This window comes from Lepus europaeus, chromosome 7, assembly GCF_033115175.1.
Source record: "Lepus europaeus isolate LE1 chromosome 7, mLepTim1.pri, whole genome shotgun sequence".
NCBI classification, from domain to species: domain Eukaryota; kingdom Metazoa; phylum Chordata; class Mammalia; order Lagomorpha; family Leporidae; genus Lepus; species Lepus europaeus.
The window spans coordinates 38569596-38713774 of record NC_084833.1 but is presented as its reverse complement, the minus strand read 5'-3'; the positions used below and the strand labels follow the sequence as shown (position 1 = coordinate 38713774).

Here is a 144179-nt window from a genome sequence, read left to right as displayed (position 1 = left end):
AGGTCCTCTAAATTTCCAAGTAAGTTTTAAAAATTTAATTATTAATTTACCCATGTATTTATTCAAAGACAGCATGAGTGAGAGAGGGGGATAAAAAGAGAGGGAGAAAGAGAAATAGAGAAAGAGATCTTCCATCTGCTGTTTCTCTCCTCAAATGGCCACAATAGCCAGGGCTGGGCCAGGCCAAATCCAGGAGCCAGGTACTCCATCCAGATCTCCCACATGTGTATCAGGGACCCAAACACTTGGGTCATCCTCCGTTGCTTTCCTAGGCTCATTAGCAGGGAGCTGGATCAGAAACAGAGCATCCCTCACTTGAACTGGCACTCAGATATGGGATGCCAGTGTCAAAAGCGGCAGCTTAACCCACTGTACCGCAATTCTGGCCTCTCCATACCAATTTTACAGTCAGTTTGTCAATATCTATGAAAAAAGTAAGCCATCTGGGACTTTGGTTGTTAACATGGTTAACATGGATAAATCAGCACGTTGGGAAACACTGGAATTTTCAGAGCCTGATTCTTCATTTTCAAAAGCATAAAACAAAAATGGTTTAGATGTTTACTGTACAAATTATGTGAGACATTTTCATGTCATGTTTTGGATCTAATTTGGCATTTAAATAATAATAATAATAAATGTTTATCTTTACTATTATTAACCAAATGGTTTCAGATATGCCAGCTCATATGATTCTGACCCTAACCATGAGAATGGAAGAGGACTTAGTAGCATGAATCATTTACTGAGAACTCTCTAGTAGACATTTATTTCATGGGAAAAGAAATGAATATTGAGGGAATAAAGCATCTTACTCAAAATACCACAGCTGGTGGGTGGTGGAGAGGGATCTTGAATCAAATAACTCTCCTGATTCTAACACTCTTTTTACTGTAATAGGTGTTTAGATGATGGCACAGAAAGAGGCAAGGAAACACAGATCTCAGAACTGTGTCAGCCCAAGCAGACCAGGAGAGGAGTTCACAAAAGACTCTGGCTCCTTGATTCTTTACCATCTCCACCCTTGGGCTCACCACCCTTTTTTCTCTGTATTCTCACTGCCTCCTCAGTCATTCAGAGAATCATTTTGTGAGCCTTCCTAACATGAATCGAATGTTTTAGCCACTTATGGAGGTTAGGCTTCCCCACCATTGGGACATACAAAAAGGTTGAGGCTCATAACACACTCCCCACGCAATTCTTTCTGCACATCTTCCCTACAGCAGTGTCCTGTGGGTTGGCCCCCAGGCCATTTCCTGACAGCTGATGTGCCCAAGACAGATCAGCAATGACTGCTTTAGCACAACTAACCCAGGCTGCATGGCCATATCTTTTCAAGGTTGGAAGTTTTTGGATAACTAATAAACTCCTCTGTAAGCCCTTTTCTGGTTTCCTATTTCAGGTACTATTTCTTGGTGAAGTTTCATCATTGAAACAATAGCTCAAATAAATTTAGCTGAGAAAGGCTATGAATTGAGAATGTTCAGGCCTGACAGGCCTTTCATTTAGCAGAAACAACTGAATTAATATTTTAAGGGATATGTAAACATTTACTTTATGACTTGGCGCCAGGTTGCAGTGGAATATTAATTTTTTGGACATTCTAATAAACTTCTGCTACTCTAGGGTAAAAACAAGAAGGGATGTAATGGAAACACTGAAATATCCCTGAAAGATTCTGTTTTACTCAACTCAAAACTATAAATACTTTGCTGACTAACAGGCCTAGAATGAATAAACTGTGGAGTGAATATGTTTTCTAATAAGACATTTCAATAGAATAACTTCTGTTTCTTCAAACTAGTTACCAGTGAAAACTGTCATGCTCAAACAATGACTTTCCTAAAATCTAACATGTAAAAACAGTTTAATATAATTCACCAGTAAGAAGCTACCAGAAACTAAGATTTATGCAAAGTTAATGAATAGGGAAAAAAACACAGCCCTTGTTAAAACTTCTCATTCAAGGAGCTCCTTTTCACATCCAGAGAAGTATATCTTGGAGAGATGAATGATTGTAACTAAACAGAGAGATGCCTGGAGTTCCAGGAAGACCCCACAAAGGAAATGAGTCCTTGAATTTGAGGTAAACTAGATCCTGTTCCTGAGACAGGGGATGTCTCAGAGGTGTTTAGTGAGTAGAGAATCACAGGAAACACAAGGGTCACTTCAGATGGTTCTGTGACATTTAATTGGTTTGCTTCATAGGACTTCTTGTTTGTCTAAAACAAGTTTTACTTTTAGGCTAAGCTTTAGATTTGAGAAGTTATAAGGAACACTCTGTTAGGAATTTTTTCTTTAAGTACATTCCAGAGAAGTTTTTGAAATATTGTTCTACCTATTTAGGAAGGCTATATTTCACTATTCACTTTGCATCTTATTCATTTTTAAAAGATATATTTATTTATTTATTTGAAAATCAGAATTACAGAAAGAGAGGAAGAGGGAAAGGGATAGAGAGAGAGAGAGAGTGAATCTTCCTTCTGCTGGTTCACCCCCAAATGTCTGCAATGGCCAGGGCTGGGCCATCTGAAGCCAGGAGCCAGGAGCCTCATCTGGGTCTCTTTCATAGGTGCAGGGGCCAGAGTACTTGGGCCATTTTCTGCTGCTTTCCCAGGCAAATTAGTAGGGAGCTGGATGGGAAGCCAAGCAGCTGGAATTCGAACTGGCACCCATATAGGATGCCAGCACTGCAGACTAAGGCTTAACCCATTATGCCACAATGTCAGTCCCCCTCCCCACTCCCACACCTTACTCATACCACAGATTCATTTATTAGTTGTTTAAATTCTTTGAGTTTTCTATATGGTCTACATATACATGATCTATACATGAGCCATATTCCCCAAAATCTTGGTGATATAAGATATTTTGAAGCTATTTATTGAAAAAGCTATCCTGGCAAAGCTGATACACTCTTAGACAACATTTATGGGCCAATATTTGAGAGCACTTGTTAGATGCCAATCCTTTATTCTTGTGTGAATATTGTGCATGTCTACTGAGAACAAATTAGGGTCTGGGTGTATGAGGGTATTTTAACAGTTTATGCAAGGGCTGATGCTGTGCTGTAGTGGGTAAAACCACCCCTTGACATGCCTGAAGCCAACGTGAGTGTCTGGGATCAGGTCCTGCTTTCCCTTCCGATCAAGATTCCTGAAAATGACAACCTGGTTTTGACCCGGCCCAGCCCTGGTCGTTGTGGACTTTTGGGGAGTGAATTAGCAGATGAAATAACTCTGTGTATCTCTCACTATCTCTATCTCCATCTCTATCTCTATCTCTGTTTCTATTTCTTTTTATCAAAACAAATAGGTTGGACTGTTTTTACTGTCCTGCAAATGAATTATTGGGGTCTCCTCCATCCAGTTTGAATTCTTCAGCTCTCCTGTAGAGGAACGATGCAAGAACTAGGATTACTTTGTGGCTTGTTCTGCAAAGCCACACTGTTGGGAGAGCAGGGCGACAGTGTCCTTTCCACAAGAGCACCGGAGACAAGTTTCGGCTAACATGTCAGACTTTATTCAAAGCCACATACACTTTTAAAGGGCAGGGAGAAGGGGTGTAACACTAACTATAGGACAGAACTGACACTGGCGCCAATATGCCTCTCCAATCAACTTGAAGGTAGCTTTCCAGGTGGGCCTGGGCCACACCCTAGAGCAGTTTACTTTATTGCCAGAAGACAGGGGTGGGGAGAAATGTGCCTGGTTGTCCTGCTGCTTGCCAGTGGTCAGACTAAGCTAGGATCACCCACACTACTTGTGTATTGCAGACACTGAAACCTGCCTATGTCCTCTGCACAGTCCACATCTATTGTTCACATGTGGCTTCTTTCAGAAACTTCATCTTTTTGCTCTTTCTCTGATTTTGTCCCCACACAGAAAGCTTCAAACTCATATTTCCCTTTGCAGGTACACCTACTCTTCCAGGATAAAGGGACTATTTTCACTTTACTCCAACCTTCTTGCACATTGCACTTCTGGTCCTATTTTTCAAAAAACATGTGAAAATTATTATACAGTTGGCATAGCCTAAAATTCAATTGGATAAATGGAGCTGGTCACTTTTTCCAACTCAGTCTGGCAGATTGGTGCCTCAATGGTCCATGCAGAAAAATTTTCCAAGGTCTTCTAAAAGTTTGGTTAGGATCTAGATCCTCTAGAGTAATCTATATTAAAATACAATGTAGCAGAGCAATGGTTTGACTGTAGCTACAATAAACTTTTTAAGTTTGGAGAGACATAAATGTTAAGGGCACAGGCAGGCTTGAATTTGAATCTCATCTCCATCATTCACTCATCACTGTGGTGCCACTTGGATGATCTGACCTCCTAGCAGGACTTTATCAGTTGGAAAGATGGATATGTATGGTCTCTGCAGAATAAGGTGATTGTAAGGATTAAAAAGAGGCATGAGTATCAAATAGTAAATATTTAGTAAATGCCAACTTATATAAATACTAAATGTGATCTTGAACAAGTATTATAATATCTTTCTAAAATGGAATCTAGCTGATCTCTGCTCTAAAACTTGAAACAGTTCAGGGACTGTTCATGTATTAAGTAAACTCCAGGGCTATGTTTTTGGTGACTGGAGCAGTTGTGTTTAGGATTTTTAGGAATGGTGTGGAAGACACCCTTCCAAAAGGCAGTTTTACAAGGCTATGAATGAGCCCCTGAGAATTCCTCTGGCTATTATTACATGGGCAGGAATACTGCTTTACTTCTTTGAGCTGTGAGCAGCAGTGAAGACAGCTTTGGGAAGTATAGATTGAGAAGAATGGTGGGATAGAAATAAAAGATACCCTAGTTGTCAAATCAGGGAGTGAATACATCCATTTAAGTCGAAGTTCTGTTGGCTACGGAATGGAATAGCTGCCATGACTCCAGTCAAATTAAGTTCAATAGACGTGGGAAAGGAAAAGGAAGTTTGCCAAAGGCCTATGTCAATGCTACCCAGGAGCTGCAGGTGCTGAGAGTTGTAAAATCTGACAGCAATCAAAACGCAAGCTCACTTAATCACATGAGCAGATGACTCCATGAACTTCACAATGGAGGGCTATTTCATAAGCATCATAAGCTTCCAATGGCCACTTGTCAGGTTGTGCAGAAGAGAATTTGCATGGGCCACCTTTTCATTATTGCTAAGGAAGCCAGTGATGGCTGGAGTGAGAGCAGAAATTTGACTAGCATTTTATTACATAAGATTTGACTCAAATCCAGCTCCAACTAAGCAATGCTATTTCTGTCCACTCCACAATAGTTTTCACATGTTGCTACGTCTAAACATCTGAGCTTTTCCATTTCAGGAGGACTTGTCTTTACCAAAAAAGTCAGTATTTCTCAAAGTTTAACCTCATGTTAACTGAGGTTTAGTGGAAAGACAATTAGATATAGCATGTTTGGTATAATTTGTATACTTATTTGAATCTGAATTATATATTTTTTTAAATTATTTATTGAGGAAGGAGGAGAAGGGAAAGGTAGAGAGAAAAGAGAGCACATGCGCAGCTGCTGATTGATTCCCCAGATACCCACAGCAGCCACGGCTGGCAGGGACAGATGCCAGAAGCATAGAATGTCATTCAGGTCTCCTCGTTGGGTGGCAGGAACTCAATTATCTGGGCCAACGCTGCTGCTTCCCAGGGTATGCATTAGCAGCAAGGTGGAGTCAGCAGCCAGAAGAGAGAGGCATCACACCCAGGCTCCCAATACTGGGCATGAGCATCTTAACTGGAAACTTAAATGCAAGGCTAAGCCCTAGCCCTATATATTTTTTGAAGATTTAAGTACCTGAACTATTGTACTCCCAGAATTTCTCTAAAATGATGATATATATGAAAATTTGTTTGATATGTTAATGGTTGATAAAGGAATAAAGTTTCTTTTTAAGAATTGTTGTTTTCATATCCAATTATATTTAAAATGAAGTTGTGTTTTACAAAATGAATATTAGAAATTATATCAATAATAACTATAAACTACTATGCTCATTTTAAGGCTGTTGTATAATGCCTTAAGTAAAAGCATAGGCTGTGAAGCTAGAATGATTTCTGGGAATTTGTCCTTTTAGTGACAAGGAGTGGTAATTCACAATAGAGGCACCACTAGACAAATTGACAACAAACTGAAGTTGCTTTAGGAGTGTTGCATTAGGCTCACTCTCGCTCTCTCTCTCTCTCATTTTATCTGGGCTTGATTTCTCACATCCATGACATCATGATCTTTGGACACCTTCTTACTAATTGTGTATGTGTATTTTCTCTTCCTGAAATGGTAACTATATTAAGTGTAGAAATAATATTTGACTCTTTACTTCTTCCAATGTTATAGAACTTGGGGCTTAGTTTTTTGGTGCTAAAGTGTGGTAAGTTATCAAATTTCCTATCACTTCATGGTTCCTAACCTTTAACACTGGGCATTCCTGAATCTTCGCCTGAGGCCTGGACCTTGAAGTTTTGGCAGTTGCTCCATGTCCCTCCCTCTACCTTTGTGTTATTCAAATATTTTTAGAGTTCTAATTGGCTTCATGGAATTTACATTGTAACAGTTGGTTCCAATTTTTCTTACCCTCCAGCTAGGCAATTTGTCTTCTCTTCTAAAGGAAAAACAAGGTTCTTTCTATTTGTTGTCTTGGAATAGTCCACAATTTACTTTCTCTTCAGGCAACTTGACAGTGGAGATAGGTGTTTATTTTTATGGATTCCAATCCTGTTGTATTTAAAATGTCATGTAAGTTCTCTTTATTTTTACATCTAAATTTTCCCATTTCATAGTTAGTATGCTTTAAAGTGCAAGTAACAAAAATCAAAGTTATCAACAATTTAAAACATACAGACAGACATTAATAACCTCAGATGGAATGCAACGTAGGCTTGTTTCCAGAGCTCAACCAAATCTTCAGGCTTGTTACCTCAAGGACCCCAAATGGCTGCTGCCGCTTCTGACACCTTGTCATCTTAAAACTATGTAGAATGGGGGAAAACAAAGTTAATTTCTTCACATGCCCTTTTTTCATAAATAGACATGAAACCTTTTCCAAGAATTCAATAAGTAGACTTTTCCTGAGGCCTCTCGGCAAGGATTAAGTGACCAATATAGATGTCTGAATAATAGCCCTCAAAAAAGCAAATCCATGTCTTAATCTCTTAAACCTATTAATGTTTCCTTACATAGAAAATGAATCTTTGCAGAGGTGATCATGTTAAGCATCTGAAGATGAAGAGATCATCCTGGTTTACCCAGACATGTACTAAACCCAGCAACAATTGTCTTCATAAGAAACACACAGAAGAAAAGAGGAAGAGAAGGCAAGGTGACCATGGGAGTATTGGAGGCTGGAGTGATGAAGACATAGTCAAAGACTGCCCACAGCCACAGAGGTTGGAAAAGGCAAAGATCACTTCCCTGGAGCCATCGGATACAGTACAGCCTTGCAGACTACCTTAACAACCTTCAAATTTCTAGCCTCCAGAACATTGAAAGAATAAAATTTTGTGTGTTTTTGTGTTTTGCAACAGACTATTTTTAGAGCAATTTTAGGTTTAAAGCAAAATTTAAACAGAGAGTGCTCATATAATCTCTAACTCCATCCTTGCCACATCCCCCACTACCAACATCACTATCAACACCAGAGTAGTACATTATTTATTACAATCAGTTAACTTGTATTGAGTTATAATCCAAAATCCATGATTTACTTTATGGTTTACTTTAGGTGCTGTCCCTTCTGTGGTGGTTTTTAAAAACTGATTGTTTTAAAGATTTATTTGTATTTGAAACACAGAGTGACAGAGAGGTGGGGGAGAGACAGAAAAAGAGATCTTCTCTCCATTGGTTCACTCTCCAAATGGCTGTAAAGGCCAGAGCTGGAGGCCAAATCCAGAAGCCAGGAACTCTATCCAGATCTCTTACATGGGTGTCAGTGGCACAAGCACTTGGGCCATCTTTTGCTGTTTTCCAAGTGCATTAGTGAGGAGCTTGATTGAAAACAAAATAGCTGGAACTCAAACCAGTGCTCCAAATGGGATGCCTGCATCACAAGCAGCAGCTTAGACCAATACACTTCAATGCTGGCCCCATTCTACGTCTTTTGACAAATATATAATGACATGTATCATTTGATAATTAGATTTAATAGTTTTACCACACTAAAAAATCATCTGTGCTCTGCCTATTCATCCTTCTCTATTCCCCCCCTGAAATCCATTGATCATTGTACTGTTTCTATAGTTTTGTCTTTCCCAGAATTTCATATATACTATTGTATTACTTAGAATTCTACAGAGAAATAGAACAGATGTGGTTTACATATGTATAGAAAGAGAAAGATTCATGCTAAAGAACTGGCTTATCCAATTATAAAGGCTAGTGAGTCCCAAGATGTGCAGGGAGAGTAACTAATCTGGGTGCTAGGAAGATCCAATGTTTCAGCTCAAGTCTAAAGGCAGGAAAAAAGCTTGTGCCTCACTCTGAAGACTGTTACCCAGAAAGAACTCTCTCCAACCTGGGAGAGGGTCAATCTTTATGGCTTTCTTTCTGGCATATATAAAGTAAATTGTACTCATAAAGTGAGAATGGAATGTGAACACACTCTCCATGAACATAAATGGGGAGCAAGGCAGAAGGAGAAACATGGTGGAGGAGAAATGGAGAGAGGGCACCTCAGCACCTCCTGCTGTCCTGGTCTCCAGCTGAATATACACCTGTTGTCAGTCTCCTTAATGATGTCGGAAGGGTAGTGGTTATTTACATGGCACCTCCCCCTGCTGCAGGTCCCAAGTGAAGGAGACACCTCCCAGGAAGGTGGCACATAGACAGATTTCTAAATTGGCTTCATGAGGCAAAGCAGGATCTCCTACTATTATATTAGGAGAACTCCAGTGAAAGAATGTTCCTACCAACAGCAGCTTTCCTGAGACTCAGAAGACATAGTTCAAACACATCTGCCGTCAAGATTAACAGTCTTACCATGATAAATGCCCATATTTCACTCATCTTTTTTTGCCATTTGAAGAGGTGTTTGAGATCTTGAATTAGTTCACAAGAGTAGGCAGATTTGTCCTCTCTGTGCACCTGTGAGTACCCAAGAGGTAGAAGTTGAATACTTGACAAGTACAACCTGCTAATTTGACTTCAGTAGAATTACTAAACATCACTAGGTAAGTTCATTTTCATTTAAGCTACAAATGGTCAGAGAGAGAGCCTTTTCTCCAAGTCTTTAATAAAAGTAGATCTCCTGGGGAGTAAGGCTGCACATAACTTGGGATCTGGCCTTGGGAGAATTTTATTCCCATACACCATCAGAGCATTTTGTACCTGACCTATATTATTAAGATACTTTATTTGATCACGAGCCTCCAAATTAAAAGAGGATGTCAGAGGTGAGGGGGACTTTTATATAGCATTTTAAACAGACTACGTGTCAAAGTAGACTTATGTTCCATTTTTAACCTGAGGTAAGAAAGAGGCAATAATTTAAGCCATGTTTCTGAGATCTCTTGGCAAATCAGAGCCAGAATTTTTTAAATACTATGATTAGCTTTTTTTTTTTTTACTTTACCTGATGACTGAGGTCTCCAAGAAGCATGAAGATGATAAGAAATCCCTAGAGCAGTAGCTACTTGCTGAGTTGCTTTTCTTATGGCAATATGCAATTCTTTCACTCCAAATACCCAAGAAACTATTTGTATTAAAGCTTCTCTTTTCATGTGAGTGATGTATTTTCTTAATAATCTTCCATTGATAGGCCATTGAAAGCATGACATTATGATCACAAAAGAGCCTGATATCTCTGTGAGGCACTCTCTTATAAGCAATTGATGCCTTTTAATTTGGTTTTTTAAATATTTATTTATTTATTTATTTGAAAGGCAGAGTTATACACACACAGAAAGAGAGAGAGGGAGAGAGACTTACAGAGAGAGAGAGATCCTTCATCTGCTGGTTCACTCCTCAAATAGCTGCAGTGGCCAGAGGTGAACAAATCTGAAGCCAGGAGCCAGGAGCTTTTCCCAGATCCCCCACATGGGTGCAAAGCTCAAGGGCCAAGGCCATCCTCTGCTGCCTTCCCAGGTATCTCACAGGGAACTGGATTAAAAGTGGAGCAACCAGAACTCAAACTGGCACCAAAATGGAAAGCTGGCACCACAGGCAGTGGTCTCACCTACCACATCACAGCACCTACCCTGATGTCCTTCAATTTCTAAAACTCTTTGCACCTGGCATGCAGTTTGAACTTTAAGTGACTGACCTAAAGTCTACTTGGTGGTTTCCTCCAACTTGAGTCCTGTTTCATCAATTGCCCATAAGCATGCAGGCCATCCTATAGCCACTGCAGTATCTAGGAGTTTAGAAATACAGACCACTGGTAGTGGAAGTGGACTTAATTTCTGAGTCAGTACACCTAGAGCTATACCTTGTTTTCTGCTGTAGAGTAAATGGTTTGTCCAAGTTAGGGATTCCTACTGCTGGAGCTTCTGTTAATAGTTCTTTAATTCTAGAGTTTATTTTTTTTCTATTTTCTTTTTTTTTTTTTTTTTTTTTTTTTTTTTTTGACAGGCAGAGTGGACAGAGAGAGAGAGACAGAGAGAAAGGTCTTCCTTTGCCGTTGGTTCACCCTCCAATGGCCGCCGCGGTTGGCGCGCTGTGGCCGGCGCACCGCGCTGATCCGATGGCAGGAGCCAGGTGCTTCTCCTGGTCTCCCATGCGGGTGCAGGGCCCAAGCACTTGGGCCATCCTCCACTGCCCTCCCTGGCCACAGCAGAGAGCTGGCCTGGAAGAGGGGCAAGTGGGACAGGATCGGTGCCCCGACCGGGACTAGAACCCGGTGTGCTGACGCCGCAAGGCGGAGGATTAGCCTAGTGAGCCGCGGCGCCGGCCAATAGTTCTTTAATTCTTTGGAAGGCTTCTTGTTGCTCTCCTGTCCAGTAAAGTGGGTCTGTTTCAGGAACCTTTAAAGCTTTAAAGCTTCATATAAAGATTTGGCTATCAACACAAACACTGGAATCGATATTTTACACAACCTTGCTATTCCCAGGAATGTCTTAGCTGTTTCTTTGAGGTGGCCCTATATATAATATAGTTTCCTCAATCTTTGTGTTTATTCAAGCCTTCAGCTCCACATTTTAGAGTGCAATTTGTTTTACTAAGTCTATCAAATTAATCTCAATGAAACATTGTAGTGTTTGACCACATAGTTGGGTGTTCCATGGTCCAGTTATATAGGAACACAAAATAAACCATCACACATTTCTAATCTTGTCAAGTGGTTTCTTTAACTTAGAAATATGTATTTTGAGTTTCCTCCATGTCTTTTCATGATTTGAGAGCTAGTTTTATTTTGTTCTAAGTAAGATTCCATTGTGTACAGGTACCACAATTTGTTTATCCATTCAATTCTTAAAGAATATCATAGTTGTTTCCAAGTTTTGAAAGTTATAAACAATACTGCCTTAAATATCCATGTGAATGTTTTCATATGGGGAAATGTTTTCAATTCATTTGGGTAAAATCCAAGGAGTGTGATTACTATATCATATGGTACAATTATGCTCAGTTTTCTTAAAAAAAAAAAAAAAAAAACCTTGTTTCAAGTCACAAAGTTTACAGTAATTTATCACAGTAGCCATAGGAAACTAGCACAAATGTCCCTATATGCAATGAAAGAAAGAAAGACCCATGTTGTATTTTGTTCTTAATAGAGGGAATAATGGGTTCAGTCTTCAAAGAAGAAAAATCTTTGGAAATGGTCTTTGGCTAGGGAACCAACATGTCTGGAATACCCAATTATTTAAAATTCTGGATGGGTAGCTTTGCAAGACTTTTTTCCTCCTTGAATTTTCTGTTATCAGGGTAGTTCTTTTTCTGGCTTCAGAGAGCAGAGTCATTTAATGATACAAATACTAGTCATCATTTACATAGTGTTATAGTTTAGAAAGCTCTGTCTTTCTGCATTAACTTATTAGTTTCTCATAACATCACTGAGAAGCACATGTAAAACATTGTGCTCATTTTGTGGAAGGCAGTAAAGGAAGTACCATAGAAGTATAGAATTATGAACACCAGTTCTAACATATGCTATTTGTATGACCTTGGCCATGCCACTTCAGCTCTTTTGGGACTCAGTTTCCCATCTGCACAATAGGAATAATACTACTATTGACCTCATTATGATGAGTATTACACTGGGTTGTAAATATAAGTGGGAAGGACATTATAAACACTCCTTAAGTGTTCATAGTAATTATCATTAGTGCTATACTTACTCCTGTATTAATTATGTACCATTCTCATTAGTATTATAAATACAAAAAAACCAAGGCTGAGAAAGATTAAATGACTTACCCAGAATTTGAGTTGTAAAGTGCAGCTATTCTAGTTCCAAAGCCTTTCATCATACGACTGTCTAAGGAGGGTAGAATACTCATATTTTTAAACCTCTCTGGAAATTGGAAGCTTTGTACTATTTTAATTTGTGTCAACGGGCAACTAATCGCATGCTATGCATGAAAAGAATGTAGACCAGTACTCAAGACTGCAGAAAGCTCTGGTGTGAGCTTTAAGTACACTTATATATATTCCATAAGAACAATGGCATTTTGATATGATCTGTTGAAAAAACAAGGAATTGGCCTGGGACAAATAAGAGCATGTGTTGTTTTATTTCCTTTCCTCAAAAGGCATTTTAATACTTTGGACAGCAGACTGGGAAAAGATTTTGCAAATTCATTATAGTTGTGGGAAACACATGAATAAGTTTAAATACATATGCCTAGCCCATATGTACAGAATTATAGCCTTATGTTATTTTTATTTTCAGAACAGCAAGTACTATCATTTTACAAATACCGTGGAGATCCACCGTTGAGGCACTTAGGAAGAGTAAACTAACATGATGAGGCATTTTGTTCTATGCTGTTCATATATTTATTCACTGGATTCTCACAGTAACTCTGGATGCTATGCACTATTATCATTCAGTTTAGGAATAGAGACATGGAGGCTCAGAGAATACCCGTGACTGTTGATTAATTCGTTCAGTTCTCAATAGTGGAGTAAATGCAAACTCAAATCTACTTTGGTTCAAATATTAAATGTGGATATTTTGCCTAACAATGCTATACTGTTCCAAACCTCAATTAAACTGTAATAAGGATGAAATAAAGTAAAGGCCAGGAAATCCTAATGACTCCACAAAGCTATACATTCATTTCTGAGCTGAAGTCAACCCTGCAGTTTCACTTACCAGTCAAGGTTTCAGGTAATGGACCAGTAGTGAATCTGGGCTTTGTTTCTGGTTGATAGCCACAGGGAGCCTTTTCAGAATGTTTTTAGGATTTTATGCCAACTTAACCCAACATCGGTGGTTTAGGAGAGTATTCCATAGCTCCAATGGCAAAGTTTGAAAATCCGCAGTCTAAATAAAAGTGTTTGGAGGGGACATAATCAGAACATAAAAATTAAAATTCTGCTATGCTTTAGGGTAGACGTTGTATTGCAAAAGGGAAAGTTGGGAGTCCATATGGCTAGATTACATATAATCTACCATATGGGGAGATCTACCAACAAAGATCTTGCATTATATACAAATGATCTAGTTTACAATTTTGACTACTTATGTTATGAACATTTAAATAAAATTATCAGATAATCATTTGCATGAAAACAAAACTTAACCGTATTTCCATCCCTCAAAGCAGCCAGGCATGGACTAGAAAAGTTTCATCTATTTGTTCAGAGGTTCCCAGCCATACAGTTTTCAAACCCCAAATTATCAAAATAAAAAAGGAAAATCACAAGTTAATATTTATTAACTAGGTGCTTATTAGAGTGAGTGGCTTAGTTTAATAAGCTTAATTATCACTCTCGAGAGTCTTCAGTATATGTGAATTAAAAGATCTTCTTAAAAATGAATTTAATTAGAAAGTATATGTACACACACAGGGAAGATTAATGGAGCTAAACAGCTGATACCTACTAATAGGCAATTGACATTCTGTGCTTCCCCAGAACAAACTGAGTTCTGATGAGAGGTATATGAAATCTGCTTGTAAGTTGACTAATGCTAGTATTAGAGCAAAGAAAATGGGAAATAGAGAAATGTGAAAACATTTTTAAAATATCTCCAAAATTTATAATTTAGCTATACAGATTATTGACTCATTTCAATAACAGTTCCTCCTAAACTTTCATATACCTATGAACTTTCTGTGTATCTTATTAATATATAGTTTCTGACTCAGTAGATGCAAAAAGAGGTCACAATTGTTCATTTATAATTAACTCCAAGGTAATACCAATGATTCTGCTTTTTAATCATTGACTGACTAACCTACCCAATTTACCTAAATCTGGCACATGGGATTTTTATCTAAACCTTTTTGGGATTCAATCATGATGGTTTGGCTATCATGAGTAGGGTTAATGCCCTTATAAATAAGCTCTAGAGAGCAATCCAGCCATACTATACATTCAAATATATGAGAATACAGTGTTTCTCCCCTCCAAAAATCATAACAATACAGCATTATTTTGAACAAGAGATCAAATGCTATCAGACACCAAATCTGTTGGCCCCCTGATCCTGGACTTCCTAACCTCTGAGCTGTAAAGTACAAATTTCTGTTCTATTTTAAAGTATTTTATTATAGCAGGCAGAGCAAAGTGAGACATGATATTTACAACATGGCTTCCTACAGAGAAAGGAGGAAGACAGTGAGGCAGATTAAGAGGGCAGCCAGAGTCTTTTTGTAACTGAATTTCAGAATTTACATTCCACTACTTTTGCAACATTCTGTGTGTTAGAATCAACTCACTAGGTCCATCCCACACTCAACAGGAGGGGATTGTACAAGGACATGAATAGCAGGAGATGAAGATCAGTGGGAACCAATTTAGAAACTTTCTACCCAGAAAGGGAAGAAACTTTTGGTAAAATAGTTAGAAATAAGCTTAAAATAAGATCCCTAAGAGAAGTGACAAGTGCACTGAATTGTTCTCTAAGGTCACTTTTAACTGTTAGCTACTCTGTAAATCAGTTTTTTTAATCTCCTTTGCCCGCCTCTCAATACTTAAGTCCTTCACTCTGTTTCCCACAGTGCTTAATTCCAACTCACTCATGTTAAATATTAATAATGTATCACAATTGTTTATCAACTTGCCTATCTCTCCCCAAGTGTGGGAGAGATGCTACTTACTTAACTTGCCCTTGTGTTATTGAGTATTTATTGAATGAATTGAAGATGTAATTTCCAGATCATGGGTTATCTAGGAAAGACAGATGGGATTTTTGAGCACTTGCAGGTAAATGGGAAAAGTTAGGGTTAGTGCGTAAGAAAACAGGATAGTAGTGGCTGAAAGCAAAGCTCAATCCTGTGTAGCAGGTCTGTGCCCTCCAAATCTATCCCCAAACTTCAATTTCCCTCTTCTGTGTTCCAACAGCCTAAACCTAAGGGATGTAGCATAGGCTCTCTTGCTTTGAATTCCTCTCTGCAGTGGGAGGCCCCAGTGGAAGACCCGGGGAGACAGTGTGGGCTGGTATTCACTTCCCAAGTTGGTTCTCTGCATCTTTTCCACGATTGCCCATGTGCTTCTATCAAGGCTCCTTCCTGTTCTCTTTCACTGCCCAGCTACCCTCCCCTGGCTCTTTGCAACTCCTCTCTGTGCTGGTCTCTTCAGATCAATGATTAGTCAAACTCCCCTGCTCCTATTGGTACTGAGGTAAGGCTCAGGACCAGGTTGTGCTCACTAGAACCTGCCCACACCTTTAAATGCTTTTTAAAGTTTTTATTCAATCATATGTCTGAATATGTTTCTCTGTGGAGTCTTAACTGTTAGAACTTCCAATGCAATAGAGTACCAACCCATTCTGCAATTGTTCGTAGCAAATAACAAGGCAAAAACTCTGACGTGAGTACTTTGGACTTTCACTCTAAAATATTGAACAAAAAAGCCCTTGCCTATATACCTGCTGAACTAGCATGTTTTTGTTTTTCATTTATTGAACTCTTTATTAAGTGGAACACTAAGCCCTACAATGTAGATTAAAGATATGTTATGTCAAAAACAAAAGAAAATAATTAGACAAAGTTCCATAGTATATAATGTATTACAAATATATTCTGAATCTTAAACCTGCAATTTAATAGGAATATTTACTAACAAGGCAGAAATAAATATGTATAAATATTTTATATATATATATACATATATATATATATATATATATAAACACACAGTCCAATCTCATAAAACTTACAGCCAACAAATTATCTCTCTTTTTTTTTTTTACAGGCAGAGTGGACAGTGAGAGAGAGAGACAGAGAGAAAAGTCTTTCTTTTGCCGTTGGTTCACCCTCCAATGGCCAGCGCAGCCAGCGCGCTGCGGCCGGTGCACCGCGCTGATCTGAAGCCCGGAGCCGGGTGCTTCTCCTGGTCTCCCATGCGGGTGCAGGGCCCAAGCACTTGGGCCATCCTCCACTGCACTCCTGGGCCACAGCAGAGAGCTAGACTGGAAGAGGAGCAACCGGGACAGAATCCGGTGCCCAGACAGGGAGTAGACCCCGGTGTGCCGGTGCCGCAGATGGAGGATTAGCCTAGTGAGCCGCGGCGCCGGCCTAATTATCTCTTCCATCGTATCCAGAGGTTTGTTTTGGATGGTTTTCTAAAGAGTTGGTCTTTAAATGTATGAAGGAAAGAACTTGTTAAAATGAAGACAAATTATCTCAGGCTTATGAGAAGAGTGGGCAAGGGTTGGCACTTTTTGACAGTAAATGTCACAAGTGGTTAGTGTCAACACAGTAGAGAGAAAAGTAAGAAAAGACAGTCTACAAAAATGTGTGTAGGTTTAGAATTAAGTCAAACAGGTGAAGGTGAGCATAATAACTAAACAATTGAGCATAAAGTACCAGGCACTACCTTAAGTTCTGTCTATGTCTTATACTGCAATCTCACAAAATACTCTGGGATAGGCAGGTATGAGTTATTTTTAAATTTGAGAAAATTGGAGCACAGAGAAATGAAGAAGGCTGTCCCAGTCAGGTATATACTAGGCAATCTGAATTTAAACCCAAGACACTTCCTCTAACCGTGACTCTAAATTAACTAAGGATAAAGAAAAACGCTGTATAATCTAACTTGAAGCATCAGATACAAACTCAAATACTTGTCTTAAATACTTATATTTAAATACTTAAATACTTATGCTTGAATACTAGTCCCAAATTACTTTAGGGAGAAAAGTATTTTAAAAGCTTTTACACATGAATCATAACCAAAGGTGTTTATTCATTGATAGCCAAGAGACAAGAAGTATGACCGTTTCTGTTTTCTCATCTTTCAATTCTGCCCTAAAATTCAAGAGTGCATGCCATGTTCTGATATAAAAGTCCAAATAGTGTTTGAAAATCATGATTTCTCTTTTCCTGACTATACTCACTGGCAAAGTAAAATAGGTGGAAAAGAATTTTTCTCCATTTTCCTTTCTCAATATTTTCCCTAATTATAGCCCCAATAATAATTTCTCGGCAATGTTGTGTCCATCCTTCCAGACCAAGGCTTTAGGAGATAATTTCCTTTGAAACAATTCCAAATGGGCCCAGTGAACTCTTAACACCTTTCTACTTATGAATTATGTATGGTTTCTCACTCCCAGATCCTGTAGAATTTGCACAGTTGGTTTCATTCCCAACATTCATGACAAGAAGCACTACTATCCTATTCGCTCATTTCCACTTGTGTAGACCTCACATTTTGTTTCACTTTAGTGACAGGGATGGGGGAGCTTTATTGACATTTAACAATTCTGAGTTACCTGTTGCCCACCATCGTTATTGCACTGTTCAAGTTTATGGAGAGTTTAGAACCACTTTTTTCTTTTATGTTACCAAGGGATTAATAACATGAAAATTGGCAAGGCAGTCACAGTCTACAAGCTATAACCAGTATGATTCGATGTGCTCCAGATGAGAAAAATCTGCCTCCACCATCCTACGCCCTCTACGGTTTAGGTGTGTGACATCGGTGAAGACAGGCAGGTAATTATATTCATTTGGACTTATATGGGCTCTGCTCCCCCCCCCCCACCTCCATTTCCTACTCTGAGGAAAAGAGTCATTTGGAATATTTTCTCACACTTACTAAAAAGGCTGTGGAAATAAAACTTTAATTACTGGAAAAGCTATTGAGAAAGAAAGTATAGTTTATACTTCCAGAACCATGAGTTTTTAAGGACAAAACTGAGTTAAATCTCTCCAGCAGCCACAATCCCAGGAATCACTGAAAACCTCACAAATTGGGCAGAGTCTCCGACCATCACAGTGGCCACTTAGATTGAGGGATGGAATGTTCTAAGACATGGCTCATCTATCTGAGTTTGGACCTAACTGGGATAACAAATTATTTTTTCCAATTACCCTGCTCTAGTTACCATGGCTTTGCAACAAATTGCTCTAAAATGTAGTGGCTTGAAACAATAATAATCATTTACTATCTCTCTCAATTCTGAAGGCCAGGAATCTAAAAGAAGCCAGCATGGTAACAGCCTTTCTGAACTGGGGTCTCAAATGAGGCTATGATCAGACCTTGGCCAGGGCTGGGATCACTATGGATCTCATCACTCATGTGTTTTGATACCTGATCCGAGAAGGCTGGCATATGGCACAGCTGGAACTCCCTAGGCCTCTTTATGTAGTGGAATCTCCTCACCTGTTCTCTCCAGGGGCTTGGGGGTAACTGGACCTTTACATTCCAGCTTACATTCTGATGGCCCATGTATTCGGAGGGACAGAACTGGGCTATGAAGACTTGGTGTCACTCTGGTATACCCTATTGTTTGGAGTAAACTGATCCAAGTCTGGGGGCAGGGGTGGAAGGAAGCACAAACCCTTGGTAGATAGCTGTTAATGTTACATTCAAAGAATGGATGGGCTGCCTAGCTTTGGGAAATAAAATATGATACTTTGCTCCAGAAGTGATATATCTGGAAAAAATAACATCCTACTCATGAGGGCAGCTTTTGATATGATAGCAGGTTCAGATGGTTAACTAAGGACTTGCTGAATGAGTTAAAAGTAGTTGTGAGTTACTGAACTCATATTAAAGGAAGCCTATTCAGAGTCCACTTCTCAACTCCCAATAAGGAATCTTTGTTTATTATTTTGATTATGATTATAATCTTTGATTATGATTTTGATTATGATAAAAATGGTAAATATACAGGGACCGGCATGGAGGTACAGCAGGTTAAGCAGCTGCCTGCAACTCTGGCATCTCATTTGAGTACTGATTGAAATCCTGGCTGTTCCACTTCTAATCCAGCTCCCAAGTAGTGTGCCTGGGAAGGCAATTGAAGATCACCCAAGTACTTGGGCCCATGCTCCCACATGGAACACCCTGATGGAGTTCCATGATTCTGGTTTTGTTCTAGTCCAGACCTGGCCATTGCAGCAATTTGGGAAGTGAACACGTGAGTGGAAGATCTCTCTCTCTCTCTCCATTATTCTCCCTTTTTCTCTCTGTAACTCTTGCTTTCAAAAAATAAACCCTAAACCCTGAAAACAACAAGAACAAAAGGTAAATAAAGCAATGCCTTTCAGCACCTACAATATTGGCATTTATCAGTTACTTGTTATAAATGTGAGAAAGATAAATAAGACAGGTAATTCAATTTCCTAGAAGTGGAAAAACAGGGTCTTGGGATCTAAAATTCAGGTTATTTCCATTGATACCTTGGTGTGGATCTTAAAGTAATTTGATGCTAAGATTCAAATTATTGGAAAGGCACTATGTTTTGTCTGTTTGAAGAAGAGATTGGCTACAAAATACTTGCCCCTCATGGATGATCAGCATCTTTATCTGTAGGTCTACAGGGCAGAGCATGAAATAAGAACTAGAAGAAAGAGTAGCTGTGCAGAAAGAAAAGAGACAAAGCAGATGAATGTACATGGCCTTGGTTCCAAGAGCCTTGAGTAGCTAATTTGAATTGATAACAACACTTCAGAATTTTCTTCCTCTTTTCCCATCAGCATTTCAATTCCATATTTTCTTCTTTTAATTTGTTTGGCAGGAACAAGTAACCTAAGTCATTACAAGGAAAGGTAGATAAAAATCTTTCTATTAGAAAGTAAAATTTTAAAATGTCATTTTTTTTTTGTAATTAACAAGCACCTACTTGTGCTTACATTTTATTTTCTTTATTTGCTAACTATCAATGTGATACCTGTTCTAAATCGTCATTTGAGCATACACAGATTTTACATCAATATGATGAATAAAAGGTAGATAAATAGAATTTTGTTTTTTGTTTTTATGTATATGTGAATTTGGAATTTCATTTATATAAGGGAAAAATTGATGCAAACCATTTTGAATGGAAGTATATACTCATAACAATCATAACAGTTACTATTTATTGAGAATTTTCATATGTCAATTGTTTTATATAAAATGTACTAGATCCTATATAATAAGCCTATTAAGTAGTTATTATCATTCCTTTTTATAAGTAAGGGTACTAAAGAACATAGCAGGTTTGACAACCACTTGCAACACCAGCATCCCATGGAGTCCTGGCTTTTCTGCTTCTAATTCAGCTTTTATGTTAATGTACCTGGGAAGGAAGTAGAAGATGGCTCAGCTACTTGGCTCCTGTCACATGAGAAAACCACATGAGAAACCAAGATAGAGTCTTTGGCTTCCACCTTCAGCCTGACCGAGATACCTATTTCTCTCTCTCTCTCTCTCTCTCTCTCTCTCTCTCTCTCTCTCCCTCCCTCCCTCCCTCTCTCTCTCTTTTTCTCTCTCTCCTCTGCTCTTCTCCCCACCCCACCCCCAGGCTTTCCCTATTTCTCTGTTATTCTGCCTTTCTAATAAATAAATATTGAAAAACCAAAGTCCAGAGAATTTTAAAATGCTGCACAAAGCTTCAGGAAATTCCAAAGAGAGTATTTGAATCAGTCAGTTGACTCACTTCAAGTTTGGAAGAGTTGCTATTTTGAGTCATTGTCCCAATGGGAAGATAGTTTTAATACAGGCAGCCACTATGATGGAAAGCGTCAATACTCAACACAATGGCCCTGGATTTTCCATTTTCTAGCTGTTCATCTGTGACAAACTTTATTTTATTGAAATAAATGAGATAGTTGTAAAAATCTATCTCCTGTAGTGAGTGATCAATAAAGATGCTATGACTACCACTATAACTATGACTATATTAACACTGCTTAATTATCACCATATATTTATAAGATAACTGTCTTGTATTAGCAGTACATACTGGTCTTAGAGCAAAACAGAACCTTTCCAGGAAAACTGTGGATGCCAACAATGAAAAGTTAATCTAATTGATGGGCTATAGCTTTTGAAGGAGCTCTATAACTAGCCTTCAGTATTAGCTCATGTTGTAGGGTTAATCTTATAAAGTAAACAGAGTAGATCATTGTAAAAATTAATAGAGGGAATAAGAGAATGGAGGAGGAGGGGTGGGAGCATAGGCAGGAGGGAGGGTAGAGTGGGAAAAATCACTATGTTTAAATCTGTACATACAAATTACATGAAACTTGTTTACCTTAAATTAAAAAAAATTAAAAACACACAAGAAAAGGGTAGATGTCATAGATGAGAGGTCACCACAAAACACACCAAACACTGGAGAAAGGGAGAGGTTTATTGTTGGGTAGAAGAAACCCAACAGGCTGCCTCCTTGTGCACAAAGAACAACAGCCTGTACTAGGAGAACAGATCTTATGTAGCTTCGCAGAGGCAAGGAAGTGGGAGCAGCAAATCTCATTGGGGGAAGGGGGGCAGCTGACACTTGTGCGTGGGCCATTTGGTCACCTGACTTCTTTTTTTTTTTTAACTTTTATTTAATGAATATAAATTTCCAAAGTATAGCTTATGGGTTACAATGGCTTCCCCCCTCCCATAACTTCCCTCCCGCCCGCAACCCTCCCCTTTCCCGCTCCCTTTCCCCTTCCATTCATGTAAAGATTCATTTTCAATTCTCTTTGTATACAGAAGATCAGTTTAGTGTATATTAGGTAAAGATTTCAACATTTTGCCCATATAGCAACATCAAGTGAAAAAACTACCATTGGATTACTAATTATAGCATTAAATAGCAATGTACAGCACATTAAAGACAGAGATCCTACATAATTTTTTTTCAAATTAATTAATTTTCTATGCCATTTCCATTTTAACACCAGGTTGTTTTTTTTTTTTTTCATTTCCAATTCTCTTTCTATACAAAAGATCACTTCAGTATATAATTAGCAAAGACCTCATCAGTCTGCGCCCACACAGAAACGCAAAGTATAAAAATACTGTTTCAGTACCAGTCATAGCATCACTTGGCTTTAGATGACACATTAGGGACAGATCCCACATGGGGTGTAAGTACACAGTGACTCCTGTTGCTGACTTAACAATTTGACACTCCTGTTCATGGCGTCAGTAATCTCCCTAGGCTCTAGTCATGAGTTGCCAGGGCTATGGAAGCCTTTAGAGTTCGCTGACTTTGATCTTATTCCGATAGGGTCATAGTCAAAGTGGAGGTTCTCTCCCCCCTTCGGGGAAGGGTACCTCCTTCTTTGATGGCCCCGTTCTTTCCACTGGGATCTCACTCAAAGAGATCATTCATTTAGTCACCTGACTTCTAGTAAACCAGGTGGGCTTAGGAAGATGGTATCAACTTACTAACAGAAAATCCATGTTGGAAAATTAGTAGTACCTGCTTGCCGTGCTTTCACAGAATTAGCTGATTCTTAGAACCATTTGTGATTCTCCATCTCTTTCTTTCCATTTGTGGCAACTTAAAAGAATGATTGCTGCCCCAGGTTCTAGTCCCAGCTGCTCCTCTTCCAGTTCAGCTCTCTGCTGTGGCCCGGGAAGGCAGTGGAGGATGGCCCAGGTGCTTGGGGCCCTGCACCCACATGGGAGACCAGGAGGAGGCACCTGGCTCCTGGTTTTGGATCGGTGCAGCGCCGGCCATAGCAGCCATTTGGGGAGTGAACCAACAGAAGGAAGACCTTTTTCTCTGTCTCTCTCTCTCACTGTCTATAACTCAACCTGTCAAAAAAAAAAAAATGATTGCTGACAGAAAATAATGTTTTTCCCAGTACAGAACCAGAAAGACAAGGTGAGATTTTTCCCTGGAAATGTGTATCCAAAGTACAGAAAATTGCACTTAGAATTAAGAGAAACATTATTGAAATACATCCTCTTGCAATTAAAATATGATTGGGTCTGGTGCTATGGTGCTGTAGGTTAAACCTGCATCTGCAGTGCCAGCATCCCATATCGGCACCAGTTCAAGTCCCAGCTGCTCAACTTCCAATCTAGATCCCTGCTGATGGCCTGGGAAAGCAGTGGAGCATGGCCCAAGTGCTTGGAGCCCTGTACCCATGTGGAAAACCTAGAATAAGCTCCTGGCTCCTGGTTTTGGATCAGCTCAGCTTTGATTGTTGTAGCCATTTGAAAATTGAACCAACAAATGGAAGATCTCTATCTCTGTGTCTCTCCCTTGCTCAGCCTGCAACTCTGCTTCTCAAATAAATAAATACATTTTTTTAAGAAAAAGTACTTCGTCTGACCTTTCTCTAAAGGGAGAAGAGAACTTCTACTTTACTTATGGCCTTGTCCAAATACTGATGGAGTTTGTGGACTCAAAAGGCTTCCATAGCATAGGCAGCTTATGTCAAGAGCCTCGGATGGTCACTGATGTCATACATGAGTGTTAATTGTCAAATTAACAAAAGGAGTCACTGTGCACTAACTTCCCATGCAGGACCTCTGTCCTCAATGAATTGTATTATGAGAGTTAACTGTAAAACTAGTTCTCAGCTGTGTATCTGTGTGTGTGTGTGTGTGTGTTTCTAAATTGTTGAAATCTTTACTTAGTATAGAGTTGGTCTTCTGAGAATCTTCCTGCTCAGCTTTTCCTCCCTTCCTCTCTACTCTACCAAGGTCAGAAATGGCTTACCTGGCCTCCTTCTGGTTCCCTTCCTATTTTCCCTCACAAGTTCATATTCAAATAATCTCTTAAAGACTAATCCTGCCATGGAGATGTTTCTCAGAGGAAATACAATGAGGCTTTAATTTTTAAAAAATTGAAATGTGAGAGACAGCTGTCCACAATTTCAGCCAAAGACAACTTAAATTAGTTTTATGAACAAACCATCAAATTTAATTATGCAAACAATCTAGCCAGAGAAAATCACATATGCATCATGGAATTCACATGGAGGATTTCTGCAAACTCCTAACAAAGAATCGACTGTATTAAAGGCTCTCCATGGGGATTTTGTTGTGGTGCAGTGGGTTAAACTGCCAACCATAATGCCAGAATCCCATAAAAGCCCCAGGTTGAGTGCCAGTTGCTTCACTCTCAATCCCACGCCACTGCTAATGGAAAAGCAGTGGAAGATGCCCCAAGTTCTTGGACCTCTGCACCCACGTGAGAGACTTGAAGCTGTTGGTTCCTGACTTCATACTGGTTCAGCCCTGGTAGTTGTGACCATTTGGGGAGTGAACTGGTGTATGGATGATTTCTCTCTGCCTCTTCCTCCCTCTGTAACTCTGCCTTTCAAATAAATAAATATTTAAAAATAAATAAAAATTAAAAACTAAAAGATAACACACAAATGTGGTGATCTGGGAAGCGATGTGTTGAAGATGAGAGAGTCATACTTTTGAAGGATCTTAGGTTTCTGTGTTACACTTTTGCAGAGAGTACAGGACAATCAAGAAACATTTGTTTGACCAAGGAAGTGAAATATCTCTACAATAAAAATTATAAAATATTGATAAATGCAACAGAGAACACAAAAATAAATAGCCCTTCCATCCACAGGAGTTGGAAGAATTAACATTGTTTTTTTTATTTATTTTTTTATTTTTGACAGGCAGAGTGGACAGTGAGAGAGAGAGACAGAGAGAAAGGTCTTCCTTTGCCATTGGTTCACCCTCCAATGGCCGCCATGGCCGGCACGCGGCACACCGCGCTGATCCAAAGGCAGGAGCCAGGTGCTTCTCCTGGTCTCCCATGCGGGTGCAGGGCCCAAGCACTTGGGCCATCCTCCACTGCCTTCCCAGGCCATAGCAGAGAGCTGGCCTGGAAGAGGGGCAACCGGGACAGAATCTGGCGCCCCGACCGGGACTAGAACGCGGTGTGCCGGCGCCGCTAGGCTGAGGATTAGCCTGTTGAGCCATGGCGCCGGCCCGGAAGAACTAACATTGTTAAGATGTCCACACCACTTAAAGCAATATGCAGATTCTATGCAATCCTCATTAAAATGCCAGTGGCATTTACACAGAAATAAGGGGGAAAATCCTAAAATTCATATGGAACCACCAAAAACTCTGAATAACTAATGTAACCTTGAACAAAAAGTTGGAGGAATAATAATGCATTATCTCAAAACATACTTCAAAATTATAACCAAAACAGTATGGTGTTGACATAAAAGCCAACACATATACCAATGGAACAGAATAGAGAACCCAGAAATAAGTTGACTCATCTACAGACAGTTGATATTTTGCAGACAACAAAACACACACTGGAGAAAGGACAGTCTCTTCGTTAAATGGTAATAAGAAAACTTTATATCCATATATAGAAGAATGGAACCAGATTCCCTACTTGTCTGCATATACAAAAAAGCAAATTAAAATGGATCAAAATATAAATTTAAGACCTAAAACTATGAAACTACTAGGGAAAAAAATTAATACATCAGTAATCTAATCTTTGGATTAGACCCCAAAAGCACAGGGAACAAAAGCAAAATTTACATCAGAGATAAAATCAAACAAAGGAGTCTGAACAGCAAAGAAAAAAAAAGTCAAGAGAGTGACTAGACAACTGGCAGAATGGGAGAAACTGTATGTAAACTACTCACCTGAATAAAGGTTAATATCCAAAATATCAACAGCAAAAACTCAAATAATCCATTATAGAAATGAACAAATTTTTATCTGAATAGACATTTCTCAATAAAAGTGGTCAATAATGTATCAAAAATGCTCAACATGATTAATTTTCAGGGAATGAAATCCAAAACCACAGTGAGCTATTTTGATAGCTAGAATTAGAAAAGCAAAAGATAACAAGTGCTAGAAAGGATGGGAAACAGGATAAATCTTATATATAGTTGGTGGAAATGTCAATTTGTATAACTATTATGGAAAGTAGTATAAAAGTCCCTAAAATTCTAAAAATAGAACTATATATAATCTAGTTATCTCACTATTGGGTATATATACAAAGAAAATGAAATCAGTACATTAAAGAGATACTTGCATTTTCATGTTTATTACTAACAGTAGCTACTAAAGTGTCTATCAAAGGATAAATGGATAAAGAAAATGTGAAATAAAATGGAATGTTATTCACCCATGCAAAAGAATGAAATTTTGTTATTCATGGCAACATGGATGGAAAAGGATGACATTATGTTAAGGGAAATAAGTCAGATAATGGAAAAGCAAATTCTACTTTCTCACTCATATACAGTACAGTGTAGAATAGTGATTATTTGATTTTATGATGGGAGGGGAGAAGACAGGTCAAGGGAGATTAGATAACTGGTACCAAAATACAATTACACAGAAGGAACTTTTAGGCCACCACAAAACACACCAGGACATCGAGTAAGAGAAAGGTTTTATTGGTGGGGGAAAGTTGACAGACCAGAGGGAAGGGGCAATGGAGGAAAAAGAGAGAGGTAAGCATAAGAGACAGCGATCAATAGACAGAGAAAGAGAGAGGTGTTCAGGAGCAGGTCCTCTTAAAATTTGCTGGGGGGCAGGCAGGGAAGTAAGAGCAGAAAATCCCATTAGGGTGGAGGTGGAGCTGACACCTATGGTTGGAGCATGTGGTCACCCGGCTTCCAGTAATGGCGGTGAGGGCTAGAGCCTAGGATGGTGTCCGGGGCATAGATTGTGCCATAGATAAGACTGTGCCATTTTACTAACAGGAACTAATTATAACATTTTATACTACAATGAAAGGACTATGATTCAAAATAATTCATTATATAGTTTATGAAGAACTAGAAGATAGAAGTTTGAAGCTCCCCAACACAAATAAATGGTAGATGTTTAAAGAGGAAAGGGAAAGTGTGGCACACAGTGGTTTAAGCTGCCACTTGGGAAGCCTGCATCCCATACTTGAGTGCTGGTTGAAGTCCTGACTGTATGTTTCTGACCCACCTTCCTACTCATGTGCCTGAAGGGCAGCAGATGATGCCTCAAGTACTTGAATTCTTGACACCCATTTGCAAGATTTGGATGGAATTCCTGCCTCCTGTCTTCGGCCTAGCCAAGCCCCGGCTTTTGCAGGAATTTAGGAAGTAAACTAGTGGATGGAAGACCTCTCTGTGTGTCTGTCCTGCTCTCTGGTACTCTGCCTTTCAAATGCATTTGTAAAGGCAAAGATAGAATAAAAAGGGAAATGTTAATTACTCTGATTCCATTATCACGCATTCTATTTGCAAATTAAATGATCAAAATGTACCCATGACTGTGTCATTGAAAAAAAAATTTAACATTTTTCAAACTAAGAAAAAAGAAATATGTATTTGAAACTTTATAGAAATATTAGGAGGCTGGAATTGTTGTAGAGTGGGGAAAGCCACCATCTGTGATGCCATCATCCCCTAGGGACACCAGATCCTGTTCCAACTGCCCCACTTCCAATCCTGCTCACTCCTAATGGCCTGGGAAAAGCAGTAGTAAATGAGCCAAGTGTTTGACCCCTGTACTCAAGTTGGAAATTCAAATGAAGCTCCCAGATCCTAGCTTTGCCTGGCCACGTGGGGAGTGAACCAGTGGATTGAAGATCTCTCTCTCTCTCTCTCTCTGCTTCTCTCTATAGCTCGGACTTTCAAATAAATAATTAAATCTTTAAAAAGAAAAAAGTGAGAAATAAATTGTGTTGCTTTGTCTCTTTTCGTTGTAGTTTAGTGCTATCCTAACAGTCAGTATTTTATTCTGACTACATAAAATATTCTACTTTATGAAGCTTTTATTGATTAAATAAGAGCATCATCAGACACTAAATACAAAAGTGAGCAGATTTTGCACTTAAAAGTTCTAGTAGGGAAAATAGACATGCAATTTTAATAAGGAATACATAATTTTGAGATCTAATATCACATACTGTGATATAAACCTTACTGCTTCATTTCATGCTCATAAAGAAAAAAACCTTTAAAAGCACATAATTACTATCATTACCATTCTGATTGTAAAGAAATTAAGACCAAAAGTGTTACAGATTTTAGGAGACATGGAGGGGGGTCCAAAGGGTCCATGTTCTTGTGGTTGACAGAAAAAAAGAATTTACAGACACAGCAAAGAGGCCAGTGGGAAGAAAGGATTTATGGACAGAACTAACAACACACCCCAAAAGCAGGGTGCAGGATTCTTGGAAAGTGAGCTTCTGTATCGCCCAGGGGTTATGGTAGATTCTTTTATCAGAATTTTTAGCTCAACATAGTACCTTTTACTGATGAGAGGATAAACCATGTTTAGGGTGGGCCCTTGTTCTCACAGGCAAAGGGGAGATACCATGCTCTAACATTATGTGTTCATTAGCATCTTAAGTCTCCTCCCAGAAATGTTTTATTATTATTATAATGAAGCAAAGGTTGAACAGTAGTCAGATGACCCACTTGATTGGGTAAAAACCAGTTTTATTTTATCTGTGGAATGTAAGCAGGTAGTTGTGGGGAGGGAGTTGGTAGCTCAGTTATTGACGAGAAGGTCCTGTTTCCTGCTATAAGAAATAGTGGTGAAAGAAAAAAAAATTTTTTTAAATAGACAGTGGTGACTTCATTAATATTTCTGCAGAATTAATAACTGACTAGGCCAGTTATTATCTACCCCGTCTCCCTAAGCCAGACATCTATCTGTTCTACCTCAAAAGATGCTAAGAAACATAATGAGGGGCAGGGGTTAGGGTATGGCAGGTTAAGCTACCTCTTGAGATGTCTACATCTCATATTTAAATGCCTGGGTTCAAGTCCCACCTCTGCTTCTGAGCTAACCTCCTCTTGATGTGCATTCTGGCAGGCAACAGAAGTTGGCCCAAGTACTTAGGTTCTTGCCACCCATGTGGGAGACCCAGAAGGAGTTACTGGCTTTTGGCTTTGACCTGGCCCAGTCCCATTTTCATGGCTTTGTATATATTTGAAGAGTGAACTAGTGAATGGAAATCAATGTCTTTCTTTCTCTCTCTCTCTCTCAAATAAATAAAAATTAACTATTCATTAATTTTTTACTAAATCTACATTTTAAATATTTATTTTATTTTATTAAGGCCAGACAATTAACTGTGGCAGTCAGGTTTTAATCCCAAACAATTTGACTATGGATACTACATTCTGAATGTTAGTGAAATGGTGCCATGTTACCCAAGGCACCATCTTCAGCCCCGGGCACCATCTTAAACTCTGGCCTTGTCACCATTTTATACAATAAGCTTCAATCCTAAACTCAGCCTGGCTTACTAGAAGTCAGGTGACCAAATGGCCAAGCACAAGTGTGAACTCCACCCCAACCCTAACAGGGTTTACTGCTCCCAGTTTCTTACCTCTGCGAAGCTATGTAAGACCTGTTCTAGTATAGGTTGCTGTTCTCTCATGGGGGGAGGGCAGCCTGTCAGGTTTCCCCCACCTGACAGTAAACTTTCTCCCTTACTCCAGTTTTTGGTGTGTTTTGTGGTGACTGCACTGGATCAATACTGAAATTCAGTATGATAAATGTTTTTGAATGAGAGAGTAAGAACTCAAAGAAGTGCTAGCCAGTTTTATTGGGACAGGGTTATCCAAAAGCCTTTCTTGTAAGAAGTGAGTCTTAAGCTGATTTTGAGAGGGTGAAGTGTTATGTAATTATAAAGTCCTCACATGTCACACTAAGGGGGTTGTACCTACCCCCCCACACACATACAAAAAAAGCAGATGGCAAGGGACCATTGAAGAACTAACAGAAGTCAGTCTCACATTCTTCCCAGATTTTCCTTATAATGTTTTTTCTGAAAATACTCAGATTTTTTCTGTGGCGCCTTACACTTGATTTTTAAGTCACTAAAATAAGTCAATTCCTTCCTGTAGACTTTTCCAGAAGGAACCCACTTGTTCTGAACTCTATGTGCTTTTTTTTTGTTGTTGTTTTTGCTTCTTTTTTACTCTTGGATCTCCGAGAAAACATTCCAGCATGTCACCATGTCAATGGTCAGATCACACGGAAGATGAGAACAGCATGGTGTATTAGTAACAGAAAAACAAGGTTACGACCCCTGCTTCAAAGACTTCATGTTGCTCTTGGCTGTCACTAGGGAAAAGGCCTGAAGCAGGCATATGAAATACAAAAGTACAAATGCTTCTTCAAATAGGTCAGTGATTAGGTAGCATGGTCGGACCTGGAATAAACATTAAGCCAGCCCCTGGAAGAGTGTCTAACACATAATCAGAGCTCAATCATTATACATAGAATGAATTGAGATCGAGAGAGACAAGACTCTGCGCTAATCTTCACTGGTACTAAGAGGTAAGGATTTCTCAGCACGTTTTCCTCAACTGTGTTCATAGTTTAAAGAAGAAAATCAGGTAGGTGAGTAACAGCAATGAAGAACTGTATTCAATAATCTGCTTATCCAGGATTAGACTTCATCCACCAATCATGAAATCGGAAATAAAATTTAAAGTGTCTCTATTAAGCTAAAGGCTAAAAACTTCACCTTGTATAAGAGGCAGCAGCACTTCTATTTAACCAAGATGATAAAGATTACATGAATAGGTCAGTTATAGAACATAATATTGGGGCCAGCATTGTGGCGTGAGGGTTAAAGCCTCCACCTGAGACATCAGCATCCCATATGGGCACCAGTTCATGCCTGGCTGCTCCACTTCTGATTCAGCTCTCTGCTAATAAGCCTGCAAAAATAGCAGAGTATGGCCCAAGTGCTTGGACCCCTGTATCCCTATGGGTAACCCAGATGAACCTCCTGGTTCCTGGCTTTGGCCTGGCCCAGTCCTGACAATTGCAGCCATTTGGGAAGTGAACTAGCAGATGGAAGATCTCTCTGTGTCTCTTTCTCTGTCTCTCCCTCTCTCCTTATGATTCTAATTAAAAGCTCTTTTTTTAAAAAAAATGAGTGTAAAATCAACACCATCAATATTCAGAGTTTGCTATATGGGCATTTAATTATTTTTTATGCCTTACACATTATAGACATAATAATTACTTATTTTTAAAAATAACAAAATAACATGGAAGAGAGGGCTATATTCGGTTTAAGTGAGACTACTAATATAGTATGCTTGACTGTGTGGCTTCTCCACAGCAGACAATTAGGAACAAAAGGAATGACTAAGGCCACAGGCAGCAGGTGACATTGACGTAAGGTAGCTGAAGGGTGCCCAAATGTTGACTTTGCTACTTAAACAAGTTGCTTGGCCTTTGTAAGCCCTTTATCTTCTGTGAAATAAAAATAATATTATATCATTATGCCATTTGAAAATTAAATTAGCTAGGCAAAGTGAAGTAGAGAGTTGATAAATGCCAGTCAGCTATGGCTGTTTAGTTTGAGGACTCTACTCTCCAAGAATGTAGAGAATCAACTCCACAGGCTTACTCTTTAAGCTACTGGTTTCTTCAACTTCTATTCCGATTAGTTAGATCTGCTATGTATCATAGTAACGTTTTTCCTCTCACTTCTGCCTTAGGAAATCATCATATTACATAGTACAATAAATCAGAACCTCTTAATTAGGATCTCAGTCATAAAGGAAGGTCTTGAGTGACATTCAGAATGTTCTAAGAAGGAAGTAGTTGATAATATTCAGGTATTTCAGATCTTGATCATCCTTAAATACATTTTTTTGTGTAGATCAAATAGTTAATCATAATATACGTGGGCAATTCACTCACTCGAACACTGAAATCCCTGATGAGGGTAGAGCAACAAATGTGCTGGTAGTGGTTGTGCCTCATTTACATTTGGAGAAATAGAATCCCAGGAACGGCACAGGTCCAAATGAAAAGAAGCCTTGTAGACAGGAGTAGTTTGTCAAAAAGAACTCAGCATTTGAGCACCGAGGCAAAGGCTCCTGAAAGCAGGACTAGGGTGTGGCTTCAGACAGTGGCTTTGCCTACAGCATGGCCAGCAGGGTCTTATGTAACAGACAGCCTGTTTAACTCTAGCAGGAAACTGTGTCCAGACGACACCCTGCTTCCAGATGGCTGCCAGGTAGCAGCCTGACTGCCTCTTTTCTTCTCTCTTCTCCATGAAAGACAGACCCAGAGCAGATTTCTTTTTTCCTCACAGCCTGAATTCATTAGATTTTTTTTCTCCCAACCATGCTGTGGAAGTTGAATCACCCTCATTCATAAGCTGACTCCAGACCAAGAGAAAGAAACAGCAGGGTCCAGCTATTGCACCTAATAAAATCTGTCCAATGGAAATCACGAGAGAAAACTCAATGAAAGAGCCTAAATTGTAAGGGTCTTCAGGAACCCACAGTGGAATGCCAACAGTTTTCACAGACCTTGGAGTGTGAAGATACTTCAGGTTAGCATGACAAAAACAAGCAAAAACTCTGCTCACTGTTGATCACTAATTTATCACTAGCTTTAGATGGTTCCTGCTATCCATACATCTTCCTTGTAAAGAAAGTGAATTGAGCAAAAAAACAAATGAGAGGCAAGGGTTTCATAGGCTGTTTTCTTTCAGCCAGAGCCTCAGCTGGGCGCTTCTCTGAGCCATCTCCTTCCAGTACGGCCCACTCGCACTGTTCATAATTATCTGCTGTCATGATGCTATTGCTTTTGGCAATAAACACTTAGCACATTGCTACTGGTTTCTGCCAAGACAGCATGCCCCACTCAGATTTATGGCCTGAAAAATGCAAGACTAAATTTCACACCATAGTACATTCTATAAAATAAAGCAATTGTATAAAATGCTCCCTCTTTCACCATGTCTACTTCCTCTCTTCTCCCTACATTCAAGACAACCTGCGCTACACACAAGTGGAAAAGAAGAAGGCTTTATATGAGGAAAAGGGTACAGACTTAATAGGTTATGTGTTTGAAATCTGATTTTAAGTATATTTCTCCTTGTCAGAATACATTTTACTTTATTCTTTAAAAGATAAACATCACGCCGCCGCCGCGGCTCAATAGGCTAATCTTCCGCCTAGCGGTGCCGGCACACCAGGTTCTAGTCGCAGTCGGGGTGCCAGATTCTGTCCCGGTTGCCCCTCTTCCAGGCCAGCTCTCTACTGTGGCCCAGGAGTGCAGTGGAGGATGGCCCAAGTGCTTGGGCCCTGCACCCCATGGGAGACCAGGAGAAGCACCTGGCTCCTGGCTTCGAATCAGCACGGTGTGCCAGCCGCAGTGCACCGGCCGTGGCAGCCATTTGAGGGTGAACCAATGGCAAAGGAAGACCTTTCTCTCTGTCACTCTCTCTCTCACTGTTCACTCTGCCTATTAAAAATAATAATAATAATAATAATAACAAATAAAAGATAAACATTTATGTTTAAAAATCATAAATAAGAAAGTTTCCATTGGCACATGGTAGTCCTTTCCACCACCAACTATATATGTCATTTAGCATCCCTGTTCATCCTCTTCCAAGTACCTATCTTATTTAAGTTGAAACTGCAGAGAAAACAATAGTTTTTAAAAAATCAAATGTGGGAGGTGGGTGCTGTGATGTAGCAGGCTAAGCTTCCACCTGCAGCACTAACATTCCAAATTGGCACAGTTCAACACCTGGCTGCTCACCTTCTGATCGCATTCTGTTATGGCCTGAGAAAGCAGTAGAAGATGGATCAAGAGCTTGGGTCCCCACATCCCCGTGTGAGACCTGGAGGAAAACTCCTGGCTCTTGGCTTCAGAGCTGCCCAGCTCCGGCTATTGTGGCCATATGGGGAGTAAACCAGTAGATGGAAGACCTCTATCTTTGCCTCTTCCTCTCTGTGTTTGCAATTCTACTTCTCAAATAAATAAATGAATTTAAAAAACAAAAATATGACAAACTCACTACACATTTTTTAAAAAGTTTATTTTTATTTGAGAGGCAGAATGACAGAGACAGACAGACAAAGATAGAGAAATAGTCAGACAGAGACAAACAGAGCCCCTATTCACTGATTCACTCCCAAAATGCCTAAAATAGCCAGGAGTGGGTGAGGCTGAAGGCAGGAGATAAGAGCTCCATCCAGTTTTCCCAACTGAGCCATCAGCACTGCCTCCTAGAGTGAGCACTAGCAGAAAGCTGGATCTGAAAGCCAGACCCAGGACTCAAATCCAGGCACTGTTATATGGGAAGTAGATATTCTAACTGGTGGGTTAACAACTTTACCACATGTCCACCTCTAAATTCATTGAACCTCTTTGAGTCTCAATGTTTTGTTAAATAGATAGCTGGCATAAAACACTCTCCTTTTGTCAATGATATGAAAGCTAAAAATAAGCCTGTGCTAAAGTGTCTGATACAAGATTGACACATTAAAAACTACACTAGTATCCTTCTCTCCTTCTTTTCTACTCTACTTATGTTTTCATAATAACCTTGCATATTCCTTTTTAGATCTTCTCTTACCCTTAGCTATCAAAACTACTCACACTCGGAGCCATTGTGGTACGGTGAGTTAAGACACTGTTTGTGATGATGACAACCAATATCAGAGAGCCAGTTCCAATCCTGGTTGCTCTGCTTTTGATCCATATGCCTAGGAAGGCAGCAGAGTAAGCCCAAGTATTTGGGCCCCTGAAGCCCATGTGGGAGACTAACATGGAATTCCTGGCTCCTGGCTTTGGGGAATAAAGCAGTGGATGGAAGACATCTTTCTCTGAATCTGTCTCTCTCTCTCTCTCTTTCTCTCTCCTCTCCAGCACTCTGCATGCCAAATAAATAGATAAATCCCCCAAAAATATTGGTGCCAAACCACCCCACTTCTAATTTGCCTGTTTCTTGTTCCAGTATCTTAAAACACTATTTTGCCTTTCATGTTTACATAATCTAACCACAATTAGAGATAATTAAATATACTTGGTCAAAGTAACAGCTTCTTTCCAGGTGACTTCCTCATTTTAAAACATGGAGACAATATTTTAACTCAAAGTCCTGATGCCCTAAAGTAAATAACTTGGAAAACTTAACAATGCAAAATGCAGAAATGGATATAATAATGATAAATATTAAAAATACAATTTGAAGATGAGGATACACTGAGTTTCTTGTACTTTTAGAATCTGGTGTGAAATGTAGACATATAGAAATGATTATTATTAAAAGGCTAGATTCCAGTGAGCATTAAAATAGAAGTTTAACCAAGAGTCATGGGAGAAAGTGATGAGTTCCAGCTGGAGAAATACAAGTATATGAACTTTTCTCACAGGAGGTATATTTGAGCTAAATCCTAGAGGATGGAGTTTGAGAATGGCATGAGAAACTTGAGTACAGACACACCAGCTAAAGAATAGAATGCTTTGGGAGAACAGGAAATAAAACATGGTAGCTGCAATATGTTACAAATTGGATATATATGGGACAGTTGAAAATAAAATTATAAAATCAAAGACATGACATGAAAAGAAAACTATGGGGCCGGTGCTGTGGCACAATGGGTTAACACCCTGGCCTGAAGCTTCAGCATCCTATATGGGTGTCGGTTCGAGACCCGGCTGCTCCACTTCTGATCCAGCTCTCTGCTATGGCCTGGGAAAGCAGTAGAAGATGGCGGAAGTTCTTGGACCCCTGCACCTGCCTGGGAGACCCGGAAGAAGCTTCTGGCTCCCGGCTTTGGATTGGTGCAGCTCCAGCTGTTGCAGCCAATTGGGGAGTGAACCATCAGATGGAAGACCTCTCTATCTCTGCCTCTCCTCTCTCTGTGTAACTCTGACTTTCTAATAAATAAATCAATCTTAAAAAAAAAAAAACTACAAGCCTATATCCTTAATGAAGATAGTTGCAAAGATTCTAAACAAGATACTAGCGAATCAAATCTAAAACCACGTGGAGAAGATCACACATCATCATTATCAAGTGGGATTTATCCCAGAAATGCAAGGGAGGCTCAACATTCACAAATAGACATCATAAATCACATCAATTGAATGAAGAACAAAAACCATATAGTCATCTCAATAAATACAGAGAAAATACTTAATGAGATTCAACACCCTTCATGATAAAATCTTCCACAAATTAGGTATAAGAGGAACATTCCTCAAAATTATAAAGACTGTATATCACAAGTCAACAGCCTATATCATGCTGAATGGGAAAAAGTTGAAAGCATTTTCCCTCAGATCTGGAACAAGACAAGGGTGTCCACTCTTTTTCAATATAGTAGTAACATAGCAAAGCAATTAGAGAGAAGAAAGAAAGGGCATCAAAACTGGAAAAGAGGAAATCAAATTATCCATCTTTCCATATGACATGATGTTGTACATGGAAAATCTTAAGAACTCCACCAAAAATCTATTAGAATGGATAAACAACTAAGTAAACTTGCAGGTTACAAAATAAACGCATACAAAAACAGTAGTTCTTTTGTATGCTAATGATGAACTTACAGAAAGAGAAATCTAGAAAGGAATGCCAACCACAGTAGCCATCCAAAAAAATCAAATATTTAGGAATAAATTTAACCAAAGAAATGGAAAATCTCTACAATGAAAATTATCAAACACCAATGAAAGAAGTCATCAAGGGCAAACAAAAACTGGAAAGATATTCCTTGCTCAAGCAGTGTCATATACTACCTAGACCAATCTACAGATTCAAAGCAATTCCTGTCAAAATACCAATGACATTCTTTACAGAATTACAAAAAGCAATACTACAAGTCATATGGAATCACAAAAAGCCAAAGCAATCCTAAACAAGAAAATTCAAGCTGGAGGCATGACAATACCCAACTTCAAAGCATACCACAGGTCTATAGTAATCAAAGCAGCATGGTACTGGCATAAAAACTGATACATAGATCAACAGAACATAATAGAGACCTACAAATTAATCCACATACACAAAAGCGTTCCTACCATACAGTGGAATAAGGATAATCTCTTCAATAAATGCTGCTGGCAAAACTGGATGTACATATGTAAAAGAATGAAATTAGATCTGTATCTCTCACCATATATAAAAACCAACTCAAGATGAATCATACTTAAATTTAAGACCTGAGATTATGAAGTTGCTGGAAGAAAATGTGTAGGAAACACTCAAGATATTGGTGTAGGGTATGACTTCTTGGATAAGAACCCCTCAAAGCATAGGCAACAAAAGCAAAAATAAATAAGTGGGACTATAACAAACACAGAAGTTTTGCATGGTAAAGGAAATGACCAATAAAATGAAGAGACATCCAACAGAATGGGAAACAATATTGACAACTCACCTATCTGACAAAAAGTTAATATCCTGAGTATATTAGCAACTTAAAAATCTCAACAACAAGAGCAACAAAAATTCAGTTTGGAAATGGGCAAAGAACTTCAATAAACAGTTCTCAAAAGAAGAAATACAACTGGTCCGCAGATATTTGGAAAAATGCCCAACATCACCAGCAAACAGAAAATTGTAAATCAAAACCACAATGAGATATCATTTCACCCTGATCAGAATGACTAAAATATATATTGTAGAGATTAACAAATGCTAGTAAAGATGTGGAGAAAAGGGGACATTTACACAATATTGGTAGGACTGTAAATTAGTGTAGCACTACAGAAAACAATGGGGAGATCCAGCTATTCTACTACTTGGTATACACCCAAAAGACTTGAACACAGTGTATCCAAGAGATAGCTGCATCACCATGATTATGACAGCACTTTTCACAATAGCCAAAATTTGGAATCAACCAAGGTGTCCATCATCAGATGAATGAATAAAAAAAAATGTGATATGTATAAACAATGGAATTTTATTCAGCTATAAAAAAGAAAACTTCTGGGCTGGTGCCACGGCTCACTTGGTTAATCCTCCGCCTGTGGTGCCAGCATCCCATATGGGCACCGGGTTCTAGTCCCGGTTGCTCCTCTTCCAATCCAGCTCTCTGCTGTGGCCCGGGGAAGGCAGTGGAGAATGGCCCAAGTGCTTGGGCCCCTGTACCCACATGGGAGACCAGGAGGGGGCACCTGGCTCCTGGCTTCAGATCGGCACAGCACTGGCCATAGCAGCCATTTGGGGAGTGAACCAACGGAAGGAAGACGTTTCTCTCTGTCTTTCTCTCCCACTGTCTATAACTCTACCTGTCAAATAAATAAAAAATAAATAAATAAAAAGAAAACTTCTATCATGCAGCAAAATGGATGCAACTAGAAGACATCATGTTAAGTGAAATAAGCTAGACCCAGAAAGACAAATACTGCATGTTCTCCTTCATAGGCAGGAGATAAAATTTTTAAAATAAACAAAAAGAGAAAACACAAAAAGAAAGAAATGTCTGTATGTATCAGCATCACTGAAAATATTGTTTTGTAAAACTTTGTTGTTTACCTTTGTCAAGCCGCGGCTCAATAGGCTAATCCTCTGCCTTGCGGCGCCGGCACACCAGGTTCTAGTCCTGGTCAGGGCACCGATCCTGTCCCGGTTGTCCCTCTTCCAGGCCAGCTCTCTGCTGTGGCCAGGGAGGGCAGTGGAGGATGGCCCAAGTGCTTGGGCCCTGCACCCCATGGGAGACCAGGAGAAGCACCTGGCTCCTGCCATCGGATCAGCATGGTGCGCCGGCCGCAGAGCGCCTACCACAGCAGCCATTAGAGGGTAAACCAACGGCAAAAGGAAGACCTTTCTCTCTGTCTCTCTCTCTCTCACTATCCACTCTGCCTGTCCAAAAAAAAGTTATACTACTGTAGTTTTAATGATCTGTGATTACCATAACATTTACTATGTATGAGTGAAATGGTCACTTTTCCATTCAATTATTGTTTATGACTGTTGTCTGTATTTCCTCTAAACTAGGGTCTTTTGCTTTTTACTTGTTAAACTTATTAGTCAGTGAAGTATTAAGCCTTTTTATTCAAAAATCTAAAAAAAAAAAAAAAGAAAAGGAGAAGGAAAGAAGGTGTTGGAGGGAATATCATTATGTTTTCAGAATTGTTTCTACAAATAACATTGAATCTGTTGAAAACCAATACAATTTTTACATAAAATTAAATTACAATATGTATAAAAGTATTTGGAGACTCTGCTTGACAGTTTGAAAAATCTAATGTTTTCTCTTGTGGTAATATTGCATCAGAGATTCTATAGCAGGAAAGGTCATGATTATTTGTATAAGTCAGAGAGACCACTCTGGTGGAAAATTTGTATTAGAATTACAGAGTCCAGCCGGCGCCGTGGCTCAACAGGCTAATCCTCCGCCTTGCGGCGCCGGCACACCGGGTTCTAGTCCCGGTCGGGGCACCGATCCTGTCCCGGTTGCCCCTCTTCCAGGCCAGCTCTCTGCTGTGGCCAGGGAGTGCAGTGGAGGACAGCCCAAGTGTTTGGGCTCTGCACCCCATGGGAGACCAGGAGAAGCACCTGGCTCCTGCCATCGGAACAGCGTGGTGCGCCGGCTGCAGCACGCTACCGCGGCGGCCATTGGAGGGTGAACCAACGGGCAAAAGGAAGACCTTTCTCTCTGTCTCTCTCTCTCTCACTGTCCACTCTGCCTGTCAAAAATAAAAAAAAAAAAGAATTACAGAGTCTGGTAGCAGGGTGACCTATTAGGAAATAGTTTCTGTAATTCACATCCACAGTAACAAGGCAGCAGTAGTCAGGGGATAATGAAGTGACAGAAGGAAGGGACAGATGGCAGGGGCATTTGGATAGCAGAGACTACAGGTCTTGGATTCTTCAAAATGTATGAAGAGTGTCATAGAAGGAATTTTTTTGTTTTCCTGGAAGACTGAAAGCATAATTACACCATCAGTGAAATGGGTAACTTATTAGTTTGGTTTGCAGTTAGCAATAGAATAAACGTGTATGGTATAGGCAACACGTTTCCTGATCTTGGGCAGCTTTAAACTCACTGGGTCACAATTTCCTCATGTATACAATAGGCTTCATAACTCACCTTGTAGTTGTCTCAAATAGGTTGCTGTGAAAATTGGGCAAGGTCATGAGTGTGACTGTATTTTCTAAACTGCCCAATCCAGTCACAAGGATCAAAAAAACTATTCAAATATCCTTGTCTTCCTATTGAGACAACTCTATATAGATCACCACAGGGCTTCCCACACTTGAAACAACATCCTGAGGAGGTTAGCCACTTTACAAAAGAAGTCTCAAGGAAACATTCTCTACATATCACTCTTTTATCTGGCTTGGCAGACTTTTCACTGCCAATGTAATCTGGATTGAATCAACACTAGTTATGGTTTTAACCAAAAAAGTTTTTAAAATGAAAAAGGAGAACAAAAATCATTGTTATAGTAGCCTGAAATGTGTTCATTTCCTGCAGTTGGCTCACATGTGAGGATTCCAGACTTCCTGGAACAGCTTAGCATCTGAATGAGGCCAGGCAACAGACAGGGCCCAGAGCAAGAAAGTGGATTAAATTCAGCAACAGAAATCCTATAAAACCTTCTTTTCTATCAAATTTTCGAGATGTTTGGCATGTCTACACAACTCAGAATCACATATGTGCTTTCTTAAGGTTGGCAATAGTTTTCTGTGATTAGAATCTCTTACTGGGCTGCTAGGACTCCTGCAATAGGTAGATGAATCGGAAAGATGTCCTTCCAAGAGGACGTGATTACATTCCCTGATTCTCTGTTGGAAATGTAAGCAGGCAGTGGAGAAATAAGCACAGGAGGAGATGCTTCCCCACAGACACATGTTTAGGACACAAGAAGTTTTTGTCTATAGGTTAAGGCAGATAGGTTAGACATTAGCCTATGTGTACACGAAGGGTCGGAGAAAATGGAAAATTTTGTGTGGTTGAATGAGATAAGAAATACAAAAGCAAAGCTTGCAAGCAGACTAGAATTTGCACATCAAAAGTCTTGCCTTTGCTCAATCAACTTTTTGGATGGGTCCCAACCCTTTCTGGGTGCAGCTTAGGGGAATCTTCCCTTCCCTACATCAAGGTTGCTATTAGGTCCGTTATGAAGTTATGGGAAGTATTTGATGAATTCCATGTCCAGAAAGCCTTCCATCATGCAATGTTCCAGAAAGGGAGGGAGAGGGGAAAATGATGGGCCATACTCAGTTTCTATATACACTCCAGTTTCCTGAAATGTCCTATCAGATGTTTTTCTCTTCATTAAATTTGGCTTCACCATTCACTCACCTTCTGTATGCATGCCTTTTATACATCATTGCCAGGAGACAACAAACCAAAGCAGCTAGGAAAAAAGACACACTCCTGTTTCATTTCTGGTGGTCCATATGGGGATTGTCAGAAAGGTGAGCAAAGACAGACTATTCATCCTTTTTCTGGAAATTCTTATTCTCCACTATAGTCCTCTATCACTTAAAAATGCAAGGACCCTCTCAGCCAGTTAAGAACATGGTTAACACAGCTGCCAGTCTTAAGACTCAGGGGACAGATTTTTCTGGGAAACACCAGGTTAATTCTTCTCTACCATTCTTGGTCATGGAAAACATTGACCTTGCTCTGACCCTGTTTCCTTTTGTGGGGACTGGCCCATTTCATGAGACTGGAAGAAAGTCTTGGAGTGATTGTGAAATTCAGACCAGGGAAACGCTGTGCTATTTTTCAGACTCCTTGACTGGACCCCAGCCTATAGTGTCTGACAGCCTATAGTGTCAGGCTGATAATTTTACTCTGTTCTTTCTGTGGAGATTCATCTGTTCCATGAGACTGGAAGAAAGTCTTGGCGTGACTGTGAATTTCAGGCCAGGGTAACACTCGTTTTCCAAAGGCTTCTAGACTGGACCCTGGACTTTGCCCATTAGGGTGTCAGATGGGAAACAGCACTTTTTTTCTCTGTTCGTTCCTGTTCCATCTCCTGACAGCAACTTCTCTCTTGTTTGTATGCCATAGTCTCAGGTCTCTCTCCCTCTCTCTCTCTCACTCTCACTCTTGCTCTCTCTCTCTCTATCCCTTAAGCTCCCCATCCGTCCTTCGTAAGATCCTACTAATCCAAATTCTTCCTCCATCTGATTGAGCTCTGCTGGAATGTCTTGTGGATCCCAAGGTTTTAGGTGCTCTCTGTGCAGATTAAGGTGGCAAGTCAATCTCCCTACTTGTTAGGACTATGGGAGGCTGTGCTTACCCACTTAGTTTGTAGCTGTCCCTCGAGTAACAGTTTCTTCTATTTCAGAAATCATTTCCATCAGGTTCTTTCCACAGCTCACTTCCTGAAGATGGCTCATTGTGGAAAGCTTCTTTCCTCCCATTGAACTCCTTCACCCATCAGTTTTTTTCATTCCATCTCCCTTGGCTTGAAGGAAGTGGCCCTTCTCTACACACCTTCACGTACAGAGGTTTAGCAGAGGAATTCTTTCGGGAAGCTCAGTTTCAGATCAGGGCTTTCCAAATCTAGAAGGTCTTAAAGCAACATAAGGAGGGTGTTCACATCCCAAGGAATCAAGTTCAAAGGATGGGGTGGAGGTCAGACTACACACACCTCTTCACCAACCCCTCCTCACCATGGGATTCATGACAGTCTACTCTCACAGCTAGAAAGACTTCAGGGGTGCTCCAGGTCAGGAGGGAAAAACAGAAAAGCTAAGGACTTTTGTTTTCTATCTTTTCAATTCAGATGGATAACAAGAAATCCAAGGCATATATTCCCTTAGAGGGTATCATCAAGCACTGAGATTCATTTGATATTCAATCCTAGAGAAAAAAATTGAAAATGGCTTGGTGTATTTTCTCTGAATCAGCATGACCAAGGTACAAGTTGGAGGTACAACTTGGCCCCCAGAGGGAAGTATAATTTACAGTAATATGCTCCAATTAGATCTCATCCGTCACAAACCAGGGGAATGTGCTGAGTTCTCTTATGTTTGAATGTTTTTTGTCTTGTGAGAGAGGCCGGAGCTTTGTCAACTGTATAGTTTTAGCAGCCATTTTTCCTAGAACCACCTTGGCTTTTCCCTGTTCCGTGTCTGTTTCAGCCAAAGTCTCTGCCACACTCTTGCAGAAGGAGTCAAGAGAACAAGGCCAACTCACTCTCTTTCACACTTTACCTAGGCCCCTTGGCCCTCCCCATCTTGCGTGATCTGCCCAGGGTTTGTTCACTAACCCTTCTCCCTCATCTCAAATGTCAGGTAGTAGGGAGAATGTTGTGCCTGTTCAACAGTCAAAGTCCAATGCCTGGTCTGAGTCAGCCCTGACTACTGAAGAATGCCCTGTGCCTCATTTCCCCTACTTCTTACGCTGGCATTTTGAGAAAAGCACTGGCTAGAACTGGTCATAGCATGCTTTACTTTAAACTGCCATTTTCCCGCCAGAAGACTTCCTGTAAGGTTTTCCAACTCCTTCCTAATTTTTTTCCCCAAACTAACTAGAGTGGGCCTCATGATATTTCTGACCCAAAAGGTTCCCATTTTCTTACTCATTCAATTATGAAAGTTACTCTATCAATCTATTTAACAACCCAGTGTTCTGGGTTGGAATCAATACATGCCTTTTAAAAATCATACTGCTCTCCAATTTCCACTGCCTCTCTCATTATAGGTTCCAAAGCCTATGAGGATAAAACAGTCTGTGAAACTTTCAAAAAATGCTGTAAGTTGCCAAGTTGTTATTGCGACCATATATTTCAGACTTTTTTTCATCCAATTGTAATTCTGTGAAAATATTTGCAATTATATTTGTGGAGCTATGGTTTTTAGCAAAACATTGTTGATTCCATATTGTTTTGTCTTCTAGGCTTAAAGACTTTACTGAAACTTCTGGGGTTCACAAAACTTTGGTAGCATACAATGGTGTAAAAACATTTACATGTTTCCTATTTAATTCCCCCAAAGTTAAAAACTGCTTTAAAGAAGCTATAGGTTAAAGTTCTGTATGTTCTTTTATTAAAATGATTTTCTCTTAATTTAGAGGTGTTAGATGATTGCTTCAGGGTGTGAATTGAAGGAACCCATAGGTAGGGAAAAATACTGTATGACAACATATTCTTTTTTTAAAGATTTATTTTATTTATATGAAAGGCAGAGTTACATTGAGAGAGGGAGAAACAGGGAGAGAGAGAGAGAGAGAGAAAGAGAGAGAGAGAGAGAGAGGTAGACCTGCCAGGACTTAAACTGGTGTCCAAATGGGATGCCAGCATCACAGGTGGTGGCTTAACTGGCCCTGAAAATGTATTCTTAGCAATGGAAGGTTAAGAGAACACTTTTTGACAGAAAGAAGAACTGAAGGAATAAATTTATTGTATGATTGTGGAAGTTGAATACTGTGTGAGATTAAATTAGATGAGATTAGGGGATTATTTTAAAGCTGGTTCCTGTATCTTAGATGTCCAGATAACAATATTACCTGATTCTCTACCTATTTTCCATGACACAATTAACTATCCTAAGTAGTGGGTTCATATGTTAATGTCGCATGCTAATCCTGTTAATATAGTATTTTTTCTATGTTTTTGTAGCTGACTTAGGTTAAAGTAATTTTGTGAGTCTTAAAGAAAGGTTTCTTATGTTCTTCTATTATCATTATTGAGTCTTGATTGGGAGAATAAAATCATCTGCCTATTTTTCATATTAGAGCATCTTAACTCTGATTAGATCAGGACTATAACTTTGATTAGCATTCTCAGGTTAAATGCATTAGTATTTTTATGTGGTCCAAATAGTTTGAACCTCTGAAAATTCTTTCTAAAGTTGTAAAATGAGTCTTCTGACTTTGGTACTTCCAATTGTATCCCTGGAACTCTCAACTTGGAGAAATATTAGTTGTTTGACTTAATTTAGATTGTGTAAAATATATAGTCAGCGAGCCTGTTATGTTTATATAAGGTCTGATGTTTAGTTGCCAGGGTCAGTCTCTGTTGATGAAAAATTGTTCCAGAGCAGACCCATCCCCACTACTTTATATCAGACAGCTTGCCCTGAACGTTATGTTGGATATGTGATGGTTAGGGTGATTGGGGATGTGTGCAATCTCCATTGTTCTCACAGCATCTGATCGTGGCTGAGTTGGCACTAAGATAGGGAGATGGCTGCATACCCTTGCTGCACTACTTCCCTCAATCCTTCCAGATACCTAGCATGTCTTGACTCCAAGAATTAAGTATCACTCACCCCATAGGGGTTGGGACATTGCACTCATGAGGAATCCTGGCTGACCATCCACAATTGGGACAGGGAGATGCCCAGTAGGCATGCAAGAGATTCACACACACTTCTTTAGAGATGCAGCCAAGTAAAGAGAAAGGTAAAACAGGTGAACAGGCACTTTTGCCCTGCTCAAACCCAGTGTTGGCATGCAGGCTAGATTTTTAAAGTGGACTCACAAAGACTCAGGCAAGCTAAACATTAAAGAGCCAGACATTGCCAAGTTGAAATATGGATCAAAAAGGGAGGTCCAGCCAGGGAAAAAAGGGAAGATCTCAAAAAGAAACTTAGAAATGGCTGGAGATGGGTTATGCAGTAATACAGATGCTAGATGGTGAGATTATGTGGTGAGTAAAATTATGGGGTACATGATGATACTAGTTAAGCCTGAAAAGCCAATTCCTATTTACTCCTAAATGGTTAGCAACCAGGACATAAAGTAGCAGTTACCATGGACCGTACTGCCACAAGGATTTATAGATAACCTACACCTGTTTGGGCAGACACTTGTGGAGTATGCAAAGGACCAGTTTCTTAGGGGTGGAAAAATGATTTAAAATATAGATGCTTTGCTTATCTCCCCACCTGAGACTCCAATTTTGGGCATTTGGCTAGCACCCTTAACTTCCTAAATGATGTAACTACCAGATGTCCAAACAAAAATCACAACTGGTATGTCAGAAAGTAAACTATTTATGGTTAATCCTCAACTCTGGGGAGTAAAGACTGGCATGCAACAAATTCCTACTCCTGCAACCTTAATACAGCTCTGGATATTTCTCATACTAACAAGTTAAAAATCCCTAGGTATGAGGAAATAGTAAATCACCTAGAGGAAGACACAACAGGGCCCCCTCCTTTGGGAAAGAAGACACATTCTTTGCCCAGTTAAAGGCTGCCATGACTAGGGATCCTGTACTTGGATTGTTAACCTTAGTCATTCAAAACAGGCAGGCAGTTAGACATGCTAACGGCTGCCTTGGGAGGGGCATGTGTGCATTATCCAGGAATGTTTTTGAGTCATTCAAACTATATAAATATAAAACCATATTCTCCATTATTTGGATGAGACCAGATAACTCCAGAACCAGGTCAAATAGGATTGGAATTTCAGACCAAATAGTGTGTTATGGAAATCCTTGTTGTGGTCTCTCCTTGGCCCTATAATTCCCATACTCTTCCTGCCTCTTTTTATACCATATGTCTTTAATGCACTCATTTGTTTGGTCTCTAACAGAAAAAAATCCATTTATTTCCAGATGGTCATAAGGCAGGGCTTTTGTCCTATACCATTGGAAGATGTGATCTGCCCTCTCAACAGCACAAGGCAGTCTCTTCCAAGGCCCATCCTCAAACATCATAGGACAGACAGCAAGAGAAGAATACCCATAACCAGCCCTATGTCTATATGCCAGCTGGAAGAAAATATAGAATATGGACCTTCATGAAATCTACCCCATAAGATTAGGGGTTAGTTTGCTTGAGGAAGGAATGTAAGATAGCCAGGTAGAAATTAGCCTAGCATATAAGGGGGCCAAAGAAAATGGAAACTTGTGTGTGGTTGAATGAGCGAAGAAATGTAGAATCAACCCTTGTAAGTAGACCAGCATTTATACATCTTGCCCTTGTTCAATAACCCTGTTGGGTTGGCCCAACCTCTCCTGGGGGCAATTTAGGGGAATCCTTCCCCACCATTCATCAATGGACCTACTAGGACTATTATGAACTTTTGGGAAGAATTTGATGAATTCAACATCCAGAAAACCCTCCACTAGTACTGTCCCCATAAAGGGGGTGCATGGGAGAAGAAATTGTTGGCCATTCTGAATTTCTATTAAAAACTCTAGTGTGAATGCAGACAGGGCTCTCAGTTCTTTCTTTAGATGCTCACCTGGTCAGTCAGGTGTATTTCTCTTCATTAATCTTTGCTCAGTTATTCATTCATCTTCTGTGTTTGTGCTTTCATACTTTGTTAAATCCTGGTAGCTAGGAATAATACCATGCTCCTGCTTCATATATATATATATATATATATATATATATATATATATATATATTCACCTAATTACATGTATGTGTATTCAGTTAATTTATTGCTTTTTTATATCCAGCTTAGAGCCAAAGGAAAATAAGGTAACTATAAAAGTACTAAAAGACAAAGTGGGGCCGGCACTGTGTCGTAGCAGGTTAAAGCCCTGGCCTGAAGTGACAACATCCATAAGGGCACTGGTTCTAGTCCTGGCTCCCCTCTTCTGAACCAGCTCTCTGCTATAGTCTGAGAAAGCAATGGAAGATGGCCCAAGTCCTTGGGACCCTGCACCTGTGGGGGAGTCTTGGAAGAAGCTCCTGATTGCTGGCTTCGGATTGGTGCAGTTCTGGCCATTGCAGCCATCTGGGGAGTGAGCCAGTTGATGGCAGACCTCTCTCTGTCTCTACCTCATTCTGTATCTCTGTCTTTCAAATAAATAAAATAAATCTTTTTTTTTTTTGACAGGCAGAGTGGATAGAGAGAGAGACAGAGAGAAAGGTCTTCCTTTTTGCCGTTGGTTCACCCTCCAATGGCTGCTGCAGCTGGCGCATCTCGCTGATCCAAAACCAGGAGCCAGGTGCTTCTCCTGGTCTCCCATGCGAGTGCAGAGCCCAAGCACTTGGGCCATCCTCCACTGCCTTCCCAGGCCATAGCAGAGAGCTGGCCTGGAAGAGGGGCTACCGGGATAGAATCCGGCGCCCCAACTGGGACTAGAACCCGGTGTGCCGGCGCCACAAGGCGGAGGATTAGCCTGTTAAGCCACAGCACTGGCCTAAAATAAATCTTCTAAAAAAAGACAAAGTGAACCAATGAGAAATTTAAAACAGTAGGAAAGTAAGAGAGAATATATAAATTTGTCTTTCTGTTTTCTGTGACAGCACAAAGGAAAACAAAATACCAAACATTACTGCAAGAATCGCCACTAAATTCTGGCTTTAAATATCTTGGTAGCCAAAGCAAACTTCAAAACATTCTCAACACGCAACAGCCAATTCCGGTGGTGAGATTCAACCCATGTTTCTGCTATGGATGTTAAGGCAACATCTTAGAATGCCTTAGAATGCAGTGGATATCATCAACATCTTCATTGTAGACATCATAGAAAGTTCTATCTCATGGTCTTTATCATAACATTCCTCAAGGAATGGGGGCCAGTGTATTAACTGGTATACCTAACACTAATGGGTACCTACACTGAGGCACCTCAGTTCAGTGTGTAAAAAGACAATTTTTAACTTGATAAAGTTAGAAAAAAGACTATAGATAAAATATGCTGTGTCAAAGCAAAATTTATTTTTTAAATTTGAAGTTGATAACTATTCTGTGATTAGGTAAGAATCTCTTATCCTTATGAAAAATAGACTAATATATTTGGAAGTGAAGGGACATGATATAAATGCAACCTAGGTTTTATAAAAACAAAATTATTTTGTAACACGGGTTTGAAATTTGCCTTTTGTAAACTTGATATAAATTGCTTTCTATAAAATTTTCTCCTTTACAGAGATGGATGTGATGATTAACTATATAGACATTTACTGTTTATTTTCTTCTTCTTGTGTAAATTGTTAGTTGAGCTGTTGTATATGTAGATGGAAATTTTGAAGATGATTTATCTAGCTTGTAAATTTCAGAAATATCACACATAATGTAGTTTAAGAAGAAAAATTATTATGAAATTATTCAAATCAATTACAAGAAAAGGCAATAAACTATAACTGTATAGTATAACTATATATATATATAACTGTATAACTGCAATAAACTATAACTATAACAAATTTAATCCCCATGCTTCTGTTTAACCAGAACAGCAGAAAGATAATAGAATTTAAAATTATTAAGATTGTTTTTCATTTCCAATAAAGTTAATTGTAGTGCTGTAATAAAGTCAACTCATATTTTCATGTGAAATATTTTCCAATGAATTGGAGTTCAAATTTTCAGTCGATTTTCTGCACTGGTTTTTAGTTGGTTTGAAAATTAGAGATAAATGATAAATAGAAATGAATATGATGTAGAGAATTAAATCTTCAGAATTTAATGTGTTTTTCATGCCATCATGCTCAGGTAATACTTTAATGTAACTATAGTGGGGACAGAAAAAAATGAGTTCTTATTATTAACTTTTATTAACTTGTATCAGGTTTCCAAGGACCTTAATCCATGGAGGATTGGGAAAAGAAAATAGTAAGACCCGTTTTCAGTTGCAGAATAATTTCTATCTCTCGTTAGTAACCAGAATATTCTTTAAAGCCAACCAGACATTAACTATTACAGTCATTTAAGGTAAAATGGACTGCTGCTTTACAAAGAAGCCAAGTTGGAAGAAAGCAAGTTGTGGGAATGTTTCTAAAGCACGATTTCATGCAATTTTGAAATAAAATGTATTGACGAGGATTCAATGAGATGTATTAGTTTGAGCTAAAGGAAATAAAAGACAAGACAAAGAAAACTACCCTGGTAAGGGAAAGAGTGATGTCACTTTATTTTGGAAACAATTTACCTAATTAAATATGTCTTAATAAAAAAATAATATTTTTCTCTTGAACTAAAAAAGGGCTCAAATACATTATTTTGAAAGAATTGTACTGTCCTGTTTGCATTTCTAATGATGCTTCTTACTAACTTCCGTTTCCCCAAACATTTCAAGAACAACAAATGGGGTACCAATGGCCTATATCTTGGGTCTCTGTTTATCATCAAAACACATTGGAACTTCAGGGTCCCAAACTCCTACAAAGGAAAGAAAAAAGGAGATAGTACAATCAGAAACCACATATGTGCTAAATTTTAATTTAGTGTTCTCAGAAAGAAAAAAAAAAGTCTTGATTCAGTTGAGCTCCTAATGAATATTTAGTTGATCTCTAACATGATAAAGGGCAATACTTCCAGCCCAGAGTCCTGTCTCAAGAAAGTAAGTAATCACCTACTTCATACAGAAGACGAAACACAAGTAAAGCCTTTATTTTTGGAGTCTTATAAGTGAATACTGAGATCCTAAAGGCTAAAGGAAGATTATGTTCTCTCTCTCTGATTTCATGATTGAGGAACACAAATTCCAGAGATATGTATTCAATTTCTCAAAGTCAATGAAAGAGAGTGTGCCAGATCGGAGTTAGAATCCTCCCATAGCAAGCATGCCCTTGGTACCATCCATGTGGTTAAATTGGGGATTTCTAATAAGCTTGCAAAATAACCATAGAGAATTAGAGATTTTAACATAAGACAGGTTACAGATGTTTGGAATTTGCCTTCCAAAATGTTTTTCAATAATCTTTAGACTATTAGATTGGACAATATATATCAATATTAATTATTCTCTTGAACTAATTTTTGTTCATTAGATTTATTGTTCTATCTAGCTTAATTTTGTACTATGTAGTCTTTGAAATAATAAATTTGGAAAATAATTGATCTTTCACAATACATGAATGATTTTTTTTTCAAGCCAAAATTTATTTGCTGTCTCATTTTTCTATTTTTTCAGTGTTAAAATGCCTTTTTTAAAATAATCATTTTATTTATTTGAAAGAGATCCAGAGAGAGAGAGAGAGAGAGAGAGAGAGAGAGGCTGCATTTCACTGGTTCACTCCCCTGATGACCACAATGGACAGAGCTCAGATGATCCAAAACCAGGAGCCAGGAGCTTTCTCCAGCTCTCCAACATGGGTGCAGGGGCCCAAGGAGTTGAGCCATCTTCTACTGCTTTCCCAGGCCATAGCAGAAAGCTGGATCAGAAGAGGAGCAGCCAGGACTCGAACCAGTGCCCACATGGGATGCCGGCACTACAGGCTGGGGCTTTAAACCACTGTGCCATAGTGCTGGCCCCTATTTTTTTAATTATTTTAATTAGTTTTTGACAGATCCAATATGGTTTGTAGATACAATCCTAAGAACATAATGATATTGTTTTCCTTTCTCCCTCTCTCCTTTCTCTTTTCTCCCTCCTACCTGCCTTTCCCTTTTTTTTTTTTTTTTTGTTTTTGAGATAACGTATTTTAGGTTTATATTACAGTAAAATGTCTTAATACTTTACTGAATAATAAGCTTAACAAGTTAAGCAAAAATAGCCTAGCTTTTGTGGGAATATAGACAATGGCTATAAACAATATTTGAATGGAAAAATGACCCTTTCATACTTATACAGTAAATTTTAAATTAATCACACATCATTAAAATTATAGTAGTATATGGGGCCAGCGCTGTGGTGCACTAGGTTAAAGCCCTAGCCTGCAGTGCTGCTATCTCATCTGGGCGCAAGTTCAAATCCCTGCTGCTCCACTTCCAATCCAGCTCTCTGCTATGGCCTGGGAAGGCAGTAGAAGATGGCCCAAGTGCTTGGGCCCCTACACCCACATGGGATACCCAGAAGAAGCTCCATGCTCCTGGCTTTAGATCTGCCCTGCTCCAGCTGTTGCAGCCATTTAGGGAGTGAACCAGAGGATGGAAGACCTCTCTCTCTCTCTCCCCCTGCCTCTTCCTCTTTGTAATTCTGTCTTTCAAATAAATAAATAAATCTTTAAAAAGAAAAAAACTATAGTAGTGTAACATTCTTAACCATTGGCTTGACAAAGGTATAAAGCAGAGTTTCACACAACTATATTTGCAGCAGTACTGATACAGGCATTTCTTCCTTCCTTCCTTCCTTCCTTCCTCCCTTCCTTCCTTCCTTCCTCCCTTCCTTCCTTCCTTCCTTCCTTCCTTTATTTCTTTTTCTTTTTTCTCTCTTTCTTTTTTCTTTCTTTCTTTCTTTTTCTTTCTTACTTTCTTTGATTTTCTTAAAATTTTAACTCCAGTATAAAAGGGAGAACATGTGGTATTTGTCTTTCTGTGTCTGGCTTATGTAAATCACATGATGTTCTCCAGTTGTGCCCTTTGCTGCAAATTTTAGAATTTCATTCTTTTTAATAGCTGAGCAATATTCCATTGTGTGTATTACACCACATTTTCTTTATCTGTTCATCTGATAATGGATACCTTGTTTATTCCAAATTTTGGCTATTGTGAATAGCACTGCTACAAACATGGTGATGCAAGTATCTCTTTGATATAACATGTTTATGTCTTTGGAGTATATATCAAGCAGTGGGATTACTAGATTGCATGGCAAGTCAACTTCTACAATTTATTTTTAGATTTAAAATTATTTATTAGAGTCAAAGGCCTCCAGCCAAAGCAGCATGGAGGGGACTTCCAAGAGAGGAATAAACCCAAAGGGACTAGTGGCAATGGGCCTTTTTAATACAATTTTGAAGGAAAAAGAAACTTGACAGATCGGCATTCAGTTACCAGGTAGGGACAAAAATCATCAAAAGACATGATTTACAATTCTCTATCCTGTCTGGCCTGCTAAGGGTGGGATAGGTAACTTGTTTTCACAATAAGCTGTGAGCTCCAGAAGTGCTTCCTTGCTATTTGCATGGTAAATTTGGAGATTCCAAAGGAAGGATGGTAGCCTGTTGGTTCTTGCTAAAGATAAGTTTTGGGGAAGGAAGCAAATATTTTACACCCCAAATTCCATTGGGATTCCCTGACTATCTATTAACCCATCTGACTCCTCACATTCCCACCTCCCAATGATGAAAACCCTAACATCTGTTATGGGGAACTGAGCGATGACTGCTCTGGCTGCTTCATGCTGTAAAGGGGCATCTTTGGGATGGGGAGTCAAGACAGGTTCCAGCAGGAAGTGGCTTCTCCAAGAGGATGCAGTGCCAGCTTGCATTGGAGGTTTCATGTACGTGGCCACCTAGAATTTCACTTTTTTAAGTCTATAGAAAATGAATCTGACAAGCAGTTTAAACTCACAGGATCTAAAGCCAAGGACAGAGTCATTATTAGAGGCTCTAAGAAAAGAGTCTAAACCATGAGCAAGTTTTTTTCATTGAGAGGCAAATAGAAATTGACAGAAAGGACTTGAGAACAATCAAGTGGGCTTAAGGCTTTGTCAGTTATGAGGATCAGACCTGTCTATCTCTTCACATGTGGTACATCATAAGGGAGGTACCTTGTTGACTTCCATTATTTAGCTGGCCTGGGAGGAGAGATGGCTTGAAGAGAAGGTGCCCTTTGACTCCAGGGCAGGTCCATTTCGAGTGACCCAACTCTTGGCTGGCATAGCTGCCAGGGCTCTTCATAAGCTGAGTTCTGCTGAAGCCCTGGCTTTCACATCAACAACCAATGTAGAGGACTGACCTGTTGGGTCCTTCAATGGCAGATCGCTGTGTGAAGCAGTCATTAATTGGCCTGCCACCTATCTTTACATTGCTTCTGCAGGCTAACTTCCTCTTCCTCCTGGTTTTTGTTAACGCAGACCAGAGGAAACCTTTAAGAGAATGCAAGTCAAAGGGGGTGCTCTGACCTTAATCTTTGGTGGCCTAAACTAAAAATTTGTAGTCATAGGTATGTTCTGATAGTGGTTCTTCTTTGAGGTAGACAATGCCCATGAGGAAAACTATATCAAAAATGATGACAACTTTATTTATTAAATTTTAAGTTGATAATAAAACTCTCTCCCTTTGCTTGGTTTAAAAAAGGGAGATTTTGCCTGTTTACTGTGCCCATGGCAAAGTAATAACTTTTATATTTTTTTTAACTTTTATTTAATAAATATAAATTTCCAAAGTACAGCTTTTGGATTACAGTGGCTTTTTCCCCCCATATCCTCTCTCCCACTCACAACCCTCCCATCTCCCGCTCCCTCTCCCATCCCATTCACATCAAGATTCATTTTCAATTATCTTTATATACAGAAGATCAGTTTAGCATATACTAAGTAACAGTTTTCACCCACACAGAAACACGAAGGTAAAGTACTGTTTGAGTACTAGTTATACCATTAATTCACATAGTACAACACATTAAGGACAGAGATACTACATGGGGAGTAAGTGCACAGTGACTCCTGTTGTTGATTTAACAATTGACACTCTTGTTTATCGCATCAGTAATCAGCCAAGGCTCTTGTCATGAGTTGTCAAGGCTATGGAAGCTTCTTGAGTTCACCAACTCCAATCTTATTTAGACAAGGCCATAGTCAAAGTGGAAGTTCTCTCCTCCCTTCAGAGAAAGGTACCTCCTTCTTTGATGGCCCGTTCTTTCCACTGGGATCTCACTCACAGAGATCTTTCATTTAGGTCTTTTTTTTTTCTTTTGCCAGAGTATTTTGGCTTTCCATGCCTGAAATACTCTTATGAGCTCTTCAGCCAGAACCAAATGCCTTAAGGTCTGATTCTGAGGCCAGAGTGCTGTTTAGAACATCTGCCATTCTATGAGTCTGCTGTGTATCCTGCTTCCCATGTTGGATTGTTCTCTCCTTTTTAATTCTATCAGTTAGTATTAGCAGACACTAGTCTTGTTTATGTGATCCCTTTGACTCTTAATCTTATCATTATGAGCAATTATGAACTGAAGTCTCCACACTATTTTCTACAGTGGCTGCACTAATTTGCATTCCCATCAACAGTGTATAAGTGTTCCCCCTTTCTCCACATCCTTGCTAGCATTTGCTACTCTTTGTGTTTTGGGCTTTAGCCGTTCTGACAGGGTGAGGTGATATCTCATTGTGATTTTGATTTGCATCTCCCTGACAGATAGTGATATTGAAAATATTTTCATATTTTTTGCTATTTAATATGTGTATTATTTCATTGCTTACTTTCATCCAAAGATATTGTCATGAAAATTGAAGACAATGATATGAATGGTTAAAACAAATATATTTAAATGTTTTCCCAGTATTCAATAGTTTAGATGAAGGATTGTTCCTGTCTGATATTATAAAATGAATCAATTATTCATTTCTCATGTAGACATAAAGTTTTATGTTTAATTGATAAATAATAACTGTACATATATATGGTACAATGTGATATTTTGATATATGCATACATTGTGTAATTAAATTAAGATAATCATTACATATCAGCTCAAATATTTATCATTTCTTTATGGAGACAACATTCAAAACCCTTTTAAAGCTATTTTTGAAATATATAATACATTATTTTTAACTTTAGTTACGTGTTCTGTAGGACAGAGCATCAGCAATTATCCTTGCTATTTAACTGTGTGACATTGTGACTGTTGACCAATATTTTTACTTTCCTGTCTCCCACTTGTCCTTCAGCCTCTGGTAATTGCTATGCTGCTCTCTACTTGTGTGAGCTCAACAGATAAGTGATATAATATCATTTTTACCTCCCTATGTCTGGCTTATTCACTTAAATATGTGCTCTCTGGGATCACCTATGGTTTTCCTTCTTTTTATGCCTGAATAATATTATATTGTGTATATGTACTAAGATTTTTTTTTAAGAAAAGGAAAGCTTACTTATTAACTGAGGGACACTTACTTTTATTCCATATCTTGGTTATTGTAAATAGTACTGTGTAATGAGATTAGGAGTTACACATCACATTAGCAGAATGAAAGATAAAAATCCCATCATCATTTCAATAGATGTAGAAAAAGTAGAGCATTTAAAATTCCATGTCTCTTCATGAAAAAAGATTGTCAACAAATTTTGCTTAGAAGGAATGTAATTCAACATGTTAAAGGCTATATAAGATAACCTCACAGCCAAAAATGATGGTAAGCAGAGAAAAATGGAAAGATTTTCCATTATGATCTAGAATAAGAAAAGGATTCCCACTTTTGTCACTTGTATGCAACATATTACTGAAAGCCTTAGCCAGAGCAATCAGGCAAGAGAAAGAAATAAAAATCATCCAACTTGGAAGGAAAGATGTTAGATTTTCTCTTTTTGCAGAAGATAAAATCTTATATAGAAAACCTTAAAATTTCCATTAAAAACTGCTATAATTAAAAAAAATCTGTAAAGCAGCAGTATTCAAATCAACACATAATAGTAATGTTGCATTCATAGCAGACTATCTGAGAAAGACATCAAGATAATCCTTTCCTTTGTTGTAGCTACAAAAAATAAAATAAAATAGGAATAAATTAACTACAGAAGTAAAAGACTTCTACACTATAAACTATAAAACACTGGTGAAGGAAATGGAAGAAGTCTCAAATAAATAGAAAAATATTTAATCCATACTGTCCAATGTTATCCATAACTTCAATGCAATCTTAGTCAAAATAGCAATGAAATAGAATAAATAATCCTAAAATTCATATATAAGCACAAAAGTACTTGAATAGCCAAAGCAAAATAAACAACAACAAAAAAGCTAGAGATAGCATACTATCTTTGAAATATATTCCAGAGCTACGGTAATCAAAATAGCCATAGTATGGCACAAAAACAAACATATAGATCAATGGAACAAAATACAAAGTCTTTTGAAAATAAAGATATGTTGAAAAAAAGATACAAAATATTATTTTTCTCTGAATTTTATTTTGCAAATAATATCTAATTGTGATGGAGTAAATATAAAAGGAGGAAGGAAAGAAGCCAGGAAGAAAAGAGGGGGACAGAGGAATGCAACCCATAATCCATACCTCAAATCTTACAGCTATCTCCAATGCTCAGATTCCTCATTGTATGAATAGTTTCATTATTGCAAGTAGGGATAAATATCATTTTTGATTCTTTATCAAACATTAAACACTTCATCTCAAATATGTTGTTGTTTCAAGTATTATAATTTATATGATTGCCATTATTAGTGTCTCTTTCTTATTTATTAAATTGGAAAAGCATAAATCACCTAGAATGTGTCATTGTTGGCAACTTCATTGCTTTCTAACTTTTCCTAATGTAAATAATACTGCAGTAAATATGTTCTACCAGATACCATTTGTTTTAATACAGGGCATACATTTCCAGACTAAAAAGTTGATTGACCAAGATGCAGTTTTATGTTTCCTAATACATAGATCAATTTCCTTTTCAAAAATATACCAATTGATAAAGGTAGGCCATCCCTGAAATCTTTCAAAATAACATTTTTCAACATGTTTTATTATGGGTATGGTGTTATACTTATGACCACATGACTATAATGGTTATTTTTCCACTTTCCACAGGTACATAAAATTGGCAGGAAAGTAAGTCAGATCTTTCAGACCTTATTATTCCCAAGTTTGTTTCATAGTGGACATAGAAAAAAGAAAAAAAAATGAGGTTTCAAAAGTTTATTTAAAAATTTTGTTGCTTAAACTTTTTTGAAATCCATGCACAGTTTCTTTTTACAAATACATTTTCCAGAAGCTTTTTGAAGACCCTTCAAAGTACAATAAGTTGAAGATGCTACTTCTCACAAAATAGAGATTGAAAATGAAATCCTGGGGCTGGTGCTGTGGCATAGTGGGTTAACACCCTGGCCTGAAGCACTGGCGTCCCATATGGGCGCCGGTTCTAGTCCCGGTTGCTCCTCTTCCCATCCAGCTCTCTGCTATGGCCTGGGATAACAGTGGAAGATGGCCCAAGTCCTTGGGCCCCTGCACCTGTGTGGGAGACCTGGAAGAAGCTCCTAGCTCCTGGCTTTGGATAGGCGCAGCCCTGGCCATTGCAGCCAATTGGGGAGTGAAGCAGCGGATGGAAGACCTCTCTCTCTCTGTCTCTACCTCTCTCCGTAACTCTGTCTTTCAAATAAATAAAATAAATCTTTAAAAAAAAAAAAAGAAAAAGAAAATGAAATCTTATGAATTTAACATGGTCTAAGTTGAAATGATGTACCTAAAGTAGCTATGTAACATCAGTGTCAACAACATTAGATATTTATTTGATCATTGCCCTATTTACAGCTAACTGAACATTTAAATCAAATTAGGTGCAGAAAAAATAATTGCAGTTATTTGAATATACCAGATGAAATTTTATTCTTGGGATATAACATCCAAATACCTTTATCTACTCCTGAAAATATTGCAACATTGAATGTCTGTCCATGAAATCATTCTATTTTTTAACTGCCTGCTAAAAAATTGCTTTAGTCTCCATTCCACTAACCATAGTCATTATGTAATTAAAGACTCAGTAACTGAGATTATGGAATCATGTGCCCACATGTAACTTAACCATGGAAAATTTGAAAATATTATATTGATATTTATGAATTTTTGGATTCAGTCAAACAGTTGTGGAGTTCAAAAAATAAATTATATATGAGAATATCTAACAAGTTTTATTGAATTTGTCATTTTCAGTTTCAGTAAAGAAGCAAAGTTATAAAAAATGAAACGTCAGACAGGTATCTCTAACTAATAAGGCAAAAATTAACTTCAAAAAAGCATATTTTGAAAGAAATCTACTAAAATGAATTAAAGATTTTTTCTGATTGTTATAAAATTTACTAAACCTATAAAAAGTAAAATAACCATCCCATTTTAATTTCTACTCCAATAGAAGACATTCTTTTCTTAAATCATGCAAAACAGCAGATAATTCAGATTAAAATTCTTATAAACAAACACAACAAAAAGGCATTCTGAGAAAGTAGCTGAAGTCATTTTTGCCTAAGAATAGCAGAATGTTTTTAATATATAGGAAATAGAAAAAAATTTTGGAGGAGAATATTAGATTACTTCTCATTATATACTAATTTGCATCTTCTGAATTCCTTTTGTCTGTTTTTTTTCCAAAACTACAATTTATCAATTGATTAATTATTTAGTGTAATATTCTCCTTTCCCCAAGTCAGTTTATCCAAATTTTATATTTTATTATCTCTTTATGTGTAATTTTAGTATTAACAAAAGTAATTTTCATTACTATTTAGTTAACAGTAATTGAAGGCTTAGCTTTTTTTTTTTTTTTCTGTCCAGTAAGGTAAGCAGTGTAATGTCCACATTCAAGAAAGTAAAACAAATAGTCACACTCTGCAGCAGTTCACTAACAACTGGTACCATACAGAGGTCAATGTTCCAGAACTTTCTAAAACCATCAATAAAATTATAGACCCCTCCAATATTGGAAGGGGTGCTATATCCATATCACCAGTGATAGTCACCCTAAGAAACACAAGCAGTCATCAGCGCCCTCCTTTTCCTAAAGTGGATCCACTTTCCCTCTAGTGAATCCATTATACTTGTTGTGCAGATGAACTACATCGTCACTGGAGACCTGGATCCAGGCATCCTGCACATGGTAGAGGTTGACAGTGCCTCCTGAGTAGGCATCTCTTAGGCTTGGTAGATGGCACAGCAGGCCAGATCATAGGCTTGCTCCAGTTTTAGCTCATAAGAATAGCCCCAATCCGTGATGCCATGAGCATACGCACAGCAAGAACCTCCAGAGAAGGTTGCTCTGGTGATTCGGTTCCCTTCACTGTCCACATGGTGGAGGCCTGGGCCTCTCTTTTCCCAGCCACAGATCATGCCCATGGACAGTTACATGCCTTTGTACTGATAGACCATGTTGATAAGCAGCTTGGAGGCAGCTGCTACTGAGATGCACTCCTTATTGCCAAGCTCATAGATTCAACATGCCGAGCTAACAGCTGCTTCCTGAAGCTGCAATCTGCTGTACTCACAGCCGTGGTGCCCAGTAAGTAGGTAGGGGTTGATCTCTACACCTTCTTTACTGTCTGGGAGGCAATGTAAGCACTTGCTGTAGCCTGAGAGTCAGCCATAGAGATGATGCCATGGCAAAACTTGAAGGCTGCGGTGACTGTTCCTTGCCACCGCCGGAGAATTAAGCAGGCTGCCTGCAGCTTGCCTTGACTGAGGAGGGGAAGTGCGCCACCCGCCACTCAGCCTTCCCCAAACCCGGGGGACAATCAGGCGCCATGGGGAGCCCAGTCGAAGCAGGGTCTCACTTTATTGTAAAAGGGAGGTGTATATATAGCTGAGGTACAGAGCGGATGGTACAGAGCGGATGAGCGGATGTGGGCGAGTGGTGGGGTGATGTGATACAAAATGGTCTTAGCCACTCTTATTATACCACCTTAATGATCATTAGGCAAAAGTGCCCTGGGGCTGGGGTGTTTGCTACCAGGGATTTGAAACTTAAAGTCAGGTTTTCAAATTCGAGGCAGGCTCAGAAAGTTTCCTCTAGGCCTCTCCGGATTCAGCCTCCCCCACAGAAGGCCAGGGCTGTGGGTGGTTCCATGAAGCATCTTGATTCCCAGCACCTCTAGGATGCCCCAGCCAGGCAAAGTCAGGCTCAGCCCATCACTGGGACTCCCTGGACCCAAATCCAGCAGATTCATTGGCTTCCAAGTCTGAAAAACCCACTCTGGTTTACAGATAACAGCACCATGTCTTGAAGGCTTAGCTTGACCGAGCCACTTTGCTTCAGATTCTATTTTTTTAATTTAAATTTCACAGCAGTCATGTTAAGATATTATTATCTTTGTGCTGTAATTAAGAAAGTGATATTCAAGGAAGTGAAATGTCTTATTTAGTGTCAGAGCAACCAGCAGACCTTGAATTTCAGCTCCGAGCAGTACCACTCCAGAGTTCACAAACACAATACAATTTCGTGTGTGGTATTGCCTTCTGATTGTTACCTTGAGGGGATATTGTCTTCTGCAAGCCAGTGGGATATTCTCACTAAATACGATCTTGTATCCAAGGGTAGAGTTTTTAATGTTGAATAACAAGGATTTGGGAGATTTTTAGGATCATAAAAACATATTAATCAATTTAAAGTGATCAATGAAAAATGAGCAGAAATTTCTTATAGACAATATTTTAGAAAGTAATTGTTATATCTTTGAAAATGAAAAAGAAGGTTCATGAAGATACACAATCTTCAAGGAAATGTGGTTCACTCCTTGGAAACTTTCATACAGTTTGGGTATTTTAGTTAGCTTTTTGTTAATTTCAATAAAATACCTGAGATAAGTTCTTTATAAAGGAAGAATATTTTTGGCTCACAGTATGTGAATGAGCAGTCCCATTAGTCTGGGATCTGAGAGCAGTAGACTACAGAGTCTGCGCAGAGGGATGAGCCAGGAAACAAACACGGAGTATCCTTACCATCTCTCCTATAATGCAACCATGATTTTCTCATGGGGGTTTCACTACAACAGCCTAATACAATCCAGTCACTTTCCAAGGGCCCCAACTTCAGACACCATAATTAGATTAAGTTCTATCCTTAATATGTTAACATAGCACTTGGGACTGAAGCCATAACATGTGGGCCTTTGGGAGACATCTAAACTATTATCCAAGCCATGACACAAAGTATGCATGCAGGGCAGAGAGTATGGCAGAGAGGTGATATGTTCATCTTGGCTCCCAATAGAGAGAAATGAACCAATTTTTAGACTGATCTGGGTGGTCCTCGAAGGTAGAGCCAGAGGAGATTCCAGGACCAAACTGAAGTCCCATATGTGCAAGAGAAGTTAGTGTTTGGAGTTCCACAGTAAACATTATGTTCCTTGGTTCTTTTTGTTTCCAAGGATTTGCTTTTCATTAAAGGAGTGCATGTAAAATAAATGACAGAAGTGATGAGACTATTGCTACCTTCCTCTGGTACAAAGAATGGATTTCTTGTCCCAATTCATCTCCTAAAATTATTATGTGCTAAATGCCTTCTATATATGAGCAATTATTAAATTATTTTTTCTCATGTAGTACTTCTTTACATCCCTAAGGTACACAATAGTACCCCCAACTTACCAGAGAGAAAATGAAGGTTCAAGCATCACATGGCTTGCCCTCAAGCTCAGATAGCTAAAAAGAATGCTAAGATTCTAATCTAACTCATCCTAACTCGTAGCGCAGCTTTTAAATTTCTCACACAGGTAAGCACCGCCTTTTGCAACATAGAAGGATAAAGCAAAGTTGCCTATGCTCTTTACATGCATTTTAGTCACTGGCCATCCATAAAATTTTATTTCTATTTTCTGGGGATTAGTACATTGTTGCAGTTGCTTGCCTTGCTGGCTATGACAGCATTTTAGAAAAAACACAGAGGCAGTTAAAAATGTAAGTCAAGAAAACAGCAATGTATTTGAGAATCTTTCAACTCAAGATTTCCCTCAGACATACTGAAAGGGAAATTTCTATTTACTTAAAATTGTCTAGGGGCTGACACTGTGGTGCAAGAGGTTAATGCCCTGGCCTGAAGTGCCAGCCTCCCATATAGGAGCCAGTTCGAGATCTGGCTGCTCCTCTTCTTATCCAGCTCTCTGCTATGGCTTGGGAAAGCAGTAGAAGATGGCCCAAGTCCTTGGGCCCCTGCACCCACGTAGGAGGCCCAGAAGAAGCTCCTGGCTCCTGGCTTTGGTTTGGCACAGCTCTGGCCATTGCAGCCAATTGGAGAGTGAACCAGCAGATGGAAGACTTTCGCTCACTCTCTCCCTCTCTCTCTCTCTCTCTCTCTCGCTGCCTCTCCTCTCTCTGTGTAACTCTGACTTTCAAATGAATAAATAAATCTTTTTTTTTTTAAAAAAGGAACTGTCTAATGCACATTTCTACATGCATTTCCCAGAATTGATACATAAATACTTTGGTCTTGCATGATGATTCTGTGAAGAACTTAAAAACAATTATATATTGCTTTTTGATGAGAAAAAAGCCCTATTTTAATTGAATATGCATTGAGAGTTAAGTGAAACACATTATTGTTTCACACAGACCAGCCAAGAATGACATCATGCTGTTTATTTCTACATATGAATACAATTATATGTGAAATTATTTGAAGAATATAGGCTATCTGCTTTTGAAGGTTTTCTACCAAGTTTTCAGAGTAATAGTGCTGAAAGCAGAACCATTCTAAGTAAATATTGATAGATTTAGAAGCTTTATAATCTTTGCCTGATAATTTATAGCTATTCCTTTTATGTTTTTATGGAAAGCAATGTTTTAAGACATTTCATGATCGTCACAGGAAATGCCTCGACAAAAAGCACACACTAAACGAGTTTGTATGATTCTGTAAACCATTTTCTGTCAGTTTTTTCCAGTACATTTACAAGGGACACGCAATTATATACTAAAGTAACTTTTCCAAATTACGGTCACATTTTTCTTCCCTTTTCCTTTTCTATACAGTACTGAAGGATGGTCGTATCTAGTCTTGCTACCCTATTTAAAAGTTGAGGAAAGAGAGGTATACAAGAGTTAAGCAACTTGTCATAGAATTGTTTGAAGGCAGAGAACTGAGGAGTGCCTGGTTGTTTTTGATTCACAGCACTTATGTCATTTTCCAAAATGAGTTCTGTGGAATACTGCAGTTCTGATAAATGGGAACAGGCATTTTGGTAAAAGAAGTTTTCCAAAGTCACCACATAATATAATTTCACCATTTCCTTTAGACTTTCACTGCAGTCATGATATCTTAAAAGGCCCCTCAAGTCCTATAATAAAAAAAAAATGTTTGATGTAGAGTTTCCTCAAGTTATTTGTTAGTTAACCTCTTTTAAATCTACTAGTATCTCTTAGTACACAACTGAGAAAATGTTTCATCTCAGGACTGAAGATAATTAAAGAACATTAACTATGCTATGTATATTTTATTTCTCACAAAGTATGAAAGTGCTAGAATTAAAAGGGGCTTAATAAGTTTTTATTGACCGAGTGATAAAATCTATGATTTGGCCATTTGTAAGTAGAAACTAAAATATATGGATATTCATATATTGAAACCACAAATCACTTTACTGAGATCAAAAGAAAGAAAGTGATGATTTGTTGAAATTCAGTAAAAGATGGAGAAATCAGGGCTGGTGCTGCAGCTCACTAGGCTAATCCTCTGCCTGCGGCGCCAGCACACGGGGTTCTAGTCCCCATTAGGGCTACGGATTCTGTCCCAGTTGCCCCTCTTCCAGTCCAGCTCTCTGCTGTGGCCCAGGAGTGCAGTGGAGGATGGTCCACGTCTTTGGGCCCTGCACCCGCATGGGAGACCAGGAGGAAGCACCTGGTTCCTGGCTTCAGATCGGCGCAGCATGCCGGCCACAGCGCACCGGCCGTAGCGGCCATTTGGGGGGTGAACCAACGGAAAAGGAAGACCTTTCTCTCTCTCTCTCACTGTCTAACTCTGCCTGTCAAAAAAAAAAAAAAAGAAGAAGAAGAAGAAGATGGAGAAATATATTTAATGCACTGCAAATAGGAGTAAACATCAGAAGCATGTTGATGTGGGAATTCAAATAAATTAACAAATAAGCATTGAACAAGTATTAAATAGTTCCTATCTTCTGGGTGCCACCAGTGCTTTATGAAATACATATTAACCATCTGAAATATGTTTATTGATTCATCCTTCAAGGTTTATTTTCTAAGATTTTAAAATATGGTTTTTTATGTGAAAGGCAGAAAGGGTGAGAGACAGAGAGGCAAACATAGAGAGGGAGAGAGAGCTCCATTTCTCTAGTTTACTCCTAAATGTCTTCAGTGCCTCTCATAAGGGTGGCATGAACCAAACTACTTGAGCCTCAGTGTTGCCTCCTACAATCTGTATTAGCAGGAAGCTGGAATTAGGAACTGGAACCAGGCATCAAACCTAGTCACTATGATATAAGATACCAGGTTCTTACTGGCATCTTGAATATTTAACAAGTATATACACATACATATATAAAATCACTGCTCTGGTATATATGTTAGCATTCCATGTAGTAGATCTCACACACAAACCCTGATCATACCAAGGTTCTCTTCACTAGATCTTTCTGCCTTGGTGAGTTAAAAGACTGAATTTCTTACTCTTATTTGCTTACTATTAGCTGTGCAAACTTGGTTATGTCATGTAAGTTCTTGGGGGTGTTATTTTTATTGCTGCTAATGATTGTCATGGTTTTTGAATAGAACAACGGACTAGACTATCCAGCCTGTAAACTTACCGGTATGGCATACTGCTTTGTGTCTAGCCTAAAAACATTTTGCCCCTTGTATTGGGCATACCCAACCACCCTACTCGTTAAATATTTCAATTATTATGCTAGGTGGAGGTGAGGAAGGAATAACACTGAAAGCAATTGAACTTTAAACCTCTGGACTCCTGTAAGTCTGTGGTTCAATAGACAGCATCTGAATATACTCATAGATTTCTGATGGAATTTTTGAAGACACTACTAGCCAGAGAAGCATGAATGACAATTTGAAACACATTCTTGTCTTCGGTGTCCATAATATGGTTTAAAAGAAAACCATATACCCCTAGTGCCCCTATGTTACACAAATAACTCTTCCTCCAAGCCTAAATCATCTGGAAAAGGTAACAGCACTTGGCACAACAGCAAAGTCAGTATGAACGCAGATAACTTACGCTTTTACATTCACAGATCAATGTCAGGCTAAAGATTGTACTCAGTTCATTTAGGACTCAAAAATGAAGTGATGATTTTGGCTCTGAGAGTTAAAGAAAAGGATTCCCCAAATTCAATAATGTTTCTGAAATGCCAGATTCTTCTTGTTTCAGTTATTCAGTCAATAAATATAACTAGATGTCCTAGGACCAAGAATCAAAAATATTTCTTGCTCCTTCCAAAATAAGGAGCAGTACTCACAGGTGTGCTATGTCAGTTAGAACCCGGTTACGGTCCCATTGGCCATTCATCATTAACCATTCACAGAGGTATTCCAGGCAGATTTCACAGCTGTTGTGAAGTAACACTTGATTTCTGCCAAGATCCCAGGAGGACTGAATTACTGTGAGTCATGATTTCCCCAGAACTGGTAGAACTCCTTCTTGTACAACTAGGCTCATATATCTCAATAACTGCTTTTCTGCCAAGGAAAGTACAGGTACACTTTGATACTGAAACATTCCTTTTAGTTTGATTTGGCACAAACTGACTCAGATTCTTCCATTGCTTGGCTGTGTAATTTTTAATAATTTCCCATTGGAGGAGAAATGGTCATTGATCCTTTAAACTTGCACACACAAAAACCTATTGCTATTACTCTTGAGAGCCTAGCCAGAAAGATTTATAACTTGAAAAAGGACATTCCATTTCTTCTGAAAAAATGAAAGCTTCAGTGGTTTGTTTGGGTCTACTTGTACTGATTTTTTTTCAAACTTGGGTGCAACTGTTTGGATGAAAGGCTTTATTTCTTTTTTATTTCTGAGACTTGATTCCACAACTGTTAACAGTGAATGAATTGTTGCATGCTATTCCACTCACATTGTTTTGTTTTTAATGGCTTGTCTAAATGCTAGCTCTTCCTGTAAGCATCAGTTTGAGTCACTTCCTTCGCAAAACCTCTGCCAGTTTATGCCAGCCTTCTGTGACCTTTATAACCCACCATACCCACCCCTCTTTCTGCTCCCTCTTCCCCTTCCCAGTTCCATTCTCCATTAGGATTCATTTTCAATAAACTTTGTGCAATGAATTATGAGAGTTAACTGTAAAACTAGTTCTCAGCTGTGTATCTGTGTGTGTGTGTGCAAAATGTTGAAATCTTTACTTAGTATAGAGTTGGTCTTCTGTGCATTATTTTTTTCCTTACATTTCTTTCTCCCCAATTCAAAAAGATGTATAAGGTATAAGTTCTGAAATCAGAATTTTTTGCTGTCTTCATGTGCTAATGCCATGATCTTAGATAAGTTCCTGAAATTTTCTGTCCCTCAAAGTTCTAATCTACTAAATAGTGATAATGACAGAATATATTGCATAATTTTATTTCAATGATTAAATGAGATAACATCACAAGCCTTGAGCTAGTAAGTGTTCGTTAATGTTACTGGCATCATTGCCATCTTCAGGAAGTCAGGACCCCTATCTTTTCATCACTTGTCAACTTCATAGTCCCAGGGAGTAGCAGAGTTGAAATTCAAAATCAGATCTACATTGTATCAAATTCCAAACTAAGATAGATACTGTAAATTGCATGGAAAAATAATTAAAAACATTATAGTAATTTTATACTCTACCCAATAAGTATAGCATCACCAGACAAGAAATTAATGAAAGGACATAAATGAGAATAGAAAAAGACTGTAGACTTAAGCAGTTATCCATTAAAATATCTCACTATGTCAACTTTATCAAGTGAGAATTCATGAAGCTTAGCTTCACAGCCAGTCTGTCTCTGATCCCACCTATCATTTCTATCCTATTCACGTAGATGCTTCATTCCATGCACAAAACTTTAATTTCTGCTTTCTACACTTGCCTTCCAATCAATCCTACCCTTGCTTCTTCACTTGAATTTTCTAAACTCTATCCCTTCATATGATTCTTTGTTGTGTCCTTGAGTCTTCCTGCTTCAAATTTAGTGAGTGGACTAGCAATAAGAAATCCCCAAAAATTCAGAACATCAGGCTCCTACACCAAATTTACGGAGTCAGAATTGTTTCTAACAAGAGCCCCAGAAATATTTCATACATTTTGCTTTCAGAAGCATGGGGAGCATGTCCAAGAAGACTCCCTACCTCCATTCCACAGAGTAAAGAGTACTTTTCTTACTCTAAATGCAAGTGTTTACATTTTTCTAACTGAATTCCCAAGTAAACACAGATCCTTCACTGAACCCATGGCAACATGCAGATCATCATCATGGCCATGTCGCCAGTGCATAGTCTCCAGGCAAGAAGGCCTGGCTGTCCTGCTACTCCCTATTCCCTCTTTGGAACAGCAACTCAATTATGATCCTCAAAGCCTAAGAAGATAGTTTGGACCAACCCTAGAAGATTACCACTTCTATCATTTGTTCCCACAGATATATTTGAACTTTTAAGGGTCCAATTCTGATAATAACATTCTTTTCTTGCCTTGAATCTCGATATTGTTCATATTTTGACGATCTGCAAAACCATCAACCGCATGTTCCTAATCAACCTAAGCTACATAAGTATTATTTAGCACAAGCAAATGCAAATGTTCTACCCCCTCCCACTCCTTCTATTAACTTTATTTGTTTTGAAGGCAACAACAATGCCAGACCATCTTCTACTGCTTTCCAGAGTCCATAGCAGAGAGCTGGATTGGAAGTGGAACAGCCAGGACTCAAACCAGCACCCATATGGAATGCACTGCAGGCGGCAACTTAACCTGCTATGCCACAGCACCAGCCCCAATAAATACGCTTTTAATAAATAAATAAAAATAACACAAAATAATATTATCAAGTAGCTTGTGGTAGGACATTACATTTTTTGTTTCTTTATTTGAGAGGCAGAGTTACAAAGAAAAGTCTTCTATCCACTGATTCACTCCCCAAATGGCCGCAATGGCTGGAGCTGCCAGGAGCCAGGAGCCAGAGCTTCCTCCAGGTCTCCCAGGCGGGTGTAGGGGCCCAAGGAGTTGGACCATCTTCTTCTGCTTTCCCAGCCAGAGCAGAGAGCTGGATCAGAAGTGGAGCAGCTGGGCTGGCCATTGTGCAGCTCTGGCCATTGTGGCCATCTGGGAAGTGCCCAGCCAATGGAAGGCTTTCTCTCTCTTTCTTTCTGCCACTGCTGCTCTGTAACTCTGCCTTTCAAATAAAATAAATAAATCCTAAAAAAAAAAATAAGAAAAAGAAAAGAAGTGGAGCAGCTAGAGCACAAAGCAGCACTCATATGGGATGCCAGCCCCACAGGCAGAGGCTTAGCCCACTATACCACAGTGCAAGCCCCAGGGCATTACTTTCTAAGTGTTCTAAATATAATACCAAATATAGAAACCAAAATGCGCAAAATTTTTTCAAACTTAATTAACTTTAAAATTAAATTTTAAAAGTTAAGGACATGATCTTCAAAAGTGTCAAATGTCATGAAAGACAAGGAATGACTGAGGACTGCTAAAAGATTGGAACAGACAGGAGATAAATGACGACTCTGTGCAGCGAGGGAGCCTGGACTGGATCTGGAGTGAAATAATAGACCTAAGTGGAAAGGATATGAAGTCCAAAACAATTCTGTAATTTATTTAACATAACTGCAACAAAGCTGATTTCTTAGTTTTCGTCATTGTTCTGTGGTTATGTATGATTTTTCACATATCAGCAAGTGGAATATGGTGCGTACAGGAATTCTCTAGATTTTTCCAACTCCTCTGTGTATATGAATTTATCTTTTTATTTATTTATTTATTTTGTGACAGGCAGAGTGGACAGTGAGAGAGAAAGACACAGAGAAAGGTCTTCCTTTGCCGTTGGTTCACCCCCCAAAGGCCGCTGCAGCCAGCGCACCGTGCTGATCGGAAGCCAGGAGCCAGGTGCTTCTCCTGTCTCCCATGCGGGTGCAGGGCCCAAGCACTTGGGCTATCCTGCACTGCCTTCCCGGGCCACAGCAGAGAGCTGGACAGGAAGAGGAGCAACCGGGACAGAATCTGGCGCCCAGGACTAGAACCCGGAGTGTCAGCACCACAAGTGGAGGATTAGCATATTGAGCAGCGGCACTGGTTATAAATTTATCTTAAAATAAAAAATTGAAAAAAGTGAATGGCCAATGACAAAGGAAGAAAATTATTTTAAAAAATGATTCATGAGAGACTAATATCTTTAATGCATAATCTTCATCCATGTAAAAAGGGAATGCCATAATAGAGAAATGATAAATACCAACAGGCAAATAGATAATAAATATACCAACATTTTCAATATCATTAATCAAAAGCAAAATATCTTTTAAAATGGCATTTCCTTCAATAAAATTTGCAAAAAGTCTTTACATTTTAATGTCTAGTCTTGGTTAGAATATGAGAAAATAAGAAATCTTGTTCCAATAGTGGAAGAAGAAATTAATCTCATCTTTCTAAATTCAGTTTGAAATTATGCATCCAAATTTTGAGCATCTCAGCGATTCATCCTAGGGCAATAATTGTACTTTTGCTCAATTTGCTGTGAATATTACTGCTTTCAAATTAAAATCCATTTTTAAATGACATTGCAAAAAATTTATTCATAATACCTTCAAATATAAAAGTCTCATTTTAAGAATGTTTTCCTTATTTTATGTTTTCCATTTTGTTTTTCTGTAAAAAGAAATATTTAACTTCTTAATTTTTAATTTGAAAGTAACGGAAAATAAGAGAACACAGAAATCAAGGCAGACTCAGCTGAAAAATGAAGAATAATGAGTAAAATTTGTGCCAACCGAGTTGAGAAAGGTCCAAATCAGTGTGCAATGTAGGTGGATTGGAATAACTGAACTAATCCAGAGTATTCGCCAGGATACCTCTTACGGATAATTGAGAGAGATAAGGAGGAAATAGCTGAAAACTATATAGGGAGAAGAAACTAAATGGAAGTTCTGTGTGAATTGCAGATTTCCCCAAAAGCTCTTCATTTACTTGGTTGTAAATCTTGGTAAACCTTATGGTGACATTTATCATTTCATAGTGTGAGGTCAGTCTTACAGTCTGATTATAACACCTACTTCACAGACTTATTAGAAAATAAAATGAGATATCATAAAGTGTTTAATACAGTACTTGGCACAAAGTGAACAATAACTAATAGTCATTTTAAAATTTAGCATTACCTTAGCATTTTAAATTATTATTATAAAAGTGAGACTCAAGCAAGTTAACTGGTTCACCCAACTAGAAAACAATCCTTACTCAGATTTGAAGTCTAACGTATTTAGCTCCAAGGGCTTTATCCTCTGCTGCCTGTTTAGAAAATTTGGGAAGGTGGAATTACCAGCATCAGAATGCAAAAAATGAAGTGCTGCAACTCCACCCAGTTTGGGAATGTGAAACTGCTGTTCCAATACATTTTTACAGCAATTCCACAGATGCTGTGTAGTGTTGAGCATGAAGACCAAGGGGAAAGGTGGCCAGTGGAAATACCTTCCACAGAATAATCATAATTATCACTTGGGATTTTTTAATTTAAAATGCTATTAACCTACAATGTTACTAATCTAGCCATGAAAGTGGATCCCAGACCAATCATTTTTCTTGCTCAACCAATAAATATTTCATAAGAGAATACAATGTACTAGCCTCTAGTTCTATCACAATAAATTTAAATCATGGTCCTTGACTCCATGTAAATTAATCTGTTACTCTTTATTTTTCACTTTTTTCCTCTTGTACCTTATTCTTATTTATACTTGTGACTATTCATATCCTCCTGAAATTTGAGATTTTCACTATCCTCTTTTTTTTTATTTTATTTTGGGAATACAAGCATCAGGCATTTAACATCCTCTTAATGTCTTATTTACAGTTAGTGTTCCATTCTGAGTACAATAATCAGCCACATTCCAAATAGTTTTTTAAATGATGAATGTGATTTCTTGAATAAGATTTTCTGTTTTCCCAAATATTTCTTTCTCCAATTAAAGATGGACCTTCCCACACATTCTTTCAAAAATATGTACTTTCTCCCTCCACTCCACAAACTCATTAGTTTGTTGTTCCCTTAGCACTTTTAGTTTGAGACTTTTATAAGGGTTTCCTCTGAAATCCATCTCCTCTGGTTCAAAATTTCTTGTTTTGTGCTTAAATTCTATGTTCTCATCATACTCCGATGATCAACTTAGATTTTGAGTATATAGCTATTGCAAAATTTTATTTCCCTTGTTTTCCCTTCAACTCTTGTTGTTTTTTTTTTTGTTTGTTTGTTTTTGTTTGTTTGTTTGTTTTTTGACAGGCAGAGTGGACAATGAGAGAGAGAGAGAGACAGAGAGAAAGGTCTTCCTTTTGCCATTGGTTCACCCTCCAATGGTCGCCGCGGCCGGCACGCTGCAGCCGGCGCATCGCGCTGATCCAAAGGCAGGAGCCAGGTGCTTCTCCTGGTCTCCCATGGGGTGCAGGGCCCAAGCACTTGGGCCATCCTCCACTGCACTCCCGGGCCATAGCAAAGAGCTGGCCTGGAAGAGGGGCAACTGGGACAGAATCTGGCACCCTGACCGGGACTAGAACCCGGTGTGCTGGCGCCGCAAGGCGGAGGATTAGCCTGTTGAGCCACGGCGCCAGCTTCCCTTCAACTCTTAATCCACTATCTTGAAGTTTATTTATTCATTTATTTTAAAGGCAGGGTTACACACAGAGAGAGGGAGAGTCTGAGAGAGAGCTTCCATCTGTTGCTTTGTTCCCCAAATGGCCACAAAGGCTGGAGCTGTGCTGATCTGAAGCCGGGAGCCAGGAGCTCCTACCTGTTCTCCCACCTGGGTAGCAGGGCCCCAAGAACTTGGACCAACATCTGCTGCCTTTCCAGGCCACCAACAGGAAGCTGGATCAGAAGTAGAGCAGCCGAGACAAGAACTGGCACCCATTTGGGATGCAGGTGTCACAGAAAGAGGTTTAACCTGCTAGGCCACAATGACGGCCCTGGAAAGCTCAGTATTTTAACATGCTATATATCTTCAAACTATTCTCCAAAACTCATTTCTAGAAATACATTCTATCTGTTACTACTTTGTTTTGCAAGTTTTAAAATGTTCTTTGTATTTATTTCTTGTAAATTTGTATTTGTTTTGCAATAATTATTTCAGACCTTAATTCAGGTGTCAGCCATGACACTCATCTATTTCTATTTTTACACGCATTTTTATTTTTCAAGTCATATTTTCAAATATAAGAAGCTTTTTTTAAAAAAAAATTCGATTCATTTAAGGTGATCTTTGACATTGTTTTTAATGAACTGCATCTCCCGTCTAACAGTTCTATTCCTCTGAGCACCATCTGTTTTATGTGGATCTTCTGGTTTTTTTTCTTTCTCTCTTGGTTTTCTGAGTTTATGAGGTTACGTCACAATATTTGTAGGAAAATGGAATTAAAAGATAAGTTTCTTTTGGTGCAAACAATTTTGAAATCCATGTAGTTTCCATAATAAGTATTTTGCATGAACTTCTTAAAGACCCTTCCTACGCATGGATTTCAAAATTTTTTGCATCGGGCCTGGTGCTGTGGTGCAGTAGGATAAAGCCCCAGCCTACAGTGCTGCATCCAATATGGGCGTTAGTTTGAGTCCTGGCTGCTCCGCTTCCAATCCAGCTCTCTGCTATGGCCTAGGAGAGCAGTAGAAGATGGCCCAAGTCCTTGGGCCCCTGCACCGGTGTGGGAGACCTGGAAGACACTCCTGGCTTCTGGCTTTGGATCAGCTCAGTTCTGGCCATTGCAGTCATTTGGGGAGTGAGCCAGCGAAATGGAAGACCTCTCTCTCTCTCTCTCTGGCTCTACCTGTCTCTGTAACTCTGTCTTTCAAATAAATAATTCTTTAAAAATTTTTTGTTTTGCATCAAAGTAACTTTAATTTCATTTTCCATGACTATTTGAATGAAACACTCCGGTATTGTTTGATTAGTGGATGTGAGGTTTAGCTGTTGAGGTGCCTTAAATGTCAGCAGAGTTCACTATACCTGTGACCTAGAGGCTCACAACTGGCATCAGAAGAAAGTCTCTCTGCTTTACTCCTTCTGAAGCTGCCAAGGTTAGCCACAGCTTGCAAAGGCTGGGACTCACCCAGCTTCAAGGGAAGAGGAAAATCAGTCACCTGTTTGGTTTTGGCATAGCTCTTGCTGCTGAAAATATGGTCCTTGGACCAGCAGCAGTGAACTGAAAAGTAAACACTTTAGACCATGAGCAGATCAGTCGATGTTCAAGATGCTAAATTTATGTAATAATTAGTCACACCAATTTGTAAAGATTCATGGTAAGAGTACTGTGCTGTACCTCAGAACAAAGACAGACTTGGCAAAATGAATCATTTTGGGTAGAGCCCAATTTGTAAATAATGACCAGTAAATAATGACCAGTAAAATAGCAAACAAGATTGTAGTGCCTAGCATACTTAAGGAGCCCCAAGTTTCTAGAATTGTCAAATTCCACAGAAACCTTGAGATTCAAAACTGTAGAGATGTTTTCCATGTCCTCACAATCCTGATATTTGTGAGAACTGATAACATTTGGAATGAAGAGATTCCTGAGAAACCAAGCTTTCTCATTGTTCATAGAATACACTTTAAATTCAGATCTCAATTCAAGTTTTAGAATTGATTGCCTTCAAATGTAAAATGCACAATTTTATTTATTTATTCAAAGATTTATATATTTTAAATGCAGAAAGAGAATGAAATACTTTCATTCACTAGTTCACTCCTCAAATAGCTGCAGTTGGCAGGGCTGGTCCAGACTGAAGACAGATGTTGCAGTTGATTTATTCTGAGAGGATTCATTCTGAGAGGAGGAGCGTGGAGGGGGCAAGAGGTGCAGAGTCACCACATAGTCCCCGGGAAGTCGGGTGAAAACAGGCCAGAGGTGAGCAGCCCGCAGACTCATTTATTTCAGTTGCTACAGCAGCTTATATAGCCAAGGCAGCCAATCCGGTCAAGGGGCAGTCTATGCCCTAACCAATCACAGCCTGTTGCCAGTCAGGCTCTTGTTGCCAGGCAGTTTCTTAAAACCATCCAATCACGGCCTGCTATCAGTCAGGCTCATTTGTCATGTGGTTTCGGAAGCCATCCAATCACAGCCTGTTGTCAGTCAGTTTCTGTTGTCAGTGGCCATCTTGGCATGACCTTCTCACCTCAGTGGCCATCTTGGCATGACCTTTTCATCTTCTCATTCCACCACAGACAGGAACCTCAAACCCAACCTCAGTTTTCTATGTGGGTAGCAGTAAACCAAGTACTTGAGCCATCCTCTGCTGCTTTCCCAGGCACATTAGCAGGAAACTTGATTGGCAGTGGAGCAGCTAGGACTTGAATTGACACTCCAATAGAGGATGCTGACATTGTGGGCTGTGACTTAACCCATTGAGTCACAATGCAGGCCTCCAAAAAGTACAATTTTAATAGACTTGGAGTCTTTTGGAGTTTTAATTAGGCCAAGAAACAGACAAATGAAGGGTCAAATTCGTAATATCAACAGAGGCATTTAAAATACATTTACCAAGCCCCTCTTTTCTTTAATCTTGTAAGGGCACAGTTGGGTGATACACTGTCCCCCATGTCTCCACTCATGAAAGGTCTCCTTGCTCTTCTGTTACATGGAAATAGGTGCTTTAATCAAAGCTGACCTGTGTTTACATACCTCTGTCAACTGCTTGTAAACTCCTGATCCTCAGGGTCTGAAGGCTCCCTGACCCAGAATCTTGGAATCCCTGCCACAAAATTCCCTCTTTCTTCTTTGCTCATGCTCTAAATTCCCTTGCACTTTATTTTTTCAAGATGGAGTACTAGCCTTTATCACCTAAAGAAGAGGATCTAGGAACTACAGAATTTACCTGAGGGGCCAGCATTGTGTCATAGCAGGTTAAGCCGCCACCTGAAATGCTGGCATCCCATATGGGCCTCAGTTCTAGACCCAGCTGCTCCACTTTCAATCCTGCTCCCTGCTAGTGTGTCTGGGAAAGCAGCAGCCCAAGTCCTTGGGCCCCTGGACCCTCATGGGAGACCAAGATGCAGTTCCTGGTTCCTGACTTCATCCTGGCCCAGCCCTGGCCATTGAAACCATTTAGGGAGTGAACCAATGAAAAGCAAATCAATCTCTCTCTCTCTCTCTCTCTCTCTCTCTCTTCCTTTCCCTCTCTGTCTCTGTAACTCTGCTCTTCAAATAAATAAAATAAATCTTAAAAAATTTTTTAAAAACACAGAATTAATCTGAGCCCAGATTCCTCTTTTAAATTCATGAGAAATTTGTAGCCAGAGGTAAATTGTTAAACCAAGTTCATGCAACCATACTTTGACTACCTGACACAATATTCTGAGTCTTCTAACTTCTTCCATGTTTAATTTCTAATCCCCTCTTTCTTATTGTAAAGGAAAACATATAAGTTAACATATGAACTATCATATAAAAATAGGTAACATATGAACTATCATATAAAAATAATTTTTAAATATTACCTTATAGTTTTTGAGTCGGGATTTGGGAATCTCATTCCAACTCTTCCAGATATACTCCCACAAAGCTACTATAGGAGTAATCGGACATATTTTAAAATTTTCATTACCCATTGCCATTTAAAAAGATTGTCTTCAGGAGGAAGATGTCATTTGACCAGGGATATTTTTCTGTTTATTAACTTAATCTCAAAAAATATATTTGAAGCATACTTCAAAAATGATACAATAAGCATTATTCATATATCTATATCTATATCTATATCTATATATAAAGTCAACTTCCTGAGAAAGTTAACTACCTATGAAGGGTTGATTTTCTCTAAGGGGTGAAGATTCTTTTAGTGGAAAATACATTATTGCACAAAACAGTACCTTGTTTCCTCATTTTTGCTATTAAGAAGGAGCCGATGTTAGAACAAAACCTTGGGGATGAAAAAAGAGAAAGAATGAATGAAATAGTTCTTTGGCAGGACTGCCTGGGGGATCTGGCTTCTTGACAGTGAAAATAGGCTTCAACTATATAAATTATGTATGTTTGGGTATCCTGAGGCTTAGCCATCCCTGATGGAGCCATGTGGGAAAGAATGTCTAGACATCAGAAATCAAGTGATCATCTTCATAATTTCCCATTCTCAAAACAGCTAAGGGCAATACCTGCGACAGCGGATGCTTGAATAGCACGGTATGACCTCAAATTTACTTCAGCAGCCACAGGAAGCAGACATTTTGACCAACTGGAAAATACTGATTATTCTAAATGGTGTTACCATTTGGAAAAATACTACTTCTCATTGTTTGGAAAGCACAATTACACTCTTAAAAGAAGAGAAATACATAAGACAATAAACTTGCATCTGCTGTGATGAGCTCTGTAGTGATCAGTCTTCTCATTGCCTTCCAGGAAAATAGCCCACATTTTAGAATTTTCTTATGTTTCAGTTTGCAATTTAGGAAATTAGAGAACACAGTAAATGAACTATGGGGAAGTAATCAATCAAGAAAGGTAGTAAATATTTTTTATAGCTACAGAAATTCAAATAACATTCAAAATTTTGAAGCAATTGACCAAAATTTTTCATTGTAGTAAGAATCAATGTAAAGCATGCATTTGGATTCTAAAGTATTGCTCAACCATCACTTGAGGAAGTTTTGGGTCAACAAAAGCTCTTTTTAGGTCTTGGATTTTTCAATTTACTACAAAAGAAATATAACCTAATGATGTATTGAAACAATTAATGATGTAATGAAACACAATATAATCTTTACTTTGTGAACAAAAAGTAAACTCTACATCAGAATATGCATTTCCATTTTCATTTCTGAACTTGTCTAGACCATATCTTCTTCATTAGATTTTAATCAGGTGCAAACATTTTACATATATCCCCAATTCCCATAAAACCTTTTAGGTATTATTTTTATTTTCATTTTACAGACAGAGAAGCAAAACATTAGCACCTTGAACAGCTTTCTTAAGATTATACAGATTGTAGCTATCAGAACTGAGAGCCGAGCCAGGTAGACCAATTCTAGAGACTGTAATTTGAAGCCAATCATTTTAATAGTAAATTTGAAAAATGAAATATATAAAGAATACATTGGTCAAACTAAATTACAAGTAAAATCACATGGGAGATTAAACTGCTTTGGGATATAGAACCAGGATCAGTGAGTAAAAATGATGGAAGGTCAGATTCTGAATGAAGGTCATTTTCATGCAATTTGATTTATCCACAAAATTTACAGACTATCATTCAAAATGGAGATATTAGGAAATAATTTCAACAAGAGCACTGTTATTCCTAGGGAGTATTACAGTGAAGGAGGCTCTTGTATTAGACATTTCATTATTGTAGTTTAAGGGGGTAGGTGGGGAAGGAGGTTCTTCCCTTAAAAACATAATTTGTTTTTATTTTTTATTTATTTATTTGACAGGTAGAGTTATAGACAGTGAGAGAGAAAGACAGAGAGAAAGATCTTCCATCTATTGCTTCATTCTCCAAATGGCCGCTACAACCGGTGCTGCACTGATCCGAAGCCAGGAGCCAGTTTTTCTTCCTCCTGATCTCCCATGTGGGTGCAGGGGCTCAAGCATTTGGGCCAACCTCCACTGTCCTCCCAGGCCACAACAGAGAACTGGAGTGGAAGAGGAGCAAATGGGACTAGAACCCGGTGCCCATATGGGATGCTGGCGCCACAAGGCGGAGGATTAACCAAGTGAGCCACGGCGCCGGCCCAAAAATATAATATGTAATATATAATATCTAAGCTTTCTAGTTGAAAGCAAACTTTGAATTGCATGTCAAAATTTGTCCTCCATAGGCTGATTATTTTCAGATATGCAAGAATTTTAATGTTGAAATGAGTATCTGTAACCAAGAAAAAATTGACAGAAAATAATAAACACTGCAGTCATCTGAGAAATACCAAGTGCTGGCAAGGATGTAGAGACAAGAGAAACTGCTCACCACAGGTCAATGTAGAATAGTACAGCTGTTATGGAGAACAGTATTGAGTTTCCTCAAAAAATTGACAATTGAACTGCCATATAATTCAGCAATCCTGCCACTGGGTATATATCTGAAAGAAATGAGATACGTATGTTGAAGAAACACCTGCAATCTCAATCTCATTCTCATTCTCATTGCTGGATTATTCAGAATAGTCAAAATAAAGAAAGGCAGAACAAGATGGTGGTAACTAAGACACTCAGAGTGTTTCTTCACAGAGACTTCAGTTTGCACAGTTATTCATGCAACAAATTGCCTTCAAAGACCCAAGGAAGCCATATGATGAACACTGTGCCTGATTTTAATATTATAATAATAAAAGAAGAATTGAAGAAAGAAGGCTAGAAAGAGGTGCCTGCACAAATCTTACCCAGACATAAATAGTTTAACATGGAAAGAGATGCCTCAGCTCTCACTTGGGAAAGGGAGAATGAATGAAGTCCAGAATGTACACTGGAAATCCAGAGCAGGACTGCCTGCCATGATAAAAACAGTGCCTAAACATGCCGCCATGGTCCCTGTCCCCGCCTTGAACCTCTAGATCCAGTTTCATTTGTTTGGTTGTCTTATGAAGATTATTTACTTTTTGAAAGGCATAGTAATACTGAACAGAAGAGATTCAGAGAGAGAGAGAGAGAGAGAGAGGGAGATCTTCCATCTGCTGAATCATTTCCCAAATGGCTGCAACAGCTAGGAACGGGCAAGGCCAAAGCCAGGAGCCAGGAAATCCATCTGGATCTTCCACGTGAATGGCAGTGATCCAAGTACTTTGGCTGTCTTCTGCTGCCTTTCCAGGTGCATTAGCACAAAGATGGATAGGAAGTGGAGCAGTGGGACTTGAACAAGCACTCTGATATGAGATGCAGGTGTCACAGCAGTGGCTTAGCCCACAATACAAAAAGGCCACCCCTAGACTCAATGTTTTGATATCTCTTTGCTAGGAAGCTAAGAAACTACCTCAAAAATGTATCCCCAAACCTCTGGTAGTGGAGCAGGATTCTAGTCATGGGGAAGTAGGTCAACAAACTGAACTTAGGGACCTGCCTTGGAATTCATAGCCAAACTGTGAGACCCAGCACCTGATAAAACTCTAGGGCCTCCAACCTCACGCTAATGTCTGAGAGAGCCTCTAGGACTGCCTCAGCACTAGAGATCTGTGTGCTGTGGGGCAGATGTGTTTCAGCATGTATCACTGCCAACTTCATATGCATGCACCTCCAAGTTTGTGCAGGGTCTGGTGACAATAAGACCCAGTTGAGATACAGCTTAGTGCCAGCATGGGTGGCCAAGGGGCTGCCTTTATCATTACTCCCCCAAACTTGGGTAGACAGAAAGGAACCACAGAACTGTGTCTGGAGTCAGTGAAGGTCTGGTGAGACTCCACATTGGACAGTCCTAATCATCCCTGTTCCCAGGCCAGTACCTTCACACTGAACCTCTGCATCTGGCCCAGTTCTAAGTGGAGTTTCACGCTCCCAGATAATCAGACTTACATTTCAGCAAGCATCACCAAACAAACACCTGGCTCCTGGCTTCACCATGACCCAGCTCTGGCCATTGTAGCCATTTGAGGATTGAACCAGCAGATGGAATATTTCTTTTCCAATAAATGAAGTGTTCTTTAAAAGAAAGAAGACAAAGAAACAACTTAATACTCTAACATAAAGACTGATACAGTGATAGCAGTAATTTTAAAAACCAAACAAATTTTAGAATATGATAGAAGTCATCAACAGCAGAATGGATCAAACAGAAGAAAAACTAGTGAATTCAAATACACAGAAGAGAAAAGTGATCAAAGGGGAATGAAGCAAAATCATGGGAACTTTGGGACAGCATGAAAAGAGCAAATAGGCAAATATCCTAGTAACTCAAGTTTAAGAGATTTTAGAATATAATAATGGTGTAAAGCATATCCAAATATATAGTAACAGAAAACTTCTCAAGCCTAGAGAAAGATATATCTATCCAGTACAGGAAGGTCAGAGGTTAGTAGTCAGTTTCAACTCCAACTAATCTATCCCAAGCTCTCCAAGATTAAAGATAATGAGAGAATTCAATAATTAAAGATAATGAAAGAATGCAATAGAAACATATGACACATAAATAAGCCAAATTTGACTGCAGAATTCTCTGGAGAAACCTTACATGGCAGAAGAGACTGTGATGAGACTTTCACAATACCGAAGGGAAATAAAAACTCTTAAGCCAAGAATAGTGTACCCAGCAAAGCTATCCTTTAGATATGAGGAACAGATAAAGACTTTCTCAGACCAACAAACTGAATTTATTACTACCAGAACTGTGTTACGTGACTTGTAAAGGGAGTTCTTTGAATGGCAAGAGATGCTACTGAGTAAGAAGAAACAAAATATCAGAAGGCAGAAAACTCACTGGTAAGAGTAGCTCCACAAATTCAGAATGCTGTAATATAGCAAGCATGTGGCATAAATCATTCACATTTTGTTATGAAGATTTAAAAAACAATAAAAATGACTATGTCAATATGTCAATAGGCCCTACAGAAAGTGTTAAAAAGGGATATCAAAAATTAAAGATGTAGAGGCCTGCATTGTGTGTAGCTGATGAAGCCACAGCCTGCAATGCCAGCATCCCATAAGGTCACTGGTTCATTTTCTGGCTGTTCCACTTACGATCTAGCTCTCTGCTAACAGCCTAGGAAAAGCAGTGGAGGGTGACCCATGCATCTGGGCCTCTGCCACCCACATGGGAGACCCAGATGAAGCTCTTGGTTCCTGGCTTCTGCCTGGAATATTGCTGGTGATTGTGGCTACCTGAGGAGTGAACCAGCAGATGGAAGATCTGTGATATGTATGTGTGTGTGGGTGTGTGTACCTCTCTCTCTCTCTGTAACTCTGACTTTTGAAATAAATAAAGAAATATTTTTTTAAAAAATTTAAAATGTAGGGAGCAGTGTTGTGACACAGAGTGTTAAGTCACTGCCTGTGACACTAGCATTCCATATGGGCATGCTGGTTCAAGTCCAAGCTGCTCCACTTCCAATCCATCTCCTTGCTAATCCATCTAGAAACACAGCAGAAGATAGCCAAGTACTTGGCCCCTGTCACCCACGTGGGAGACATGAATAGAGTTCTGGATTCCTGGATTCAGCCTGGCCTATCCCCATTTAGGAAGTGAGCCAACAAAAGGAAGATCTGAGACAGAGATTTTCCATCACTGGTTGATTCCCCAAAAGACCACAATGCCCAGCACTGGACAAGACTGAAGCCAGGAACCAGGAGCTTCCTCCAGGTCTCCCACATGGGTGCAGAGGCCCAAGGACTTGGGCCATCTTCCACTGTTTTCTGAGGAACATTAGCAGGGAGCTGGATCAGAAGTAGAGCAGCTAGTTCTTGAACCAGCACCGATATGGGATGCTGGCCATTGCAGTTGGAGACTTTACCCACTACACCAAAAAGCCAGCCCCTATCTCTTCCTCTATCTATCACTCTGCATTTCAGATAAAAAAAAAAAAAGTCTTGTAAAATGCCAGTGTCCCATATCAGAATACCTGGTTCAATTTCCAGCTCTAACTCCTGTCACCAGCCTCCTGCTATTTCACAACCTGCGAGGTGTTGTTGATGGCTCCAGCAATTGTGTTCCTGCCACCCACATACATGAGAAATGTGCATTGTATTCCTGGCTCCCAGCTTCAGCATTGGCCTAGACCCAGTCATTGTGGGCATCTGAGGGATGAATCAGAAGATGGGAGTGTTCTCTCTCTCTCTGTTCCCTGTGTGTGTGTGTGTGTGTATTTTTCTCTACCTTTCAAAGAAACTGAATAAAATTTAAAAATAAATTAGGTCTTGGATTAAGGTGGCAGAGTAAGGAGGGAGCTTATGGCTTTAGTCTAAAAGAAGATAGTTTTAAAAAAGTGGAGAGGTTGCAGTCTCAGGGAAGAGTTAGGGAGAAAACAGCAGAGGAAACCCCATACAAATTAGAGGGACACAGCAGATCTATGTGGAGGGTGTGGACACGCACAGATAAGGACTCCAGCAGCAGAGAACCTCCATAACAGCTTTGGAGGAAGGTGAGACCAGGCTGCAGCACCCCAAGACACTGGTGATAAAGCTGCAGGAAAAGCCTAGAGCTCCAGCTTGGAGCCCTATGGGAGACAGTGTACCTGCCAAAAAAAAAAAGAGGAGAAAAGGTGAGGAAGGGGCATTTCTCTCTCCCTGGTCACCCTGCAATGGCATAGTGTAACAAGCTGATAGAGAGTGGACACCATTTTGGACAAAAGTAACAGCTGTGCCAGCTCGTGTTCATGTCCAACAACCAGCAGAGCAGACTCCTCAGTCTGGCAGGGAGAACTGATGGAAGCTTGTGTGCCAAGACTGTGAAAACACTGAGACTGTGGGGCTTTGAAAACACTAAGGCTACATGGGAAAGCTCAGGGTGTGTCTGGGAACTTGGGCAGTCACTGTGGGAGGCTCCACACACTCAGAGCTCCCTGGTTCCTTGGTGAGGGACATGCCTGGGGAATCTTCTTATACTGAGGACCTCACAGATCCTTTGTGTGGTCCTGAATATTACACACACTGTGGCTAGTTCCAAGGCAGTGGTCTCCTTTGAGTAGAGAAAATGAGATGAGTCTACACCAACAGAACAGAAAAGCCATCATCTGATTAAAAAAAAAAAAGAAAAGAAAAGATTTGCCACACCCAACATGGGTGTCACCTTAACACTCCCTTCACCATGGAGTACTACAGAGCTCCATGGACACACCCACCACATGCCTCTAGGTTTTCCCTGAAAGCTGACACTCTACTAATCCACACAGACATAGTCCAAAGATAAAAGCCACCACAGCAAAGAAACAAAGGAGAAACCAAAGAGTGTCTCCACATATGCTGAATAATAAACAAACCAATTAAAGAAACAAAAATAAGGAACACAACACTTCAATACTAGATTATGAAGATGAAGAGTTTGAAGAAATATCAGAAATTATTTTTAAAAACTTGATTATATGATTACTTAGAAGTAAACAGAGGCAAATGCACAAACTAATGTAATTCATACATGACATAAAAGAAAATTTCTCCAACGAAATTGAGATCTTTAAGAGAAAGCAAAATGAAATCTTGGAAATGAAGAATTTAATAGAACAAATTCAAAAATATAGGAGAAAGCCTTAACAAAAGAATTTATGAAGCAGAAAAAAGAATATCCAACTTAGAACACAAATCACAGGAAATTATACAATCAGACAAAAAAAAAGAAGAAGAAGAACAAGAAGAAATTGGAAAACTAAAAAAATATTGAGAATCTACAGGATACGATCAAATGACCCAACATACAGCTTCTAGGAGTTCCTGAAGGCATGGAAAGAGACAAGATTAGCAAAATAATAACAGAAAACTTCCCTAATTTGGAGAAATAAAGGAATATCCAAATACAGGAAGCACATAAAATTCCTAATAGATTTGACCAGAAAAGATCTTCACTACAACACATTGAAATCAAACTTTCCACAGTAAAACATGAAGAAAAGACTCTAAAATGTACATGACAGAAACACCAGGTTATTTTCAGAGGATCTCCAATTAGACTCACAGAAGAATTTTCATCAGAAACCCTACAGGCTAGGAGAGAATGTCATTATATTCCAAATCTTTTTTTTTTTCTTTTTTTTTTTTTTAACTTTTATTTAATGAATATAAATTTCCAGTGTACAGCTTATGGATTACAATGGCTTACCCCCCCCATAACTTCCCTCCCACCCGCAACCCTCCCCTCTCCCGCTCCCTCTCCCCTTCCATTTGCATCAAGATTCATTTTCAATTCTCTTTATATACAGAAGATCAATTTAGTATAAAGATTTCAACAGTTTGCACCCACATAGAAACACAAAGTGAAACATACTGTTTGAGTACTAGTTATAACATTAAATCACAATGTACAGCACATTAAGGACAGAGATCCCACATGAGGAGCAAGTGCACAGTGGCTCCTGTTGTTGACCCAACAAATTGACACTCTAGTTTATGGCGCCAGTAACCACCCTAGGCTGTCGTCATGAGTTGCCAAGGCTATGGAAGCCTTCCAAGTTCCCCGACTCTGATCATATTTAGACAAGGTCATAAAAGACAGAGTGAGGATAGTAACCAATGATCCTAAGAGTGGCAATTACCAGGTTTGAACAATTATACAGCATTAAGTGGGGAAGAGGACCATCAGTACACACATGTTGGGAGTAGAGCCATTGGTGGTAGAGTAGAGGTTATGATTACAAAGGAATGAGGCCTAAGTGCACTAGACAGGGCCTAGAACAAAGGACAGAGTCATTATTAGAGGAGCTAAGAAAGGTGCTGTCTAAGCTACAATTAAGTTTTCTGATTGAGAGGCAAATAGAACCTCATAGAAGGGGCTTGATAATAATCTGGTGGGCTTTAGGCCTTGTAAATTCAGAGGCCCAGACCTATCTATCTCTTCACATGGGGTATATCCTAAGGGAGGTGTGAACCTCCTAGGGGAAGGCACTCTGTTGACTTTCATTACTTGGCTGGCCTGGGAGGAGAGCTGGCCAGGTAAAGGCAGGGGGCATCTCTAACAAGAAATTTACAGTTCTGCCTGCAATGTTGCTGACCCTACTTGGCCATCCCCTCAGCTGCAGTGGTCCCTTTGGAAGTTGGGCTGAGTGAAGGGCTTTTCAGCTTAGAGCCAATAAGATCTGTGGCTCTGACCTGGGCATCCTTCGACTCCAGGGCAGGTCCATTTCCAGTGATCCAACTCTTAAATCTTAAGAGAGAAAAATATTGTTAACCCGGAACACTATACGCTGCAAAGCTCTCATTTATGAAGAAAGGTGAAATAACAAACAGAAATTGAAAGAATGTCACCAATCACCCAGCCTTCCAAGAGATGCTTACAGATGTGTTACACACAGAAACATGGTCATCACTATGAAAGAAGGTAAAGGCAGAAAATCTCCCAGTAAAAAAAGAGGAAATCCAAAGTAAATCTCCCAGGAAATCCAAAGTAAAAAATAGGGATATTTATGGGAAAATGGCAGGGCAAAATCATAACCTATCAATAGTCACTTTGAATGTGAATAGCTTCAACTCTCCAGTTAAAATACACAGAGTGGTTGAATAGACTAAAAAATAAAACCCACCTATTTGCTGCCTACAAGAAACACATCTCACTAACAAAGATGCATGCAGATTGAAAGTGAAAGGATAGAAAAAAGATATTCCGTGCTAACAGAAACCAAAAAAGAGCTGGTGTAGCAATCCACATAATCAGACAAAATAGACTTTCACACAAAAACTGTTAAAAGAGACAAAAAAGGAGACTATATAATGATTAAGGGGAAACAATTCAACAGGAAAATGTAACATCATAAATATATATGCACCTAATTAGAGAGCTCCTGGCTATTTAAAAGAAATGTTAAGGCATGCAAAGGGAGGTATAGACTCAAATACAATTGGGAGACTTCAATACTCCACTTTCAGCAATAGAAAGATCAAGCAGACAAAAAAATCAGCAAGGAAACAACAGAGTTAATCAACTTTATAGACCAAATGGACCTAACAGATATCTATAGCACTTTCCATCTTACAGTTGCAGGATACACATTCTTCTCACCAATGCATGGAACTTTCTCTAGGATTGACCACATACTAGCCATAAGGCAAGTCTCAGCAAATTCCAAAAAATCAAAATCACACCATGCATCTTCTCAGACTACAATACAGTGAATCTGGAAATCAACAACTCAGGAATGTCTAGAACATATGCAAACACATGGAGATTTAAAAACATGCTCCTGAATGAACAGTAGGTCATCAAGAAAATCAAAAGAGAAATCAAAAAATTTCTGGAAATGAATGAAGATGACAATACAACATATCAAAACTTATGGGATACAGCAAAAGCAGTATTAAGAGGAAAGTTTATAGCAATTGGTGCCTACATAAAGAAATTGGAAAGGCACAAAATAAATGAGCTATAAATGCATCTCAAGAATCTAGTAAAACAACTGCAAACCAAACCCAAAACTAGTAGGAGAAAAGAAATAATTAAAATTAGAGACTTCAAATAGCTAAAGCAATCTTATACAACAAAAACAAAGCTGGAGGCATCACAATGCCAAATTTCAAGACATACTGCAGGAAAGTTATAATTAAAACAGCCTGGTACTGGTACAAAAGCAGATGGATAGTCCAATAAAACAGAATAGAAATGACAGACTTCAATCCAAGCCTTTACAACCAACTTATATTTGACAAAGGAGCTAAAATCAGTCCCTGGAGAAAGGACAGTCTATTAAACAAATGGTGCTGGGAAAACTGGATTTCCTCATGTGAAAGTATTAAGCAAGACCCCCTCCCTCACAATTTACACAAAAATCCACTCAAATGGATTAAAGACCTAAAAATACGACCTGATACCATCAAATTATTAAAGAACATTGGGTAAACCCTGCATGGCATGGGCAAAGACTTCTTCAAAAAGATCCTAGAGGCACAAGCAATCAAAGCCAAAATTCAAAAATGGGCTTATATCAAATTGAGAAATTCTGTATTTCAAAAGAAACACTCAGGAAAGTGCCAAGGCAACCAACAGAATAGAAGAAATTATTTTCAAACTATTCAACTAATAAAAGATTAATAACCAGAATATATAAAGTGATCAAGAAACTCAACAACAACAAAACAAACAACCCAGTGAAGAAATGGGCAAAGAATTTAGATATATTTCAAAAGAGGAAATCCAAATGAACAACAGACACATGAAAAAATGCTCAGGATCACTAGCTGTCAGGGAAATGAAAATCAAAACAAAAATGACATTTTCCCTCACCCCAGTTAGGATGGGTTTCATACAGAAGTCAACAAGCAACAAATGCTGGTGAGGATGTGGGGATAAAGGTATCTAAATCCACCGCTTGTGGGGGTGTAAACTGGTAAAGCCACTATGGAAGACAGGATGGAGATACTTCTGAAATCTGAATATGACCTACCATATGACCCAGCCATCCTAATCCTGGGAATTTACCCAAGGGAAATGAAATCAGCATTTGAAAGAGTTACCTGCACCTCCATGTTTATTGCAGCTCAATTCATAATAGCTAAGACATGGAATCAACCCAAATGCCCATAAGCTGAAGACTGGATAAAGAAATTATGGGATATGTATATGTGGAATACTACACAGAAGTAAAACAAAAATGCAATCCAGTCATTTACAACAAAATAGATGAATCTGGAAAACATCATACTTAGTGAAATAAGCCAGTCTCAAAGGGACAAATACCACTTGTTCTCCCTCATCTGTGATAACTAATAGAGCACCTCAAAAGCATTCGGTAGAAGTGAAATTGACTCTTTGAGAAGCAATGACTTGAATAGCCTTTTTCTTAACTGTTGAGGAACAGTGTTTTACACACACACACACACACACACTATTTGTTGAACTCTATAAACTCAATTGGAAAATAGATCTCAGTAAAAATTAACAGTGGGAACAAGAGAGGGAGGAGGAAGAGGGGTTGGAAGTACGGGTAGGAGGGTGGGTATGGTGGGAAGAATCACCATGTTCCTAAAGTTGTAATTATGAATTGTATGATGTAAAGCTGTATAGTTCTGCACACATTCCTACAGACTTACTTCTAAGGGTACAGTTTAAAATCTTGTCATGGGACCCAAAATCCGCTTAATCTGGGTGGTAAAAATGCCACCTTAAGTGCTAAAGTGATCCTATAGAGAGGATTAAGGGTCTGGTAATAATAATAAATAGTATTAAAAAGGAGGGAATGGTCCAACATGGTAATTAGTCCACACAGCAGACTCATAAAATGACATCACTTTAAATAGCACTCTACCTCAGAATCAGCCTTAAGGCATTCTGGTCTTGCTGAAAAGCCCACAAGAGAAATTTGGGCATGGAAAGTCAAGACACTGTGGCAAAAAAAGTGTATTACATGAAGGACCTCAGTCGGTGAGACCCCAAAAGAAAGAAATGGTCATCAAAGACTGAGGTACTTTCTGTGAAGGGAGGAGAGAATTTCCACTTTGCTTTGGCCTTGTCTAAATACTGAAGGAGTTTGTGGATTCAAAAGGCTTCCATAGCCAAGGCGGCTCGTGTCAACAGCCTCGGGTGATCACTGACATCACACATAAGAGTGTTTATTGTTAAATTAACAACAAGTGTCACTGTGCACTAACTTCCCATGCAGGACCTCTGTTCTCCAAGAATTGTATTATAATTATGTTTAAATGCTCACAAAAGATGTAACATTCTTGGGTGCTTCTTTAGAGTTTATTAAATTTCTAAAAGAAAAAAAGTAGTGAAATTATCTTTAAGATGCAATGACTTTGAACAGCCATTGTCTCAAATGTTGAGGAACAGTTTTTGTTTTGTTTTGTTTTTTGTTTTTTTGATTTTTGCTTTTTCTGTACAAATTGTTGAACTCTTTACTAGTATAGAGTTGGTCTTCTGTGTATAAAGCTAATTAAAAATGGATTTTAGTGGAGAATGGGACTGGGAATGAGAGAGGGAAGAGAGAGAGGGACAGGAGAGTGGTGGGAGGGCAGGTATGGTGGGAAGAATCACTACATTCCTAAAGTTGTACTTATGAATTGTATGAAATCTGTATTCCCTAAATAAAAGGTTTCTTTAGAGGGAAAATAAATTTTAAAAAAATAAATAAATAACAATAATAAATTAAAAATGTGAGGAGCAATTAAGCACAAGTGCCAAGTTCATTATTTGTGTTTCTTTTTAAAAATATATGTATTTGAGCAGGAGAGAAAGAGATGAGGGGAGGGGAAGGAAGTGGGAGGAAAAAGAAACAAAGCTCCCCAAAGCTGGTTCATTCTGAAAAGCTTGTAATAGCCAGAGATTGGCTAGGGCTGAAGCTGGGAGTTAAGAATAATTATCCAGGTCTATAACATGGGACATAGGAACACAATTACTTGAGCCATCACCACTGCCTCCCAGAGTCTGAACCAGCAAGAAACTGGACGCAGGAACTAGAACCAGGAATTGAACCTATGTACTTTTATGTGGGATGTAGGAATCTTAACTACTACAGTAAACACTCACTCCTATTTCTATTTATCATCTCTGATTTCTTTATTTCCCTTTATTTATAAGCAATGTGAAGTTGCTATCAGATCAAGATAATTTCTTATAACTAAACTATTTTATCTGAGGGTCTGATGGTAACCACAAAGCAAAACTCCATAATAGATGTACAAAAATAATAAGCAGGAATCAAAACACACTACTATAGGAAAAAAATCACTTATCAACAAAGAAAGATAGAGGGATAAAGAAAGAAAGAAAGAAATATCAAAACAAATATCAAAATGTCAATATTAAGATTTTACCTGTCAATTATTATCTTATATGTACATGGATTAAGTTATCCTGTTATAAGAAATAGAATGATTAAATGATTTAAAAAAAAATAAGAACAAGATCTACATGCTTACCAGAAACACTTCACTTCTAAGGACATAAATAGATGGAAATTTAAAAGATGGAATAAGCTACTCAATGGAAATGGACCCCAAGAGAAAGGAGGAGTAGTTATACCTCTGTCAGGTAATATTTACTTTAAATCAAAAACGGGAAAAAGAGACATTGAAAGTCATTATACAAATGTGAAGGACTTGATCCAGCAAAAAAGGAAATGACAATTATATATGCAAAAAATTTTGGAGTACCCAAATATATAAGTAAATATTAATAGATCCAAGGAGAGATGTAGACTCCAATACAATTACAGTAGCAATTTTAACACTCCACTCTCAGAAATGAACAGGTCATCCAGACAGAAAATCAACAAAGAGACAGCAAAGTTAAATTGCACCCCAGATCAATTGGACCTAACAGACATCTACAATTTGTTTCATCAAATAGCTACAGAATACACATTCTCGTCTCAAAAGCAGATAGAATATTCATATGGTAGGTCACAAAGGAAATCCCAAAAAATTGGAAAAAAATATAAATCATATTGAATAACTTGTCTGACCACATGAAATAAAACTAAAAAGCAATAACAAGGAAAACTTTCTTTTTTAAAAAAAGATTTTATTTTGTTTTGAGAGGTAGAGTTACAGACAGTGAGAGAGAGAGACAGAGAGAAAAGTCTTCCATCTGCTGGTTCATTCCCCAGATGGCTGCAACGGCCGGAGCTGTGCCGATCTGAAGCCAGGAGCCAGGAGCTTCTTCCAGGTTTCCTATGTGGTTGCAGGAGCCCAAGGACTTGGGCCATTTTTTTTTTTTTTTTTTTTTTTTTACAGGCAGAGTGGACAGTGAGAGCGAGACAGAGAGAAAGGTCTTCCTTTTCCATTGGTTCACCCTCCAATGGCCGCCGCAGCCGGCGCTCCGAGCTGATCCAAAGGCAGGAGCCAGGTGCTTCTCCTGGCCTCCCATGGCATGCAGGGCCCAAGCACTTGGACCATCCTCCACTGCACTCCCAGGCCACAGCAGAAAGCTGGACTGGAAGAAGGGCAACCAGGACAGAATCCGGCACCCCGACCGGGACTAGAACCTGGTGTGCCGGCGCCGCTAGGCGGAGGATTAGCCTGTTAAGTCATGGTGCCGGCCTCGGGCCATCTTCTACTGCTTTCCCAGGCTACAGCAGAGAGCTGGATTGGAAAAGGAGCAGCCGGGACATGAACTAGGGCCCATATGGGACGCCAGCACTGCAGGCGGAGGATTAACCCACTGCACCACAGCACCGGCCCCAAGGAAAACTTTCAAAATGACATAAATACATGGAAATATATCAACTTACTCTTGAAAAGCACATGAATCCAGGAAAAAGTTAAGAAAGAAGTTTAAGAATTTCTTGAAGTGAATGAAAATCAAAGTCCATCATTCTAGAACATATGTGGTACATTAAAAGCAGTATTAAAGGGAAGTTTATGGCATGTATGCTTACATCAAGAAAGCAGAAAGATTTGAAACAACTTATTAGCACACCTTAAAATTACATAAACAGCAACAAATAAATCTACAATTAGAAGAAAAGAAATAAAATTAAGAACATGAAGGTAGATATTTGTGACCTACCATATGACATATACTGGAGAATAGGTGCTATTGATAAAAATGTGTATTCTGTAGTGGTTGAAATACCACTTGGGATGTCCACAATCCATATCAGATTACCTGAGTTCAAATTCTGACTCCATTTCTGACTCCAGCATTCTGCTAATGTATAGTAGTTAGGTCCCCGCCACCCACATGTGAGACCTGGATTGAATTTCCAGTGCCTGGCTGCAGCTTGGCTCATTCCCAGCTGTTTTGGGTGCTTGGGAAGTGAATTAGCAGATCAGAAATCTCTGCCTCTCTCTCTCTCTCTCTCTGTGTGTGTGTGTGTGTGTCTTTCAAGTAAATAGATAACTACAAATGGTCAACAGGTACATGAAAAGACCAAGTAAATACAAACTAAAACCACAATTACATATCATTTCACTTAAGTGAAAGGCAACAATAACAAATACTGAGGAGGATGTGGAGAAAAAAGAAGCCTTACACACTCTTGGTAGTAATGTAAGTTAGTACAGCTATTATAGAAAACGGAATAGAGTACTGTCAAAAAACTAAAAAGAGAGCTACCAAATAATCCAGCAATTTTGATACCAAATGTAAAACCAAGAGAATTAAAATTAGTCTTTCAAAAAGAGATATTCCTATGTTTATCAGAACACTACTCACAATAGCTAAAAAAAGGAAACATCTTAAGTGTCCATGAAGTGAGGAGTTTATAAAGAAAATACTATACATGTGTAAAATAAAATACTCTTCAGTCAGTAAAAAGGATGAAATTTTATCCTTTGCAACTACATAAATGGAACTGGAGGTCATTATGTTAAGTGAAAGGGGCCAAGCACAGAAAGACAAACACCATATGTTTTCAATCATGTGGAATTAAAATTGTTGATCTTAGAAGAGTATAATGGTGGTTACCAAAGACTAGGGAGCATATGGGAGAGGGATGGATGGGAATAGATTAGCTACTAAGAGTTAGATAGGAGTAAGAAGTAATGGCATTCTAAAGCACAGTAAGGGTACTACTAATAATGATAATGTACTGCATGTTTCTGAAAAAAGTTTAAAAGAGAATATTCTGAATGTTTTCACCACAAAAAAAGTTTGATCTACAAAGAGATAGATATGTTTACCCTGATCAGACATTGTATAGTATATACATGCATAGAAACATTGTGTAGTACTCAGCAAATCTGAATATTTATTTAAAGATTTATTTATTTATTTAAAGGTAGAGTGATAGGCAGAGGCAGAGAGAGAGAGAGAGAGAGAGAGAGAGAGAGAGAGAAAGAGAGAGAGGCCTTCCATCCGCTGGTTCACTCTCCAGATGGCTACAACAGCTGGAGCTGCACTGATCTGAAGCCAAGAATCAGAGGCTTCTTCAGGCCATCTTCCACTGCTTTCCCAAGCCATATCAGAGAGCTGGATTGGAAGTGAAGCAGCCAGGTCTCTAACTGACTCCCATATAGAATGCCAGCACAGTAGGCTGTGGCTTTATCCACTAAGGTACACTACTGGCCCCAATATGTACATTTTTTGTGTATGCCAGTTAATTTTTTTAAAAAATAATTAAAAAGCTATATTTTCAAAGTATCTACCATCAAATGAATGGGTTAAGCAGATGTGGTATACACACACAAAAGCATATTATTCCATTTGAAAAGAGAAATCCTGTCACTCGCAACAGAGTGATGAATCTGGAAGATCCTATATTAAGTGAAATAACCCAAGCGACAGAATGACAAACACTCCATGATCGTACATATGAGAGACCCATATGGAGTTCTGGGCACCTGGATTCAATCTGGCCCAGCACTGGCTATTGTGGGCATTTAGAGCATGAACTAGCAATAGGACTGCTCATGTTCTGTCTCTTTTTTTCTCTCTTTCTGCCTTACAAGTGGATGAAATCAATCAATCAACAATTGAATTACCAGGTTACCAGGGGCTGGACTAGAGGAAAGGTTTGAAAGCTCTTGGTCAAAATATCTTTCAGTCAGATAGATGAAGCTAAGTTCATGAGATCTTTGCATGACATGGTGATTACAGTCAGCCAAAATATGGTATATTCTTGAAAACTGAACAAGCAGATGATTTTTCTTTATTTCTTTTTTCTTTTTTTTTTTCAACAGGCGAGTTAGACAGTGAGAGATAGAGAGAGACAGAGAAAAAGGTCTTCCTTCCTTTGGTTCACCCTCCAAATGGCACTACAGCCAGCGCGCTGCGCCAATCCAAAGCCAGGAGCCAGGTGCTTCTCCTGGTCTCCCATGTGGGTGCAGGGCCCAAGCACTTGGACCATCCTCCACTGCACTCCCAGGCCACAGCAGAAAGCTGGACTGGAAGAGGAGCAACCGGGACAGAATCCAGCGCCCCAACCGGGACTAGAGCCCAGGGTGCTGGTGCAGTAGGCAGAGGATTAGCCAAGTGAGCCACAGCGCCAGCCAAAACAGATGATTTTGCCAAATGGTCCTCATTCCTAATATTTCTTTTGTGTTGTTTATGTTTCTCTCTCTGTATCTCTTGCCTTTCAAATAAATAAATAATGAAAATAACTTTAAAAAGAAAGAAAAATATTTTACCCAGTAAACTTAAGCACAACCATCTAAAACGTTTAAAACATATGATACACAGATTCAGGTCACACAAATTAAAATATATCTTTGATTGATTTTAGCAGCTTAAATTTATGGACAATCTTATCTATAAGCCATTTAAAATAAAACTTTTAATAAAATTTCCCCATGTGGACATACAATATGTACACACATATAACATAGCATAATAGACCAACATAGCAATTTTAATAATAGCTTTTAAAATCTTTAACTCTTTTTGTAGATTGCCAATTGATTTGAAATGCTTTTTGTTTTTAGTAACCTCAGTTAACCATACTTTCTCTCAGTTGGTACTGTTAATACATTATTGGCTTCATCTGTTTACAGAGCATCCCAAAGTACTGAATACAATAGAAGTGGCTGGAAAAAGTCCATAGGAACCTATAGGAGGACAGCTAAACACAGAACCAACAACGCTTTTGTTTTATGAGCAGCACATCATATATAACTATGGATGACAAAAGACTTTAAGTCGCCATGTTTAAAATTATAAAATCATCAACCAACAAGAAACAAACTACACCATGTTAGATATTTAAGAGGTGTTTCCAAATACATGATTCTTAAAATTTATAGAAGGCATTGGACCTTCTGGTAAATGTTTTTTTAAGTTGTTATCTAATGGTTGAAACAGTTTACTAAGTATTCATGTAATATTGCTATTATCAGCAAGTGATCTAGGACATGCTCCCTCATTTCTCTATTCTAAGCCCAACTTGTTCTTACATTTCTCTATTCTCTTCAAGGTACGAAACTAATTCTATTATAAAGGAATCTGTAGGATGCACAATTTAATCTTTAGACCTTATAAAAGAGATGGCTAACATTTTTCTGCAATAGCATAGCCAAAATAAGAACTCAAATAATAATCTCATAGCTAGATTCACTTAGCCATCAGCGAAGTATACAGTAAGTAGAAAAAACCTCCCTTTCAGACCAAAGGGAAAGAAAGTTTTAAAGTGAGAATATAATTTTCCTCATGGGCATTGTCTACCTTAGAAAAACTACTACAGAACATGCCTGTGACTATAGACTTGTAGTTCAGGCCACCGAAGATTAGAGATGGGAAACGGGCACTCCCTTGACTTGCATCCTCTGGTCTGCTTTAACACAAACCAGGAGGAAAAGAAAGCTCGGCATCAGAAGCAATGGGTGGCAGGCCTATTAATGGCTGATCTGTACAGTGATCTGCCCTCAAGGAGACCCAACAGGCCAGTCCACTGCAGTGGCTTTCAATGTGGTAAGCCTGGGCTTCAGCAAAAGTCAGCTTGTGAAGAGCCCTGGCAGCTCTGCCAAGAGTTGGATCACTGGAAATGGACCTGCCCTGGAGTCGAAGGATGCCCAGGTCAGAGCCACAGATCTTATTGGCTCTAAGCTGAAAAGCCCTTCACTCAGCCCAACTTCCAAAGGGACCACTGCAGCTGAGGGGATGGCCAAGTAGGGTCAGCAACATTGCAGGCAGAACTGTAAATTTCTTGTTAGAGATGCCCCCTGCCTTTACCTGGCCAGCTCTCCTCCCAGGCCAGCCAAGTAATGAAAGTCAACAGAGTGCCTTCCCCTAGGAGGTTCACACCTCCCTTAGGATATACCCCATGTGAAGAGATAGATAGGCCTGGGCCTCTTAACTTACAAGGCCTAAAGCCCACCAGATTATTATCAAGCCCCTTCTATGAGGTTCTATTTGCCTCTCAATCAGAAAACTTAATTGTAGCTTAGACAGCACCTTTCTTAGCTCCTCTAATAATGACTCTGTCCTTTGTTCTAGGCCCTGTCTAGTGCACTTAGGCCTCATTCCTTTGTAATCATAACCTCTACTCTACCACCAATGGCTCTACTCCCAACCTGTGTGTACTGATGGTCCTCTTCCCCACTTAATGCTGTATAATTGTTCAAACCTGGTAAATGCCACTCTTAGGATCATTGGTTACTATCCTCACTGTCTTTTATGACCTTGTCTAAATATGATCAGAGTCAGCAAACTTGGAAGGCTTCCATAGCCTTGGCAACTCATGACGACAGCCTAGGATGGTTACTGGCGCCATAAACTAGAGTGTCAATTTGTTGGGTCAACAACAGGAGCCACTGTGCACTTGCTCCTCATGTGGGATCTCTGTCCTTAATGTGCTGTACATTGTGATTTAATGCTATAACTAGTACTCAAACAGTATGTTTCACTTTGTGTTTCTATGTGGGTGCAAACTGTTGAAATCTTTATACTAAATTGATCTTCTGTATATAAAGAGAATTGAAAATGAATCTTGATGCAAATGAAAGGGGAGAGGGAGCGGGAGAGGGGAGGGTTGCGGGTAGGAGGGAAGCTATGGGAGGGCGAAGCCATTGTAATCCATGAGCTGTACACTGGAAATTTATATTCATTAAATAAAAGTTAAAAAAAAAAGAAAGAAAAATATTTTAAACAGTCACACATTAAATTAATTAAACATATGCCCTTAGCAGAAATGTTTGGAGTCCTTTACTCAGACTTTAAGGGGGTGCAGAAAATAGGAGGCTAGGGAAAGCATACAGACTGCAGCATTCATTGGAAGGTTGCTTCCAGGACACTAGAGAATGCATCCTGAATTGGTCTTTTGAATCATGGGATCTCTGAATGAGTTTGGGGTTCCTGGCTTAGGACAAGCCCACCTCTGAATGTTAGAGGCTGATAGGGCATGAACCAGCAGAGGAAAGATTCCCCCCACCCTGCCTTTCTCTTTATCCATTTCAAATACATAAACATTTAAAAAATATTTTTAAGGAAAACTTTCAAATCATAGGGTCAGAAGCAGACAACAAAAGCTGGGGACAGGGCAGGCATTGTGGCACCAGGGGGTTAAGTCCTGAACTGAGTAATTTCATCACATATCAGAATGCTGGTTTGAGTCTTGGCCACTCTGCTCCTGATCCAGCTTCCTGCTGATGTACCTGGAAAGCAGCAGAGGATGGTCCAAGTACTTGGGTCCCTGCCACCCAAGTGAGAGACCCATAGGAAGTTCTGGGCACCTGACTTCAAACTGGCCCAGCCCTGGCTATTGTGGGCATTTAGAGTGTGAACTAGCAATGGGACTTTTTTTTTCTCTCTCTGCCTTTCAAGTGGATGAAATCAATCAATCAATCAATATTTTTTAACATGACTGAAGAAAGTGATGGAGAGAAGATCCAGCAAATGACTGAGCAAGTAGCAGCAGATTCAGAGTTAAGAGAGTAAAACCAGAAGCCACTGAGAAGAGGAATGGCTGTCTAATTGGGGGGTTTTCTGTGCTGCTATCATAAATCAGAGCATTTAAAGACAATGGGTCAGATAGCACTATTGTGTTGGGCTTTTTGTCTAAAAGGAAAGATCTGATTTAAAACAACAGCTATGCATGGACTTCCTTATTGAGGAACCAATTAATCTAAATTGAATTTACTTTACTACCAATTTAAGGTATTACAAGACATAAATATGAATCAACCTTCCTCACTCACTTTGTTTCTTTTTGTTTCCTATTTTTGTTTCTTTTCTTTTTTTCCTATTACAGGAAAGAAGTTAATTCATCCCATGAAATTGATGTAGTGGGGCATTACAGCTTGATTCTCTCATGAAATTGCCATTCAGAAAGTTTCTGGATTCATCTCTAGACTAGATAGTACCCTTCATTCTTCCTTCATTAACCCAATTAAACACTTGGCCCAGAGTTCCTTTAATTTAATAGTATTCTGACTTATATTCAGGTCTTTAACCAGAAATTAAATTATGACCCTACATAGCCTCTTTTATAAGTGCCAAAAGAAGACACAAAGTTGTGGAACTCCAAATCCTGGGACTGTTCATTGGAAACTCTGCAAGTCAATCACTGATATGCAGATGGTATAAGAACATGTTTATTTAGCAGTGCCTACAACAAAGAGGCAGCTGTTGCTCAATTTCCAGACTCCTTGATGGATTAAGACTGGTAAATCTTGAAAACTTTTGAAAGATTTTTCCTTGATAGTAAACTTGGAGAAGTCTCCCTCCTCAAACTGCTGCTTTTCAACCCTGCTCTGAAAGTGTAGACAGGGAAATTATTTTTTTTAGATATTAATTATTTATTTGAGAGGTAGAGTTATAGACAGTGAGAGGGAGAAACAGAGAGAAATGTCTTCCTTCTGTTGGTTCACTCCCCAAATGGCCGTAATGGCTGAAACTACACCGATCCTAAGCCAGGAGCCAGGTGCTTCTTCTGGGTCTCCCAAGTGAGTGCAGGGGCCCGAGGACTTGGACCATCCTCCACTGCTTTCCCAGGCCACAGCAGAGAGCTGGAATGGAGGAGGAGCAGCCTGGACTAGAATGAACACCTATGGATGCCAGCGCTGCAAGTGGAGGATTAACCTACTGCTCCACGGCCCCAGCGCCAGCCCCAGCAGGGAAATTAAACAACAAAAATGAAATATTAGGTAAAAGGATCAGCTGTTAAGCAAAAAACTGTCAATATATGTGGATGACACTATTGTATACAGAGATAATCCAACATAATCCAAAGACAAATATGAACTAATGAGAGAATTAAGTAAGATTACTGGGTATAAGATCAATATATACAATCAAGAATATTGCTATGTACCAAAAAGAAACAAAGAAACAACTTTAAAGGACAAAATACAGACTAGAAAATGAATAATACACTTAAGAGAAATGAGATAAGGAAGGATTAACCTATACATCATCTTCAATTTCTGTGTTAATTATTCTATTTGTTATAGGTTCATTGTAGACAATCATGATAAGAGAATTTCTTTCTAAAAATTATTTATTTGAAAAGCAAAATTACAGAGAGAGGGAGAGACAGTGAGAAAGCAATCTTCCATTCACTGTTTCACTCCTCAAATGGCCACAATGGCCAGGACTGGACCAGGTTAATGCGAGGTTGGAACTCCATCTGGTCTCTCACAGGGATGGCATGGGCCCAAGTACTTGGATCATCTTCTGCTGCTTTCCCAAATGGATTGGCGGGGAGCTGGATCAGAAGTGGAGAGGCCAGGACTCAAAAACTGGTGCTTATAAGGGATGCTGGCATCACAGCTGGTGGTTTAACACACTGTGTCACAGTGCCAGCCCCAAGAATTCCTATTTTTTACTATTCTGGGAACAGGCTCCTTTTCATGGCCAAATTTTGAATTTTGAAAGCTTTTTAACATTTAATCTAAATGATCATATGATATTCTTGTATCTCTCACCAAGAAGGATAATTTAATTTAATTAACATTTTAGAATGTTAGCCATATATATATATATATATATATATATATATATATATATATAAAATACTGCATTTCATTGATCAATTATTTTTCATAATTGGTTAGCAATAATATTTTTCCTAAAAAGATAAAATAAAGGTAGTAAATCTTCTAAAGTTGGACTGAGTAGTACTTTATGAGCTTGTGTGTGGGTGTCTGGTTTCTCCACAGTGCTTATGGCCTTCCTTTGCTGGTCAGTAATAGAAGGCTGGCAAGTTCTTCTGGAGATACTGTAATGGCAAAGAGGACTCTTGCCTGTCTGAGGCCTACAGGTAGATTCATTATTACCTTGTTTGGTCAGGGCCAGGCTTCCCACAATGTATCCTGAATGTAGTCTAGGGTTAAGAAGTTAGCTATAGTGCTGGTAATTGAATTTTTAGTCTTGTAATCTGCCATCTTGTGGAAATGGTCTGATCCATGTACCGCTCCCTTAATTTAGTGAACTAATCCTTAACAAGAGATTTAACTGTAACCATCAAAGTAGGCACATAGGAACTGCAAGCTAAGGGAGAGAGACTAGGGCCTAATGAAGTTAACATGGAAGGTATTGAGAAGAGAAGGTAGGTGTTTCGTCCAAAAGCAAAGAAATACTTCATGAAGGAGGTGGCATTTAATGTTTTAACCTTGACTTTTTTGATATGATTTTAATTACTCAGATGGGAAAGGACAGTACTGGTGAAATGCACTGAGATGTGATTGCATTTCAATTATGCTGGAGTGGAAAGTTTATGAAGGAAGATAAATTGCCCCATATGGTGTAGGAACTGAAATGCAACTGAAACATTTAGGAGGCAATAAAAATGTCATCAGAAATAAGCAAAGTCATAAGAAATAAGATAACTTTGGCACTTCTAGATAAAATAGATTAAGTGACAAAGACATAAACATCTATAGTATCTTTAAGGTTAATAATGTTTGTCATATACCTGTAACATACTAGTTAAAGTTATGGCAGGCAATTGTAAACCTACTTAAATTCTAGAAAGGATTAATGTAGACTTCAGGGAAGATATATGAGTGGGAAAGCAGAAAATAATATAAATTATGAGTCATATCTATATCGGACTTGGATTTCCACCCTACTTCATTACTTATGAGAATTGGAGATTGTGCTTTCAGCCTCAGTTTCCTCATTATCGAAATGGGTAACCAACTCAGTTATTTTCAGGTGAACATTACACAATGCCTGTAAAGCCCAGGATAGTGCAAATTCTTAGTAAATGACAGAAGTGGCAGGCACAGGGCTAAGTTGGTCATATGACTTGACAGATGATTGAATGTAGGGACTATGAAAATGCTTCAGAAGCAGTTAAAGATAAGTGGTAGTGCTGAAGTATTTATAGCTGGGAGAATGGTGGTACCATTAATAGTATGAGGATTATCCGCCAAGGGTACAATCAGATATGAAAAGGAAAAGAAAACAACAGTGGAGACTTTAAGAGGACATGATCTCACCACTCTAACACAAAATTGAGTGCCAGTGAGCTCTTGCAAAATAACTCAGAACTCCAGTAAAAATGCAGTACCCTAGGCTTGTGTAATCCTGTGGCCTCGGTGCTGTCTTTTGCTATTAAAATTGGGATCCATTGGCTGGGAGCATCTGAGTACCAGTAAGTGCTTTTGGGGCTTGTTAGAAATATAGAGTCTCGGCTGGCGCCGCGGCTCAATAAGCTAATCCTCTGCCTGTGGTACCGGCACCCCGGGTTCTAGTCCCGGCCGGGGCACTGGATTCTGTTCCGGTTGCCCCTCTTCCAGGCCAGCTCTTTGCTGTGGCCCAGGAGTGCAGAGGAGGATGGCCCAAGTGCTTGGGCCCTGCACCCCATGGGAGACCAGGAGGAAGCACCTGGCTCCTGGCTTCGGATCATCGAGGTGAGCCGGCCGCAGCGTGCCAGCTGCAGCGGCCATTGGAGGGTAAACCAATGGAAAAAAGGAAGACCTTTGTGTCTTTCTCTCTCACTGTCCACTCTGCCTGTCAAAAAAAAGAAAGGAAGAAAGGAAGGAAGAAAGAAATCCAGAATCTCTGGCTTCTCTGTAGAACAACTGAATCAGAATCCGCATTTTCACAGGACTCCCAGGGGAATAGTATAAAAAACAAGTTACAGAGGCTCTGCTTCAGCCAACAGTTGCGGTTTAGAAGATTGAATGCCAGTTAGCTAAATAACTAAATCTCAATTATTCACTCTTTAGACTATAACCTGATAAATGAATCTGATTGCGTTTGTGGAGTACATTAGTAAGGAATCATATAACATAGCCCATTTTTAACTTTCTGGGCCCTTTTTAAGTCGAAGGGATAACAAATAGGAGATACTGTATTGTTTGAAGTAAAATCATCATGAAACCGACATACACATACTTAAATTCTGTAAAAAAGTATATATTGTAACAAAATGATTGCATTCCCTCATAAAGTGAAGATGGCTTGACTCTTAGCATTACATCCAAATTTTTAAATAAAAACTCTTACATTCAAGTTACTCAAAGCACGTTATATTTTATCTAGTAAACCTGTCAATGTAAACTCAGACATTCTCCTTTTGTATGCTTCAAGTGTAATATACCCTAGAGCTTTATAGAAAGCAAAATATTTTTGACAATTCTTATTTAGAAGAAGCTTTCATAAAAATGCCACACTAAAACATCTGGAAACGTTCAAAGTCAGAGTGGAAGTATTTAGTTTTATTTCACAATAGATCATCTCCATTTCTTTTTTGCAATGCATTTAATTTTGATTAGTAAAAATTATTTTTCAGAAACAGTTAAATGTTTTTCTTCTTGCAAAAGGAGAACAGAAATTTTAAAAATGTGGACACTGAAAACCAGAGTCAAATTTTGGGGGACATATTAGCTTAATCAATCAATATTTTTATCACTTCAAATTTCTATTTTAATCAGAAATTATTACCTAGATTCATCTTACAAGCAACTAAACACTCTAATTCATTTAAAAGGTGTTCACTGAACATCTACCGTATTTGAAGATACTGGAACCTTCATGCTGGGCACTAAAAATGCAATGGTAAGCCACAAAATGTATGGTAATTTCCCTAAGGGAGCTAAGAGAAATCACACAAACAAGTGAACTTAACAACTGTGAGACCTGTACATGATGCTGTGAGATTATATGATATGGGCATTAGAAATTTTTAGAAGTTGCATCCTGAAAAGATGACAATATTGATGAGAAACAGAGACAGTACCATAGTAAATTCTGGTGTCAAGGGTGATAGACAGGGAGATAATGAAGAAAGAATCAACCAAAGCACATGAATTCCAGTCATAAGAAACAAGGGCTGGGGCTGGCGCTATGGCATAGTGGGTAAAGCTGCTGCCTGCAATGCCGGCCTCCCATGTGGGCGCTGGTTTGAGTCCTGGCACCACTTCATTCAGCTCTCTGCTGTGGCCTAGGAAATCAGTGGAAAGTGGTCCAAGTCCTTGGGCTTCTGCACCTGTGTGGGAGACCTGGAAGAAGCTCCAGGCTCCTGGCTTCGGATCAGTGTAACTCCAGTCATTGCAGCCATTTGGGGAGTGAACCAATAGAAGGAAGACCTCTCTCTCTCTCTCTCTCTCTCTCTCTCTCTCTCTGCCTCTCTGTAACTTTGCCTTTAAAGTAAATAAATAAATGTTTAAAGAAAAATAAAAACGAATGAAAGAAAGAGAGAAAGGGCCCGTGACACTGCCCACAGAAGTAAATTAAAGGAGGCCAGTGCTGTGACAGGAGTACTCAGAGATACATACAGTGTAGGCCTCAAGAGCTTGGAGCAGTGGACAGGGGTGAGACCACACCAGAAATAGAGAGCTGAGTTAAAGATTTCACTATTCTATCCTGAGGATTACAAGTTTGTCTTAAGCAAACAAACAAACAAACAAAAACTTATGTTGTATAAGCATCAATGGCTTTGAAAGAATTAGGAGTAAAAGAGAAAACTCTTTACAAGGCTCATGCAATAGGACCAATGAACACTCTGGAATCTAAATACCAGAAAATTTCAGTATACAGTATGCTGCCCTCTAACCTTTCTGAAGGATCCTTCTTTATTTGACATCATCTACTAACCCAGTTTCAACACGTATCTCCCTTCCATAAATATACTGTGCTCTTTTTCCCCGATGAGTCTCCATATAACATTTCTTCTACTTAAAAGGCCACTCCTCTTACTCTCCCTCTTTCTTTAATAGCCATCACAAAGCTTCCTTCATTAAGAACATCTTATTTGTCTTCCTCAAAAAGGGTTTGTTATTCCACCTCTCTGAGGGCATTAACAGTTTATGACAACCAGATATATAACATTTACCACATTGTGCAGTGACCATTTTGTTTTGCTTTGCCAACACATCATTCAGTTTCAAGCTATTGTTTCAAGTTATGAAAAATTATACAATGAATCCTTGCGTAAGCACAAAATATAAAACAGAAATAAAGGATATTTTCAGCTTAGGCAGGGATAAGTATTCTATTACCCTTCTAGACTTTGCTTGAAGAAAAACCTCAAATGACCCCACATTTGTTCCATCTGTAAAGTCCAAAATGAACAAATAGCAAAATATACATATCACAGACTTAACATTGATAGAAATGAAGTTACATTTTAATACAGTTATTCTAAAATGCTAAGAAGCCGTGATCTATTGCCTTTAGAATTTTCTAAGCATAAGTCTGTATCCTACAAACTTCAGAACATACCTCCTTGCATGATTCTTTTAAAACCATCTTACTTGACTTGAAATAAAAGATAAAGAGACCACCCCATCTAACCCTAATCAGGATATATGAAACAGGGTAAAGTAGAACCCTGCTGAAGTCTAACAACCTCTCCATAGAGAAGATCTCCAAAAGTGTCCTCCCTCTTGGTCTCTCCAACCTCCGAACTACCAATGAGGAATTTGTTGAATTGACTAAAATTGATTCTCAATTATTTCCATTGTAGATCTGAGGAGGTGATCAACATCTCCTTAGGAAATAAAGGAGTACCTAAAATTCTTGTTCTATTAACAAGTGTTAGAGTATCAGCTAACAGAAAGAATCTCATTATATCATTTCACCGAATATGCATATCTTAGTCCCTGGTTTAGATTAAAGAAGAATGTCTATTCATTTTCAGGAATGCATAGTTAAATATTTTCTATATAGCAGTCACATTGCTAGTGCTTTCTAAGTAGATCATTTCAACACAAGGGAGTACTGATTATATGCCGGGCAAGGAACAACACTGGTGTTTACATTGTATTGTTTGTGATTAACAATAAGTAAATTAAATATTATATTATATGGTGATAAATGTTCCAAAGAGGAAAAACAAGTAATAAGAGATTAGAAAATGAAATGATACAGGGAGATGATAGCTCTTTAAATTGTGTGATCAGGAAAAGCCACTATGAAAATATGATATTCAAACAACATGTTGAGTACAGTAAGTGAGTAAATGATGAAGAGAACTTAAAGGAACCTTTCTGGAAGAACAAAATGCATGGGGAGTGAATTGGCATATTTAAGAAACAGCTAAAACCAGTGTGTCTTGCACTATGTAGCCTAGTAAAGAGGTAATAACAAATAAGTAACACTGATAAGGTAGAAAAGGTTAAACAGTCTTATAAATCTTAATAAGAATATTGGATCTTATTCTGGGGAAGATGGACAGCCCTAGAATGTTTTAAGCAGAAACAGTGGCCTTCTTTGATTTCACTTTTTGAGGCTTGCCCTAGCTGCTGAATTGGCAGTTAGCTTAAGAGGACAAGCTCTGTAGCAGGAGGACTAGTTAAGTCTTGCAATAATCCAGGTGAAAGGTGATGGATTTATGTAATGGCTGTGGAAACAGCAGGAAATAGTCAGATTCTGGATATACGCTAAAAACAGAGCCCCCAAGATTTGCTGATAGATATTGTAGTAGGCAGAATATTGGCCACTCAAAGATGTCAGGCCCTAACCCCTGGAACCTGAAAATGTTACTTTTTGGAAAAAGAGTCCTTAAAGAAGTGGTTAAGAATTTTAGATGAATGTGAGTGAAATAAAACTCTCTTTACTTCATATGTTAAAAAAAAAAAAAAAGTAAATCTGGGGCTGGGAAAGAATCTTGGATTATTCATCTAGGCCTTAGATCTTATCACAAGTGTGATAAGAAAGAGGTAGAGGAAGTAGAGGAGCTTCAATATGCACACAGAAGAAGCAACCAGAGCACTGAGGCAGGGATTAGTGTGCAAGACAAGGAATGCTACCAAAGGCTGGAAGAGACAAAGAACAGATTGTCTGCTAAAGCCTCTGACACCTGAATTTAGGCTCAGTTTAAACTAGTTTCAGATGTCTGGTCTCCACAACCATGAAAGAAAATATTTCTGTTGTTTAGAACACTATTTTTGAGGTGATTTGCTAGAGCAACCTTAGGAAACTAATAAAGACTTGATGTCCTGTGTAAAAGAGAGCAGTCAAGGACAACTTGAAGTGATTTTGATCTGTTTAAGAGGGAAATAATATTTCCAACAAATACTGAGTTGGGGAAATTTGGGGAAAGAAAAGGTTTAGAGCAAAAAAAAAAAAATAAAGACTTTGCACATGCTAATTTTGAGATTATCCAATATGTAAATACAGATTTTCTAAAGAAAGGTGAATATGTGAGTCTGGTGTTTAAAAGACAAGTTGGGGCTGGAGGTAAATGTTGGAATTATTAGTTACAGAAGTGGTAATTAAAGTCATGGCACAGAATGAGCTCATGTAAGGAGCACCTGATACAGGAAAACATGTTCAATGAGTAAGCCCTGAAGCACTCCGATGTTCACATGTCAAGAAAATTGGAAAGACTTAGGCAAAGGAGACTCAGCAATGACCCAGTCATGAGAAGAACCAGGAGAAAGTCTATCCTCGGTTCTAAGCATAATCTCAGAAAGGGAGGAATGAAGGTTTTAAATACTCTTGGGAGAATAGAGCATGAGAAAGTTTAGACAACTATAAAGATCTTTGAGGAGCTAAGCTGTAAATGTTAACAAAGGAAAGGAGAGGTAACTAAAGATCAAGGGGGGAGGTGTTTTTTAAGATGAGAGTTATCACAGTAGTAAGATCACCAGTTTAATAAAGTCAATGATCACAAGGTGGTGAAAAGATTAACTGGGTCAAAGAGAACCATGGATAAAATATTTAATATGTCTTGTGGAATCAGATTAAAGCTATGAAGTTGAGCCTCAATGCTGTAGGAATGTTTTCAAAAATCCATTTGAGGAAGATGACATACATAATGTGTAATGATAAGAATAAAGACATAAAATATCTAATATCTGTTCTCTCCTTAACTTCTTACAATATGTCTGTGAGTTTAAGTGGTGTTAACAATATTTTATAGAAGGGTAAACTGGCTACAGTGACTTGACCAAGAACTAGTAAGTTAGTAAATAGTGATATGAAAAAACTAAAAATTAAAAGTAAGAAACATACTATTGAATACATGAATCACTAGAAGAAAATCACAAATACATGGAAAAAGAAAGATCATGTGGCAATCCAAATAGAAATTATTAAAGCTTGAAAATTAAGAGTAAACAACACAACAAACAGGGAGAGGAAATGTGTGTGTACATATGCTCCCGTACAAATGTGTGGATATGTTACATAGCCTCATGTCATGAAGCCTCATTGGAACATGATTTTTGCACCATCTGTTAGGGACCCATTCGTGGAGAAAGTAACTGCGCTATTTTTTTCCTCTTTGAAAGAGGAAATGGTCTAACCACAAATCGCAAACCAACCTTCATAACTGTCATCGCCATGACTATGGGGCCCTAGAAGGTAGGCGCGAGGGCGGGGCTGATCTCTAGAAACCGTATATAAGGGGACCCTCAGACTCTGTAAAGCAGAGGTTGCTCAGCCTCTCTGCCTGGTCCGTAGCGCCCTGTGCCAGCAGGGAGAAGTTCCTGGTCCGTAGCGCCTTTGGCCTGCAGGAGTTGGCTTGAGCGATCTCTCCTCCTAGTTGCCTAGAGTACCCATAAAATGTGTTTAGCTTGACTTTCCTGTCTCCTCGGCTCTTCCTTCACAGCAGCCTGGCCAGTTCCTGGAGGGGGAGATCCTGACAGCTGGCGCCCAAACAGGGACCTGAAGTCGGATGGTAAGGAGACGAGCCCTTGAGAAATTGTCAAAAGGGTGAGTAGTGGTGGTTGAAAGAGACCACGATGGGTGGGACGTCCCAATCGAAAGAATATAGGCAGGCACTATGAGTATAGAGAAGGTGAAGGTCTTTCCAGGCCAGGCACCAAGAGGTAAGAAAGTGAAGTGCTACTCACCAGGAAATGTAACATGGGCTTGTAAGCTGGCAGCAGCTTGTACAGGACGGGACCTCCAAGATCTGCAGAACTTGGAAGAAGTAGAAAACCTCCTGGAGGAATTTCTACAAAGAGGAGAAGGCGTCACAACAGGGAAAGACTATAAATGTGCAGTAGACACCCTTAAGGTGTTAATTTGTTGTGGCAAGGGATTGAATCCAAAAAATACTGGAGACACCTGTAAGCTCTATGACACCATAACAGAATGTAGGCTAGAACCTCAGGTTGTTCCCAGAGAGTTAAGCAAGGAAGAAAAAGCAAAAGAACAGTCAGCTTACCTGATAATGTTGAAGGGTTAAAAGCTTAAAAGTAAAGCCATAAAACTAAAACTGCAAAAATCCAAGTGAAGCCACGGTGATAAGGAACCGAATTATCTCTGTGGAAACATGTGTCCCCATGTGCCTGTGATACTGTCTGCATCCGCTTGAGGAATGGCCTTGTAAAACTGCTTTGTGTAACTGTCTCATGCGACACTGCTTGCAGGAGTCCGGAAAGAGCTACAATAAGTTCCTGTAACTTAGTGATCTTTGTATGAACTCACCCCCTCCCATTTGTTTGTTGCACTGTCTATAAACCCTAGCCTTCTTTCACTCGGGGCTGCTCTGTTCCTGAGTGTTCAGACAGCCCCAGCATGCTGGAGAAAATAAGCCCTTTGCTGATTGCATGAGTGTCTCTTGGAGTCGTTCCTTGGCGGCGGACATTCTGCGACCCTTACATTTGGAGGTCCCACCGAGCTCTGCTCTGCTGCCTCTGGACACTCCCAACAGACCCTCTTGGGGTAAGTAACAGCACCTTCATAGCGATCGCTTCAGGGACAGATTTCTCGGTTCAGGGACAGATTTCTCGGTTTTGTCAGGCATATCAGGCTGGCGAGTGTGACTGTTGGGGCGGTGCGTGAGCCTTCCTCAACTGCGGCAGACAGACGTGTCCGGGTGCCCCAGGTCAGAGCTCCGGGGGACGCCCTGGTGGTGGAGGAGGACTGGGGACGCCCAGAAGCCTCCTATCGGGTAATTTCGGATGAAACTCTGTTGCCAGCACGGACAGTTCAGACGGTGCACCATTTTAGGTTCTTTGTGGACACTCTGAGTGGTCATTGTGTGTCTATTGTCTTTTTGTGTGTGTCCTTGTTGTTGTATATTTTGTTGTCTACTAAAATGGGTCAAACCACTTCAACGCCTCTCTCTCTCTCTCACTCTGGCCCATTGGCCAGACGTACGAGAAAGGGCCCATAATCTTTCTCTTCTAGTAAAGAAATCTAAATGGCAAGTTTTCTGTAATACTGAGTGGCCTACTCTCAGAGTGGACTGGCCTCCAGAGGGTTTATTCCATCTGCCGGTCATCCAACAAGTGAAAGAGGCTGTCTTTCAGCCTGGCTGACATGGCCATCTGGACCAACAACCCTACATAATGGTCTGGCAGGATCTCTGTGAGACACCACCGGATTGGGTAAGACCGTTCCTGCCACCTACCTCCTCTTCCAGGGCATCAACCCCGGCAGTTATGCTCCCTGTCAAGACACCCTCTCCGTCGCCTCTCACTGTTCTGCCCGAGTCGCAGGCTGACCTCATTGTGTTTGACTCAGACTCGCCTCCCCCTTATCCCTCTGCCCCTCAACCTCCGGCTCCGGCTCCATTGCCTCCAGCCCCTGCGGCTCCTGAACCCCTGCCCTCCCCCTCTTCACCCTTATCCCTCACCTCTTCTGCCTCCTCCCCCTCATCGCCTCCAGAGGGAGGACCTGCCCAGGGAACCCGAAGTCGGCGAGTACAAGGTCCTCAGGATGTAGCCGTAACTCTCCCCCTGCGACTCTTCGGGCCAATGATAGATAATGGACAAGGGGGGGGGGAAATGCAGCCTTTACAATACTGGCCGTTCTCTTCCTCTGACTTGTATAACTGGAAAAATAACAACTCCCCTTTCTCTGAGGACCCTTCGCGTCTTACAGGTCTTGTTGAATCGCTTATGTTTTCACACCAACCAACTTGGGATGATTGTCAGCAGTTATGAATACCCTTTTCACCACTGAGGAAAAGGACCAGATACTCCTGGAAGCCCGGAAAAATGTCCCGGGACAGGATGGGTGGCCGACCCAGCTCCAGAACATCATTGATGATCTATTTCCCTTACGTCGGCCGAATTGGGACCCTAACACACATGAAGGTAGGGGGCATCTGTCCACCTATCGCCAGTCTCTAGTGGCGGGTCTCCGTGCGGCCGCTCGTAGGCCCACTAATCTGGCTAAGGTAAGGAAAGTTACACAGGGACGGGATGAGTCTCCCTCAGTGTTTTTGGAGAGGCTTATGGAAGCCTATCGAAGTATACACCTTTTAATCCACAGTCTGAGGAGCAGCGAGCCTCAGTGACCATGGCTTTTATCGGCCAGTCTGCCCCAGATATACGCCGTAAACTACAGCGTATAGAGGGACTCCAGGATTTGACTCTAAGAGACTTGGTCAAGGAAGCAGATAAGGTGTTCCACAAGAGGGAGACTGAAGGGGAGAAGGAACAAAGAAAAGAAAAGGAAAGGGAAAGTATTCGGGATAAAAAAAGAAATCGGGATTTAACAAAAATCCTGGCTACAGTAGTAGGAAATGCAGAATCTAACAGAGGCAGGGGAAATGGAAAGGGAGACAATAAGGGAAATAACCTGGGCCGATGGTGTCGCTCTCCCTTGGGCCCGGACCAATGTGCCTACTGCAAAGACAAGGGACACTGGGCAAAGGAGTGCCCCAAAAAGAAAAATGCCCAATCTAAACCAGCAGTCCTTGCCCTCGAAGAGGAAGATTAGGGGCAACGGGGCTCAGATCCCCTCCCCAAGCTCAGGGTAAAATTTAACGTGGAGGGGATGCTCATCAACTTTGAAGTGAATACTGGCATGGTTTATTACGCTCTACAAGCCCCGCTAGGACCACTGTCCAGCAAGAGATCCCTAGTTAGAGGGGCAAACGGGAGCTGGTACTGGTCCTGGACAACAAAGAGAACTATGGACCTGGGGAGGGGAAAAGTTCAACACTCCTTCCTAGTAATCCCTGATTGTCCGGCCCCCTTAATGGGGAGAGACCTACTCACCTTGTTGTGGTAAGGGATTAAATCCAAAAAATACAGGAGACACCTGTAAGCTCTATGACACCATAACAGAATGTAGGCAAAAACCTCAGGTTGTTCCCAGATAGTTAAGCAAGGAAGAAAAAGCAAAAGAACAGTCAGCTTACCTGATAATGTTAAGAGGTGGTAGACGAGAATATGAGCCTGTGGGACCTGGACTAATAGCCACTTGGCTTAAACAAGTGCAGGAACACAGTCTCACGCACTCAGCTACCATCACTTACTTTGGGGTAATTTCAGTAAAATTTACATCAGTAGACATCAATATGCTTCTGAATGTAACTCCTGGCTTTGCAGCGGAGAAACAGTTAGTCATAGATAAGATAAAAGAGAAGGCGATAGCATGGGATGAGATGCATCGCCTTCCCCCAGCTGGAGCAGTGCCACTAACATCAGATCAGATTAGGGGAATTGGATTATCACCAGAAGCAGCAGCTGGCCCTAGATTCACTGATGCCAGAACCCTCTAAAGAACATGAGTTCTTGAGGCGCTTCAAGATTGCCAGAGAACTATCAGAAGGGCCCCTAAAAAAGTCAGCATCAGACAAGGGCCCAAAGTTTATTATCTACCCTGAGTTTATTAATCGATTATTTACTCAGATTGACATGGAAACATCTAGAGAGGATTTGAGAACATATTTAAAGGACACCATGAGCATTCAAAATGCTAATGAAGAATGTAAAAAGTTGCTTAGAAATTTAAGACCAGGAGATTCATTAGAAGAAAAAATGTATGCCTGTAGAGAATTTGGCTCCACCTCCTATAAGATGGCCATGCTGGCAGAGGCCTTAAAGGCTGGAGATACACAGCAAGGGTCAAGAAGTTTTCAGGGAAATTGTTACAGGTGTGGAAAAAGGGGGCATATGGCAAGAAATTGTAGGAGTGGAGAAAAAACTCCACTAAAATGCTATAATTGTGGGAGAACAGGACTTATGGCAAAAGTATGTAGACAGCCAGAAAACAGGGAAAGTGGGGGGCAATGCCCCCTGGACCATGATGGCATATGCCCAGAATACCCAGTCATCTATCCCACTGTCTGCCCCACCCCTGGGGGAAACACAGATAGAAGCCCCTGCAACAGGGATCTACCCAAAACTACCAAAATAGAATTAAGACAAAGACCTACTTTAAATGTAAACCTAGGGGGAAAAGATATAATAGGGCTGTTAGACACAGGGGCTGATTTAACTATAATAAGAGAACAAGAGGCTAAAGGAATAAAAGAAGGGATAACAGAAGGATGGCAAAATATAGAGGAAGTGGGAGGGTGCTCTAAATTACAAAAAAAATCACAGGTTACACTGAAAGATAAAAAAGGAAGGAAGACAAAGACATCCATTCTAATACCCCCAGATATTCCCATCAATATATTCAGAAGGGATATCTTAACAAAGTTAGGGGTAGCCCTAATTATGGTGCAACTCTCTACCCAAATTACTCCAATAAAGATAAAAATGAAAGATCCTAATAAAGGTCCCTTGATTCCCAATGGCCTTTAACCAAAGAAAAAATAGAAGGAATTAAGGAAATAACAAAAAGACTACTAGAGGAAGGGAAGATATCTCCAGCAAGCCCAGATAATCCCTGGAACACTCCAATATTTGTGATAAGGAAAAAATCAGGTAAATGGCGAATGTAAATAGATTTTAGAGAACTTAATAAATTAGTAGATAAGGGAAGAGAAGTTCAATGAGGTATTCCACACCCTGGAGGATTACAAAGAAGAAAGCAGGTCACTGTTTTGGATATAGGGGATGCTTATTTTACCATCCCTCTGGATAAGGACTTCAGGCAGTACACTGCCTTTACCATCCCAGAGGTTAATAATCAAGGTCCAGGCCATAGGTATGTTTGGAATTGCCTCCCACAAGGTTTTGTATTGAGTCCCTTGATTTACCAAAGTACACTAAGGGACATACTAGAGCCCTGGAGACAACAACATCCAGCAGTAGATCTTTATCAATATATGGATGATATATATATTGGGTCCGATCATTCTCCAAAACACCACAAACTGACTGTAGAAAAACTCAGAAAAATGCTTTTAGAAAAGGCATTCGAGACCCTAAATGAGAAATTACCTTATTCATGGATTGGGTACTTGTTGCACCCGAATAAATGGACATTGCAAAAACTAGAGTTGCCAGAACTTCCAGAGAAACCCACCCTAAACGAACTACAAAAGTTAGTAGGACTCCTTAATTGGATGACCCAAGCTGTTCCCGGAATTAAGACAAAACCTTTTACTCTTATGATGAAGGGAAACCAAGAGTTAGATAATATCAGGGAATGGACCCCTGAAGCAAGAAGTTACAGACTATAAGGAGGCTATTACAAGAACACAAACCTTTAAGCTACTGAGACCCCAGCAAGAAAGTTTACTATACAGTTATGATGGGAGGTAACACCATAAATTATAAAGTGCACCAAGAATCTGATATCCTTTAGGTAGGTAGACAGGAATTTCCAAAGGTATTGGCAGCATCTCCTCTAACTAGAGCCCTAAAATGTCTACATAAAATCAGACAAGAATGCATTATACGAATAGGGCAAGAACCTATATATAGGTTACCTATAAAAAAAAGAGGATTTAGATGTTATGATTCAGGAAGACCCCTACTTGCATCGGGTACCGCAGATTGAAAGCATCCATGCACCTTTAATGCTTAGAAGAGCGCTAAGCAGTCTTTAAGGTCATCCCATGCCAGGATGGAGGAATCAAACAGGGGCAAGGAAAATACGGCTTTTGGAGATCAGAGGGAGTTAAATTAGTTAAGGAGAGTGAGGGAAGTAATCAAGAATTAGAAAAATACCACTGTCAGTTGTGCTTTTTACAGAAAGAATTAGGGATTTCATATTCCAGAGCTAGGACTAAAGAACTCCAGAGATGGCAACAGCAGCAGCAAACGGAGAAATGTACATTAAAGGAAGAGAAGCAAAAGACCTCTATGAACAGTACATACTCAAACAATTAAGTGAGGAAGAAAAGCCACCACTTGTAAATCCTTTTGAGGGATTGCCCGAGGACAAACAAGATGAATTAGCAGCCCGACAACAAGCACATCTACAACAGGTAAAAGAAAAATTAAAGAAATGGGACCCAGATAAAGGTAAGTTAATTAAAGGTAAGCAAGTGCTTAAACGATTTAAAATATTAGGTAACTTAATGAGATTGTGGGAAAGATTTGAATTACCTATGCTCAGAGCTTATGGATTGATAATGACAATTATCATCTTAATTTCTTAATTATATTGCCAAGTGTAAAAACAGAAGAACAAGTGTTAGGCTTAGTCGAAAACCCACCAGCCTATACATATCCTGATATTAATAATGTGCCCTTTACCTGTGAATCAAACGTACCAAGGTCAGGATGTGAGCCCATAGGGACTCTATCCCTTATTAAGCCGAAAGTAAAAAATCATACTATTCCTTGGTTAACCCATGCTAAGGAGTTGGTGGGACCTTGGAGAAATTTAATTGAACATTTTTTCTCTAGCAATTGTAAAAGGTCTAAAATTTTTAGAATGTGGTAATTATACTTGTCATGCACACAACAATTATACAAATTGGACATGTAGTGGTGTAGTACCAAAATTGACAGGGCCCTTAAACCTAATAACAAAACAAATTATATCCTTTTTGACTGATGCAGGATCTATGGAATGTATAGATATCACAGAGACTAAGAAAAATACCCCCTTAACTTGCACAATGAGAGGATGCTCACTGGAAGGAACTATTTATGAAGCGTGCGATGAGTGGAAACAATGTTTGAAGCAGGATTAACTAGACTGTGTGTCAGACCCCCAATGCCTTAATTAAATGCTTAGAATATAAGACATAGCCTGAGCAGAGATGACAAATCTTACTGGGGAAAGCCTAACTGTACCTCGTGGGTAACAACAACATGCACAGAAGAAATACCTTTTTTAGGGCCAGATCTGACCCTGTTAGGACATTTCCCACCAACGTGATCTCCTTTCTTTGATCTTTTTGTTCTCTAATACAATCTCCAGACTGATGTCTCTGGTTTTAAATTGCAAACTTGATTTAAGCCTTCCAGTATCTCTCTATAAATCACTGATAATACTCAAGCAATTATACAAAGCGTAGCATTTCATCATTGACTATTGTCCATCCTTTTGGTTTTATCTCTTTTAGATCCCACTGTACAATAAACTTGCTGTATCAAATACATCAAAATCTTAGCATATGCTCTCTTCCCTGCTTGAAATACTCTTCATCCTACTTGGCTTTGAATACTTATTTTAAGAACTCATCTCTTTATTACTGTTTCAATTTCTGTGTCAGTTATGGGTCTATTTAGGTTTTCTATGTCTTCCTGGCTCAATTTAGGGAGGTTGTATGTGTCCAAGAATCTGTCCATTTCTGATAGATTTTCCTGTTTGCTGGCATACAAGTCCTTGTAGTAATTTCTGATGATTCTTTTTATTTCTGTGGTGTCTGTTGTTATGTTTCCTTTTTCATCTCTGATCCTATTGATTTGGGTCTTTTCTCTTTTTTTTAGTTAGTTGGGCCAATGGGGTGTCAATTTTGTTTATTTTTTCAAAAAAACAGCTCCTTGTTTGGCTGATTTTTTGTAATGTTTTTTTGGATTCAATCCTGTTGATTTCTTCTTTGATTTTAATTATTTCTCTTCTCCTACTGGGTTTGGGTTTGGTTTGCTGCAGATTTTCTAGATCCTTGAGATGACTTGAAAGCTCATCTATTTGGTGCCTTTCCAATTTCTTGATGTAGGCACCTATTGATATAAACTTTCCTCTTAACACTGCTTTTGTTGTATCCCATAGGTTTTGGTATGTTGTGCTATTATCCTCATTTACTTCCAGAAAATTTTTGATTTCTCTTTTAATTTCTTCTATGACCCATTGTTCATTCAGGAGCATGTTGTTCAATCTCCATGTGTTTGCACGTGCTCTAGGGATTCCCAAGTTGCCAATTTCCAATTTCATTCCTTTGCGGTCTGAGAAGCTGCATCGTATGATTCTAATTCTTTTGAATTTGCTGAGACTTGCTTTATGGCCTAGTATGTGGTCAATCCTAGAGAAGGTTCCATGTACTGCTGAGAAGAATGTAAAGTCCTTAGATGTAGGATGAAATGCTCTGTAGATATCTGTTAGATCCATTTGGGCTATAGTGTCATTTAAATCTACTGTCTCCTTGTTGATCTTCTGTCTGTTGATCTGTCTATCTCTGAGAGTGGAGTATTGAAGTCCCCCAGTACTATTGTATTGGGGTCTAAGTCTCCCTTTAAGTCCCTTAACAAGTCTTTTAAATAAGCTGGTGCCCTGTAATTAGGTGCATATACATTGATAATCGTTATATCTTCCTGTTGAATGGATCCCTTAATCATTAAATAGTGCCCCTCTTTGTCTCTCCTGACAGTTTTTGTGGTAAAGTTTATGTTGTCCGATATTAAGATGGCTACGCCCGCTCTTTTTTCATTTTTTTTTTTTATTTTTAACAGGCAGAGTGGACAGTGAGAGAGAGACAGAGAGAAAGGTCTTCCTTAGCTGTTGGTTCACCCTCCAATGGCCGCCGCGGTAGCATGCTGCGGCCAGCGCACCGCGCTGATCCGATGGCAGGAGCCAGGGGCTTCTCCTGGTCTCCCATGGGGTGCAGGGCCCAAGCACTTGGGCCATCCTCCACTGCACTCCCTGGCCACAGCAGAGAGCTGGCCTGGAAGAGGGGCAACCGGGACAGTATCAGTGCCCCAACCGGGACTAGAACCCGGTGTGCCAGCGCCGCAAGGCGGAGGATTAGCCTAGTGAGCCGCGGCGCCGGCCTCTTTTTTCATTTCTGTTGGCATGGTATATCTTTTTCCAGCCTTTCACTTTCAGTCTGTATGGATCATTGTTGGAAAGATGAGTTTCTTGTAAGCAGCAAAAAGAAGGGTTTTGTTCCTTAACCCAGTCAGCCAATCGGTGTCTTTTAACTGGACAGTTCAGGCCATTAACATTCAATGTGACTATTGAGAAGGAGTAACTTTGCCTGCCATTTGCCAAAGATATTTTCTAATATCTGGTTTGAGATTCCTGTGATCTTTTGCTGTGAGGTTTCCTTCCTTTACCTTCTTTCATATTGGTGACCGTGTTTCTGTGTTTCTGTATGTAACACATCTTTAAGCATCTTTTGCAGGGCTGGTACAAACTGATGAGATCTTTACTAATTATATACTGAATCGATCTTCTGTATATAAAGATAACTGGAAATGAAAAAAAAAAAAACCCTGGTGTTAAATTGGAAATGGCATAGAAAATTAATTTTTTAAAAAAATATTATGTAGGATCTCTGTCTTTAATGTGCTGTACACTGTTATTTAATGCTATAACTAATACTCCAACAGTATTTTTTTTCACTTTGTGTTGCTATATGGGGGCAAACTGTTGAAATTGTTACCTAATATATACTAAACTGATCTTCTGTATATAGAGAGAATTGAAAATGAATCAAGATGTAATTGGAAGGGGAGAGGGAGCGGGAAAGGGGAGGGTTGTGGGTGGGAGGGAAGTTTTGGGAGGGGGAAGCCATTGTAACCCATAAGCTGTACTTTGGAAATTTATATTCATTAAATAAAAGTTTAATAAAAAAATACCAAAATAAATATATGTAGATAGATGAAAAAAAAAAAAAAGAACTCATCTCACCTCCCCTACCAGAATATTCCATCTACTCTGTTCTCATAGTACTTTCAATATAGCAACTTTTATAATGTGCTGTTGAATGTATAACTGCTTTAGCCTGTGCTGCGGCTCACTTGGCTAATCCTCCGCCTGTGGCACCAGCACTCTGGGTTCTAGTCCTGCTTGGGGCGCCAGATTCTGTCCCGGTTGCTCCTCTTCCAGTCCAGCTCTCTGCTGTGGCTCGGGAAGGCAGTGGAGGATGGCCCAAATACTTGGGCCCTGCACCCGCATGGGAGACCAGGAAGAAGCACCTGGCTCCTGGCTTCAGATCAGCACAGCGTTCTGGCCTCAGTGCGCTGGCCGTAGCAGCCATTTGGGGGGTGAACCAATGGAAGGAAGACCTGTCTCTCTCTCTCTCACTGTCTAACTCCGCCTGTCCAAAAAAAAAAAAAAAAAATGTATAGTTGCTTCTTCCTCACTGCAGTATCTAGCTCCTTGAATATAGAACCCCCCTTATACCTCTTGGTATCTCTGCATTCCACCACAGTGCTTGACATACAATATGTCCTAACTAACTCACTGATAAGAATTGAAAAAAAAAGGTCTACTAATGAGATGGAATGCCTGAGGTGCTAAAACTCAGAAGAATCAGATCAAACTAATTTACATCATACCTGAATATGTTTTCCACTTCCAGGCATTGGTTTTCTCATTTAAAAAAAAAAAAAATCATGTGTCACAACTAGATACTCTCAAAGGCACCTTCAGCTCTGAAAGCTTCCAAGCATATCTGTTTGAAATCAGTTTTGTTGATGTAGCTCTAGTGTTTCAGCAAATTCCCAAAGCATGCAAAGTCCTCCAGCCACCTGAGAAAGTCAATTGTCTTCCAAACGGTGAACTATTTATTTCCCAATCACTGGAAGGAACCTTTCCAGTCTTTTATAAATAGAAATATCCCAGTAACACAAACAATATTGATTGAATGGAGATTGAGCTTTTGGAAAATCTGAACACATCTCTAAAACCCTTTGGAAGATGAGTATGATTTTGGGAGGTTTCACTTGAAGTCAGCTTGTACATAAAAGCCCAGCTTTGGATGTAAATGACACTCACGGTTGGAGTCTTTCTATTTAATCTCTAAAATTATTTGCTAACTTCAAAAGTATTTAGCAAAATAAGTATTTTTGACAGAATCTGTGTTTCTCTAATAGCATTTGGAACTAAAAAGCCTTCTTGCTTATGGAATATTCATTACTGGCAATTTGAGGTACATTTGCAAGCCACAGAAATTCTCCACTGATTATAGACTCTCTCCAATTCGTTATAGTTTGTTCTGGAAGCAGCTGAACTTGGTCAAATTGGAGCCCTATATTGCAAACACAAAGGGCAGTGAGTATCATGCTATGCTGCAACATGGCTGAGTAAGTGAAGTCATGTGAGACATTTGGCATACAGGAAGATACTTTTGAAACTACTGGTTGGTAATTTTCTATTAAGAGACTATGAATATGATTACTCTATGGATTCCACAACTACAATTGCATATGCTTGTGTACCAGAACCAGTTGAATCTCAGAGTAAACACATTGATGATGAAAGGCAGAAATTCAGTTTGCAGTGGAAGCAATGATTTTTTTTAAAGATTTATTTTTATTTAGTTGAGAGAGAGAGAGAGAGAAAGTCTTTCGTCTGCTGGTTCATTCCCCAAACAGCCACAATGGCCGGAGCTGAGCCAATCCGAAGCCAGGAGCCAGGAGCTTTTTCCAGGGCAGAGGGGTCCCATGTGGGTGCAGGGATCCGTAGACTTGGACAATCCTCCGCTGCTTCCCCAGGTGCATTAGCAGGGAGTTGGATCAGAAGAGGAGCAGCTGGGAATTGAACCGGCACCCATAGGGGATGCTGGCACTGCATGCTGGGGCTTTATCACACTTCACCGCAGTGCCAGCCACAACAGTGGAATTCTAATCTCTTCTTGAACATTAGACTTGATCCCCAGAATGTTTACAAATTGTGTATAGAATGAGTTCACATCATACCTAATACAAAGGAAAGATTGGTTCTATCCCAAGTTATTTCTAGATGGTAGCTTTTGAAAAGTAAGCTTATGTCAAAAACATCCAATGACCCCAATGTATTTGTCCAAAACTTATCTTCTATTTGCATTAGATATAGGATAGATTTAAAGACAAATCTCCTTCACACATACACGCATTTTCTTTCCCCCTCATATGGCAGCTCAGGACTTGATGAGGCTATTTTTCTGGGAGGTACAGTTTGTACTGGCACAAGGTAATAATTTGGCAGAGAGTTAAAAGAAGTTGTTCAGTGAGCAGTTTAAACTAAAAACCCTGTGTCATTAAAGTAGTAAATGACTATTTGGAGAATTTCTTGCAGTGGTTAAAAATAATACATGAATTTAGATAGAGCAACTCTCCATTTCTCTCAGTTCCTGTTTCAAGCAGTCAGTTTTCCAAATATGCCTCTAGTTTAAGCAAAAAATATACCCCTTAACTCATGAAATAACTCCAGTATCTCAAAACTCAGGCACTAGAACCATATACTGTAACACAGAAAGGGATTTTTAAATTACAGTTATTTATTAGTTTATTGTTTTATGTAGATGAAGATCTAAACCTGCGATGCAACACAAACTTCTATTGTCATCAAGTAGAATCACAGAGCCCTTTAAGACTGGCCCTAGTTTTTCACAAAAATTGTTAGAAGTTTAGCATTCCCCATTCAGGAATGGAAATCCATAGAGAATATATTTTTGGGTACTAGCATGTATTAACATTTTTCTGTCTTGGACTTGAAATGAGTAGCTTAAATTATGACAAAAACCCATTTATGCAACAAAGTGGCTTTCATAAACCATGAAAGCACTGCAGTGTATTTCTAAGGAAAGTTAATGTACTGATACACTCAAGCCATAACTTGAGTAGCATATACTACATTTCTAAGAGACTATTAGGACACATCTATCCAAATAAATGCTTGTATCTGCTCCTTCTTTCTGTTGCAAATATTTTGGCAAGACCATATGAGCCAATTCTTGGCTACGTTTATGTGTGTCAGTATAAAGATAGCCAGCAGACCAGCACAAACTTCTTAACAACTACAATTTGTTAAAATTTCCTGATAGCATGAATGATGAGCCTGAAAAGAGAAATGTAAACAAGACACATTGGTTTGGGTTTCATTGAGAAACAGAGGAAAGTGAATAATGTGTTTAGAGTAAAGGCAATTTTCCCAGGAGGCAAAAGAAAATACTCACTCTCATATTTTTAGGCACAAAAACTTGGGATATCTTTGATATTTTCATTCAGCTTCAGTGATGATGTTGTCGATACAAAACCTTGCCACTGGAAAATCTCTGTGTAATATGTTTTGAGGAGTGTGTGAGTTTACCTCTGCCCACCTTGCTGAACACAAAACAATAGTGCTTAATATAAAAAACATTTACACGAGAAGTGGGAACACGCTCCCGAGATTTGTGCATATTACATGAAGAATTCTCAATTTGTCAATGAAGAGCTACTATTGAGTCTCCAATCTTTACAGAAACCTCCCTGCTTAGGATCACTCCCCAAGAAAATCAGAAGTGCCCTTGAATGTGTATCGAAGGCTCTTGGAGCTACACCCTGCTCTGTTCTGATAGAGAATTGGTTAACTGCTTTGTCAGTTCTGTTTTCTTTCTCTGTGCCAAATTCCTGTCATTTCTTTTACAGTTTTCTTTTCTCTTATTACCTCCTCCCTCTACTATTTTCTCACATTTTTCCCTATCATTTTTTTCTATTCTTCCATCAAGATATTTCATGTACTTCTTTCTCCTCCTATTTTCTTCTGTTTTGTCAGTAACCTACTAATGTCACATGTTTTTCTATGGAACACAAAAATAATTAAATTTTAAAACTCTACAGACTTCTACCAAGTAGGTCAAAATCTGATGATGAGAAAACATGAAACATTTTCAAGCTCAATACTGTCATTATTTATATATTACTTAAGATATTATCAGATAATGGCTTTCTATTAATATTTAAAATTATATAGAAGTGGAACCTCACCAGGATATTATTCCTAGTCTGGACTATTATCAGCAAAGCAGTTTGCCTGACATTATGGAATGTTTACAAGCATAATGACACAGAAAGCAGTATTTCATATCATTGTCTCTGGATAATTTCCCCATGAAGTCTTTGACATTTACCTAACTGACTTTAGGTACTAAATTGGATGCTTTTGGTATCTTCACAGCACCCTGTGTATGACACATACCTTATAACACATATCACTGGGAAGTAAGAAACAGCCACTTTATGTTCAATAAACAATTTTAATTCAAAAGCCAACCCCTATCCATTACCAATATCCATTGTCAATATGAGATACACACTACGCACCAAGGCTGTGAATTTTTTTCTTTATAAATTTTAGGTATCCTCTCCTCTCAATGCATCTAGGATGTTGGATATTTACATGTCTGGTAAGCTTAATGGCATTCTCTTTAAAATTCACTTGTTGAGTTTATAGCCCCAATATCTTATAATTTGTCTATAATTGAGGATAGGCAATTAATTAAAAGAAGGCTGTATATGTGGACTTCAATCCAGTTTTATTTTTCATTATAAGAAATAGAGATTAGGACACAGACATAGACATGCACAGAGGAATGCCTATGTGAAAACCCAGGGAGAACACAAATATCTGAAAGCCAAAGGGAAAGGCCTCAGAGGAAACTAACCCCACCAGCACCTTGATTATGGAATTCCAGTCTTCAGAAGTATGAGAAAATACGTTTCTATTATCTAAGCTACCCAATCTTAGGCATTTTATATAGCAAAAGCTCTAGAAAACTAATGCAACATATTAACCCCTAAAAAGAGGAAGAGATATTTTAACCCCCACTTTGTCATGGCTATAACATGTCACACCAGTGACATAACTTGTGATACTTTCTTTAAGTATAACATCTAACACCATATGGTATCCCCTACCTATCCACCCCCTGGTTCTTGCACCTCACCACCAACTCTAGCCTTCTTAATATAGAGAAGTATCCCTTCTTGGGTGTGATGTCTGTCAAAGATGATTTTCTTTTCTGTCTCCCTCTAAAGGATCTTACTTAATTTCTTCAATGGGGTTAGTCTTCTGCAAAGTGGGGAAAATGTAACTTTAACTCTGTGTCTTTCTCATTACCACTCTACCTAAGTATCTGCCTGAAAGAAAGCATTTCAAAGACCAATTATCCACTGGAAAAGAGAAATACAAGGAGAGGTGAAGAAAGTCTAAAAGTGTAGGAAAAAATAAACACAGATTAATTATCTGATAATTATTCTATTCCAAAAGTACAATGGTATAATTCTTTAGACCTAAATAATGAGTTATTCAATGCAGAATAAATAGATCTGCATGGGTAGAGCAACAGATACAGAAGAAGTAGCATAATCAAGTTAGAAGGAAATTGTTATGGAACCACCAAGATACGATGGTGGCTTGAGCTGGACTGGGTGTGTGGTCGAGTGATGTGCTCATGTGCCCAGCATTTCTGTGGTGAAGTTAGATTGGTTTTTCATCCTTCTGCATCCTTCTCCAGCAAATAAGGAAAGAAAAAGGACCAAGGTCTAGTTCTTGGCTCCTCAATGCTGCTTGCCAAGAGGGAAGATGGTGGCACAGACTCTGGGAGAGAGCCAAAATCTTTGTTTAATTTTCTAAACTTTATTATCACAGGACCATGTGCTGATCATTTACCTTCCACTTGGGCTTTAATCTCCAATTCCCGCTGAGTCTAAAATAGTGGTATAGAAAAAAATGTGGATCTGAAAACTGCATCTGCAGGCTCCTTAATCTAATTTCATCCTTCAAACAGCCTGATTCTTAGTCCAGGCTTTGATTTTCAGATCCTGAATTGGATCATGGCCCTCAACTGCACACATCTTATTTCTAGTCCCCCTGTTAAAAACTCCTACTTGTCTGTCCTGTAATTATTTCAAGATCTTTAAATTTCTTGCATTCCAGATTCATACTTAATAGGCTCTAACATAGGACTTCTCTTTCATTTCACAGAGATGTCAGTATCCTTTTCTTGCTCTGCTAGATTTTCAGGGATTTTTGTTTGGCGTATTCTGGTCTCTGATATGGTGACTCTACCAAACCAAAGGACTGACATGGGAGGTTAGTTTTGTTTTTCTGCTTCTATTCTGTGATTCTACAAACTCAGGCCCACAATTTGGTTTCTAACTGTTGGCAGGTGAAAACCACAAAAAAAGTCCAAAAAATATGTATATAAATGACAGATACATTTATACAGAATTATTGCCATTTATATAGTGTTAAAAAGCTTGCTACATACTATCAGACATTGTTTAGGGATATATGGATATCTGGAATAAAGAAAGTACACAGGAATAATAAAAAACCTTCATGAGAGTGATTCTCTCTGGGAAGGCAAATGTGGTACACAATGAGCTTCCTTTGTATTTTTATCATTTGTTTTCTTGAGTGCTGTGTCTCCAAGTGTTTATCTCATTCTTTGTGCCTCTTTTAATGTATTAATATATAATAACAATTTTTTTTTCAAAAGTAAAACAAAAAGGACCAAAAACAAAAGTTGATAAATGCACGTGGGGCATTTGACATTGTAATGAACTAACCTATCTCATTCCTTCTCCATCTCACTGAACATCAACCATGTGGCTTAGGGGAACTGACTATAACTTTAGAATAAACATAATTAGTCAGCCTCGGGCACGGCTACCTCATCTCCTTACCTGTGAGTGACTGAGGAAATGGGATCTAAGTAATCATGCATATAGCATTGTTGATTCAGAAAGAAAAAAGAAAGAAGAACGAATGAAAGAAAGGAAGGAAAAGGGGAGGTGGGAGGGAGGGGAGAAGGGAATATCATATTCTAAGAATTGTATCCATGAGTGACATTGGATCTGTTCTCTGTATTAATGTCAAAATAACATGAAAGTAAAGTTAAAAAGCAAAAAATGCGAAAAAATAAAGCTAACACATTATATAAGTTGATTTGACAAGAATAAAGAAAGATTTTGGTGACCTTTTTTTTGAAGGGGGGTATTGTTTTTTAAGACATGGAGGAAAGAAACTCTCCCTTACTCACCAAATTTCAATGGAGATATAGCCCCTTTGATACGAGGCACAATCATAGAAGCATCATACATAGAGGGAAAGTCCACTTCAAAGTAGCCAACCTAGAGAAATATAATTATACTTGATCCTTGAAGATAATATTGGACTAATAGGTAACCAACTCTTTCTTATCCCTAAACTTCCAATTCTTTGAGCCCTAGATTTTTCTATATTTTAAGTCTCATTTTGGTTATATTCAGCTGAAGACATCCTCCAAAATAAAAATAAATTCATACCATCAAAGCCGAACTCTCTCTGATTACATAACGGAAGCTTGCCCCAGGTTCATGACTTACCAGTTTTGACTTAATTGTGCAATGTTCTCTGGGGTTATTTCTTTGTTTTTATATGTCACTGTTATAGTTGTTGTTTAGCAGAACTATATAAGAACAAAGAATTCTCACTTTGAAGAATCATGAGAGCATAATCTGTATCAGAGAGCTCAACTCAAGCCCACAATATATCTAATACTGAAAATTCAACTATGGGTGGTCTGTCTGGTACACAGGTGGGATAGTTCTGTTAGAAAATTGGGGTTGAGAAGCCTTTTTTTAAAAAGAAAAGATTTATTTATTTGAAAGGCAGAGTTACAGACACATCTTCCCTCTGCCAGTTCACTCCCCAAATGGCCACAATGGATGAGGCTCAGGTGGCTGAAGCCAGGAGCCTGGATCTCCATCATAGTCTCCCAGGTGGGTGGCAGGGGCCCAAGTACTTGGATCATCATTTTTTGCTTTCCCAGGCACATTCTTAGGAAGCTGGATAGGAAGTGAAGCAGGTGGGACTCAAACAGGCATTTGTATGGGATGCTGGCATTGCAGGTTGCAGCTTAATAATGAAAATTGACAAAAGCCAAAGTACCAGTCATTGAAATAACAGAAATTAGTAGTAGAATTAAAAATACTGCTTTGGGTCCAGGGCTGTGGCGTAGCAGGTAAAGCCGCTGCATGCAGTACTGGCATCCCATATGGGTGCCAGTTCGTATCCCGGCTGCTCCACTTCCAATCCAGCTCTCTGTTATGGCCTAGGAAAGCAGTAGAAGATGGCCCAAGAGCTTGGGCCCGTGCACCCGGGTGGGAGGCCTGGAAGGAGCTCCTGGCTCCCAGCTTCGGATCAACGCAGCTCCAGCCGTTGTGGCCACCTGAGGAGTGAACCAGCAGATGGAATATCTCTCTCTTTAACTGCAAAGAGCCACCTCCAAAGTTTTGTTCATTCCTGGAACAGCCTGCACCTAATGTGAGTTCTATGTAAGGACTGTCCCATCTCAAATCATGATAAATCTGAAAGACTTTTTGGGACCAGTGCTGTGGTGCAGCAGGTTAAGCCACTGTCCGCAGTGCCAGCATCCCATGTGGGCACCAGTTTAAGTCCCTACTGCCCTGCTTCTGATCCAGCTCACTGCTGGCAGCCTGTGAGGGCAGCAGAGGATGGCCTATGTGCTTGGACCCCTGCACCCACATAAAGGAAGCTCCTGGTTGGTGGCTTTGGAACAGCCCAGCCCTGGTCATTGTGGTCATTTGAGGAGTGAGCCAATAGATGGAAGAGCGCTCTCTCTCTCTCTCTCTCTCTCTGACTTTCAAATAAATAGATAAATCTTAAAGAATAAATAACCTGAAGCACCATTCTAACTCCAGAACTATGCATAGGATCAGAAGAATCTATCAATGGGTCCATTTATAGCTTAACTTCTCTCTATGCCTAAGCTTACTTCTTTACCTCTATTCTGTACCTCTGTATGCCAAGATCATTTCTTAATATACTTTCCATGTACTAACTCCATTCTGGAGTCTAATTCTCAGGTAATCCAATTGTGGGAAGTGTTATTTGACTTTTTCTCATCCAAACCCTCTAGAAGGTTATCAAATTTCAGCAGGGAGAAAATCCTCTGAGTTAAAATTGAGAACCAGATCCCTGCTACCCACGTGAGAGAACAGGAAGAAGATCCTGGCTCCTGGCTTCAGATCAGCTCAGCTCCATCCGCTGAAGATTTAATCAGCTGATCAAAGATTCTCTAATAATAATAATTGCATAGAATATATGTAAGATGTTCCTATGGACTTCTGGGGGATATTGGACCAGATGTCTCAGGTAATCATAAGATATGAAATGTCTTATGATTCAGGTATCAATAGAATGGTTGCCACATTGGCATTCGGAGAACTTTGAGGCCTCAGAGAAAGGCATGGTATGTTGTAAGTTAAAACTATCTGGGTCAGGGAATTAGAAAGACCCATATTAGTTTCAGTTCATCTACTTATTCACAGTCCCTGAGCAAAATATATCAATTCTTATTGTCTCAATTTCTGCACCTGTAAAGTGAGGGTGAGTAAAGAAAATGAAGGTAACTTACAAGGTTACTGAAGGGGTAAAATTGAAAGTCCCTAGTTTGCTATCATTGTGTGGGATATCCTAGTAGAAGCTCAACGAACATTTAGAAAAGAGATGCAAAAAGTAAACATTAGGAACAACAACACTGTTTCTCTGTTGTGAAGCAAAACTTACGAGAACAATATTTGGAAAGCAGTGGCTGCCATGGAAAAGTTTAAATATTTTCTTGTTTCTTGCAGAACTTTCACTTAGGCTGAAACTAGTTTAAGGACAGTTAATTCTCTAGTGGTATGAGTTCTCTTATACTGAGAATAGTGCTCTATGTGGGTCATTGGCCCTGTCTCAAGAAACATTTTTGTTAGTGACTTGGAGGAAAATACACACAGAAGGCCGATACTTTCTGCAAATGATGACAGCAGTGAGGAAGAGCTCCTGCATCATTTATCAAACAAGATTTCAAAAGACATTATCTAGTTAACCCAGTAGGCCAAAATAGATAAAATAAAATGTAGCTACTCAACTATTTTTTCAAATAAAGGATGGGGAGGACTTAATCATGGTTTGTCTGACAGCGCCCTATGAATTTTCATCCAGAAATTTTCTCACATCTACTTTGTGCTCCGATAGAATATCATTTCTATGTCTGTAACAGCACTTAGAACATTCTATTACACTAATTCTTTAGAAGCCATCTCTAATTTATTCTATGTGATTTTTAAAAACAGAGATTACATCTTGTTCATCTATAAATATCTAACGTTAATAAAAGAGCTGGCGTATAATATATGCTCATGAATATTTGCAACGGGTAGAAATATGTATAGATGGAATAAGAGTGATATGCACCAATGGGATAAGACCCTCAGAATCATGATATGAAGAAAATGCATGCCTAAGAAGTGGTTACACAGTTTAAAAAAATCTATTTATTAACCAATGATGAGATTATCTTCCAAAGATTAAATTTGCTTGCATAACAATTTTGCAAGTAGAAAGGTATAGAAATAAAACACACATCTATAGTCAATCTGTCTTAGATAAAGATGTCAAGAACATACAAAGAAGGAAAGAATGGTTTCTTTAATAAATGGGTAGGGAAAATTGGAAATCTACATGCAGAAGAATGAAACTAGAGCCCTGCCTTCAATCTCTCACCGTAAAAAATAAAGCCTCAAAATGAATTAAAGGCTTAAATATACCTGAAACCATGAAAATGCTAGGAAAAAGCACAGGCAAAACAATTAGAACAAAGAAGTATTTTTGAATAATATCCCAAACCACAGAAAACAAGACCAAAAACAGAGAAATGGGACTGTGTCAAAATAAAACCCTCTGAGAACAAGGGAAACAATCAACAGAGTAAAGAAACAACCTAGACAATGAACGAAAATATTTGCAAACTATGCAGCTTACATAGAATTAATATCGAGAATATATAGGGAACTCAAAATAGCAAGAAACAAATAATCTGGTTAAAAATGAACATTAGGGGGGCTGACGCTGTGGTGCAGCGGGTAAGCCCTGGCCTGAAGCACCGGCATCCCATATGGGCACCGGTTCAAGTCCCAGCTCCTCTTCTGATCCAGCTCTCTGCTATGGCCTGGGAAAGCAGTAGAAGATGGCCCAAGTGCTTGGGCCCCTGCACCCACGTGGGAGACCCAGAAGCTTCTGGCTCCTGGCTTCAGATTAGCGCAGCTCTGGCCATTGCGGCCAATTGGGGAGTGAACTAGCAGATGGAAGACCTTTGTCTCTACCTCCCTCTATATCTCTGTCTTTCAAATAAATATAATAAATCTTAAAAAAAGAACAGTAGAACTAAATAGGCATTTTTCAAAAGAAGATATACAAATGGCCAAAAGGTATATGAAAAAGTGGACAATACTACAAATCATCAGAGAAGTGTCAAAAACACAATGAGCAATCCCCCCATACTGTTAAGAATGCCTATTTTCAAAAACACAAAAGAACAAATTCCAGCAGGACGTGCAGAAATGGAACCCAAATGTGCTATTCATGGTCATGTAAATTAGCATACCCACTGGGAAAAATAGTATGTAGGATACTCAAAAAATTAAAAATTGAACTCTTATGTAACCCATCAATCCCACTACTGAATATAACTTCAAAGAAAATAAAAACAGAGAGAAATGTACTCCCATGTTAATGACATCAAAATTCACCCTAATTGGGAACAACCCTAGTGCCCATCAACCAATGAATGTATAAAGAAAATGTTGCAAATATACACAAAAGAATACCATTTGGCCTTTAAAATGTTGAAATTCTGTCATTTGTGAATACATGGGTGGAACTGAAGGTCATTATGTAAGTTAAATAAGCCAGAAACAGAAAGATAGACACTGCATGGTCTCAATGATATACAGAATCTAAAAAAAAATGTTGGTCCTATAGTAGCTGAGAGTAGAATAGTGCCTTCTAGATGCTGAGAAGAATGGAGGAGAATGGAGGGAGAATTGCAAAAAGGTTGTTTCAATGGACACTAAGCTATAATTATACAAGAGAAACAAGTTCTCTTGTTCTATTGCATTGAAGAAAGATTATAGATAGCCATAACATACTGCATATTTCAAAAAAAGAAGAAAAATTTTGAGAATATTCTTATCACAGAAAGATATGTAGTTGAGGAAATAGATATGCTTATTTTGTTTTTAAAAATACACAATATATACATGTATTGAAATATCACATTGCTCAACACATGGATACACATGTGTATCAATTTCTGTATGTCAGTTTTAAAAAGTAATTTTACAAATACAATGTGAAATGTGGCATTTCCTGAAGTAAGAGCTTCACTTACATGATACTCCAAAAATAATAAATATTAGGAATGATGGTATGGTTCGTGTACTCAAGAGTGACAAATAATTACTTAATATTCTAGCACCAGAACATAGTGTATTGTATTTCTTTAAAATCTTTAAGAAGTTCTTCTACAAATGAACCTATTTATCCTTCTTGATCCCAATGTTAACCTTGTTGATGAATTAATTTAATAGTGCAATCAATCTTGCCTAGGAAAGAAACCTATTAAACTTCCAAGGAAAGAACTTGTGGAATGCTACTGGAGTAAAAGTGCTGAATCAGCAGCTGGAAGCTCTGGGTTCTACTCCATAAAGGCTTAATTATTCTTCCTGCTTAATGAATTGTTAGGGCTGATTTCTTTTCGTCTTTATCGTTGTTAGACCTATGATCCATGGAATGGGAAGCAAGTTCCAAGAGTATAAGTACTGCAGACATCATTATAGACATTATTTATGCCCAATATTCAGATCACCTTTCCATTCTGGTTATATGGAGTCTAAACTTCTTAGCATTTGGGGATGGGGAGGGATATTTGTCTAATGTCGACTAATTAAATACAATAATGTATAACAGAATGAGATGTGGCACTTCCAGGCAGAGATCTTGGAAAGCACTTATTCTCCAGTCTGTCCACCAGCAATGCCAGCAATCAAGGAGAAATTCTTATCTTGCACTGGTGAAGCCACAGGACTGAGGAAGCATGGAGTGCTGAATCACTGCTCTGGCAGCTACCCTGGAGAGCTGCCTGGATTTCTACCAGATTTTGTGTTAGTGAGAAATAACTCAAGGTATTAAATCAGTGAAAATATGGGGTTGTTTGTTACCACAGCACTAGCCTAGCCTCTCCTGACTAATAAAGTATAGCAATTGCTTTAATTTAAAAAAAAAAAATTCAAACTTATTTTTAATGGTCATCCAAACATGATGTTTTATATGACTTTAGGTTCTTGCAATTAAAAGATCATCGTAAATGCAGTATGTTAATGCTTTTAACTTCAAATAATGTCTTTTAGGTCACCATTTGAAATGCCAAATTTCAAAGAGAAAATCATAAAACCATGCCTTAGGTCAGTCACTCCTGATGTCCAAGTAGTTCAAATTGCTTTCCCTTATGTTATTCAATTTATGCTCCTGCGGTCCAGGGTTATAAAGAAAGATGTTATTATGCCTGTTTTACTACAATCAGTGTGTAGTGCTCAGAGAGGATTAGTAATTTTTTCAGATGCCCCAGTGGGAAAAGATGTTTTAATCATGTCTCCACCTCACCCAATCTGAGGTCCCATCTATTCCTTCCTTGAGTTTGCATCATTATACTGTTTGATGAAATTTCCTCTTCAAATTTTCTTAGCAATTTTTCTTCGGTTTTGTGTTTCTTTATGCATTTACCAGAAGGAAATTGGACTATGAATGATCTAGCAGTGTTAGAATGAAATATAATTCTGCTCTGAAATGTAACAGGGAATAAAACAACATGGTAACATGTTTTGTTTATTGATTATTTTTATTTTAGCAATCTTCATGTGAATAATTATGTTTATGATAATGAGAGCACCCAGGGACCCAGAACCTGAGGAACAAGAAAGATTTACCATGGAAAGTTTGTCTCTTCCCTACCAAAAGCTCACATTTGTGTAGAAATGAAGGGCATGGATATAGAGTGAACAGACAATGCACAACAATCCAAGGGCATGCATGAGGAACCTTACCAGCTGGATATAGATGTCAACAAACTACAGGATTCTACTTTGCATTATAATAGATAATATATATAAATTTAGTCACTAAAGTCAAGTTTGTGGTAGAATCTCTTCCCAGGTCTGAAGCTAACAGACAGAGAATTTTGTAGCTTACCTGGTAGCTGCAACATGACAGCTACTCAACTAATTAATGAGGAGAGAAAGATTGTTGGGTAGATTGGAAAAAGGAGAGAATGAAGAGTGGAAGGTAGGAAGGAAGGATGGAAGGAAGGAAGGAAGGAGGAAGGAAGGAAGGAAGGAAGGGAAGAAGGGAAGGAGGAAATGGTGCACTTAATTTCCAATTATCCATCCTAAAACAATTTATATGTGATTGTGTTTGTTTACACATTCACCCAAAAGGAAATCACACTACAAATGCTCTAGAGGTATTATAGTAAAATATAATGTCAATGATACTGTAATGCTATAGAATATAAAGCTACTCCAAGGTATAAGAGGCAATGAATAATGACCACACTCCTGCTATAATTTGAAAAATTCATATAATCAATTTATATGAGGACTCTTCCCTGCCTGTAAGAAAAGAACAATATAATTAACTGAATAAGATTAATAGATACCTATCTTAATAAGCCTCTAATCCTTCCATTTATTTTATATCCAATGATACTCTTTAATTAAAGACAAACATATCGCTCGCTCACCTGAACTATTAAAAAGAATTTTTCTTCTCCCCTTTTCTTGTATTATTTCCTGAACAGTTACTATGTTTTAGCCTCTATAATAGGACCATATCTAAATTACGTTACTTGATTCTCATACTATCCACAGAATAAAGCCTTAGCTTTATGGTATATTTACAGTCTCTGTCTAGTGTTTGTTTATAACTTCAACTCTACCTGGACACATGGAACAATCAACTACAAGTCAACTCTAGGAGATAAAAGAAGATATTGTATCCATGAAATAAGAAGATTGCAGGAAGAAAGTTGAGAAACCCAAAGACAGAAGGAAAGAGATAGAGAAGAGGAAAATAAACAGAGTACCTAAAATCAGTTGGAAATTAATATATGATAGCTAAATATAAAATTAGTAAGATTGAAAATAGGTCAAGGAAATTCTCAACACAAGATATGTACAAGATTTAAAAAGCATAACATATAGAAGAAAAAATATAAGGTGAAAGGATAAATAAAGGATATCAAATATTCAATTAAAGATATCCAGAAAAAGAAAGAAAACGATGGAAAGGAAATTACCAAAAATGTCATTCACATAAATATTCTCAAACTGAAGGGCTGAAGGGCATTGAACTCCAGGTTGATATGACTCAGGGTACCCAGCTAGTCACCCATGGTTTACTGAAAATATTGTCTCTGTACAGGCTAGAACACTGTTACAAGTTATGCAAATAAGAAGAGTCTGCAGGACACATATTAGGGAGTGCTCCTGGACTCAGCATCTGTAGGGCAGAATGAATGAGCAGGATTGAAGAGAACAACTGAGATATGGTAAAGTCTTAGTGAAAAGCTGTAACTTTTGGAATTGGAATTTTCTTCAGAATCATCCCTAACTGAAGAAAGAAGATAGGCCCATACATCCAGAGTTAATCAGTCATTGATTGTGGGTTTTTCCTGGAAGGGGATATAAGTATTGTGTGCCAATTTTTTTCAGCCCAGTGCAGAGAGATCTCTGCTGAGGGCTGTCATCCAGTAGTACCTCCCACAACTGGTATTGAGTGTTTCATTCCTGAAGGGGAACTGGATGGCACATTATAGTATCTATCATAGGAACCACCCAGTCAGAGTGCACCATCACTTATATGTCATTTCCATGTGTGTGCATGCACTGTCTCAATGTCAAGTTTTACCCGGCATTTTGACTAGAATAATTTCAAATATCCTAAAGCCCAGTGTTGTCAATGTTATCTGGGTTCAGAGAAGATCCAACACAACCCAAGAAAAGAAAAGAAAAGAATATGTCAATTGTCTTCAACAGGAAACAGTGAAATCAGAATTTTCCACAGCAATACATGAAAGTAAATCTAAATGAAAAAAAAATATTTTCAACCTAGATTCAATGCCAAGTCAAATTATCAGGCAAGTATGTGGATCATGAAAAGATAGTGGGACATGCAGAAATTTTAAAAAATAAAAAACTTACCTTCCCATTCCTCCTTACCAGGATAGTAACGCATTTTCTTGAACAAATAAGTAGGTGAGTCAAGATAGAAGATAGAGTGCGAGGACCGCAGTCTTAAGTCTAAATTGGGATGGGCATGGAGGCAGCCTGTAGGCTCACATTAGCAGATGATTGCTACATAAGTCTGTCTACATCACTGCTGCACAATATTGCCTCTGATTCCTCCAGATGTGGACAACTGAGAAACTGAAACAGAGAGAGGGAAAGCCCAGTGACCGCAAAGTTCCCAGTTTAGAAACCATAATCTTGATTCAGAAAGAGATATCCCCTCACTTCTGCCATGTGTGATTGTTAGATGGAGTGAATAATTTCAGACTGCACCTGAGAGGAGGAGATTGCACAAAACCAGGAGTACCAAGAGGAGCGGATCTTTAGGGACCCTTGCAAGGGCTTCTTAGCACAATCAGGATGATAGCAACTGAGTCATTTCTATAGAACAGGTCAACCAGATTTGAGCAAAGATGAGGCATCTAAGAGAAAAACATCAAAAAGGAACTAAGAAATTACTTGGTACATATGATACATATATCAACGTATGTGAAAAAATATTGAAACTGTGTTGTATTTTAAAGGCATGATTGAAAATTTAATAGGAATTTTAATAAATAAAAAGAAATAAGCGTAAAACAGGTAGTTAACCTGAGAAAAAAAGCAAAGCACATAATAAAGAAAACATAATCATAGTACATTATCTGGCTTAGTAGCAAAGAAACTTAGATGTAATAAGGTAAATGATTTATTCATTTAACCAAATTGTGCAACTGCTATATTCAAAGGATAGAGACTAAAAAGTTGGGGGAATGGAGATTAAACATAAAGATTACACATAACTTAAATCATCAACTACCAAAAATAGGCCATTAGATAATCTCTAGAGTTAACACTAAGTTGATAAATAATCTATAAAATCTACAAGTGAAGGAAATCCAGTATTCTTATATTATTTAGAAATAAAAAATTTCAGAATTGTCAAAATATTTGAAAGTTGTTTGATAATGTACTAGAATTTCATGGTAGGGACCCTGCTGTTTTTCATTTTAAGACATGAAAATATCATTGATTTTATGGTTTTAAAAATTTAAATTATAACTATACGTTTAGGTGATAGAAATAAAAAATTAACGTAGTAAAAAACAAATAAAAGAACCCAAATGTGCTAACTCCGAATGTATTTCAGGCAGAGTATTAGTTAAAAAGGAGTAACGATGAGTAAAGAGCCTCCCTAACTTACAATCTAACAGTATCCATGATATAATCAGGAAAGTTTTTATTTTGTTTTAATTTATTATAATTGCCTTTGTAAAAAAAAAAGTGCTCTTGTCAAGGTTTATTTCTTCCTACTAAAATTGGAGTTCTGATTAATGGAAGTTTCACATTCACTGAGTTTTAACTACTCAGAATTCTCTCTCCATTATTATTATTATTATTATTATTATTATTATTATTATTATTTTGACAGGCAGAGTTAGACAGTGAGAGAGAGACAGAGAGAAAGGTCTTCCTTTCAGTGGTTCACCCCCTAAATGGCCACTATGGCTGGCGTGCTGTGCTGATTTGAAGCCAGAACCCAGGTGCTTCCTCTTGGTCTCCCATGCAGATGCAGGGCCCAAGCACTTGGGCCATCCTCCACTGCCTTCCCGAGTCACAGCAGAGAGCTGGACTGGAAGAGGGCTAACCGGGACAGAATCCAGCATCCCAACCAGGACTAGAACCCAGTGTGCCGGCGCCGCAGGCAGACGATTAGCCTAGTGAGCCGCGGCACCGGCCTCTCTCTCCATTTTTTCCTCCCCTCACTTTTCCCTGTAACTTTCCCAGCAGAGTCACCTTCCACCAAAGACCCAGAGGAGAGAATTGACCTCATCCTTGTTCTCAAAATGAGACACCTGAAAAAGTAATTGGACTCAATTTCAGGTGAGCTTGCAGGAACCTGCACTGGGGGAGGCACTGCATGAGTGAGTGTACAGAATGGGAAATATATGCTAGGAAAAGCATGGGGAGCTACAACACAACAGCCTTTCATTTACCAGTTGGGAGTCCTTGGGTCAGAAGTCCATCTCTTTAAGTCTTGATTTCTTCATTTGCAAAATAAATTGAAAGTCTTATCCCTTGTAGGGAAGTTTTAAGGCCCAAGAGAGGGCCTCTAAAATCATTTTGCCATTTATGGGACTCTGAACAAATAACAGGTTTTTTGAGGTTATTCTGACCCTAGTTCTAAACATGGATGGGCCAAATAAGAGAACAAAGCAAAACTCACAACCAGTGTAATAGCTTGAGTCTCCAGATGAATACACTGCCTGGAAGGAAAGCTCCTAAAGACAAAATATTTGGACATCAAATTTTGACTCCATATACAGAGCCAAGTACAACCAAATGGAATTATTGGGTAGATTTTTAGGAAGCAGCAAGAAGGGAAGATGATTGAGGAAGAAAGACCTCCATAGGAGCCCTAAAATTCCAACCTAAGAAACTGATATATTCTGTTTCAATTTAGACTAGCACTGCTCTTTGGTTACCAGACTGATACTATTTTGCAAGTAAACTGCCTGGAACAGATTGAATGTGTGTGTACATGTTAGTTAGAATACTGTCTAATATTTCAGTATGAGGAAATAATTTCATTATAAGTCTGTGTCTTTATACATGATCACAGTTGGACACCTACAGATGAGAAGAAGCTGAGGAAAGAATGGTATCGCAGCCACGAAGGATATGAGACCAAAAGTCTGGTCCCAAAGCCTGGACCAAAGAGTCATTGTTAACCAATATTCCAGGGACTGTCCAGAATAAAAAACTGTATCTGTATGCCAAGCTCTCTATACTCAGCTTCTTAGCCCTCAGCTTCTACACATCATCTGCTGGGTTGCTGTCATTATCTTTTGATGTTCAAGAGTCTGAACACCACAAGAGCAAAAGGGAAACAAGGAACCTGTGAATACTTTCTGGAGTTGATAACGTCTCAGCTGGATTTGGGAGGTGGATAAGACAGAATAGGTGGAACACAGAGGGTGTGTTAATGCAATAAACAAGCTGACTCCAGGAACCTTTGAAGGCAGATTTAAGACAACATTAATTATAATCTTTCTTAAAGCAAGAAGGGGCAGATTGTGTATGAGTGATAATAGTTCCAAGAGTGATCAGCGGACCAGTGGTATTTTTCTCTACCATGTCCCTAAGGGTAGATAGCTTCCAGTAAAGCTGCTTAAAGAGATTCATGGTTTTTAGAGGAGAAAACAAATAACCTTCTACTGCAAAGTGCAAGCATTTTTATCGTTTTATTTGATATCTATCATTTCTTAGTGTCTTCTCTGAGGGAGGTTCTATGCCAGATATTGAGCTACCGTTGCTGGACAGTTCATAGTACCTGTCCTCAAGCAGTTGACAATAATCCTACCATTTAGCAAACACAGGGCAGTATGCTGAACGAGCTATGTGGCCTTGGACAAGTGACTTTCTTTCTTCAAAATTCCAATTTTGAAATTTTGGATTGGAGTAATGTTTATATCCACTTCATAGGGTGGTTAAGAATATTTAATAAGATAATCCTTACAAACCACTCAGCACTGTGCCAAGGACACAATAAGCACTCTATAAACATTAATTATTGTTAATCCTAATCTTATCAGCAAGCTTGGTTAGGAAAAGAAAGAAAAAAAATAATAAAGGCAAGGTTATTTTCTAGCACCATTAGCACTCAACCAGCAGGCTCTTCTGACCAAATAAATGAGCATGCTTCTGGCTGGAGTCCACAACGCTAACCTTGCCACTTCAACTTCTAAGCTTTTCCCTGAGAACTGTACTCTTAGAGCCGATGAAATGCAACTGGTCATGCTCAAAGTTTAAGCCCACCATTTCGCCTGCCATATGCCTGACATATGTGTTCCCATTGTAAACAACCATGCATGAAAAGAAAAATTAAATAAAATGACAGTTGTTGCCTTTCCAGTTGAAGGGAGGGGCAACCTACAACGCAGACATTGTCATTTACAAGAAGTAAAAGGAGCCCTTGGACTGCTCATGCAGCAGTGTTTCCAGCTGGACACAGCAGCTGTGGGCCAGATGGCCGTTTGTGGGCAGATTGGGGCTGGGAACGTAAGCACAGCTTGATGATGAGGAGGAGCAAATACAAAACAAAACTTACTTTCTTTTGGAAACTATTGCCTCAGCTTGCTGAGGGAATTTACCTCATCAGTCACCACAGTCAAAGGGAAGATGAGTAACAAGAGAAACTGAAGGTGAGTCATCCCTTCTTGTCCTCAAAGAATACCTGTGAACTCCTTCAGATCTCATTTCTGGCACTGAGTCAGGTGAAAGGTTGGGTTCTTTCTCTGATGATTCAAAGATAATATGATCTTAGGAATCAATGTTTTTGGTGTATTGAGATTTGCCATTGTTAAAGAGAAAGTTCTTTTGAGATCAGGTGAATTCAAGGTTGAAATTTTCGGTCTCATCATGCTGATACAGATTTCTTCCTTTGAGAACTGAAGGCCAAGAATCACATCTTAGTGACTTTTGATATAGGGTGACACTATGATGTGTTCAATAAATGTTGTGTGTGGTTTTTTTTTTTTTTGGAGTAGGGAGAGTGAGAGAGAGAGAGAGAGAGAAACAATTGGAGAGGAAGGGAAAGTGAACATAAGGCAGAAAGGGTATGAGAAAATGGAAGAAAGGAGCAAAGTGAATTCAGGAAGGGGGACAGATTTCCTGATAGATGTAAACATGGGAACATTTTACTCTCCTCAGCAGATGATTAAAGAGTGATTAAAAACTGACAATGGTTTGTCCCAAAAATATCAGTACAAATGGTCAATGTGTATATATTAGTCCCAGGAATGATACTGATTATTATATAGGGGATTGCAAATAATGCGATGCTTTCCATACCACCTTTAAAAAGAGATTGAAAGCACCCCATTATTTAAAACTGCAGTTTAAAATATTCAACTATTATTATTAATAATTTAACTCATCACATTTATTCTGTATTAGCTGTAATTTTCTATATAATAATCAACATTGTACTATTCTCTTGTTTCTCAAAGCATAATAAACTTGATCACCTTTCTCTGACATTTTTGGATAACATTTGTTGCTATAAATAACAAAAACACAGAGATGTAGGGCTTGGGCTTATATTCTTTAATTATAACTATATTGGCTCCACAGCAGATTTAGAAGCAGGACCTCACTGGAAGTTCTCTGTTCCCAGACATGGGATCCTGGGCTTCATGCCTAAGAAGCACAGCAATAGGCCTCACAGGTAGGTAAAGAGTTTCCCCAAGGATGGTTCTTCCAAGCCTGTGTACCTTACAGCCTTCCTGGGCTACAAGGCCAACATGACTCACATCTGTGAATATTTGATATGCTCAGATTCAAAGTGAACCAGAAGGAAGTTGTGGAGGCTATGACCATTGTGGAGACACCACCCATGGTGGTTGTAGGCATTATGGTTTACATGGAAGCTGCTTGAAGCCAACAGACCTTTAAGACCATCTTTGCCAAGTGTATCATTGATGAGTACAAAAGGCACTTTTTCAAGAACTGAAGAAGAAGTCCTTCACCAAGTATTGCAAGAAATGGCAGGATGACATCAGAAGGAGCAGTTGAAGAAGGACTTCAACAGCATGGAACATGAGGGAAATACTACCGGGTCGCCAGCATCATCATCCACACCCAGACGTACCTGTTTCCTCTATGGCAGAAGAAAGCCCATGTGATGGAGATCGAGGCACCATGGATGAGAGACTGAACTGAACACTAGAATGACTGGAGTAGCATATTCCAATGAACCAAGTGTTTGGTAAGGACAAGATGATCAGTGTCCTTTGTGTGACCAAAGACAAAGGCCACCAAGAGGTCACCATCCACTGGCACACCAAGAGACTACCACGAACTGTGCAAGGTTGCCTGTATTGGGTGTGTGGCACCCTGCACTGCGGGGCATGAGCGCAGCCATGGCATGGCCAGGCCAGGCCTGGGGGCTCCACATGCGCAGCTGCCCCCGGGTGCCCCTGCCCGAGCTGCGCGGAACGGAGCCACGCGGAGCCGAGCCACGCGGAGCCGAGCCACGTGGAGCCGAGTAAGATGGCACCCAGAGCAAGTAAGATGGGCGGAATCCAAAGTTGTTTACCACTAAAACTAATTGGCTGTGCAACATCAGGGGAGGTAACAAAACTAGTAACAAGTGTATAGACATATGGCTAGTCCTATAGAAATCTCCCCGTAAGGTGATTTTTTAAATGATTGGTTGGTCCTTAGCCCTGCCCCAATGACTCTGTAGTTTTGTGCTATAAAAGGTACTGTTATGCACAAAGTAAAGGAGTTCTTGCTACTAGACTTGGCTCCCCGCTGTGTCTGACTGTCTCCAGGATCGGGAGGCTGGGGAACGGGCGAGCGGTGCACACACCTTTCCTCGGAACCAGTCCATCCTGTATGGGTGGACTAAGACCCTGCACTGCACAGCTGGCCTACTCTGTGGCACAGACTGGGCAAAAAGACTTCATCACCACACATAAATCAGCAAGAAGACTTGCAAGATTGGGCAGGGCTAACTTGATCAAGGACAGTAACCTGATCAAGAATAATGCTTCTACCAACTATAACCTGTCCAACAAAAGCATCAACCTTCTGGATGACTCTGTCCATTATGATGAAGTGACCAATGACTTTGTCATGCTGAAATGCTGTGTGGTGGGGACCAAGTATCAAATGCTGATCCTCCGCTGTTTGGTCTGCATCTTCTGAGTCTGTAAGATTGACCTTAAGTTCATCAACACCACCTCCAGGTTTGGCCATCACCACTTCCAGACTGTAGAGGAAAGCAAGACTTTCATGGAATCACTTCAGAAAGACCAAGTTGCAAAGGAAGGCATTTAATGTTAGGAACAAATTGTGCAGCTGGTTGGAACTCAATAAAAGTGACTTTCCAGTGAAAAGAAATAAAGTATGACTATAGTGGAACTATGTGATATGCAGCATGTAGCATGTTATATAGTGCAGCTGGTGATGTACCATCAAATTCTCCTCCTCTCATCAGATAGCCTTCAGCTGTCTGCCCCTTCAGGAATGTCTCAGCTGCAGAGAACCACTTTTCCCAAGATCAACCCCGTCTTGGGAGAACTCAGATACAATTATTCATCATGGCAGGTGGGTCTACACCTATCCACTTCAACTGAGACAACTGTGGCAAACTATTTTAACCTGAGACTATTGAGGGACCTACACTATAGTTCAGTTTTCTCCTCTGTCCAACCTTAATTTCTTAACCTTCCTTCCAGAGGTATTAATCCCAAGTGTACAGCATAATAATACACCCTGGTTCCTAAATTCCCTAGCAGATTATGCTGCCAAAACAATCCAACCAGCTTCTGAAGAACAGTGGTTTTGTCTGTCTTGTTCATAGATGCTAATAGGGCCTAGAATAGCATGACAAATAATATATACTTAATAAAGTCTGATGATTAAATAAGGTTTCATTTATATGGTGCATACTGTTCAAGAACAAAATAAGATACTTACAAAAGCAGGAAGAGACTTCTAAACGAAGTGTGAACTTAATGTTTTTACTATGAGCCAGCCAATTTACAGAAGCAGAATTATAGAGAGATGTGATCCAGCCAACTACTTCATCCATTCTTTCAATATTTACTGAAGGTTTCCCGTATGCCAGTAATTAAGTGAAGAAGAAAATAAATTAAAAAAAAAACACAGTGCCTTCTCTCAAGTAGCTCACCATTTGTTTATGGAAACAGATAAAGAGATTGGTGATTACAGCATAGTGGTAAGTACCATATCAGGACATGAACACAAGGGATGGTCAGAGCACATGTGGAAAACAAAACAAAACAGTTATCCCAGCCTGAGAACAAAGAATGTTTCTCAGAGAAAGTGATGTCTGTGGGATGATTTGGTGAGAGCAACCCCTGCCATTGAGAGTAGAGACTAAAGTCAATCTCCCTGAGTTCAAATCCCAGTGTTACAAACAAGATAGAGTGTCGGAGAAGTTTCTTACTCACTACCTCACTAATCTTCAGAAATGGGGAAATATGAGGCCAGCGCCGCGGCTCACTAGGCTAATCCTCTGCCTTGCGGCGCCGGCACACTGGGTTCTAGTCCTGGTCGGGGCACCGATCCTGTCCCGGTTGCCCCTCTTCCAGGCCAGCTCTCTGCTGTGGCCAGGGAGGGCAGTGGAGGATGGCCCAAGTCCTTGGGCCCTGCACCCCATGGGAGACCAGGAGAAGCACCTGGCTCCTGCCATCGGATCAGCGTGGTGCGCCGGCCGCAGCACGCCTACCACGGCGGCCATTGGAGGGTGAACCAATGGCAAAAGGAAGACCTTTCTCTCTGTCTCTCTCTCTCTCTCTCTCACTGTCCACTCTGCCTGTCAAAAAAAAAAAAAAGAAAGAAAGAAATGGGGAAATATGAGTACTGTGATGGTTGAATCAACATCTACGAAGCACAGAGAACATCATCTGCCCAAAAGTAAACTTTAGGTGCTATAATAGATAAAATTAAAATGGACAAATGGGATTATCATTTCCAAAGAGAGACTAGGCCACAAATGTGACATACAGGCCATAAAATTTTCTTAGGAGAGTAGGGTCAAGGGTGTGAACAGCAGAGAAACTACAAAGCAGATGTCCGGGGGAAGGTACAGAGTCAAATAGGAAGACCTGATCCTGGGAACAGAAGCAGATCCACCTGGTGTTAGGTCATAAATCTCTGTAGAGAAGGATCTATTGAAAAGTCCCACTGCTTACGGTTTGGAAAAAAAAAGGGGGGGGGGGAGGAAAAAAAAACAGCACTATGAAAATGTAAACAAACTGCATCAAATTTGAAATATCTAACATGTATCACAGTCAACTGACTATGGGAATTTTTGTGAATGAATAGCTTGAGTCTGAAGGCTAAAGAGTATATTCCCTTACCATAGAATTTTCTATTGCTTTATTAAGCCATTCATTGAGTTCCAGGCCACTACTGTCTCTAAGAAAACAAAAAACAATGGTATCTAGAATAATTATTTTACATAATTGTATATGACTATGGAATTGGAAGATTAATTTTTCTGATAATATTTATGTAATCCCAAATATGTGAGTAGGATGAATTTTTTTTTTAATTTTAATTCTTTTTGATAGGCAGAGTGGACAGTGAGAGAGACAGAGAGAAAGGTCTTTCTTTTTCTGTTGGTTCACCCCTCAATGGCAGCTGCGGCCGGCGCACCACGCTGATCCAAAGCCAGGAGCCAGGTGCCTTTCCTGGTCTCCCATGTGGGTGCAGGGCCCAAGCACTTGGGCCATCCTCCACTGCACTCCCGGGCCACAGAAGAGAGCTGGACTGGAAGAGGAGCAACCGGGACAGAATCCGGCACCCCGATCGGGACTAGAACCTGGTGTGCCGGCACCACAGGCAGAGGATTAGCCTATTGTGCCATGGCGCCGACCGAATATATTGTTCATAATGAAAAATCATTGGCTACCATAAGAGAGGCATGACCAACTTCCTTCATTTGTAGTGATGGCTCAATGCTATATGTACCCTCCTTCCTCTTAGCAAAAAGTAAAGATTGTATACCTTGATAGTTTCCTTTTAAGTACTTTAAAATGCTAAGATTTCTATTTCATAATTATCTAGTAATCACAGTTAAGTAAAAACACTTTCTGTGGCTGATTTTAACTTCACATTATAAACAATTAAGCTTGGACAAATATGAATGACTTGAACCAGTACCTTCCAGTCTACAAATGAATGATATGACAGAAATGCTGACAATACAATCTTCTCTGTGAGCAATAGATAAGCTTTATGATTTTCTTCAATATGAAACAAAGAGCAAATCATTGTCTTGAGAAATATTGCAATTGGACAGAAATGGCAATGCAGATTTTTCCAGATAAACAGTATATATAGTCAATTTTCAAGGAGAATTCAAGAGGGTTTATAGGATTCATAAATTACCTTGAAAGCTGGACATTAAACTTTAAATGGAAAAGTCCAACATTCCTTCCCTTTACAGAATCCCCAAGACAGACCAAGGCATTTTTTATTCCAGCTTGCAGACTCTTCTAGGGTTTACTTAATGAAGACCACTTTCAATGGAGTGATATAGAATCCCTGTCATGATGTCTGAGATCACATTGGAGTAGGACCAAGAGAGACATAAACAAGCTGGCCTCCAAGCAGCAGTGTAAAATTCACATACCCTTGGCAGCATGTATTTGTGAGATGAGCTCTTCCATGTCTGTCTAACATGAGGCTAGAACCCTTGATTTCTTATGGAAACGGAAAACCAATGCTTCCAGGTTTGCTTTGAAACATGGCTTGGAACTCAGAAGGATCCCGTGCACACGGCAGTATATTCAGCAGTAAAATATTTGGAGAAATGTCAGAATGGAGACTGTTTCCAGCTCAACTACATTTCAAGGCTTGTGGTTAAAGCATGGATTCAGAAAGTTTTGCTTTGAAATGCATAGGTCTAGCTGAAATTCTCTAAACTGCTTCTCCATTGTTTTTTTTTCCCAAATTTTCCACTCCTTTCTATCTCTTTTTCCTTCAATAACTCTTCTCATCATTCATTCCTTCCTCCTTTTCCTTTTGCTAGTTCCTTTCCTTA

At 39.1% G+C, this 144179-nt stretch overlaps 1 protein-coding gene and 2 pseudogenes across 1 annotated transcript; 2 read left to right on the top strand and 1 right to left on the bottom strand.

The window, feature by feature from the left end:
* Positions 1-59259: 59259 nt before the first annotated feature.
* On the bottom strand, positions 59260-107062 carry LOC133763715 (proteasome subunit beta type-5-like; annotated as a pseudogene).
* A 1956-nt stretch (positions 107063-109018) lies between these two features.
* On the top strand, positions 109019-110690 carry LOC133763714 (uncharacterized). The gene is given in 3 exon segments (XM_062197488.1): positions 109019-109610; positions 109613-109921; positions 109924-110690. Coding segments are annotated over 3 exon segments (1668 nt in total).
* Positions 110691-113601: 2911 nt separating this feature from the next.
* LOC133763713 (large ribosomal subunit protein uL3-like) lies at positions 113602-140440 on the top strand (annotated as a pseudogene).
* The last annotated feature ends 3739 nt before the right edge of the window (positions 140441-144179 follow it).